Genomic DNA, 123,080 nt, shown 5'->3' with positions numbered 1-123,080 from the left:
TGTCCTCAGGACCCCACAGTGTTCACTTTTTGCACGTCACCCAGCAGGTGCACAGGTGTATTCATTAGTCACTGACACTTTTTAAAAGATCCATAGGTGCAGCCAACTGTTTCACTAGTACTTATGTGAGGAGACCAGCAAAACATGCACTGTTTGGGGTCCTGAGGACAGAGTTTGAGAACCTGTGATCTAAACAATTTGTTCAGATAACAGTTTTTGTCCATTTTCCGGCATTTGGTTGCAAATTGCTGATTGACATTTGCTTTCATACCTTACCAGATTTTCATTCTAACAAACTAGTTGGATGGTTGGACAGAAAATCTTTACGTGTGTACGCACCATTGCAGTGTGCATCTGCTTTTCCCCTCTGACTAATCACCTGCTCAGAGTTGGTGAGAAGAAATCACAGATAAAACCAGCCCAAACCCCCGAAACTTTCTCGCTCGCTTGTAATTAGATAGCTATTCCGCCAAAAGGTAGTGTTTTGATGAAGACAATGAAGAGGATTTATTTTCTAGAGAAAACAAAAATCGAAGAAAAATTATCTGGAGGGGTGGTGTGTGCGTTTGCTGCATTGCAAGAGCACTTGACATTGCTTTTCTTTATGGCATACTGTATTTAAAAAAATATATATATCTTTTTATAAAATAGTGTCAGAGGTTTTAAATAAATCTTTTCTACCTAATTCAATCATGAGAGAAAATTAATATGTTGGAGCAGTTTTTGTAAAACAATATTGGCAGTTAAGTGGTTAAAACAAATGTTAGTCATGTTATGTACTACTTTTTATAGCACTGCAGGAGATGTTGGCAATCAGTAAATCAATACTAATAAATGTTTTACATTTCTTCCTTTACCGAACATAAGCTTTGTACACAAAAGGCTTCCTGCTATCAAAATAGCAAGACTAATTGTAAAGCCACTCAGACAGCAGGAAGAATGGGAGGAGTACAGAAGAAAATAGTGACCTATTCAGCAATGTGCAGGATATTAAATATTTATGTCATACTTTATATATTTGTTCTCGGATTTATTTAGCCACTTATTTGTACACTAATCTGGATAGCTCTTTAAGCAATTGAATATATAGGCAGAATTACAAACTACAGGTTGAGTCTCCAATATCCAAAATGCTTGGGACCAGAGGTATTTTGGAATATTTGCATAACATAATGAGATCTTGGGAATGGGACCAAAGTCTAAACACAGAATGCATTTATGTTTCATATACACACAGCATGCAGGTAATTTGTTTAAGGCACAAAATTATTAAAAATTGTGTCAAAGTTTGTGTACTTGAACCATCAGAATGCAAAAGGTTTCACTATCTCAGTCATGCTAAAAAAATGAATCCGTATTTCTGAATATTTGGATATGGGAGACTCAAGTTGTATTTCAATAGTTTACAGAGCATTCCTCAAGATACTTCAGTTTAGTCCCACAAAATGGTACATGAACTATTTGACACGTGCATGAGCAGGACTAAGCTTTTATATGTTAATACACACCCATCAGCCATAACATTATAACCACTGACAGGTGCCATTGTAATGAGATATTCAATGTTATTCACTTCACCTGTCAGGGCAGCCAATGAACACTCAGTTCTTGAAGTTGATGTGTGAAAAAGACAAACCAGTAAACCAGCCACAGGGTCATGGGCTTCCAAGGCTCATTGACGCGCATGGGGATCGAAGCCAAGACAGTCTGTGCCATAGAAGAGCTGAAACAGTTAATAATGGCTATAATAGGTGTCAGAACACAGAGTACATCGCAGCTTTCTGTATAGCTGCAGACCGGTCAGAGTGACCATACTAACCCATCCACCGCTGAACACACCTACATTGGGCACATGAGCTTCCACTCTGAACCATGTGGCCTGATCTGATGAAATATTATATATATATATATATTTTTTTTTTTTTACACATCATGTAAATAGCTGGGTGCATGCATAGTTTACCTGGGGAAGAGATGGCATCAGGATGCATTATACAATCTGAAGAAGGCAATCGTGATGCTCTGGACAATGTTCATAGCAACAGTATTCCCTGAATTACCTTTCAGCATGGTCATGCACTCTGCCATACTGTGAAAATTGTTCAGGAATGGTATGAGAACCATTACAAAAGCGTTCAAGGTGTTGACTTGGCCTCTAAATTCCCAGATCTCAATCTGATCGAGCATCGGTGGGATGTGCTGGAAAAACTAGTCAGAGAAATGGAGGCCCCACCTCACAACTTAGAGGATTTGCCAGATACCAATTTCAGAGGTCTTGTGGAGTCCACGCCTTGACTGGTAAGAGCCGTTTTGGCATGAGGAGGACCTACACAATATTAGGCAGGTAGTTTTAATCTATTATATACCCCCATTGGCGCCAGGTTTTTGTCTGTAGGTAGTTTTAATGTTATGGCTGAAAGGTGAACATGGGATCTAGTCACATGGTCAACAGTTACCATATCGCTATGTGAAATGCCCACATTCTCAGAATGCTGAGGGTTTGGCTAAGGCTGTGGAGGTAGGTTAGGGGTAAAATACTTTCAGAAACACTACTCAAATTACTGGTCACATGGATGCTGGGACCCACAAGATGAAGCTGGAGAGACTAGGTAAGTGACCGATGGACCATGACGACAGGTCATCCTTGTAAACATGATGAATGTTGACATGGTCACTATCAACCTTTTCATGTCGACATGATAACGGTTGGCTTAACATACCACAACCATCTATATTACGATTACTTAAATAGAATTGTACATTAGGCAAGACATGCAAATATGGAGAGAATCAGAAAGAGAATAAACCATTGTACATGAGACTTATGCCTGGACTCTATCCAAGCTGGCAGTACCTGCTTTGCAAAGGAGTAAATTCATTCAGCAAGTAATGGCTCCCTGCCTGTGATACACTGCAGTAAGCAGCTCATTCATATACAGGTATTATAGTTATGTAATCATATATCCAGCTCCTAGTGTCTACTGGGAAATCCCTTGTTGTTTTGATCTACCACTTCTAGTCTCTGGTGCTCATCTGCACATTGGTAAGTGTATATGAGTAAAATCATCCGTCTGATGTATTGGGCCTGACATAACAACTGGGCATAAATTTTAACCACCACCGGGTTCCTGCAGCATGTGTACAGGCGATCGGCAGGCCGTCTGTACACATCAGCAGATGATACAGGGAGAAAGGAAAATTGGGTAATGGGGAAGAGACAATTGCACAGAAGAATCCACTGAATATTATTACAATTACTTATAGAGAGGTGCACCCTCAGAGTAAAATATCATGTAAGAGGGAAAGAAGAAGAAAAGAACTCCTATGACGGGGCCATACAGCTGTAGGGGACACAGTGCGCACTGGAGGATCCCCACATCACGTTCCTGCCTTGGGAGACTAGAAGACAGGTAACTTGCCTTTATCTACCCTCATTGCTCTCTCATTAGTTGTCACTGACCAGACTCCTTGCGCTACCATTTGGCAACAGGGATACTGAGTTAGGAGGACACTAACAGCAGAGGCAATCTGTACTACTTCATAGGTGCCATATGTCAGTGACACTCATTCCTCGTCTGATATTAATATGACGTGGAAAAGCAGCATCTGACTTATAAGTGCAACCATCTCTTATTGTTCATTACTATCTAGTAAGGATTTTTCTTTACATATTTTCTCTCCCAGGCAGAAGGGAGGGACGCCTCCAATTAATTGAGCAATTATGCTTTAAAATGTATATGTAAAACGTGGTGATCAGCCTTTTATAACTTTCACTATTTACTTTATGTTTCACATATTTCGCCTCACTATAACACGTGAAGATACACTTCACATATGCACTTTGGTAATTATTTGATATGTTATGTTTTCACCAGGGTTTGTCTCCTCTATTACAATGAGTCAATTTGGTGGAACCCTTTATTATTAGGAGGAATGTGTTTCAACTGATAGAATTATCTGTGCTGACCTATTTATAATAGATTGTATATTATACTCAGTAATTACTAATACTATCTGAAGTATAGGTGACATCCAGTTGTGTATAACATATCATATTTTTTCTATTATTTTTTTGCACTTTTTTCATTATGTATGTGTGTCTTTTTCTTGCCTGGCAGTAATATTTTAATCAATTCAATAAAAGGTATATTTTATTATATTTATATGTGACCCCCATATTTAACTGGAGTGTGCCCAGTCATAGGAGTTCTTTTCTTCTTCTTTCCCTCTCACATCAGCAGATGCACAGATATATCTGCACATCAACCGAACGGCCGATATATCGGCTAGTGTGTACCCAGTTTTACAATGCAGTTCAAACAGACCAAACTAGATAAATGCAGTCATCTTCCCTCTCTTTACCTGCACTCACACCCAGATTACTAATTGAACATGTCCACTTTCCTGTTCCTACACTACTTTATCTACCCACTACTCCACCCACACTTTTGTAGTAGAACCCTTTGTTGGTGGTCTGATAAGTGTGACCACTTGTATCCCACTAAACTATTCCTCCTCAAATGCAGTTTGCAATGGGATGCGTGTGCATATTGTTACTGGTAATGGAATCTATAAAGAGTGGCAACCAATGGGATTTATGCAATGTGGTCGGATTACGTGCTAAAAATAGGATAGCGGGGTCTGGACAAAGAAATCTGATTGCATGAATGACAATGGAGTCTGATTACAATATTTATTATAGTGCTTTCCTCATGCTGGGAACCAGGGGTGTATCTAGGGATCCAAGCGCCCCTGGCAATGTAATGGACAGGCGCCCCCCACCCCCCCCTATGCAGTGCCCCCAGTAGTAACCCTCCAGTAGCAATCCCACTATGCTGCATTTCCCCCATTAGTAGCCCCCCCTATTCAGTGCCCCAAGTAGTAGTCCCCCCTATACAGTGCCACCAGTAGTAGCCACCCCCTAAATCACCCCCAGTAGTGGCCACCACCATAAATTACCCCCAGTAGTCATGCAGACTCTCATTAGCTGGCTGCTATTACAAACACACAGCCGCCGCTGGCAGCTGCGTGTTTGTAAACTGTGTAGGGCAGACCGCTCTCACTGCGGTCTGCCCTACACTTGTGGGGCCGAGGGACTTGTCCACTCCTTGGCTACTGGTGGCACTGCCGGGTGGTGCCCCCCCTTTGGTCGGCGCCCCTGGCGAGTGCCATCCTGGCCAATGGGTAGATACGCCCCTTCTGGGAACAAATGCACTTCATAGTTATGTAACAATGTAATCTGAAATGTGGCTGGTAAGTCAGTGCAGAGTAGCTTTCAATGGATTATGTGCAAATAAATGTAACAGACATTAGAACACTTATGCACACAGAGATACACATGAAAAGCAGTGTGCACCAAAGCTACTCTTCCATGCATACAAAACGCATTTATAAAGAAACTGACAGCTGCATAAAGAAACACATACTAAAAACACAATTAAAAACCAACCAACTAATTACAACAAATAAAAATGTTTTAATTCCTCTTTTTGTGTGTTCAGCACAGTACATAATGGTGTAATAATGTTATTTGCTTTGCGACTAACTGTAAACAGGAGGGGAAAAAAAAAAAAAATATGCAGCAGTCTTTGGTCCAACTATGTAATAAGTAAACCTATAGGAAGTCAGCAAGTTATGATCATATCCATGTAAAGATGTGTAATCTATTAATGTTTTAGTTTTTCATCCACATCAATAAAACCTGTTCATCACTGCAATCACACATTCCTGAGTTGGATCATACACAGCGTCGTCATCACTGCAGGTGTCCGGATGCCTGAGCTGGATCCAACAAAACACAAACTTCTTCATTACTGTAGGTGCCCGGTTTCCTGAGGTGGATTTTGTAGAACTGAATTTGTTCATCACTGTGGTCTATACAGAATACCTGAGCCAGATTTCCAGATTCATCTCCACTTGTAAAGTTTTAGCTTGTATGGGTAAAAAGTTAGAGGGTTAAGTACCAGACTTCAACACAAATGTCTCTTCCTCTCATAAGTGCTTTCTTTGTTGTTTTTCCACGGAGTCCCAAGTAAATGTGAAAAGGAAACTAGTACGTAAACAAAACTGCTATGCTGCCATAGTTACAGTTTAGCACAATAAATGTTCAATCCTTTTTTCACCTCCCTCCGGCAGTGGACTGGACACCATTTTTGGTTATCACTTTTGTGTGACACCATGTGGGATCAACGCTAGTCCTCTATATTACTACTAGACCAAACATTATGGAAATATGTAACAGGTACCATATGCATGTCCTAGTAAACAGGGCTTTTGTGTTAAAAAGAAAGGATCCAACAGTTTTAGATCAGTTATACTTCTCTTTAAACCAAATGTAACTTCATGGCTTTTTTTCAACCCGTACAAGTAAAAACAAGTTCTAGCACAGTCCAAATGTTCCTCAACGAGTAAGGTTAGTGAGAAGTAGGATTTTCAGAATTCTATATTTGCTCCCCTGGTATATCCTCACTGCCAGGACCATCTGTAGAGTAAAAGACAATGTTACATGATTTACAAAAGTCCAAAAGAGTTCTACAAAACATTGGTTTATTGGGCTACATATGAGGTGCTTACAACATACTTTAACCACTTAACCGACAAAAAAAAAAAAAAATTCTAAAAACTGCTCAGAAATTGTTTTTTTTTTTTATGAGTGAATTAGGTGAAGAACATCTATTTCAACTTATCTAAAATGATTTCAATGAAAGAAAAAAAATATAGTAAAAAATAAAAAATAAGAGTTATGGTAACTTACCTTTGTTAACTCTTGGGGATACCATGGGGAAACTGTGGTTGGAGTGATCCAGGCACCAAACTGTTAAGCTTTTAGCTCCCAGGATGCCCAAGGTCGTCCTCCACATATACCCAGCCCCTGGCCACAGGCACTCCATTTTGTAAACTAGCCCAAGGCAGGAGAAGGAAAGAGGAGAAGGAAGTACCATGTACACCAGAAACACTCACACAAGATGACCAAAAGAAAAATTACCCAATGCAGCCAGGTGCGTTAGGGTGGGTGCCCTGTAGACTTCGAAGAAAGAGAGTTAACAAAAGGTAAGTCTACCAGAACTCTTATTTTCTTCTTCAAGTTCCATAGGGATCCACAGAGATACCATGGGGATGTCCTAAATCAGTTCCCCTAAGGGTGGAGATGCTCCTGAGCAGAAAGGAGAACCCGCCACCCAAAAAAAGCACCCCAAGAGGCATACGTGTCAAAAGGCGTGGACAGAAGACTACGGAGGCACCACGACGAAATGCCCACGATGGTCCCAAAGACCGGGTAGAATGTGCTGTCGCAGTGTTTGGAACAGGAAGATCAGCCTGCGTGTAAACCTGAGAGAGAGAGTCATACGCAACCAACAAGCCAGAGTTTGTTTATTAGCTGTCCATCCTTGTTTGTGAAAACCATAAACAAAAAGAACGTCTGATTTTCTTTAAGAGTTTGTACGATCCACTTAAATACAGACAGCCCAAACCACATCCAAGGAGGCTTCACCTACAGAAAGATGTGAAGACTGAAAAGCTGGAACCACAATCTCTTCATTGACATGAAAACAGGACACTACCTTAGGAAGGTAACCCGCGCGTGTACGGAGAACAGCTCTATCCTGGTGAAATATCAAAAAGGGGGAGCGACAAGAGTGCTGCCAAATCAGAATCACAGAGCTGGAGAAACCTTTGGCTCTTAAGATGGAAGAGCCACGCCGTCAAAGACAGACGAGGTAGGTCCGGATAAAGGCACTAACAGATCCGGCCATAGAGGAAGAGGAAGCGGCATGTCTATGGATAGATTCCGTATGTCGGTGAACCAATGGCACCTGGGCCAAGCAGGAGCTACCAGTATTACTGTCCTGCCTTGCTGCTTGTAATTTCGTGAGGACCCTTGGGAGGAAAGAAATCAGAGAAGAGAGATATGCCAGTGTGAAGTCCCACTTCACTGCCAGCATTTCCACAAAGGCTGCTCAGGGGTCACTGGTCCTGAACACGTACCTTGGAACCTTGTGGTTGTGATGTGAGGCCATGAAGGTCCACGTCTGGTCGGCCCCATTTGTTTACCAGAAGTTGAAAAAAGAAAAACCGGATGGAGAGATCACTCTCCAGCGTTTATGTCCTAACGACTTGGGGAGTCTTGTTTCCCAGTTGAGGACACCCGGGATGAGTATTGCCGAGATAGTCAGAAGATGACGTTCTGCCCAAATCAGAATGTTTGTCACTTCCCACATGGCTGCATGACTTCATGTGCCTCCCTGATGATTGAGATAAGCTTCTGTGGTCGTGTTGTCAGACTGAATCTGGAACAGCCTGCCTTGGAGTAGGTCCTGTGCCAGGATGAGCGCTTTGTATACTGCATGCAGCTCTAGGATGTTTATGGGCAGGTGACTTTCCTGATTTGGCTATCTTCCCTGAAAAGGTATGATGACCTGTCACCACCCCCCATCCGCAAAGAGTGGCATCCGTGGTGAGCAGCACCCAATTTGGAATCCAAAATGGATGACCCTTGTCCAGGTGAGCCTTTTTTTTAGCCACCACAAGAGCGACGAACCTCCGGCGTGAGAAGGATCCTTTGGGACCGTATTAAATGATGCTACCCGTTCCACCGATAGAGAATCAATTGTTGCAGAGGCCTGGAATGAAATTGAACATATTCCACCATTTCGAAGGTGGATACCATTGACCTTAGGACCTGCATCGCTGACAGAATGGATACCTTTCGCTTGCGTACTCTCAATATTGGGTCCAAAATCTTGGCCACTAGCAGAAATACCCTTTGCGCTTGAGAATCCAGAAGTGCCCCCAGATGTACCATCCGCTGTATTGGAGAAAGAGGATTCTTCCAATTGATGATCCAGCCATGTGTCTGTAGGCAGGCAATGGTCAGTTGGAGATGGTGTTGCAGAACAGCTGGAGATTGTGCCAATATCAGAAGGTTGTCCAGGTATGGAAGTATACTGATTCCCTGACGCCTGAAGTAGACCGGCATAACTGCCATTATTTTGGTGAAGACCCGAGGGGCCATTGATAGGGCAGTGCTTGAAATTGGTAATGTTGTTGTAGGACAGCAAACCATAGAAATTGTTGGTGGGATCGCGTGACAGGCACATGCAGATACGCATCCTGAATGTCCAGGTAAGCCATAAAATCCCCAGGTTCCATTTCCAAAATAATTGACCAAAGAGTCTTCATACAGAACTTGGGTACATGGATAAACTTGTTGAGGGTTTTCAGATTAAGAATAGGGCATGAGACCCATTTGGTTTCTGATCCAAAAATAGATTGGAGTGATAACCCTCCCTTATTGAACCACAGGAACCGGGATGATCATCCCTGCCCGCAGCAGGGAATAAATGGCCTCCTGGAGGGCCAAGGCCTTGATAGAACCTTATGGGGGAGTTGTAAAAAAAAAAAAAAAATCTGATGAAGATACCTCCGGAAAGTGAGCGCATACTCGAGAGACCACTTCTCGGACCCAGGAGTCTTGTAGTTGGATGCCAGTAGTCCGCAAATTGAAGAAGTCGGCCTCCCACCCTGGGTTCCCCCAGGAGGAAGCTCGTCCCATCAGGCCGAGGGTTTGTCATCCAGCTTAGAGGCTGGACGTCTGACCAGCCAGGATCTCTTAGTCTGCAGCTTAGTGGTCTTGCAAGAACTAGACGGTCTGGAGGAAGACTGTCATTTTCTTATTCCCTGAGGGCGAAAGGACCAAAAAGAAGATTGCCTAGACTTTGACAGCCTCAAAATCTGCCATCAGCAGCTACATCAGAGTAGCCACCATCTTATCCAATTCTGCTCCAAAAAGTATGTTTCAATAAAAAGGTAAGGATTCCAGAGCGCTCTTGGATCCGGTATCTGCTTTCCAGAACCTTAACCAAAGGGCTCTACGAGCAAAAACCGAAGCTGCCGATTCTTTAGAAGCCAGGAGCCCAGCATCTATTGCAGCTTCTCCCAAATAAGAGGCAGTTTCCCGTATGTGGGAGATATAGGTCAGCTGTTCTCTAGTAGCATTTGGTAGTGTATCTTCTAATGCCTCAGTCCATTCTTCAACTGCCTTGGACACCCAAGCCACGGCCATAGCCGGTTGAGTAACAGCTCCAGACAATGAAAACACTGATTTAAGACATGTTTCGTTTTCAATCTGTAGGATCTTTAAGGGAGTATGCTGACGGTATAGGTAATGTAGCACTCCTTACTAAATGTGTACATTCAGTAGGTGGGAAAGAATACAAAGATGCTAATCTTTTTGTAACATGGAACCATTTATCCGGGTTACTCCATGCTTCTTCCATAAGTTCAGTGAGCTACTCAGACTTTGGAAACTCAGCTTTTACCACCTTCTGGTGTTTAAACAATGGAGCCTTAGGTCTAGGGGCTGGCTCATCACCCTATATATTTAGGAATGATTTGACCGTCCTCACCAAAGAAGGGACATCCACTGTAGAAGGATGGTCCTCCCCTCCTGAGATAGACCCTGGAGAAGAACCCGGCGCATCATCCGATTCCTCCGATGATGCACCTGAATCTACATTCTTAGCAGACTGATAAAATTATATTGTCCGCTGAGGTGCTTAGTGACTACCGGTCTGTTCGCCTGTAGCTGACTGAGCCGTACTCTGACTTGAGTGGGCATAAACATCCATCCAGAAAGGATGTACAGGGGGAACAAACATAGCAGGCTGGAACTGCTGTGGTATCCTATTAAGGGAGGCAGCGTGGGAGTAGCCAAAGGGTCCAGTAGCTGCATCATAACCTGAGACAAGGATGACAGCCAAGATGGATCCTGTACAGGGGCTAATAAACTGGACTGGTAAGGTGGTTCTGTATACAGGATGGTTTGTGTACTGTTTGTTTTAAAGTCCTGAGGGGACAAGCCCGCCCAACAACTTTTACATGAAACCAGCACGGAGGCCACAGTTTCCCATTTACCTTTATTCTTAGACATAAGTGCAAATGTGACTGCCTTCACAAATAACAAAATAAATGTACAATTTTAAAAAATATATATATATATTGCCCACACACCTGTAACAAAGGGTTGAGGAGAAATAGTGATAGTTATACCTGACAGTATAGAAAAATAAAGGCAGTAACAACACAGCAGAGCTAGCAAAAGTCACTTACAATGCATATACAATATACTTGCAATGGGCCCTGAGTCAAGTACTCAAACCACAAGGCTAGGTAGGATTTGAGCACTGTATAACCTGGCCTCTTGGGAGAGGTATACAGGGAGACCAGACCCAAACCTCCTGAGATCAGCAGCTTCAGCACAACGATAGTGGTCGATGTGCGTCTCATAACAGAGGAGGGTAGGAGGAGCAACCCAGACGCAAGAAAACTACAGCTGGATCGGCGGCTGGAGGAGGGGCTGCCGGGAAGAGTCTACCTCCCCTATGCTGTAACAACCCCCGGGTGCGCTGGCCCCGACGCCAGACTGACTTGCCCCGGTGGTTTAGTGGGAGATCGAACTCAGCGGTCGCCCCTCTAAAATTCGCCGAATGCAGGTCTCCAACCACCGAAGGTACGAACTGCCACATGGTTCCCAGCGAGCTCTGCGTCAGCGCACTTCAGGTTACAGTCCCGGGTCCCAGCATCGCAGCTAGCCAAGCTCCGCTGGTGTCCGCCAAAATAACCAGTCCTTTTACTGGTGTTGCGGTGCTGACAGGAATAGATGGAGCAGCAGCGCAGGCGTCCTTTAGGACGCCTAGCGCTGCTTGCTCTAATAATAAAAAATTACTAAAATATATCATAAAATAAAAAGCTCGAGACTGCCTGAGCAGTCCCCATGTTATAAGAGGTGCATTTGAATCCTGCCGCACCAAACTCAAAACTGAGGGCCTGTAGCCAGAGGCGGGGTATATGTGGAGGAGGACCTGAGGCATCCTGGGAGCTGAAAGCTTAACTGTTTGGTGCCTGGATCACTCCAAACACATTTTCCCCATGGTAGCCCTGTGGATCCCTATGGACCCTGAATAAGATTGTTTAAAAAAAAAACAAACAAAAAAAACATCGGATCATCAAATCACCACCATCGAGACTTCCTTTTTTCACAGCAGCTTCGGGTACCAGGTACAGTTTAGGGGGTGATCGTCAGCACGGCAGACACTGGAAGAGGGTGCAGGCACCAGAAGTGTCCTTCTGAGAGCAGCAGCTGTGGGAAGATTCTCTGCCTGCAGCCGGCCACACTGTTTATCAGACTGGTCAAAATATTGCGACCAGAAGAGATTACGTACAGCCTGGTGTGACTGGAAAAAATACGACCATGCCAGGCAAGTGGTTAAGACATTGGTAGAAGTTTTTAGAATAATTTTACTGTCGTGTGAAAAGTACCTAAAATAACTCTGCTTAGCATATTAGCAACTGCAATCATACAATCTATATATAATACGATATATTAGAAATCAATAGAAAAGTAATATTTGACAGCTGATAAAACTAGTTTCTGGGAGATTGTAGGTGGCAACAGACTGTGCCGCACGAAGCCCAGCACGCCTCTAAGGGGCTGTCTAGCGCCACCTGTGGGCGTATCTATTGTCACTCAGGGGCGCTGCAAAATAAATATACTGTCTCTTGGAATAAATAGACTGCTACTTTACTTATATTGTGCTTTTTGTTGTTATGTTATTAATGAGGGATGCAAGACATTGTATAGTAATAACAGCCGGTTCCTCACTGAATAATGGGCCTGATTCAGAGTTGGACCATAATACGATCGCAGCTGCGATTTCACACAGAACACAGCTTTCGAAAATATGCTAATAGTTCCAGAAGCGGGAGGGTAGGCATGTATGACACACACTACTAACCACAGAGCTACACACTGTATACTGTGCACCTGCCATCCAACAAGTGTTAGCTAATACACACACATGACGCAGTTCCCACTACTGCTAGTTTGTTTTATTATTATCATCATCAATTTATATGGCGCCACAAGTGTTCCACAGCGCCTTACAAAGTACATAAACAAATGGTAGACAAGTGACTTACAGAACAATACAATACAGGACATGGATAATATATATTGCTACATTAGCGACCATATCACCCAGATAAGCAACAGAGCATAAGCAACCAAGTGTTAGGTGCCCTAGTGACGAGTAAGAAGTAAATTACACTATAGTAAGGAGAAGCACAAGAGGATAGAGGACCCTGCTCGTGAGAGCTTACATTCTAAAACGGAGGGGAAGACAAACAGGGGTGACACAGATGGGGTAGATGGGGAGGAAGGAGCATGTAGCACGGAGTTAGAATGATAGCTGGAAGGCTTTGATGAAGTAGTGGGTCTTGAGAGCCCGTTTGAAGGATTGCAAACAGGTGGAGTGTCTGATGGGGAGTGGGAGAGAGTTCCAGAGGTGGGGAGCAGTGCGGGCAAAATCTTGGAGACGGGAGTGGGAAGTAATCAGCTGGCATGAAAGGCGGCGTGCATTTTAGAATTCCTTATCAGACTTACATGTTAACACAGGGCCGCCGTGCAAGGGGGTGAAGAGGCCACCACTGACACCTCATTCGCTGTGTCCCCCATTGATCTGATGCCGCACACCGGCTGATGCCACCCGCCAGTCACACAGACCCAAACAGGCAAACACTGCGCAGTGTTAGGCGACCACCGTTACCCATAACCCCGTGGTGGCCGGCCTTACAGTACTAATACGTCATGTGTCGTGACATCTCCCGCACAGGCCCCGCCCCTTGACATCTCTGGACTTGTGCAGTCTGCATTTTCAGCAGGGGGGGCAGTGGGAAATCGGGAGTAGCGGTAAGATTTGCAGGAGAGCAGGAGGACGGGAGGGTAGGCAAGCCTGTGATAACTACATATCAATTATACTAAAATAGTTGCTATATTTTGGTTTAACCAGAGTTCATGTACAACTACAATCAATAAATGAAGTCACATTTTTGGGACCTGGCAATTATACACAAGAAAAGGAATAGTGGCTATCAACTTGCATACATGCGATTAGAGCCTAGGTTTTTCTATGGATATGCTGCTCATTTAAACAGTAGTGAAAACAGTTTTATATACTGTTGCCATATGCCTGTTGGACAGGGCTGCTGAGGGGAACACCCCCAATTTAAGCTCTTGTTGAATCTACTTATATTTTACAGGACGGTTTATGGAGGTCTAGTAAATAATCTATTTGTTCACCATTTGCGTCACTGACTTATCCTTTTTAGCTAGTATTCTTAAGCCTTATTATGATTGTTTTATTTATTAAGTCTTTTAATTCATAATGCTTTTACTTTACAATATGGGTGGAGGGACATTAGTTGGGAGTGGAAACTAAATATACGGCTGAACTTACAAAAAAAAAATTATGAGATAGGTGTGGCACCTTGGTAGCGGTGGGTAAGCGGTGTGGGGAGAGATGCTTTGGGCCAACGTTCACTTTAATAGGCTAGGCTACATAGCAGTCTGTGCACAGGGCACACAGTGACATTGGTGTGAGTGGTGGGTGAAGGCGCTGCTGCCATAAGTCTGTATAACGCTCATGGTCACGTGGGCCACTCCCGCAACTAGGGCCACTATGCAAAGCAATACAACTATAACACCTCAAATAAAATAAAAAATAATGTTGGCAGAAGTGATTTCACCGTGGGCTTAGTTTGGTGAAGGCTACTTAAAAAGGGAAAAACTTTGATGTATATTATATACTACATTATATTAGATGGACACCATTCGTGAGCAGGAATTAACCTAACAATTCCAGTCCTGTGATTATATTACGAAGGTAAATTAAGCACTAACCAGCAAAAAAAAAAAAAAGACAAAAAGTTATCTGCAGAAATCATGTAGTCTGGGAAAATAACAGTAACAAGAACACAATGGCACCTAGCACTGCACTCACCCAGCAATGCAGTGGTTTCCTCTGCGTCTTCTTTGCTAATGTTACACTGATGTAAAGAGTCGCTTGTTGAAGAAGTAGGCAGGTTGTTTATTTCACTTCTGTTCTCCTCTTGGGCAAAACTTAAAGTCCCAACAGATAGGCTGCTGCCAGCGATAGATTCAGGAACAGGAATTTCTAGCGTTTCGTCAGGTTCCACCTAAAGAGGGGATTGTTAATAAGGCTGTTCCAGTAATAAGACAACCAATTTAAACATGTGCTTACGTTATAGATAGCCTTTATACAGTATAAGTGCTAAATCTGAAGCTTCAACCTTACATTAGTTTAGAATTGAAATTGTAAATCATGCTGAAACTGCAAGGGCTTAGTCACTCCACCTCTCATTGGAATACTCTATATCTATCCATCTATATATATTCCAAAAACACAAGCATACTTCTGCCAGCTTACCTTATGGGTGGAGACAGATAACGAATGGTAAGTCAGCCAAGTCCTAACTAATTTTACTTGCTTGTGATCATCTCTATCTACCATGTAGGTGTAACACAGCACACGCCAAATGTAGTTGTGTTTAGGATGCAGCAGAAAATGATTTCAAGCAAGATCTATTTTGAAAACATTACCTTTGTATTCGGTTTGCTAAGTGGGGTGTGTCCGCCAATAATATAGTGGATGAGTTTATTAGATAATCATGAATGTAAGAAGAATGAGATTGGTCATATAGGTTTTATTTAGAAGTGCAAGTGTTAATTGTTTTTGTAGAATGGGTTACAGAAAGTCAACTGTATATACTGATATATATCAAGAACGGTTCCTCACTGGATGTCCTGCACTAAATCCCCATTTGTTGTGCTTACATCTGTTCTATACACTTAAGGTGCGTATCCACTAGCAGATAGTGGAACAACAGTACGATTACAACATTGTAAACGTACAGTCGTTCCTCTTCACCTGCAGTGCCTATACTGAACGATATGTCGTTCAGTGCAGGTACCCTCCCTCATCCCTGAACATGGTCAATCTGTCATTATCGACAGATTGAGCAGCATGTTCAGGCGATGATTAATGTCGAAAATGATCATCGGGAGTGCGCATCGCTGGTCGTTTGACATTTTCATGCCCGATTAATGAGCGATTGAACGATATCGTTAGATCGCTCATTTTAATCGGCAAGTGGATACGCGGCTTTAGAGAAAACTATTTTTTTCTTGCTCAATACACTTGCTAAAGAACAACAAGTGTAAAGATGACAGGTATAGCAAATTATCATGTGCAGTTCCTGACTCCATAGTCTCAGTAATAAAATATGGGTGAGCAGAAAATGTTTTGAATTGCTGTCTGACTCCGCAATGAGTGCTCTAATGAACACTAGACAGATGCCCTTAGGATTTTGGAAAGGAGGAATGAGTTTCCTACGCAATAATTTCCTCATTGAATAGTCTCATGAAGCTGCATTTCAAAACATTCTTGAACCATAGCAATTTATTCTAATGTGCAGATGGCAGCAAATTACACCTGGAAGCATGTTTATCAGTGAGTATATGGGGTGAAGTACTTTGGTTTATACGCTCACAAGTTCTAGCAAACCACAGACCAAGTGTTCAATTTTCTACAACAAAGTGATCCTGCACATCGACTGCTGAATACTGCACACTGAGCAAGAAACACCAGGTGCCAACATATACAGATACACAATATATCTGTGCAATCACTTTCTCTATGGACTCCAGAGAACAGACATTTACAGCTACCATTAAGTTGCAAACACAAAAGCAAAACTTATTACACATTTCAATGCAGAACCAATTTTGTCACACAAGGAAAAATGTGACAATTAACACATAAATGAAAGCTTGAGTATAATAATATTTTGTTCACTTGGTGTAACTCATGTAGCAGTACATATTACCACTATGGCGAGAGTTCCAAACCGCTCTATTGATGGACAATTATGATGCTGTCCCACTAGGACCTATTGCTAAAAGGGCCTCTTTATGAAAAGAGAGCAAATCCAATTCTCCAGAGAAAATGGGTGTATTCAACAGACATAGGGCTTATTCCTATTTATTAAGCCCTCCCTGCTCATTGACACTATTACAAGAAATAGCTTTCATTGGGGCTCTATTACAATAAAAAAGCTATTTATTATGAAAAAAACAATAATATTTGTGAAAGTGGAACTTGAAACCCAAGTCAGAACTTTCAGTTTCACTGCACTTGTATAAACCAAAAAAAAGTAGCAATTGGCATTAAGCTGCCCATCCATTTAACAATGCGGGGACGACGGCACGATTACGATGCCGTCGTCTCCCGCGGGGTGAACTGCATACACTGAACGTTCAGACATTCAGTGTATGCAGATCAATCATCCCCGAACACGGCGGTCGTCAGGTTGACAGTCATGTTCGGGCGATGATTGATGTTAAAAACGACCAGTGGGCGCGCGCATCGCTGGTCGTTTTTAACCTTTTACTGCCCGATTTGCGGGCGATTACCAAGCGATGGAGCAATAACGACCATAGTTATCGCTCCATCGCTAGGTTTAATCGCCTAGTGGATGCACAGCATTACTCTGATATTATACTGCCCAAACATAGCTCATGTTTACCAAAGTTCCAAGTACACAGATTTTTTTTTTAACGCTTCTGCAAGCATACCCGACACCTTGTGAAACTATGGCACAGCTCCAGAGAGTGATCTGAACGGTCAGACAACAAAATAAATAGAAAAACAAAAAACTCTGGTTAGCAGCACCAGACACCTGCAGCTTTTATTTTTAAAAAATTTGCAACCCTGCACAATAAACAGAAAAATGCATTTGTAATAGTGGTGTGCAAGCACTTGTACTTGGTGCAGATGTGTCCTTCTATATATTTTACATCTTTGCTACTGTCGTGGTAAAAAGCCCCTTCTCTGAGTCAGGTTCGACGAGACTGCTTGTGCCAGGCATCATTTTTGCCAAAATAATGTGTAAGTCGCAATGCGATGTGACTAGGATGCACCATCAGGTTGTGCTGACGTTTGATATGCAACACTTGTACATCTGTGCCCGACAGTCTCTTTAATTGTATATAAAGCGCTGCAATGCTGCAGCTTTTTTCATTTGATGTTCCACTGTGCCTCATATAGAGGCTCAGGTGCACACAGATATACAACTGTAGCATATCATATTAATCAGCAGAGTCTGCTGGTGTGTCCTAGTCACATCGCGACTTAAGATGCATTTTCGGCAGAAAAAAAAAAGGCGCCCTACACTAACAGGATCTGGTTAGACGCTCTGTGTAGTATATTGCGGCTAGATGTAGGAGGACACATCTGTACATACACTACACACCACCGTACAAAAAGAAATACTGCTAATAGGATATCCAACACTTTTATATCTGTTTCAGAAACAAGAAGAAAAAAGCTAGAGTTCTTTTCGGTGCACTCATATTAAGTGGTACACTACAATGTAATGTATGTATTAAAATATTAAATCTTTATTTGTCAAATTATTAAAATATATCCTGGGGTACCATCTTGCGACATATAAAATCAATAACTCATATTTAAAGAAATAAACAAAAACAATAAGGAGTGAATGATATCAAAAATATATGTGAAAATAAAAAGTTTTCCAAATGCCACTGTCTTTTTATTATATGCTTATTACCACTGATAAGTTTCCCTAATCCGATGTAGATCGATATCTTAGTATGTACTGATATCTTTTTTCCTGTTGTTTCAAGCTGTTGCAAAAGTAATAATTAAATTATACTTATCAGTTTTCTGGTTCTCATATAATATACCAATATATCAGAGAGTAATGTTAACCATTTATCATCCTGGTTCTCTCCGTATATATCACATACTGCTACTATTTATTCATTATGTAATATCATCCCATTTATTGAGGACAATGAAATATGTATTCAATTCACCCTATCACAGGCATATATTCCTCAATCTCTACAGATTCCACAGAGTACATATAATCTTATTCCCGATATCATCAACTGTAGTAATGATATGGTGGTGTTACACTGCCATTTGTTGTTACACGTGTGACATCCCTGCACACACAGATTATCGGCAAACAGATCTCCCCCTTACTCATATCAATACATGATTATCATCACTAGGGAAACATACAGGAATATCCCGTTAATGTAATTATTGCCACTAATAAATTTCTAGTCGGGTGTTGATCGATCTATCGGTATATGCTGAAATTACTTTTATTATTACTACGAACTGTTGTCAATTTAATAAATGAATTATTAGTATCAGTTTTCTAGTTCTCTTAGAATATATCCGTGTGTCAGAGAGTAAAGTAACCAATTGTCATTCTGGTTCTCTCCGTTTATGTTACTATTTAATAATGTCACCCCATGTACTGAGAACAATGGAATATATGTATTTAATTCACCCTATCACAGATATATATTTCTCTCACTCTTAATAAACTCCACAGAGTGTAAATAGTCTTATTCCTAGTCTCATAAGTTACAGTTATGATATGGTGATATTACACTGTTTGTAATTGCACGTGTGGCGTCCGTGCATACATAAATTACCAGCAAACAGAAGTTCCCCTTGATCACATCAAATACACAATTATTATCACTAAGGAAACATTCAGGGATATCTTATTACTAATAGTAAGTGAAGTTATGGTTAGCTTCACATTTTACATGTCTAAATACATGAGGCAGCGGTATGTGTGGAAACGCCGCCGCGCGTTTCGCATAAGGCTGCTTTTTTAAGGCAAATCAACCAGAGCGCTATTTTCTCTGATCCTATATACCCTTGACCTTTATCATCATTGGTCCATTCAAATCATCTCATTACCTCGCTGTCTTTCCACAGGCACCAGCGTGTCTCGTCAGTTCTCTTTCATACACCCGCTGTTAACACCTTCCAGTGAACATAGTATTCTTTCAATTACAGCCGTTATGGCCCTGACGTCATATCTTTATTTATTTGGACTCATCATGAAATGTATACACATTGAATCTACCTCACTTACTTATTAATCTAACTATATTCTGTTATAAATGATATTAACAATATTTTATAAATACTATACTCCTAATTATTGTTGCATGTTACATATATAATATTTTATAAATATAACTCATGTCACATAATCTCCATATGTAATAATTAGCCATAATAAGTATGTATATATATAGAGCATAAATTCTCAAATGACATCCACCCTATACTTATAATTAATTAATAAATATTAAATACATAAATTAATCAAATAAGTGATAAGTGTATAATTATATTAAATTAATAATAATTTCCCTAAACTTCAAATATGTGATTTTAATAATGTGTCTGTGTAAAATAAATAAAATATACTTAACAAACATAAAAATATATAAATAAAACTGCAAACTCATGAAAAAATACATTAAGTGATAACTTTTTATATTAAATCCCTAATGTGTGTATATATATGTAATGTGTAAAAAAGGTGTGTGCATAGTTATTATAAGTGTAAAATATACCTCAATAAAACAATTTATAAAATCCATAAATCTATATATATTGATAGGAGAACAACCTATACTGATATATGTGACATGAAAAATATCCATTTCATAACCAGTATAAATTCATAACATTAACCCAATGATTCCAATTTAAATTCATATATTTTGAAATGCATTTATCTCATATTTAGGGTTTCCAGGGACCTGGAAACAACAGAAAAAAAGATATCAGTACATACTAATATATCGATCTACACCGGATTAGGGAAACTTATCAGTGGTAATAAGCATATAATAAAAAGACAGAGGTATTTGGAAAACTTTTTATTTTCACATATATTTTTGATATCATTCACTCCTTATTGTTTTTGTTTATTTCTTTAAATATGAGTTATTGATTTTATATTTCGCAAGATGGTACCCCAGGATATATTTTAATAATCTGACAAATAAAGATTTAATATTTTAATACATACATTACATCTTATATTAAGTGGTACACTACAATGTATTAGAGTGCACCGAAAAGAACTCTAGCTTTTTTCTTCTTGTTTCTAAAGCATATGTGATATATAGAGTTAGCGGTTGCACCATCCAAGTGACAAAGTATTTATAAGGAACAATTAATAATGGATTACTATACTTGAAAATCACTTGGAATATAAATATGAATACGAGAAGTAATAAGGATTATTAAATATATATATATATATATATATATATATATATATATATATATATATATATGTATACATGTATACATTGTAGTGTACGTTTTTCTCTTGTGTGGGGTTTTACTTTGTTTTCATGACTTTTATATCTGTGCAAGCCTAATCGGTGTGTGAATCCAATGCATCTAGGTTAGGCTTTAATAAGAGCTACTTCTGACAGATAGTGGCATTTGGCTGGCCACATGCTAGCAAGCTATATAACCTGGGTGGTACTTTCAGTTAATCAGAGACTTTTTAGCAGAATTTATTTATACAGCTTATACATATAGCACATTTCTCTGTTGTCTGCAGTCTACATTAATGGCCATATACAATAGCATGTCCATGAATTGAGCCTACATTGTATAGTTTTGCTAGGTTACAATTTCAGGTATTGTTTTAAAGACAGTTTAGAGAAGATATTATTTTCCATGTACATGGTGTTATGTTGATCGCATGACATTTTGCCTAGAGCAAATGTGTATCTTACCATGTAATAAAATGATCTACTTGGTATCCCTGGTCATTTCTGTGTCTCTCTTTCCATGATGTAAAGCACCAGATACCATTTACTTGTAGGCTCAGAGTGATGAGGTCACTGCATGACATGCCCTCAGCCTCTCAGTGACTAGGAGCCTCTGCATCACTGTGGAAGGCAGTAGGTGGTAATGAGCACAGCCTGTGAGTGCAGGGTGGGCCCACAGGTCAAGGGACTGGCATATATGCCCCCCTTACCCAAATCAAGAGCTTGCATACACACACCTATTACAGATGCTCCACCAAATAGTAGCTTAACAATAAAACATTATGGCTAGATCAGCATTAGAGTTCCATAAATCAGGTCCACTCTAAGGGTTTTAGGAACTTTTTACATGGAAGGCTGTAGCAGCTTTACATGAAAGGTTTGATGCTGTTATACTGCCCCCAACAGACTTTGTGATAACAAATAAAAATAATTAATGTTCAATGTAGAGCAAAATTTGAGATTAAGAATATAAAAGGTAAGTTCCTTTTCAACATATTACACACTATGTACAACAATTCAATAGAGCACACATTCATTTTGTATGATCTCGATCAAGTTTTAATGTCAATGACACATCCTTGGGTTGTAGATATATAAGAGCCATTTGACAATGTTGTACAAGATTTCTTGCTGCTGCTGCTGCATACCAGTCCAGCTTCCAAGTGACTCAGGTGTACATACAGTATAACATGGATTGTCAGACCTATTTAAAAAGGTACAAAAGGTAGGGGAAGTAACTGACTTAACCTTATCAGTATGATGTTAGACCAGAAGTTGGTTATCAAGAGTTTTCTGATCTGGTTTATATAGCCTGAAACAGATTAGCAGAACGTTATCTTGAAGCTATTTCAAGAATTCCGGAAAAAGGACCTTCGTTTCGTTAGAAAAATTAAAGCATTGCATGCAGGTTTGATTATCCAGCAGCAGTTTGGTAGACAAAAACAGACTGAGCCTGTAATTTCCTTCAAGAATGCAAATAACAAATCACTAATGTTAAAGCTACCATTCAAGATCCTGGTACTCTTGAAAATCTGCTCATGTTGCACAGTTTACTCTTATTTTCTCCATAAAATTAATAGGAGACAATGCATTTTTATTACCCATGAGTCTTGGCTGAGTTCTTCTGTGAGTTTAGGTCCATTTTTATTTATGCTCATCAATAAATAGAACCCATGTTAATAAAAAGCTGTGCTGCATGTACGGTGAGTTTTGAAACTCAAAACTAAATTTACTAATTGGCTTAACCACTTAACTGACCAATTTTTATTTTTTTTCAAAACCGCACAGAAATAGTTTTTTTTGTTTTTAAATTAAGTTTAAGGAGTATTTTTAAAAATATATTGAAATATGTTATTTAAAAAAATAGTGGTGTTATGCACCTCTCCCCCAACCCCTGTGTCCATAGGTCCCCACTGAAATTTCATTTCTCACCTCCCATCAAAAACAGCCCCACCAGTGTAATAAAATTCCCAGCAATATTAACCCCCAACCCCCTAGTGGTTCTATGTCCCTGTGGCAGAGCCCCCACACCCTGACCCCTAGTGACAATGGGTCCCCAAATTAGCCCACCCCCCACGTGCCACCATATATGTAAAAAAAAAATAATTTATACATACATAACTTCAGACAAAAAAAATACTTGAATATTTATCCCCCCCACTCGTGTCTAGCGCTATCCCCTCACCTTCTTGCAGAGCGCAGTGGAGCGTGGTGCAGGGGAGCTGATCGGTACCCCCAGCTGCAGCTGATCTCTACATATGCTCCCTTCCTCGCACTTTCACAGCATTCTGGGACACGATATTGGGAGTGATATCGATGGACACAGACCACCGCATCACTTCCAGGGTGCCTGAGGAGGAGGAGGAAATCCATTCTGCACGTGTCCTCCATTACACAAGGGGTCACAGCAGGATAGCATTAATGCATGAGATGCAACGTGGTCAGGTAACGCACTCCTGGCTGCAGTCTTATCTCATGCTTTAGTGCCAGGCAAGTGGTTAATTATGGGCACAGGGCCTGATTCAGAGGTGGACATCTTTGTATGTATGCAGCGGTATGGTGAATATCTGCTAATGCCGCAGCCATGAAATTTGTACAGAGGCGGACATCAGCTCAGTCTCTAATAGTTTGCAAACAAAGATGCACCATCGGTCTTCTGAGCAACTATGGTTGCTCGGAATGTCTGTCGAAACGAATACCCCTTTTACCCCGAACTAATAATCCCAGGTTGATACACATCAACCCGAGATTTTTGTCGGTGTAAATGGATCCACCTGGGTCCAGGGACTCGGGGATCCAACTCAGGTGCTTTGCAGATCTTGCCACAGGTTATTCCCGTGCTGCCTTACAGTGTAAATGGCGCGATCCGGGTCACAATGACACTAATCGTGCCGCATGCCGCCCGATTGGCCGGCTTCAGGAGTGCTTGGAGATGACATCATCTCCAAACGTCCATTGCAACGCTGGAAGAGCTGGGTCACTGCAGATCCAGCTCTGGTGTTAACGGCGCCGTAGTATAAAAGGGGTTAGTTCCAGATCTGAGCCGGACCCCCGGGTCAGACCCGGAACTTTGGTTTAAAAGAGCTATAAGCCTCCTGGTCAGTGCAACTGCCAACATGGCTGTCATGCCCAAGAAACGCTCGTAACACGCACGCGTTTAAGTAGCCACACCCTGTTAGTTCCCATAAACGTACATTATCAATCACTCAAAATTCTAACTGCGACATTTGTTGGTATCCAATCGCAAAGCATGCTGTGCAAACATCGGCAGAGGGTCTATAATGTCACATTCCTCTCTGACTAGCAATACCCTAAAAAAAAAAAAAACTGAGAACAGTAATTTAACTCCACAGAATACATGTAGTGCCCTCACTACTTGTACCTGTTTATATTCAGTTGTGTCCTGCCTCTATAGCATTAGCTGTAATGAGGCTTCTTGGGATTATTTAGTCACATGATCCAGTCCCTAATGCATATATCCTAATAAGTCTCATTGGGCCTATTCAGATACTGCTCCTGCAGAAGTATTCTTTGTCAGGTGTAACTGGCACAATTTATTGCTGCAGGACCTGAGATACTACTATGAAAATGATTTGAAGACTAAGCAGAAATAAGTTATAATAAAAGTTTGTTTGTTACAATTTACAAGGATCCTAATTTTCTCATGTCATGCATTGCTCTTAAAGTGGACACCATACAATGGTAGCATATAACATGTATCTTTGAAAAACTGAAATTGCCATCAGAAGGAATTGCAAAAATACCCAATAATTGTCATACATATTTTGCATATATACTGCAAATTGTATCAGATTGCAATCTGGTCCTGCTGGTTTTATAGGTCATACACGGATTGCCACAATGCAGTTCATTTCAATGGATTGCAGAATGATGTGTTAGTCAGAACTATGAGATCATTGCTTTGCGTCTAGCAGAGGAAGCTACTACTAATAAAAATATAATTAAAAGATGTACAAGCAACAGACTGCTTTTTCCTGCTACAGAATATCGCTATTACTGACCTACCCAAAATCCAAGCGCTTTAATGACATCCAATTTACACATCGGACATGTTCTGTGTTCAAGCAGCCATGGGTCTATACACTGCCGATGGAAAATATGTCTGTGAGAAAACGGGAAAAATATAAATCTTAGTAACATCTTAATGCATGTCAGACTGAATGGAAAAGAAAGTGACCAAATGAGAAATCAAAAATATAAAATGGGTTGCAATTACATACAAAAAAAAAAAAAAATCCATACAAATCTCTCACACAGAAGTGATAATGCTCTGTAATACCCTTTTTACACCAAAGTCCCGGGTCTGACCCGGGATTTGGAACATGTTTCCAACCCAGATCCGACCCGGGACAGACCCCTTTTACATCACGGCACCGACCCCGCACCGTTCACACTGGAGCTGGGTTTGCGGTGACCCGGACATTCCGGCACTGCAGTGGATGCTACTGAAGCTGGCCACACCAGAGCTGGGTCTGCCACTTAACTTTTGTTTACAGCGGCTTCAATTAATGCTCTGTATTTTCACTGACGTTTGACTATATGTGCTCCCGCTTAACGCTCAATCCTATTGTAAGAAGTGGTAAGTTTCTATGATGCTAGCCCTGTTAAGTGTGCGGAGAAAATGGGGAAATCAGCCTGTAACCCCAAAAAGTGCAAAACCTACACTGGATGACAGTACAGATGCATATTAGTGGCCAAAAGCAAAGTAACTGGGACTTATTTGACACCTTTTAATAAATTGAAAAGATGATAGAAAGCAAGTGTTTTTCAGCAAATTAAATGCTTTACATTAATATAATGTGCACACAAAATGCCTGTAAGTTGATTTGTTTTTTTTTGTCAATTAAAGCCACTTTAAAAAATGTTAATAAAACCCTGCAAACCTAAAAACACCTGTTCTATCAGTACAACACCCTCATACCTGTCCCACATCAATTAACCCATTATTCTGCATTTTGCAGAATATCAACCCCAAAAATTACATGTCATTATTGGTTAAAATATATTAATTGAAAACTTCTAAGCCTAATTAATACCTTAAAATAGGATTTTTCCCAAACTTTTCACCTGTTTAGAGACTGAGAAAAAAGCAGCGTTAAATCCTATGGAATGTTATGGTGGGTACACACTATACAGATATATCTGCAGATCGAGATATATCTGCAAATAATGGTCGTTCGTACACACTGAACGGCCATCATTTGTCTGGCCGCGGGTCAGGTCGGGAGCTTGTCCTTCCCCTCCCCCCGCAGCTGCCGCTGTGTGTCTGCAGACATATCTATCCATTGGCTGTGCAGCACAGCCAATGCGATATGTCTGTGAATGACGACGATCACATACATATACAGGGCGTCAACCCTGGGGGAATAAGGGGGTGTGGCCTAATCTGGGAGGTGCGGCCAAGCCCCTTGGGGGGGGGGGGGGGGATTCTGCAGCACAGCGAGCTGGGGAAGGGGGCACTGTGAGCCTGGCGCATAGCCTGTGAGGGGTGCGATCAGTGTGATCGCTCTCCCCACAGGCATAGGAGACTGCTGTGGCCGCTACTAAGCAGCCGTAAGCAGTCTCCCAGTGCAGCCCAGCACACAGCAGCGTATGCTGGGCTGCTTTGATTTAAGAGGGTGGGGCTCACAGGACCCGGGCCCCTCCCGCAAGCCCGGGCATTTAGTAACCGCTCCCCCCCCCCCCCTCTCGGCACCCCCGGACATATATCGCGGGTACACATTGGCCGATGGGCAGCAGATCGGCCAATATATCTGGCAGTGTGTACTCGGCTCAGGCATGGCTTAATTTGCACAGGTAATTGGATAGCAAAAACTTGGAGATGGTCGCGTTAAGTTGCAATTAGCATGTCTATGCACTGCTGTGATATAGGACATCACATGTTAATTAAGAATCTTGCCTGAGCCAGTGTATGAGGAAGGCTTTACCTTCACACCACATTCTTTTGCTGAAAGAGCTAGTACTGTAATACATCCCAGGGAGACTCCCAGTGTGTTATAGCTAGTAGTAGAATCTGTCACAATGATGCCAGTAATTAACATGCAATACCGCGGTGTTGAAAAAAATGGGGGAGAAATTCCAGAAATGCAGAAAGTCCTTTCCCATTGGCCCAGTCAAATCAAGTGCTTATTTGAATGTATGGCAAGTGTAAACACTGATTTTTGCTCTACAAAAAGACCACATATGTTACAGGAGTGTGTCTGTGTGTGTGTGTGTATATATATATATATATATATATATATATATATATATATATATAACCATACCGCTTAGGTAATTTGTAATTACTCTGTAAGGAGCTACCAGGACAAATCTGTAAGCCACCTCCCCTCCAGACCAGGTGACAAAATAATCCGATCCTATCATACCACATTTTAAGTCATGTATGGAATTCTTTAGGGGAGATTTGGGTGCTGTGGGAGTTGAGAATGTAACATGCATGCCCCCTTAGGAAAAATAAAACACATTGGCCCCAACAAGAAAAAAAGATTGGCCCCCATGGGGGAAAAAAAAAAAAAAAAAAAAAAAACTACAGCCCCCAAAGCACACACATTGTCCTACATAGGAAAAAATAAAACATTGATTCAATGATTGACCTCACAGGGAAAACAATAAACATCACAAACATTGATTGCCCCCAGGCCCTCATAACCATCCTCTGCTCCTCAGCCCCTCACCACCATCCTCTCCCCCTCAACACCATCCGCAGCCCCGTGTCTCTTAGTATCACCGTTCCCCAACCCGTCTCTCAGCCACTCCATTCCCCATCCTCACCATTCCCCAGATTCCCCTGTGTATACAACACCCACCCCCCCCCCCCCCCCCATCTCCTTTGACACTAGTCGGACAGGCAGATTTATTAAAGTTTACTTACTGGCCAGCGCTGGCTCCTGCTCCTCCTTCTGTGTACACCGTGGGCTGCCGGCTACCGCTACTGCTGCTGTGCGTGCAGGGAAGGCTGGGCTGCACTGCAGACGAAAAGGGTGATGGAGGCAGGCTGCGGATGGACTGGAGGTGGAGCCGTCAGTAGTGATTGATTGATGGCTCCGCAAAGGCTTATGGGAGGAGCTGCTGTGGGTGGGCATGCGCAGCAGCTCCCCCGTCGGCCATTTTCTTCAACTACAGTACGCTGCTCAATCGGAGCAAAGCTCTGATTGCAGCAGCAGTCAGCCAGGCCGGCGGAGAAGAGCAGTGGGGAATGAAGGGCGGCCACACAGGGGGCCCAATCCGCCACTGGTGGCGAGTACTAGTCAACCGCGGGGTTGGGGGGAGCTGGCGGATCGGGACACAGTGCTTAAAAAAAAAATAATGGGATTTTGGTACCTACCGGTAAATCCTTTTCTCTGTTTCCACAGGGGACACTGGAGGTGCTTACGCTGGGGTATAGAGGCGTGGATAGCTGGAGCTGGCACTTTAAAATTTAGAAGTGTGAAGCTCCTCCCCCTCTATGCCCCACCAGCCCTCAGTTTAGAAAATGAAGACAGAGAGGAGGTGGAGAACAAGCGGAGTGAAAAGGAGAGAAGAACACACAATAACTGAATCATACAACATACAGAACAAAACCGAACAGGCAGGCACAGAGCGCAGAGGTGGGCGTCCAGTGTCCCCTGTGGAATCAGAGAAAAGGATTTACTGGTAGGTACCAAAATCCCATTTTCTCTTTCATCCACTAGGGGACACTGGAGGTGCTGAAGCTGGGGACGTCACAAAGTTATCCCCACGGGCGGGAGTGCTCTGTGGCGCCTGTAGTACAAGGCGGCCAAAACGGGACGCCGAAGAGGAAAACGTATCAAATTTGTAAAACTTGACAAACGTGTGAACTGAAGACCAAGTGTCCGCCCGGCACAATTGTGACGTAGATGCTCCTCAACCGGCCGCCCATGACCAGAACGTGTGGAATAAGCCGAAATTGACGAAGGAGGCCGACGGTTAGCACTAACATAAGCTTGATGAATAGTCAGCCGAATCCAACGTGCTAAAGTCTGCTTAGACGCTGGCCAACCCCTCCGAACCGCATCATACAGGACAAAAAGCGACTCAGACTTACGAAGGGAAGCAGTCCTGTCAACATAGATGCGGAGAGCCCTAACTACATCCAAGGTAGAAGAACCACAATAGGCTGATTGATATGGAAAGCAAACACGACCTTAGGAAGGAAAGCGGCTGTCGCCCGGAGTTCCGCTCTATCCGCATGAAACACTAGGTAAGGAGGTTTATAGGAAAGAGCCCCCAATTCCGAAACCCTACGAGCCGAAGCGAGAGCCAGGAGGATGACAGTCTTCCAAGATAGGTACTTAAGATCAACCTCCTCCAAAGGTTCAAACATGGGCGACTGAAGAAACAGAAGAACTAGATTAAGATCCCAAGGATCAATTGGATGTACAAAAGGAGGTTGCACGCGCAAGACCCCTTGTAGAAACGTCTGCACCTCAGGAATGAGGGCCAATTTCCTTTGAAAGAAAATGGAAAGGGCAGAAACCTACACCTTTAAGGTTCCCAGACGAAGGCCAGAATCCAGACCAGTCTGAAGGAAAAGCAGAAACCGGGATAAGAAAAGGTCCTAGACGGAAGATCCCGACTGGAATACCATGAGATATAAGTGCGCCAGATGCGATGATAATGCGCAGCCGAAACTGGCTTCCTGGCGCATAGCATGGTGGGAATAACCGCGTCTGGGATACCCCTACATCTTAGGATATCGGTTTCAAGAGCCACCCCGTTAAACGTAGCTGCGCTAAGTTGGGGTGTATGAAAGGGCCCTGCTGTAGTAGATCCGGGCGCAGAGGAAGTGGCCACGGATCGTCTGATAATAGGGACCGAAGGTCCGAGAACCAACTTCTCCGAGGCCAGTTCGGGGCCATGAGAATTTCCGAGGCTGACTCCTGTTTTATTCTTTTTAGAAGAAGTGGAATCGGAGGGAAAAGGTAAACGAAGTTGTAGGTCCACGGACTTGTCAGAGCGTCTACTGTTTCCACCTGCGGATCTCGAGTTCTTGACGCGTATACTGGAAGCTGACGATTCAATCATGGTGCCATGAGATCCACCTGAGGACATCCCCACCATCGACGTATCAGCGCGTTGAACACGTCTGGATGAAGCTTCCATTCCCCGGGATGGACATCCTGTCGCTTTAGGTAATCTGCTTCCCAGTTGTCAACACCCGGAATGAATACCGCTGACAGGATTATCGACTAATTCTCGGCCCACCGGAGGATCCGAGTTACCTCTCGCATAGCCATGCGACTCAGAGTCCCTCCTTGGCGGTTGATGTAAGAGACAGCCGTCGCGTTGTCGGACTGAACTCTTACCGGACGAGCCTTTAGCAACTCTGTTGCCTCTATCAGAGCATTGTAAATCGCTCTGAGTTCCAACACATTTATGGGCCACTTCTGTTCTAGAGGGGACCATCGACCCTGAAAGTGATAATTGAGGACTACTGCGCCCCATCCTCGAAGGCTGGCATCCGTGGTTATGATGATCCAGTCCCACATTCCGAACAGTTTTCCCGCTAACAGATTGCTGGATTGTGTCCACCAAAGAAGGGCTACTCTGGTAACCGGGCTCAGACGGATCTGTCGATGTAGGAACCGATGAGACCCTGACCCCTGTGCTAACAGGTCCAGCTGAAACACCCTGGAGTGGAACCGGCCGAACTGTAGTGCCTCGAAAGCAACTACCATTTTCCCCAAGAGACGCAGACAAAGAAGCATTGACAGTCTTTGTTTTGAGGACCAGCTGAACTAACAGTCGGATATCCTTGGCCTTGTCTGTTGGAAGAAAAATCCTCTGAGATTTCGTATCCAATATCATGCCCAGAAATAAAAGTTTCTGGGACGGACTGAGAATCGACTTCTTGAAGTTGATTATCCAACCATGTTGGATTAGAATGTGATATGTCAGTAAGGCATGATCTGATAGAAGAGGCACCGATGGAGCCTTGAGTAACAGATCCTCCAAATAAGGTATTATGTTCACTCCTGATGACCGAAGGAGAGCGATCATGACTGACATGAGTTTGGTGAAGATGCGGGGAGCAGAGGATAACCCGAACGGCAATGCCCGAAATTGATAATGATCCTTCAAAATGGCGAAACGCAGAAAAGCCTGGTGTGGTTCCCAAATGGGAACATGGAGATATGCGTCATTGATATCCAGGGATAATAGGAACTCCCCTGGTTCCAAGCTCGCTATTACTGACTTTAGAGACTCCATCTTGAAACGATACATCTTCAGATATCGGTTCAAGGACTTTAGGTTTAAGATGGGCCTGACCGAGCCATCCGGCTTGGGTACTACAAACAGGTTTGAGTAAAACCCCATACCTCATTGAAGTTCCGGAACTGGAACTATCACAGAAGATACTACTAGAGACTGGATAGCCTCCTGTAGAACCTTGGCTCTTTCTGCCTGTATTGGCAGACTTGTAGTGAAGAACCGAGGTGGAGGGGTGGTCTCGAAATCTATTCGGTACCCCAGGGTAATTAGTCTTCGGATCCATGGTTCTGTGGAAGTCTGGTTCCAAACTTGTTGAAATCTTTGCAGGCGGCCTCCCACTGCAGATGGTCCCAGGTGGGACGAAAGACCGCCATGCCACTTGTTTCTCAGCTGGTTTAGGCTCTGGTCTACGAGCAACCGTGTGTGGACGACCTTTACTTCTGCCACCTCTTGGTTGCGTGGGCGCACCTCTGGTCCTACCACGAAAGGAATGTGTCACCCGAAAGGAATTAAACGAAGGTCCAGTGTAAATTCTTCTGGGAGCCAGTGCAGCTAACGGGAGGAAAGAAGATTTACCCCCTGTGGCTTGGGATATTCATTTGTCTAATTCCGGCCCAAACAGCATGTCGCCAGTGAATGGTAGACTTTCCACCGCTTGGATTCTGCGTCAGCTTGCCAAGCGCGTAGCCAGAGGGCTCTGCGGGCCGAAATCGCCGAAGCAGATATGCGAGCACTAATCTGACTGATATCCTTTGAAGCTTCTCCCAGGTAAACTGCAGATTCACGGATGTGGTCTGCTAGTAGACGTAACTCTGCTCTGGAAGTCCAATCCTGTAATCAATTGATCGGCCCAGGAAACCACCGCCTTGTTAACCCAAGCGGTAACAAGTGTGGGCCTGAGTTGAGCACCCGCTGCTGTATAAATAGATCTTAGCATTGTCTCCAACTTACGATCCGACGGATCTTTTAGAACTGTAGCTCCTGGTACTGGGAGTGCTGTTTTCTTTGAGAGACGGGAGACAGACGCATCTACTGGAGGAGGGTTTTCCCACTTCTCCATCATGGATGAAGGAAAAGGGTAACTGGATGAAAACCGGCGCGGAATCTGGAACCTCTTATCCGGCTGTTTCCAAGCTACTGAGAGCTGTTGCTGAAGTTGATGCGAGAACGGAAAAACTGCAGAGCTCTTCGGTTGTTCGTTAAATAATTCAAACTCCTGTGATGGAGGAATTATGGACCTCATTCAGAGCCGGTCGCACAGAGCGTGCGGTCGGTCTGAATGAGGGGGGGACGTCTTGAATTTTCAAGACGTCCTCCTTTGCGGTGGTAAGGCTGTGGGTTAACTTACGACCGCCTAAGGTAATGGTCGTGATGGTCAAGACCATCGCGACCATCGGGGCTTACGACGAGACCCTAGGGTAGGGTCTCCCTTGTCGTAAGCCCCGGAGAGCTTTCGGCTCTGTCTGAGCCGGAAGCTCTCCACTGACATCACTAGTGATGTCCTCCGTTTGGGCTGCCACCCCCCCGGCCCGCCTTCCAAACGGGGCGAGCTGTCAATCAACATCGACAGCTCGCCCCCTTTGGATCGAGACCGGCTACGACCGGCGCTGTCGGTCGTAGCGGGTCTCACGCATGAGCACGACGGCGCCGTCGTGCGCATGCTCTGTGGGGGCCATCGACCTTTTGAGCCGCTTTTGTTTTGTTTGACATGGATAAACAATAGTCACCCAGACACAATAGACACAGCAGTGATTAGAAATAAAACAGAAGGCTGGTTGGGACACAGAGGAAGAGGTACCCCCTCCCACAGATTAGATTAGATGCACTGACACCTCGGTGTTACTCACAGCCCCAGGGATGTAGACAGGAGAATCAGCCTTCTGCATGTGCCTGCAAACTACCTGTAGTGGAGAGATGCAGGCAAACAACAGGTTAAAACGCGGCTCCACGCTGCTCTAACAGCCGCTGCCGCGTTAATTAGATAGGGAGCCTGCGCTATTAGGCTCCGCCACCTTTCTCCTCAAGTCCGAGGGACTGTAAAATGGCCACCACGCTGTAGTTATCACCTCCCCCCTGTGCTAGCCCCACTGAGAAGGAGCCGCTGGTCGCGCTCATCAGCGGGGAGAGGGGAAAAGCATAAATCATTTAGCAGAGCTTATAGCGCTCTCTGAAGCCAGCGCTGGCAGCGGGGCAGGAGTCGGGGAAAGTGCAAGTGATTGTACTCGCTGCGCTCCCCTCTGGACGGCTCCTCTGAACAGCACTTCTCCTCGCTGCTTCCTGGAGGCAGTCTGCGCTGTGTGCGCTGGCGTTAAGGAGCTGTCAGTAGCTTTTAGTTTAAGCACTGCACACTCCTTCCATATTAACCCAGAAGGTTAACAGGTCGCCAGGTACCCGGACCCCACCTTTAGAGAGGTGGCGAAGGGTACCTCAAAAACCTATGTAAAAGATGTTATAAATAATAAAACAAAAATAAATATGTTAAATAAAATAAATAAAATCGTTGACTTGCTGGAGCACAGCAGGTTGTGACCAGCTCCTTAGGCACATTTTCTAAACTGAGGGCTGGGGGGGCATAGAGGGGGAGGAGCTTCACACTTCTAAATATTAAAGTGCCAGCTCCAGCTATCCACGCCTCTATACCCCAGCGTAAGCACCTCCAGTGTCCCCTAGTGGATTGAAAGAGAAAAAACATTTACCAACTGGCCATGGCAGCAGGAGGGCTGGCGGGCCCCTTGAAGTTTGGTGCCCTTGGGCAACTGCCCATTAAGCCCAAGGGAAGAGACTGCCCTGGATGTGCATTAACTAAAGAATAAAAGATCACAGGATGGGTTTAAATTGGATTTTTGTGTGTATTGATTATCAGTAACCTATAATTACACTAATTCATTATAAAGCTTTTCTATATTTTGAAAGAATGGTTTGTATCCATATTTCCAAGCATAAACACTATACACTGTAGTATCAGATTTGTATTTTTATTCACACAATTCTGACCTTTCCACCTAATGAATGTACAGGCAATCCAGGACCCATTCCTTCCTGTTTCCTACCACCAATCATTTCAAGTCACTTTTGTATTTTAATTTTGTAACATGACTAATGCGAATACCTTAGTGAACTCAACCTCTTTGTCCAGGCATGCTCATTTCATACAACGTCATTACCATAAAGACCCCCTTAACTAAATATTAATAAAGTTTGATTAGGAGCAGGATTTATTTGAAGCCACAATACTTCATGATTGTTAAAGTGTACATTTTAAAGTGGAACACAGAGGATAAATGAGGTACATACTTGCATGGGAGAATGCGGACAACATCTTTGGGTTTATAGTTTTCTATGCATACCGCACAATTTTCAGCCTCTATGTCGATTCCCTAGATTGACAAAAAAATAAAAAAAAATTCTTAAGCAGGTTTGATATCAGGAAACATAGTAGTGGCTGAAAGCAACCAATAAGGAGCAATGAGTCACAAAGCAAATATTTATGAGGACAAGCCCTTAATGACAAAAGGTGAATGTGGTAACTAACTTTCTTCTAAAATGTAACAGACAAAAATGTCTAGACAATTCATTCACAATCAATCACCACTGCATAAAACTACTTTAAAACAGCCCACAAACCTAATTCTAGCAAAAATAACTTCTCTCCATGGGAAGTACAGCAACGGTTATCCTTGGGGGACTGGTGACTCAAGTTCTCGTATGTCGTTAAACAAATCTGTTGCATTGTATTTTATATTGTGTAATAAAAGTTACAATATTTTGGGAAGCACAGATGGTGTAATGGTTAGCATTACTGCCAAATAGTCTCTAAAGCACTGCAGAATATTTGTGCGCTATATTATTAATAGCTGGTAATAAATGATTATATTATTTCTATTAGCCCTACATGTGTAATCTGCAAAACCAGGTATTGGGGTATATAGTGCGAGTCCAGGCTCTAGCACCCTATTGTCCTGACACACATTACTAAAAACAATAAAGCTGAAGTGTTTATTGAAATCTTTTGTCCTACCAGCACAAAGCAAAATGCAGTTTTAGGGATTTTCTTTTTTTAGCTAGTGTTTATCTAATACTTAATAAATAAAATGGAGTTTAGGTGCCCACACACATAGCGATATTTTACACGATCTGGCCGATTCCGGCGAATCGTGACGACAGATCGGGTAAAATATGGCCAAATCGTGAGGAAATCGTGAGTCCTAACTCACGATCACGATGCGCGTCCCCGCTGGTCGCATATCGCATCGTCAGATCTGCCGTGCAGTAGGGCAGATCTGACAATCTGGGACAAAATGCACTGGGAAAAAAAAAAAGTTAAGATTCACGATAGATCTTAAGTCAGATTGGATGCTTTTACTCCAAATCGTGTGTAGGAGCTGTTGGGGAGCTGCCAGTGGAGAGTTCAGGGGAAATCGCACACATCGTGGGATCGTGTGCAGATCGGTATGTCTGTGGGCACCTTTAGCATTAACCCAAGTACTCTAACCACCAGGTAAACCCAAAAGACAAGCAATACAACATAATCTGTCCTTTTCAAGTAGTGTCATATTTAGAGTTAGAAAAACAACCCTATTTCATATGTTGGCTAAAATAGTCTCCATACATTGTACAGAATGCCTGCATACTACACTCTGGGCCTAGTTCAGATTTGGAAATAGAGTAAGAAAAGTAACTGTGCACCTTGGTGAAACCATGCTGCACTGCAGGTGGGACAGATCTAAAATGTGCAGAGAGATTTAGATTTGGGAGCGACGTGTCCAAACTGAAATGTAAATTGCAGTGTAAAAATAAAGCTGTCCATATATGGGCTACATGGAAAAGCAGACTTCCTAAAGAAGAAGAAGTAACAAATCTGTGAAAGCCAGAATTCTTGCTGGTTGGTAGGTGTCCAAATAGAATATTTCCGAAAGAATATACTAATAAATTGTTTAAAAATCATACAATGTGATTTCCGGAATTTTTTGTTCTGATTCTGTCTCTCATAGTTGAAGTGTACCTATGATGGAAATTACAGACCTCTCTCATCTTTTAAAGTGCAACAACTTGCACAATTGGTGGCTGTCCAAATACTTTTTTGCCCCACTGTAGATATATACAATTCCATTTATGATAAAGAGTCAAAAAAATTATACTACTAGACTTTTTGTCTATGATGAGTGTATAACTTTTGACAGTAGTTTTATGTGACAGAAACGGAAAGCGCTTATCTTGAAGCAAAAGATAAAAATGTAAATAGCCTTCTTCTATTAGACCTCTCCTCAAAATCTACCTCTACAGTTTGTATACCACTTCATTTTAATCAGCAGAAGCTGCTTGTGCGTCCTTTTCGCATCACTTTGCGAATAAGACACATTTGAAGGTAAAAAAGTAGCACACACATAGTACACACTATGTTTAATGCGACTTATAGCGCACAGAGGTAAGATGTATGTGGACACATCTGTATGCACAGGCATAGGTGAGAGTCAGGAGCAGTGCTACTGATTTAGGAGGAATCACCGCAGCTAAGAATTATATAGTATGATATGAGCAGGATTTCATGTACTTGACAAATTAATGAAGCTTCATAAGTTAGGTGCAATGTTTTATGGTATAGATAAATAATGGCAAACAATGATGTAGACAAGAGGCACCTTTGAGAGGAATGTAGCGTCCAACCAGGAAAATATAAAGAAATCGGAGAAAGTAATTAAAGGAGGTGCAGTAGTGTGTGGCTAAAGGCGAGAATCAGGACATTTTGTGCTATGCTTTAGGGGGAGTTTATGATCTGCAATAAAACTGAAGTCCAATTTCCATACCCTTTCCCTTAATTTGGGGTTAGACTGGCTCTTGTGTAGGATCCCAGTGTTCTGCTAGTCAATGAGAGGATGGGAGGTGTACAAATTTATACTAGTGTGATCTTCCTCTTTAGAACATAATCCTTCAATCATTTTGCATGTGATCTTTAAATGTTAAAAGGATCTTCTACCTTCTGATAACTAATCTGTATACAAGTGCCCATGACTTTCTACAACTTTTTCCTACTAGTTTCCTTTTGTGCTCATTAGTTATAGCTTTATATGAAGAAGCTTTATTTTCATTGCTCTTATGAGCTCTCTGCATTGGATACAGTTGTTTCCAGAAAGCAGTTTGGTCTCATTTCCAAGGGCAAGAGAAATATACAACTCTACCTAGCCATATATTATATAATATCATATATAAAGAAAATAATACAACAAACTGCATAAAAAAAGCAGCTATAAAAGAAAGGCAATGCATTTATTAAGATATGAAGGAGGACATATACAGATGCACCCCCATAAATTTAGGCTTCTTGCACACTAAACAAGTTAACCAGCACTACTAGTTGCGCCATGCCATTGTGCGACTCTAGCGCTGAGCGGCTTTTCATGCACCTTTTTCCCCTAAAATGGGTTTTAGAAACAAATAAGATGCTTTAAAATATGCGGCATGCCTATACTGTGTGCGACTGCATCTGCATGCAAAATGCTACGTTACAGTGTCACAGCCGCTGACACTGTACCGTAGCATTTTGCATAAACATACGACCGCAGTCGCACACAGAATAAAGGCATGCAGCATATTTCAATCAGAAGCTTATGCGTCCTATTCACATCGCTTTGCGAATAAGACATTTTAAAGGGTAAAAATGACACAAAAAGACGCTCAGCACTACAGAGTCGCATGGCGCTCCGCGTTACATTTAATGCAAACTGTAGCGCAATGAGGATGGATGTATGTGGACACATCTGTATATGCTAATACACTGACATCGCCACTATACTTTCACGTTTTATGTTTAACAATTTTTACCTTTTCGCCCTTCTTCACTCTGTGCAGCTGAAGTTGGCCTATTGCTTTTTTGGTTTCTTTACGGTTACCCTTTAATAACAACCAAACACAAAATATGGCATTAGATGAAAAATAGCAAAAAATGCAGAATGAATAGATCCCTTCACAGAACTCACTACAGCATAATGTTATACTTCTGTTAAAAGGAAATAACTACTGGAGCTAATCATGCTTTTATTAGCGTTTGTAACACTAGTAAGAGAATGTAAATGGGTACTGCACCTATTCCAATGTCCTCTTATGCTTGTAGTAGGGATGGGGTTGTTGCACAGCATTGGCTTTTGGACACTACCTGCACTATTCACTCATTCTATATAGTGCCTTCCATTGCCCCCTCCCCACAATGTTAGGTTCAAGTACTGTTTACACATCACCTTTGACAAGGGAGTCACTGTCATTTCCTAAAAGCCAATGGGAGTATAAAAAGTTCTATCCTGGCATTCCTAATATTTAAACTTTGCAAAATAATGAAACAAATCTAATAAAATAAAATGGATATGCTCAAAGTATTTAATCCTCACATCAATGTCAGGGATGTTGTGTTTCCTCTCCAGTTCCTAGGCTGAGCATGTGCAGAATACTTGGGAATCAGTTAATAAACATGTTGGATTTAGCTTAACTCTTGTCTCAGGATTAATTTCCTCAAGCGCGTTCTGCCCTCGTACAAAGTCACTTTAGATAGAATCAATATGCTACATACTACACTTTGGATGTTAGATACACCAAGGCTGGACTCAATGACAGATTAGCATCTACAAAAGCTATATTCATATACATTTTACACATAAAATGGGAACAAAAATATCATGGACATTAGCTAAAAAAAAAAAAAATGATAATGATGTGCAAAAGCAATTACTCATTAATTAGCATTGACCAATTTAGTTAAAAGTTAAAGAGAGAAAATGTTACATTGATTGCTACAAGTTAGAGCACTTTTGCATTGTATAAGTAAAACAGACCCAAATTCTTATGCAATTTCGTATATATGCACCTGATGAGCATTAAGGGCATATTCAATAAGAAGCGAAAAGTACCATACTTTACGCATGCCGGAGACTTTTCGCCGTCATCGCTGGTTTTCCATGCGGAAATGTAATGTACTCGTCCCTGCTTATCCCCGTATTCAATTCCAAATCAGCTAAAACAGAAACCGGCGAATTCGAAACCAGCGAAAAGTCCTGTCAGATTTGGGGAAATCAGTATGACAAATATGCACTGACATTGGGGATCACTCTAGATACCCCCGAATATGCTGAAGGTATTTGGAGTACTTAAATGCTCTCAGTAGTTGCTAATTAGCGTCTTTGCACAAGTGTTGAAGAATAGCATTTAGCATTTTTTTCCTGTAAATAGTCCCAACAAATTTGGGGTACACGAAAATGGGTGGTAGCATAGTTTAAAGTTGCTAAAGTGAAGTATTAAAAAAACGTAAAAAATCCACCTGCCGCAAACACCTACAATCTTAACACACTGGGGCATACTTGGGGACCCCCTTGGAGTCTATTTCACTAGTTTTTAAGTGTGTCCCCCAAATTTGTTATTTTTTCACCCCAAACTTTTTTGGAATGTTCTTAAGTTTTTTTTTTTTTACTATTTTTTGACACAGTTTACCTTTGGGAGCCTTTCCCAAAGTTGCAGGGTGGTTCCCACAAGTTTGCACCCCAAACCCCCAATAGCTTTCATAGTCTAATCTTTTTCGCCTATTCCAATGCATTGACTTTCCTCACCGGCGAAAAGTCTGTGGAATTGAATACGGGGAAAAGTTTTCGCCTGGTGAAATGACGTCACTGGCGAAACTTTTCCACAGAAACTGACTCTTCGCACCTAACTGAATACCCCACTTAGTCTCATAAAGTGAAAAAATAAATAAAACAAAAAAACAGTCTGATCTATAAAATATACCACCAACAAATCCGTAGCCATATTCACCTGATTTCCATACTTGGCTCCTGTATATAGAAAGCGCTGAACATAGTAGAATATTAACCAGGCCAGGGAGATGATCATCATTGTGATGAAGGCAATGGCAACGAACACCACCGACTGTCCGCTAATGACTTCCTGTACAAGGCGTGTGCCCACAGTGATGAACATTTTTACTGGTATGTTTCTTTTTAGAAGCTCCATGATATCCATTCCTTTTGGATAACCCACCATTATTACCACTGTGTTACCAGTTCCTGCAAATAACAACAGGCATGATTGGCTTGATTACACTGTTGTGTGGCAACATAAATAGTTAGAGAAAAATGGTTTTCATTTACCTATTATATGTGATTCCGTGATATAATGTCTTTAAACAAGGATGATTATTTTGAGTAATAAGTTGCCTAGCAGTAACAATTTATTTTACTTAATTACCATAATACATCTCTGTATTCCTTTATAAAAACAAAAATCACATATGTACATGTAACATGAACTCCTCAGCACAAGTAACATGTACAGTAGTTGATTTGTGACAGGCCTGATTGGCATTCATTTAGGGATACTCTATAGAACAAGAAGTGGAAATGTGTGTACCCCAAATTCTATAACTTTGTATTACCATATTGTCTTACTTCCACCTCTATGGTCTACAATACTGTGTGGTGAGTCCAAAGCGGTTTTTAAAAACATTATCAGATTCCTCCACTTTTGTAGAATACACCCAATCTGAACAGAATAAAAGTGCTGCATTTAGATAATTTTCTGCTGCAGAGCAAGATGATGGGATCATAGATAACCTGTAAATCAACTCTTGCCACTGATTCTTTTATTTGTTTCTTTACACATATTGGTTAATCCATCAGATAAACCATAAAAGGCTAATCTCTACAGTGAGCAATAAGAACAAACAACTAACGAAACACAAACATACTGACCCAACCAGGTACTTACAATGAATACCAATACTGGCACTTAAGTTAGCAGATAAACCAAATAGACTTGTTATCTCTGTATTTCAGGCTAGACTACATTAGGCTTCCCTCATCTAACAGACAATGGGAGTTCTGTGAAGATAAGCAATACAAGAGTTGGAGCTCTGGATAGAATTATATGCAGAACAGAAAGTGCAAATTGAGAAGTTAAAAAGTTACACAAAAATTTACATATACTAACATATTACTAATGAAATAAGAATTCTATGGAACTGCTGAAAGAAAGAAAATGATAAAATTACAAAACTTCTCATTATAAAGTCTGAGAAAGAACTGTATTTTTAATTAAATAATATGTAAAAATCCATCCCAAAAACCAATCTCGTGCACTAAGCATGAGTCTGGACAGTTGCTAGGAGAGAGCACTGTAAACCTGTAAGCTTGATAGTCTCTCAGGTAAAATGTCACCAAACCCCTTGGGAAGCATGTTGTGCGTAAGAGCAAGAAGAGAAGTGTCCCAAAGCTGTCCTTAACGCAGTGAGTCCCAACCTCGGTCCTCAAGGCAAACCAACAGTCCTGGTTTTAGTGATATCCATGCTTAAGCACAGATGGTTAAATCAAAATAACTGAGGTACTAATTAAGACACCTGTGCTCAAGTATGGCTATCCTTAAAACCTGGACTGTTAGTGTGCCTTGAGGACCGTGGTTGGGAACCCCTGCCTTAACCACTACGGACCGCTTACACCAGGGTAGCCAACCTCGGAATATACATTTAGTGTAGTGAATGCAAAACAACAAAAAAATCCAAGCATTAATCATGGATTCCAAGATACCATGTCCACTCTCTTAGGCAATGGAAAGACTAATTTCTCCGTACACATGTAGCGATTTTAATGCACCATTTGAATGTTAACTAAATCGTTATCGTTCAAATCGTGCATTTTTTGCTCCCTACCAACGACCAGCGATACGCGGGCACGTACGGACGATAACTATATCGTCCATCGGCAGTGTATGGTGGCCCGATATCGAGCAGGTTACTATAGGGACCCACGATCGTTGATCGCGGGTCGCTATAGTGGCTGGTAAGTTGCTGGTGTGCTGGATGATCGATATCGATCATCCAGCACACCAGGGAGGGTGCAGGACAATCAGCCAGTAAAATCGTATCGCTGGTTGATCGCTACGTTTGTATGCACCATAACATACAGTGCATCCGGAAAGTATTCACAGCGCTTCACTTTTTCCACATTTTGTTATGTTAGAGCCTTATTCCAAAATGGAATAAATTCATTTTTGGCCTCAAAATTCTACACACAATACCCCATAATGACAACGTGTAAAGTTTTTTTTGAGATATTTGCAAATTTAGTAAAAAAAACAACTAAGAAATCACATGTAAATAAGTATTCACAACCTTTGCTCAATACTTTGTTGATGCACCTTTGGCAGCAATTACAGCCTCAAGTCTTTTTGAATATGATGCCACAAGGTTGGCACACCTATCTTTGGGCAGTGTCGCCCATTCCTCTTTGCAGCACCTCTCAAGCTCCATCAGGTTGGATGGGAAGTGTCTGTGTACAGCCATTTTCAGATCTCTCCAGAGATGTCCAATGGAATTCAAGTCTAGGCTCTGCTCTGGCTGAGCCACTCAAAGACATTCCCAGAGTTGTCCTGAAGTCACTCCTTTGACCTTTGATATCTTGGGTGTTTGCTTAGAGTCGTTGTCCTGCTGAAAGATGAACAGTCGTCCCAGTCTGAGGTCAAGAGCGCTCTGGAGTAGGTTTTCATCCATGATGTCTCTGTACATTGTGGCATTCATCTTTCCCTCTATCCTGACTAGTCTCCCAGTTCCTGCAGCTGAAAAACATCCCCACAGCTGCCACCACCATGCTTCACTGTAGGGATGGTATTGGCCTAGTGATGAGCGGTGCCTGGTTTCCTCCAAACATAACGCCTGGCATTCACGACAAAGAGTTCAATCTTTGTCTCATCAGATCAGAGAATTTTGTTTCTCATTGTCCGAGAGTCCTTCAGGTGCATTTTGGTAAACTCCAGGTGTTTGCCATGTGCCCTTTACTAAAGGAGTGGCTTCCGTCTCGCCACTCTACCATACAGGCCTGGTGCTGGTTGTGCTAAGTACAGGGGAACTCTACGCAATGCTTTCCCTGTACTTACACAACCAGGACTGGCTATGAAAAGTCTAGGGCTGGTTCTGTTTTAAGGGGGAACCCCAAATCATTTTTTTTTAAACACTAACTATTTACAAACTTTTTACAGTAAAATACATGCATCTCACTGATGTATGCATGTATCTGTGTGAAATCGAACTGATCATGCTGAAAAGGAAAACATGAAGTTCTTCTATTCATTTGGGGATATCCAGTTTGAGTTAGTTTTTAATTCGATTTACAAATAGAATGTTAGTAAATGAAGGGATCCTATTGTAATATTGTCCAATTGAGTAATTCAATTGGACAATATTACTACAGGTATATAAATTATTTTTTTTATTATCTACTTGCCAGTGCCAAAGAAGAGTTTCAACAGCATCTGTAACAAAGGAAAAAGGAGAAACAGGACAGAACAAGGAGAAAAGTACTCTGGTATACTGTAGAACCCAAGTGTGTGCTGTTATCTGTAATATATTATATATATCTATCTATCTATATCTATATATATATCTATATATATATATCTCTGTGTCTGAGCACCACGACCTTAACAGTCCATTTTTTTATTGGATATATCAACCAATCTGTTACTGTACCCATACATTCAGCTTTAGAGTAATGCAGAATACGGATGCAGCTTCTTACCAACAACAACCAGATACAAAAGAAGCCAAAGAGAGCATAATTAGCAATTCAACTGTTCCATTTCTAATATTAATCTCAGTAAGAGAGATGTGGAAGGATGGAGTTCAAAAGTTAAACTTTTCCATAGTAGATCTACTCACACACATGAAATGTTTATGAGTGATATGATAAGCATGTTCTGCCATTTCTTTTGTATTAGCTGGGCTCCATCTATACATACATTTGATGCACATTATGGAGAAGTAATAGATTAACTTGACCTTTAACACAGTATTATCACAATTTTATCATATATAGTTGTAAATGTACCTTTATAATGAAATTGAAAGCATGTTAACACTCATGTTTCAACATAAACAGCCATGACGTTAGGCAAACTTTGTAACCATTTAAACCTTTTCCCAATATTGCATAAAAACCATTTTTGGTGCTAACAAATCTCCCTGGAACAGATTGTCCTAAAATTCTCTTAAACCAAAAGCCTTTGTGCAACATTTACGAGTTAAGTCCTGCAGCTAAGCTTTATTCATGTGACTCCCCTTTATATATTGGCACCACATGAAACAAGCAAGCAGATTGAAAGAAGCTTATTCTCCATGTTTGTTTACTGCGCATGGATTTTTTTCTATAATACTACATAGAGAGTTGTTACATTTTTATTTTTTCTCCTGTATATTACATTGTCCCATTTCCTATTAAAGTACAATAATAATAAGTGTATTGTGGGTTAAATATATATATATATATATATTTTTTTTATATAAATATAGAATACAATGTTTGCTTAAACATACAGATACAATTGTACTGAGCATTATAGCCTGACATAACTGTTTTTAACTTGTGTTGTGCTATTTTATTTTAAGACTTTGGGGTCTATTTAATAAGCAAAGAAGACAAAGTGAAAAGTGATAAGAAAGTGATAAGGTGCCAGCCAATCAGCTCCCAACTGTCAACTCACAGGCTGTGTTTGGCTGGCACCTTATCACTTTTCACTCTGTCTCTAACACTGCTTAGTAACTAGACCCCTTTATGTTTACAGGTCTCCCATATCCAAATATTCTGAAAATTAGAGTTATGGTAAAACCTTACCTTTGTTAACTCTCTTTCTTCGAAGTCCATAGGGTCCACAGGGAGACCTTAGGGTGTAGGTGCTGGTTCTGGAATCTGGGCACCACACAGTTAAAATCTTTCATCTCCCAGGATGCACTGGTCCACTCTCCCTATACCCAGCCTCCGAGCCAGAGGCACCTCAGTTTCGTTGGTGCCCGGCCGGAGTCGAGTCACCATTACGCAGGGGCTGCTTAGGCAGCCCTTAAGCTTTTTTATTTTAGGATTTATTTACTTAAATTTTACTGATACAGAGCGTGCAGCAGCACACTGTCCGTTGGATGTCTGCGCTGCCGCTCCGTCACACCTCCGGTGCCGCCCCCGAGCCAGAGGCACCTCAGTTCGTGACAAGCCAAAGGCCGGAGGAGGATAAGAGAATGAAGACTGGAACACACAATCACACTTTCACAGAGAAAGACGGGAAACCGGTGACCAGAACCATAGCTCATATGAAGCCAGGTGCGTCAGGGCAGGTGCCCTGTGGACCCTATGGACTTCGAAGAAAGAGTTAAAAGGTAAGTTCTTACCATAACTGATTTTTTTCTTCACGGTCCATAGGCTGCACAGGGAGACCTTGGGGATGTCCCAAAGCAGTCCTTTAAGGGTGGTGTCGCTCCTGAGCTGAGAGGAGAATCCGGCGCCCAAAGAAAGCATCCTGAGAGGCGAGGTATCAAAAGCACAGAGCCTCAGAAAGGTCTGGACCACGTGGCCACCTTACAAAGCTGAACAGCCAAGACGCCACAGCGAGCTGCCGACGAAGGACCCACAGACCAAGTAGAATGAGCAGTAACAGAAGTCGGCACAGGAAGGCCTGCCTGTGTGTAAGCCTCTGAGCCATGTCATACGAAGCCATCTAGCCAATGTTTGCTTATTGGCTGGCCATCCCATCTTGTGAAATCCATAGAGCACAAATAAGGAGACTGATTTCTGAAGGGAACAGATACGGTCCACATAAATCTTGAGGGCGCGGACCACATTCAAAGAGGCCTCATCTGCCGAAAGGTCCGGTGATTGAAAGGCCGGGACTATAATTTCCATATTAAATGGGGAAACTAGTAACTTTTAGAAGGAACCCAGGGCAAGTCCCAAGTACTGCCCTGTCCTAGTGGAAAATTAGAAAAGGGGGAGCAACAGGAGAGTGCCCCTAAATCTGACACTACTAGCGGATGCTACAGCCAGGAAAAAAAAAAAAAAGTCTTCGCTGTAAACCACTCGAATTCCACAGAATCCTGGGGTATAAATGGAGGGCCTGAAGAACTACCGACAAATCCCAAGGAGCCACTGGAGGGTCAAAGGGAGGTTGGATCCGGAGGACACCTTGGGAAAAAGTGTGGATATCCGGTAGTGGAGCAAGTCTACACTGGAAATAAATGGATAGAGCAGAGACATGCACTTTCAGTGAGGCCAGGCGAAATCCTAGGTCCAATCCAGCTTGAAGGAAGGCCAGGTCTCTGGAAATCCTGAACACCTGGAGTTCGTAGCTTCTGGTACGCCGCCATTGGAAATATGCATGCCACACACTGTGGTAGTTCCGAGCAAAGACTGGCTTACGTGCTCAGAGCATAGTTTTTACTACAGCGCTAGAGAAACCTTTGGACCTCAGGAGGGATGTTTTAAGAGCCACACCGTCAAAGACAGACAACCCAGACCCCAAGACAACAGGTCCGGTCACTGAGGTAGCAGGAACTGAGTGTCGATGGAGAGACTCCAAGGATCGGAGTACCAATGACGTGTTGGCCAAGCTGGAGCCACCAGCAGGACAGTCACTCCATCTTGTTTGAACTACCAAAGAAATCGAGGAAGAAGGGAGACTGGAGGGAAGAGGTATGCAACTGGAAGGTCCACTTCACTGAATGCATCTACAAGAGTTTCCTTTGCATCTTATGAGTGTGACGGCAGATTATGAGTGTGACCGGAGGCCATGAGGTCCACCTCTGGGAGGCCCCATCTGTTCACTAGGAGTTGAAACACCTTTTGGTGAAGCGACCATTCCCCGAGATGCACGTCGTGACAGCTGAGTCTGCTTCCCAATTGAGAACTCCCGGAAAGAATACTGCCGAAATGGCCATGATGGGATGATCGGCCAATGTCAGAATGCAGGACACTTCTATCATTGCCACCTGACTTAGAGTACCTCCTTGATGGAGGATGTAAACGTATAGGAAAGGGTCCTAGACTGCACACCCTGAATATATATATATATATATATATATATATATATATATATATATAATGGGAGGTGCTACCTGTTTAGACTATTAATGCAGGCACAGAAAAAGATAAATCACAGGTGCACAACTTCAAATTACTATATCTATATAATATATATATATATATATATATATATATATACACATATATACATATATACACACACACACACACACATATATATATACACATCTCACATACATAATGCAATAAAATTTAGCAATACATAGAGGTTTTTAGTATAATCATGGCCAAAGTTATGGGCCTACCCACCATATCCAGGTAACCTCTGTAGGGTAGGTTCCTAACATACTAGGGTTCAAATCACAGGACACCCCCAAACCAGCTCAGCCGAGCCACCCCAGGGTATCGCTCTAATGAGAAAGGTGAAGTGCAAAGTAAGATAGGTAAGAGCAGCTACAGCTGCATACTGTATATAGGATGGAGAAGTGAAAATACAAATATAATAAACACAGTAAAAGTATTAAAATGTGCAAAAAAGGTAAAAGTATTATAATGCAATGCCCTGAAGCAGACCAACCAAAGCAATCCAAAATCAACCCAAAGTTGCACTACAGTATATAATTTGTAGGACTTACCTAAATTGTGCCCATTACTAGTGTGCATTCACAATACCAGACTCCATGCTTTATACCAATAAGGGAGGGGTGCTAGTCCAGGTTGAAGATGTCTCATGCCTTCAGTTGTGCAAAGAAGCAAACTAAATGAAGTGTATAGGAAACACTTTTACTGTTTGTTTATTATATTTGTATTTTCACTTCTCCAAGGGGTGTCCCGCGTTCTGGATTTGAACCCTGGTATGTTAGGGACCTACCCTACAGAGGTTACCTGGTTATGGTGGGCAGGTCCATAACCTTGGCCATGATTATGCTATAAAACCTCTATTTATTGCATAATGTATTTATATATACTTAGCAATTTGGACTTGTGCACCTGTGATTTGTCTTTTTCTGTGGCTGGTTGATGTAAGCCACTGTAGTGGCATTGTCGGACTGAACCTGTACAGGTATTCAATGAAGTATGTGATGGGCCAGCTTGAGGGCCCTGTAGACAGCTCGAAGTTCCAATATGTCGATTGGCAGCGTTTATTCGACCAATGTCCATTGGCCCCAATAGGAGTGCGGACCGGTCACTGTGCCCCAGCCCCGTAGACTGGCATCCATTGTTAGGATCACCCAGTCGGGGATCCAAAATGAGCGACCCTTAGTTAGATGAGATTTCTGTAGCCACCAAGATAGAGATAGACGCACTACTGGAGAGAGCACCATTATCTGAGCTTTGATTCGATGGGGTAACCCGTTCCACCTGGAGAGAATCAGCCTTTTCAAAGGCCTGGAATGGAACAGAGCTTATTCCATCATGTTGAAGATGGGCACCCTGGATTCCAGAACCTGCATTGCTGAGTGGACCGACACTCTGCGACTGTGGAGACATCTGCACACTCATAGTTAAAGTGTGAAATTCTTGTCTGTTATCAGAAAGATTTTCTGATTCTGAGAATCCAGCAGGGCTCCCAGATGAATCATTCCCTGTGAGGGAATCAGGAAGGACTCTTTCCAGCTGATTAATCATTCATGCTTGTGCAGGGAAGCAATGGTTAGCTGCAGATGGCAGTGAAGCACCTCCGGGGATTCTGCTAGGAGCAGGAAGTCATCCAGATATTGTAACAGTCGGACCCCTTGACCACATAGGTGGGCCTCCAAGCAAGCCATAATTTTGGTAAACACCCATGGAGTTGTGGATAGTCCAAAGGGCAGAGCCCGAAAATGGAAGTGTTGCTGTCGTAGAGCAAACTGGAGATATCGTATCCAGAGATACCATGAAGTCCCCTGGCTCCATAGCTAGAATGCTGGAGAGTAGGGTTTCCATCCTGAACCTGGGAACCCCGATGAATTTGTTCAAGGATTTGAGGATAGGCCAATGAGACCTATTTGGCTTCTGCACTAGATAGAGAGCAGAATAACAACCAGTCTCACATTGAGATAGTTGGACTGGCACAATTACCCCTGCTTGCAGCAAGGACTGTCTGGCTTTCTAAGGCCTTGTTGGGGTCGGAAGGAAGGCCTGTGTAGAAAAACTGGTGGGGTGGCCATATGAGAAATGAGAGGGCGTACCAGTGAGAGACCACTTCTCTTAGCCAAGCACCCATGGTTTATTGACACCAGCACTAGGCGAACTGAAGCAGTCGGCCTCCCACTTCGGTATCTCCCAGAGGGAGGCTCGTCCAGTTAGGCTGAAGGTTTATCCTCGGGTTTTGAAGCAGGGCCTCTGGTGTTCCAGGTCTGCTTGGTCCTGGGTTTGGCGACCCTAGTGGAAGCCGACTGACTAGGAAAGGACTGACCTTTAGGCTTTTCTTGAGGACGAAAGGACGTAAATGTAGTAGTCCAAGGCCTAGTAGTAGTAGTTGCTGAAGGAAGAAATGCAGTTTTAGATGCTGCCAACGTGGTTACAATCTTGTCAAGGTCTGGGCCAAACAAGATCTCCCCATTGTAGGGTAACCCCTCTAGGCCTTTCTTGGAATCTGCATCTGCCTTCCATGAGCATAGCCACAGGGTACAGCGGGCAGACACAGCCACAGCCGAGAATCTGGAGGTTAAGAGACTGGCATCCAATGTTGCTTTTCCAATATATGAAGCTGCATCACACGTGTCCCACAAAAGACATCTGATCCCTAGAAGCCTTTGGAGGGAAAAGGGTCTTCAAGTGCGTCAACCCAGCGCTCTATAGCTTTAGCCACCCATGCAATAGCCATGGATTCCTATTCGTAGGATCCTTCAAGGATGTAACTGTAACAATAGGAAACATAGCGCTTTTTTAATTAAACACTTAACATGTGAAACCACCGCAGGTGGTGTCACCCATTTACAGGAAAAGGGTAACATGAGGTCAAACATTTTTGTAGTTGAAACCTCTTACCAGACGATTGCCAGGCTGCAGCCATGTGTTCAGCTAGTTGATCTGATACAGGGAACTCATATGAAGCCACTTTCTGTCATTTAAACAGAAGGTGCTTGGATTTAGAGGTTGGCCGGTTATCTTTTATTAATAAGATGGATCTGACAGGAATATCACATTTTGACTGACCCACATCCTCCTCCAGAGGGGAGTCAGGGTTAGAGAGATCATCATCTTCTGCCTCCTCGGGTAGCATCAGGCATAGTACCTTCCAGGGACGTTGTCCATTCCTCCATAGCTTTCGATACCCAGGCTACAGCCATAGCTGGTCTGGTAATATCTCCAGATGACAAAAACATTGATTTTAAAGTTTTTTTTTTTTTTTGTATCTGTAACCTCTTTTAACCACTTAACTGACAATTTTTTTTCCCAACAACCGCTCCAAAATTGTCGTTTTTTTTTTTTTTTTTTTTTTTTTTTTTTAAGAGTGAATTAGGACAAGAACACCTGTTAAAAACTTATCCAACACTATTTTGTAAAAAAAAATATATTTTTTTAAACGCCGTGTACCATATAAATGGCAATTTTTATGGTATATAGTAGTGATGGCCATCGATAGAAACAATCGATGGTAACATCAACTGATACCACAGCTGCCGATGTTTCCTTAACATCGGTTGGGGGGCTGCCGTCATATATATATATATATATATATATATATATATATATATATATATATATATATATAAATTTTGATGGCACGGTATTGTAGGGCAGGGGGAGGGGGCCTGAGCGCTGTGTTATTTATTTACTCGGCGGCTGCTCTGATCTTTGCAGCCGCCGGGTGTGGGGAGTCCCGCTATGCTGCCGCTTGCAGCAGGGCAGGGGGAGGGAGCCTGTCAGCGCTGAGCGCTGTGTTATTTCTTTTTCCGGCGACTGCTGTCCTTTGCAGCCGCCGGGTGTGGGGAGTCCCGCTGTGCTGCTGCTCGCAGTAGGGCAGGGAGACTATGACAGCGCCGAAAGCGCGCTGTTAGGGTGTGGGAGTTGCGGGCGCCGGGCTCTAGCAGGGCTGGGGTAGGGAGAGGAGGCACACGGGGATTATTGAAGAGTGTGGAGGGACCGGGAGGTCCCTCCTAGCTAGGCAGCTGCTAAAAGATCATCTTCCAGCAGCCGCCCACTGAGCTTTTCTGACTGGTCATATCAGATACGACCATGTTATTGAAAGCCCAGTCTGGTATGGTCGTATCTGATACGACCATGCCAGGCAAGTGGTTAAAGAGGATGCTGCAGGAATGGAAAAACGTAGCGTTCCTAATCAACCTTGTGACATGAACGCTATAGTTGGGGGAACTTCCCATTTATTACACTCACCAAGTGCAAATGGGTATGGAGAGTTGTGTGGACTGTGACGATAACACAGTACGCTTAGAGGGCTTACTGGGTAAGGGATTCTCACCTTGCAACATGGATTCGAAGGCATTAGATATACAGAATTATGGTGTAACACACCTTTGATGATTTTTTTTCTTCAAGGTCCCTAGGGTCCACAGGATCTACCTTGGGCTATGTAGTTGGATCGCATCCAATGCACCAATCCGCAAAGGCTTTGGAGCTCCCAACATGCACTGGTCCTCCTCCCTATATACCCCACCCCCCGTCACAGGCATTCAGTTTGTAACCAAGCCTTACGGCACGAGACTGAGAAGGAAGAAAAATTGCACAAGAAACACTCAACATACGAAATGGGAATCTGTGAAAAAAGGCTGAAGAACAGATCCCAACTGAGGTCAGGTGCTTCAGGGTGGGTGCCCTGTGGACCTCGAACAAAAAAAAAAAAAATCAAAAAAAGGTATGTTATACCATAATTCTGTATTTCTTCTTCGGGTTCCATAGGGTCCACAGGATCTACCTTGGGGACGTCCTAAAGCAGTTCCCTTAAGGGTGGGGAAGCTCCTGCGCAGAGAGGAGAATCCGCCGTCCAAAGGAAGCATCCTGGGAGGCAAACTTATCTAAAGAATAGAATTTGATAATCGTATTAATGGAAGACCAAGTGGCTGCCTTGCAAAGCTGTTCAACCGAGGCGCCACGTCTTACAGCCCACGATGGTCCAACAGACCGAGTGGAGTGTGCTGTCACCTTGTTAATAACAGGGAGACCAGCCTGTGTATAGACTTAAGAAATAGTCATACGAAATCATCAAGCAAACGTTTGTTTGCTGACCAACCTCGATTGTGAAATCCATATAAGACAGAGAATCTGATTTCCTGATGGAACTGGTCCAAACTACATATATACGAAGTGCTCGAACGACAACCAAGGAAGCTTCACCTGCAGACTGGTCTGAAGACTTGAAGGCCGGGCCTACACTAATCTCATTTATATGGAAACGGGAAACAACCTTTGGGATGTAGCCCGCCTTGGTACGGAGGACTGCTCTATTCTGATGAAGGATCAAATATAGAGAAAGACATGACAATGCTGCTAAGTTAGAGACTCTGCGAGCTGAAGAGATGGTGAGAAGAAAAAATGTCTTCACAGTTAGACATCTTAAGTCTACCTTATTCAAGGGTTCAAAGGGATGCCCTTGCAGAGCCCTGAGAACCAAAGAAATCCCATGGTGCCACCGGTGGGAGAAATGGAGGTTGCAGACGCAAAACCCCCTGCAAGAATGTTCTAACATCCGGCAGAGGAGCAATCTTGCGCTGAAACCAAACTGTCAAAGCCGAAACTTGGACACTCAAGGTAGAAGACCTAAGTCTAATCCATCCTGCAGAAAACAGGAGTATTCTCGATACCTTGAAAAAAAATTATCGCCAATATCTGTGATAGATGCGAGCAGAAGCTGGCTTCCTTGCTCTCAGCATCATCTGAATCACAGAAGCAGAGAAACCCCTGGCCTGTACGACGGATGACTCAATAGCCATGCCGTCAAAGCTAGCCTAGGTAAATCCCGGTAAAGACAGGGACCCTGCATTAGCAAATCCTGTCTGAGGCAGTGGAAGAGAATTGTCTACCGACAGACGTGTCAGATCAGAGAACCAATGCCTCCTGGGCCAGGCAGGAGCTATTCGTTTTATTCTGCCGCCTTCCTGCTTGAACTTTCTGATGACTCTTGAGAGGAGGGAGGAGGAAACAGGTATGCCAACCTGAAGTTCCATCTCACAGCCAGAGCATCCACGAAGGCGGCTGAGGGGTCCTTTGTTCTGGACCCGTATCTGGGGACCTTGTGTTTGTGATGTGATGCCATGAGATCTAAGTCCAGTAATCCCCACCTGTACACCAGGAGTTGAAATACCTCCGGCTGAAGAGCCCCTTCTCCGGCATATATGTCCTGGTGACTTAGGAAGTCCGCCTCCCAGTTGAGAACACCTGGGATGAATATTGCAGAGATTGCTGGAAGATGGCCCTCTGCCCACAGCAGAATCTTTGTCACTTCCTGCGCCTCCTTGATGATTTATGTAGGCCACTGGTGTCGCATTGTCGGACTGGATCTGGACAGGCCTGCCCTTTGGTTGGATCACCTATAGTATCCTCCAGAGACTTTGTCCAATCCTCCATAGCCTTAGCCACCCAAGCTACAGCTGTAGCTGGCCTGGTAACAGCTCCTACTAGTGAAAACATTGATGTCAAATTGATCATCAAGTTTTCTATCTGCAACCTCTTTTAAAGAGGATGCTGCAGGAATGGGTAACGTAGCACTCCTGATCACTATTGTCACATGAGCATCTATCGTTGGGGGAATTTCCCATTTATTATACACTCCTGGTGCAAATGGTTATAGAGGTTATATTCCTTGTGGCATGAAAATGCTTACTAAGAGTATCCCATGCCACGGACATGAGTCGTCAGTAACCCTGACTGAGAAAAATAATCCTTAGACACCGCCTGACGTCTAAAAACTAGGGGTGAGCGGGTTCGGATTTACTCGGTTCTTATCGCCACTTTCCCGCAAATTCGGATTTATTATATTGGCTATCCAAAACACATGATAGGCGATAGCCAATAAAATGCTGTTTAAAGATCCGAGTAAATCCGAGTAAAACCGAACCCGCTCACCCCTACTAAAAACTAGCTCCTTAGTATAGAGGAAGAGGAGGTGTTTCTAGCATCTGAGGACATATTGAATCGCTCTTACCAGAGAGAGAACATCCACCAGAGACTGATGGTCTTTTTCCCCAGAACTCTGAGAATCAGAATCTGATGAGGAGGAGGAGTCAAGCACCACGACGAGAACCTCTTTTATGCCCCTGCTTTTTCTCTACTCCTGGTCTATCCACCTGCAGAGAGGCTGAAGACGGTAGTATACTCTGACTAGAGTGAGCAGCAGAATTAACCCAACAGGAATTCATAGGAGGCATATACATAGGAGGAAGCCTATGCTGTATGTACCCCATAGTACGAGGCACTGCAGCGGCTGGAGGTACAGTAGCCGGAGCCCGTACCTCCTTAGCTTTGTCTATTAAATAGGATAAAACCTCAGGAGTAATGGCCATCCAAGGGTCAGGTGTACCAGATAAATCAGACAGCTGTTTGCAACAGTCATTACACAATCCATTCTGATTAACAACCTGCTCAGACATGCCTGCAGAACAGGACATAAGCACCGAAAAGACTCTCGTCCTCACCTTTACCTTCAGATATGACAAATGTATAAATGGTATAAGGTATAAATGCAATGTGACTTAGTATCAATGAAACACCCCACAGCCCCAGAAGGATGAGGAGAAACACAGTGATTGATGACAGTCTTTGAAAATATAGGCAGTGTACACACAGCAGCTAGCATACAGTCACATACAAAGCATAAAATACGCACATTTGCTAATGCAATTTGTACTCTGAATCAACTGACCAGCCCCGGAGGGGTGATGGTAGAATATAGAGTGTGCTATATGCCAAACCCATGGGAGAGGTATATAGAGAGACAGACCAAAACCTCTGAGACAAACTCCAGCAGTGCATTAACAGACGCTACACTGTGCTCTTCTCACACACGAGGTGGTCAATTATAGCAAGCCAGATGTGGGAGTCCATATCTGGAAGTTAGCGTCTGGAGGGAGGAGCGGCCGGGGGAGTGCCTATCTCCCCTAGGCTTTGATTTTGACAGCTAGTTATGCTGACCTCACGGTAGTAAGACGTTGACTAGTGCTTCTTACCACCCGTCCCCAGCGATAGACGATATGGCCTCAGCTACCTTAGTGAGGACAGGTTATACGCGGCCTTCACCTGCAGTCGCCTCTGATGCGTCTTAACACCAGAGGCGGGGGACTGCTTCACGCACGATTCCCTGAGAGCAATCGCTTACCTGCCACCTCCGTAACCCGACCGCAGTCCCGGACCTCAGTGAAAGCCGCTAGCTAGACGACGCCGAGGCCTGCCGAGAACCTCAGGGCATATAGCGGTGCTGGTGTTTTGGCATCGGCGGAGGTAGGAGTAGTGGTGCAAGAGTCTTCCATGGCGCCTGGTACCGCTAAACTCTGAAATTTCAAAAAACTGAAGGTAAAACATAAAAGAAAAAAGCCTAGGACTGTCTAGCAGTCCCACTGTTATAACAGGTGCATCTTGACGCGCACCAAACCAAAAAAATTGAGTGCCTGTGGCCGGGGTATATAGGGAGGAGGACCAGTGCATTCTGGGAGATTCAAAGATTTTGCTGTTTGGTACATTGGATGCAATCCAACTACATACCCCAAGGTAGATACTGTAGTTCCTATGGAACCCGAAGAAGAAATAGCCATTAGACTCTGCACAGAGTTAGATAGTATGTCTACCCATGATGGGGGCACAGGAGATACTTTGATTGCCTGAACCTGTTATGGCAACCTTAAAGGGGGGATTACGGCCTGCTGCTGTGATTACCCCATAGGGGGAACGACAGCAGGAACAGCTAGGCGGTCCACAATAGTGGCCAGAACCTGATAAAATGAAGTTCAGGGGGGCACTTGTAGAAGTGCTGGGTAGTCTGATGGGTGTGGTGAAGTATAACACTCACTACGTAACTCATCTTGTATCAAATCCTCCTCACTTAAGCCTGCAGCAGTATGGATGCAGATGCCTGCTTGTTACTCTTGCCTTTGCTAGACATAGCTGCAGGGTAATATGGCACTGGGTGTAATACAACCACCGTGTATGTAGGATACTAGTAGGAATGCAATATACTGGTCCTGTCTTACGCTTGTGTAAGCTGCAGGAGCACGCAGCCTAATTAAGGCACAGTGCAACGACCAACTGTACAGTGTGTGACAAACCTCACAAATACTAAGTTCTATATGTGTGAGGTACAGGAAAACCCCGGAATACACCTGTATGTTAGGGAAAAGTCACAAAAGGGAATAAATAAATCCTAAAATAAAAAGCTTAAGGGCTGCCTAAGCAGCCCCTGCGTAATTGTGACCCAACTCCAGTCAGGCACCAACGAAACTGAGGTGCCTCTGGCTCGGGGGCTGGGTATAGGGAGAGTGGACCGGGGTATCCTGGGAGCTGAACGCTTTTAACTGCGTGTTGAACGGATTCCAGATCCACCACCTACACCCCAAGGTTTCCCTGTGGAGCCTATGGACCCTGAAGAAAAATACATTTATGGGCAGAATTAAATTGTTTTAGCGAATCCGATCTCCCATCTAAAGTGGAGAGATCGTGGGGTGCAATTTAATTGATGCCAACAATCTCACTGATCCCACCCATAGAGGTAGGTTTAGCTGGGTAAAACAGCTAAACCCGGCCAAAGATCTGTGCGTGACTGTGAAAAGTGCCGTTTTGATGCCCAAACGGGTCACTTTTTGCACATTTCAGCTCGCCACCCCGTCCGGGGGGGGGGGGGTGTGAGCTGAAATGCCGCTGCCCGGCAGGAGCAACAATTAAATAGCTCAGTTGTCGCGAGGGGGAGGGGGCGGTGTCAGCTGCCAGCGAAAATAATTGATTTGCACCCTTTGAGTGTGACACTTGATTTCTGATGGTTCAATGTAAAACTTTAATTGATGCACAAAATTATTAAAAATATTGTATAACATCTTCAGGCTATGTTTATAAGGTGTATATGTATGTATGTTGAATGTGTACGTTTGTATGGGTCTGTTCATCTATCCCTATTTATAAGTATTCACCCTATTGATGCCTAATAGGTACATCTTTGTCATTAATATCACCTCAATTCATATTATATGTTTAAGTGTTTATTGAAGTAGATTGATGGATATTCTTATTAGTATTATTACATGATTTGATTAGGTTTCTAATTTAATAAATATAAAAATAAATAAATATATATATATATATATATATATATATTTATTACACATACATACACACACACCTATATTGCATCCAGGTGTATTGTTTGAGGTAAATTTGCTGTGTTTCTTCACAATGCCTCCTTAATTTTAATTCTAATTATATTGTTTGTGATGGTATGTTTTGTGATGTCATTATGTTATAGATTCTCTCTTTTATACTAGCTTTAAAATATTAGCAGTATTTTATTTTTCTGGATCTTGACAATTAAAGACATCTATGTCTATTAATTAACTGTTGGGAGAATTTCATTGGCTGAGTGAATATTTAAATAGCCTACCTCTTAGCCCTCCATCATACCTTCTGATCAAACTGTTACAACATTACAACCGAAAAACGCGTTAAGGATCTGAGGACTGCTATGTATGCTGATCCACCATTACTGTGATACCATTCTTGGTCGCTGCTACAATCTCTTTCAACCACTGGCCGTGATGTGTTGCTCCCGCTGACCTGGCTCCACTAACATTGGGTGGCTGCTGTCTATAGATCTAGGGGAGCGTGATTCACTGGGAACCTGCACCCCTCCGCTGCTCCGGGATACAACTGGTAATTAACATCTAAAAGCTGAGGTGAGGTGCATTCACGGCAGTGAGGCAGAATATATTATCAGCAATTGGCTAATAAAGGCATCCAAATATCCCTGTCCCATATCAAATGGATTTATATACAAATATACTGGATTTTTGAGAGACTTTGGTGGACTGCTTATTCATACATATACACATTATATATATATATATATATATATATATATATATATATATATATATATATATGTTAGCGTGCGACACTCCATGCATCCATAAACGACCAAACAGGCAGCTTTCAGGTGTTAACGTTTCAATGCTTCATCGCATTTTCGTCAGAACAGTAACAACAGTGTACAAAATCTTACCTTAAATACCATAGGCATAATCACCCAGTGAACCACTTGCAGGCTGGTCCGGGCGGGACTGCGCGCCCAACCACCAGCGTCTTGCAAATGACGTCATCACGTCATAGCGCAAACGTGATACAACCATCACCATAGTAACAACATGTTGTTACTATGGTGATGGTTGTATCACGTTTGCGCTATGACGTGATGATGTCATTAGCAAGACGCTGGCGGTTGGGCGCGCAGTCCCGCCCGGACCAGCCTGCAAGTGGTTCACTGGGTGATTAGGATACCTTGGGGATGTCCCAAAGCAGTATCCTTCAAGGGTGGACGCTCCTGTGCTGAAAGGAGAATCCGCCGCCTGAAGGAAGCATCCTGAGAGGCAAAGGTGTCAAACGCGTAACACCTCACAAAGGTATGGACAGAGGACCACGTGGCAGCCTTGCAGATCTGGACTGCAGAGGCACCACGTCGAGCTGCCCACGAAGGACCCACAGACCTAGTGGAATGAGCCCTCAGAGGATGGAACCGGCAGGCCTTCATGAAGATAAGCTTCTGAAATTGCCATACGGATCCAACCTGCCAAAGTTTGCTTTGAAGCAGGCCAACCCTTTTTACGGAAGCCATAGAGGACAAACAAGGCGTCCGACTTCCTAAACGAAGAAGTGCGGTCAACATAAATTCTTAAGGCCCGCACAACGTCCAAAAGTGGCCTCACCCACTGAAAGGTCAGGTGAGTTAAAAGCCGGCACAACGATTTCCTCGTTGATATGAAAACGGGAAACAACTTTGGGAAGAAAATCAGGACGTGTGCGCAGCACCGCCCTGTTGCCATGAAAAATCGAGAAAGGGGGTCTAAATCAGAAACACGTCTGGCCGAAGCAATGGCCAGAAGGAAAATTGTTTTAGCTGTCAGCCATTTAAGATCCATTGAGCCCAGTGGTTCAAACGGCGGTCCCTGGAGAGCCCTCAGGACCACAGCCAAATCCCAAGGCGCCACCGGTAGAACAAATGGCGGCTGAATTCGAAGAACACCCTGCATAAGGTGCGCACATCAGGGATTGTAGCAATCCTACGATGGAACCAGACAGACAGGGCTGAAACCTGCACCTTCAAAGAAGCAAGGCGAAGCCCATGGTCTAGTCCCGCCTGTAGGAAGGCTAGCACTCTAGACAGACGAAACTCCCGAGGTGCATAACCTCTCGGTCGACACCACTGGAAGAATGTATGCCACACACGATGGTATATTCTTGCAGAAGACTGTTTCCGAGCTCTTAGCATAGTTCGTACTACAGAGCTGGAAAACCCCCTGGACCTTAACATGGCCGTCTCAACAGCCACGCCGTCAAAGACAGCCGAGTCAGGTCCGGGTGAAGACAAGGACCCTGTGACAGTAGGTCCGGTCGTAGCGGCAACCGCAGAGGAATGTCCACGGACAGACCCTGAAGGTCTGAGAACCAGTGCCGTCTGGGCCATGCGGGAGCTATCAACAGGAGCGTCCCTCCTTCCTGTTTGAATGTCCGGATTACTCGTGGAAGAAGGGAAAACGGAGGAAACAGGTAAGCGAACCGGAACGTCCACTGGACGGACAAAGCATCCACCAGAGACGCCTTTTCGTCTCTTGTGCGAGACCCGTACACCGGCAACTTGTTGTTGTGCCGTGACGCCATGAGGTCGATCTCTGGAAGACCCCACCTGTCCACCAGAAGTTGAAAGACGTCCTGGTGCAGAGACCATTCCCCCGGATGAACGTCCTGGCGACTGAGAAAGTCAGCCTCCCAGTTGAGGACTCCCGGGATGAATACCGCTGATATGGCCGGGAGATTGCGCTCCGCCCAGATCAGGATGTGGGACACCTCTACAAGTGCCGCCCGACTTTGGGTTCCTCCTTGCTGATTTATGTAGGCCACGGTGGTGGCGTTGTCCGACTGGACCTGCACGAGATGACCCTGGAGAACTCGATGGGCCTGCTGGAGAGCATTGAAAACGGCGCGGAGTTCCAAGATGTTTATCGGAAGCTCCTTTTCAGCCTGAGTCCATCTGCCCTGGAACAAGTGTGGACCCGTGACCGCTCCCCAGCCCCGAAGACTGGCGTCCGTTGTCAATAGGACCCAGTTCGCCACCCAAAACGGATGACCCTTGTTGAGATGGGTCGTCTGCAACCACCAGGCAAGGGCCAGGTGAACCTCCGGAGTGAGCACCATCGTCTGGGATTTGAGACTCTGAGGCAGTCCATTCCATTTGGACAGGATCAATTGCTGCAGAGGTCTGGAGTGAAACTGGGCATATTCCACCATGTCGAATACGGACACCATGGAGCCCAGTAACCTCATTGCCGAGTGAAGAGACACACGGCGACTCTGCAGACAACTGCGCACCCTCAACTGCAAGGCAGAGATCTTTTCCCCCGTCACAAAGATCCTCTGCTGACTAGAGTCTAACAAGGCTCCGAGGTGCAGAATCCTCTGAGATGGGATCAGGGTGAACTTTTGCCAGTTTATTAACCAGCCGTGCCATTGCAGTGGCGTAGAAGGAGCTCCGGAGATCCTGCTACCAACAGAAGGTCGTCTAGGTACGGCAACATGCGGACTCCCTGCAGCTGCAGGGAAGCCGCCATGACCGCCATAACCTTGGTGAACACACGTGGTGCTGTCGCCAGGCCAAAAGGTAACGCCCGGAACTGGAAGTGATCGTTGCGGATTGCAAACCTGAGGAACTGTTGATGGCGCGAAAGAATAGGGACATGCAGGTAAGCGTCCTGTATGTCCAACGACACCATGTACTCCCCAAGTTCCAGCGCCGGAATGATGGACCGTAGGGTCTCATCCGAAACCTCGGCACCCGCAAGGACTTGTTGAGTGCTTTGAGGTTGAGGATCGGACGGTACGACCCATTGGGTTTCTGCACCAAAAACAGATTGGAATAGAAACCCAGGCCCCTCTGGGAGAAAGGAACAGGCACTATAACTCCAGCCTGGAGCATAGTGTGCAAAACGTTCCGCAGTTCCAAGGATTTGTTCCGGTCTAATGGAAGGCCCGTGGTGAAGAATCGGGATGGGGGCCTGTGCCGAAAGGAGAGGGCATACCCATGAGAAACCACCTCATGAACCCAACTGTCTGTCGTGGTTACCGACCAACACTGGGCGAACCGTAGCAGGCGGCCTCCCACTTTGGGATCCCCCAAAGGGAGGCCCAGACCGTCAGGACGCAGGTTTGTCATCGGACTTAGGGGCCGGACGTCTGGTACTCCAGGCCTGCTTCCGGGGCTTGGCAGATTTCTTGGGGCCAGCCTGTCGGGGTAAGGACTGTGCTTTAGGCCTACCCTGGGCCCTGTAAGGCCGAAAGGACGACGTACCTGAACTGGAAGGAACTGCAGCAGATGGGAGAAATGCCGATTTGGCTGCCGCCAGCGTGGCTACAATTTTGTCCAGATCCAGACCAAACAGGACTTCTCCATTAAAAGGCAAAGCTTCCAAACCCTTTTTGGAATCAGCATCCGCCTTCCAAGATCGCAAACATAAGGTGCGACGAGCCGCCACAGCTGCCGAAGAAACCCGAGAAGTCAGGGTACTAATATCTAAAAAGTCGCTTCATTAAGTGGACGAATCCCGGAGATTGCCTATCAACTCGGTCTGTTCAGCCGAACAGTCAGAATCGAAAGACGCCTCCAAACTATCAGCCCAGCGCTCCATAGCTCTGGCTACCCAACAAATGGCCATAGCCGGCCTGGCTGCCCCCCCCCCCGCGAGTGAATAAACAGACTTCAGGCAGATTTCCACCTTACGGTCCGTGGCATCCTTTAAGGAGGACATGGAGGGCATGGGCAACGTGGCACTTCGGACCAGCCGTGTCACATGAGAATCCACCTGTGGTGGGGATTCCCACTTAGCAAAATAATTGTCTGCAAATGGATAAGCCACTGCTAAACGTTTTTGAGGCTGATACCGTCTGCCAGGATGTTTCCACGCTTCCTCTAAGTGGTCCACCAATTGACCCGAAAGAGGAAACACTGTGGAGTCACCCTTAACATCTTTGAAAAAGGCATATTTGGATTTTGATACCGGAGGTTCATCATCCTCAATAACTAAAGCTGTGCGGACTGCACGGATAAGGCCAGGTATATAAACCTTAGACTTAGCGTCCGACTCTTTAGTACGGAGAGGTTCTTGGTCCGACAGATCCAGAATCTCCCCATCATCGGTCATCCCCTTGTCATCCTCATAAGGAGTGGACAGAGACGCCACCGGCCGCTTGTGAGGCAGCAACACTGACTCCCCTTGTAACCTCGTCTGACAAATGCTGCACAGAACTTGTCAGAGAATTAACCCACGCAGGCTCCTGACAAACCTGAGGAGGGGAAATAGGGAGACTGTGGGGTACCATCAGTTGTCTCGGGAACCCCTGCATGGGTGACGACACCACTGACTGCTGGGACAATCCCATTTGCGGGAACGCAGGTTGCGGAGCTACCTGGCCCACTAGGGTTGTAAGCGCTTTAGTGAAACAAGCCCAGGGCGGTTCCTGTACCGGAGCCGTGACAGTAATTGGCCGCATCAATAAAAAACACTGCCGACATAGCCCCTCCGTGCTAGGTACCTTACATGTAGTACACAGAAGCTGGAGAGGAAAACCACTTTCAGACATGATGGCAAGTATGTGACCCCCTCTCACTGATACGCGTTAGTATAGTGAGAGAACCGCCCTGCAATCACCGCACCGCAAGGGCTTTAGCAGAAGAGCAGGGACAGTGAAGAGGCTGACAGTAGAAAGTGAAAGTACAGGCAGCAGACGCTAGCAGCAGTCACATACAATGCAAAGAAATCAATCCCTGCACTATCAGCGCTGATCCTCAACTACGCAGACACAGAGCCTGGTAGGACTCAGCGCTGCATACACAGACCTGTTCCAACGGAGGAGAGGTATGCCGGGGGACCCAGACCACGATGCCACCGATCAGCAGCTTCCAGCAGCGTTCACCATGCTTCCATAAAGATGGCCACCGAGGAGCAGAGAGGAGGCCGGCCTGGGGGAGGAGCGATGCCACAGGGCAAATCGGCAGGTGCAGAGAGAGCTGTGTGCAGCGGGGGAGGCGCCGGCTGTGTACAGGGAAGGCGTGCTCCCCTGGCATGCAACCCCAGGGACGCCGCAGCACTACCGCTCAGCTGCGGTCCGCTGTTCCAGGGGGGTAGTGGAAGCGCAGGTCCGAAACCTGGCTCCACGCTGCAGCCAGTCCCCAGGGAGCCCCCTGCCTGGGGACTCCGGACCATGTTCCAGCAGGGACCCACCGCGGGACCCCACTGCTTACCTGCTGTCCCCCTTAAATCCGGCCATGGTCCCAAACATCTGGGGTCACCGCTAGCTGTGACCCCAGATGTCTACCAGCATCTACGGATCAGTACCGGCGTTCTGGTACCGGCGGGGGTGTAGGGAAGACAGCATGGTTGTCAAGAATGACTGTACATGCTGTACCTCCAGATGTGCAGCCACAGCTGCCTTGTAGAAACTTCAGGGACTATCCTTAGCCCCCCCTCTAAACAGGTGCATCCGACTCCGAGCCGGGCACCAACGAAACGGAGATGCCTTGGCTCGGGGGCGGGGTATAGGAGGGGGACCCTAGTGCATCCTGGGAGGCTGACAACTTAACTCTATGGTGCCCGATGCCTGACATCACCTATACCCCAAGGAATCCTGTGGATACCCTATGGACCCTGAAGTGGAAAAAAAAACAAAAACAAAAAAAAAAACCACATTTGACAGCACAATTTATACAAATAGCAAATGGAATAAAAAAACTTTACTATAAGATATACAGTGAAATAACATATATTAAATGTCACATGAAATACTGCCCACTAAACCTGTAGGGCAGTCTCAAGTGATGCTAAACAGTGTTGCTATTGGCAACCACAAATGCTCTGTGCTCAGATCTAATATCAGTACAATGCTGTTAGCATTAAGACCCTATTGATCGATAATGAATGCGTACTATGTCCAGTTGTATAGCGGTGTCCCGCTGATGATGTGACAGTATTGTTATTGAATGTCTAGGCACCAAGTCTTTTTGGATGTTGGTAATGTCTGTGTGCTTGGTCTTCTGCCCAGGTAGGAGAAAAACCACACAGCCGGTCAGTGCAGGTACTCCGGACTGGGTACAGTCGGCTGGTGTCCGAGCGGGTGATAGCTCTAACCAAAGATCTATCCCGCACTCAGGATGTGGAGCCTGGCGGTACCCTGTCACTGGAGGGGAAAGGCTGGAGTCAACCATGCCCGATCTCTATCCGCGTCCCCCCTCCGTACGGAGACTCACCTGTCCTGATGCTGCGTGTGGTTGGATCCCTCTTCCTCCCGTGCTCAGTCTCCTCTTCCTGACTTGTGTGCTGCGGTCCTCAGTTCGCTGCTGCTTCTGGGTTGTGTGCTGCTTGCGTGGCGTGTGACTCTCCGGTCACGTGATGTGCTCAATCTCGATCTTAGGTCTTAATGCAGAGTTTTGTACTGGAAGTATCTGAACATGAATACATGGATATTATGTCCTCCAACGCGTTTCGACCACTTTGTGGTCTTCCTCTGGGAGTAAAGTGATACATGTAGAGAGTGCAGGGTATATCATGTATGGTGATCCCCCGCCTCTCATCTTGATTGGTCCGTATCAGTCTCTTTGATTGGTTTCAGATATGTCAATCATTGTGCATACTGATGGATCTGCAGATCTAATTATCTATTGTTAAATTGCGGATAGCTCCCCTGATGGTAGCCGCAAGTTATACCTGTCAATGCTTATCCTGTGAATCCAATTATTATGTTACTGACTATTAAGGATATCATTGCAGCGATTTATTAGCTATATTAACAAAAACAATCAATCTCAAATTCACCACCAATTTCAGTAAAACACAAGTAACGTTTCTTGACCTTAATATCATTATTGAAGAGAATCAGATCCACACCAATACCCACCACAAATCTGTGGACGTGAATAGTTTTAGATTGGCCACTAGTGGACACCATCCGGACTGGCTAAACAGCATTCCAGTCAGCCAGTTCCAAAGGATCAAAAGGAATTGCTCAAGAGCGGATGATTATATAGAACAAGGACAGAAACTAAAGGCACAACTACATGAAAAAAAGTATAACACAACCACAATAGATTTAGCATTCAATAAATTCAAAAATATGGAGAGAAATCAATTACTACAATATAAGGACAAACAAAACATAGTAGAAGATCAGAAAGATATATATTTTGTTACAGATTATAATGGCCAAGCCAATCGTGTCAGACAGATCATTAAGAAGCACTGGCCAATATTATTTCAGGACCATACTCTAGCGGAAGTATTACCAAAGACCCGAAAGTAGTATTCCGGAAAGCAGCAGACCTCAAAACAAGATTGGTCAGGAATCACATAGCTGCAACCAAACCCACACAAGCCACTCTTACAAGTCTATGGGGCAACCAGAAGGAAGACACAAAAGGAGGTTTCTATTTTTGTGGACAATGCCAAGCATGCACCACTACGGGGAAAAGAGCCACGAAACCTATACACACTAATCATTTCAACATCTAATGGCTTTAAATGGAATATTAGGAACAACATGACTTGCTCCAGCAAGGGGATTATTTACCTAATAGAATGCCCGTGTAAAAAACAATATATAGGACGCACCATCCGTTCCCTAAAAAAAAGATTGAGTGAGCATATACGCAACATTAAGGTTGGATGCGAAGAGCACCCAATCTCCCTACATTTTAAACAATATCACAACTCAAACCCCTTGGGAATAGAGTTTGCCGCACTAAAATTGGTAATACCGAACTGGAGGGGGGGTGACCGCATCAAACAGATTAATAGAGAGCAGTTGAGGGCTATGATCACCATGGACACTCTGACCCCCAAAGGTCTAAATATAGACAACGAGGTGAGGTCCATTATATGTGACTGAGTACATGCAAAAACATATACTACACTAATTTTTACTAATCATTAACATACTCGGTTGTGCAGAGGACTTGTTTCTTATGTTTCAATTCCAGTTTACTTTTTACAAAAACCACAACATTCATCATATAAATTATTGTGGTCAGTTATCACCAGAACTATTAGAATTATTAATTGTTCCTTAATAGTCAGTAACATAATAATTGGATTCACAGGATAAGCATTGACAGGTATAACTTGCGGCTACCATCAGGGGAGCTATCCGCAATTTAGCAATAGATAATTAGATCTGCAGATCCATCAGTATGCACAATGATTGACATATCTTGATTGGTCCGTATCAGTCTCTTTGATTGGTTTCAGATGAGAGGCGGGGGATCACCATACATGATATACCCTGCACTCTCTACATGTATCACTTTACTCCCAGAGGAAGACCACAAAGTGGTCGAAACGCGCTGGAGGACATAATATCCATGTATTCATGTTCAGATACTTCCAGTACAAAACTCTGCATTAAGACCTAAGATCGAGATTGAGCACATCACGTGACCGGCGAGTCACACGCCACGCAAGCAGCACACAACCCAGAAGCAGCAGGGAACTGAGGACGCCGCACACGAGCCAGGAAGAGGAGACGGAGCACGGGAGGAGGAGGGATCCAACCACACGCAGCATCAGGACAGGTGAGTCTCCGTACGGAGGGGGGACGCGGATAGAGATCGGGCACGGTTGACTCCAGCCTTTCCCCTCCAGTGACAGGGTACCGCCAGGCTCCACATCCTGAGTGCGGGATAGATCTTTGGTTAGAGCCATCACCCGCTCGGGCACCAGCCGACTACCCAGTCCGGAGTACCTGCACTGACCGGCTGTGTGGTTTTTCTCCTACCTGGGCAGAAGACCAAGCACACCTGCAACAGACATTACCAACATCCAAAAAGACTTGGTGCCTAGACATTCAATAACAATAGTGTCACATAATCAGGGGGACGCCGCTATACAACTGGACATAGTACGCATTATCGATCAATAGGGTCTTAATGCTAACAGCATTGTACTGATATTAGATCTGAGCACAGAGCATTTGTGGTTGCCAATAGCAACACTGTTTAGCATCACTTGACACTGCCCTACAGGTTCAGTGGGCAGTATTTCATGTGACAATTAATATATGTTATTTCACTGTATATCTTATAGTAAAGTTTTTTATTCCATTTACTTTGATTGATATTTATACACGCACATCATCCTGATCTGTTTGGATTAGATCACACAGTACTCATTCATACCTTCATTGGTTGAGCGCATATTGTAAAACCCCCCCCTTTTGTGTCATACTTTAAGAGGGAGGACACTCGCCCTTTTTATACTATCAGCAGCTCGCCGCAAACAAATAGATAGGAGCCCAGTGCGCAGTGTTGTATATTTGTCTGCAATTTATAGAAATAGAAAATGTAACAGCATCACATTTATATTATATGTATTAACTCCTGCAAAATGGTGAGCCCTGATGTCAGTCTGATAAATCCTGACATAAATTAGAAACACTGCACCTACTGAATGGATTATGGTTATTGGAAGTCTCCTTTAAGCATTGTCTACTGTATTTAAGTACAAGGCCTGCAGTCTTGTACCTTTATATAGTCAGAGAACTCCTCAGCCACTTATAATTTAGGGTTCAAATGTCTACGTTATGCATTTTCTAAAGAATATTAATCGGGAAAGTCAGAGGTATAAAATCAAGCACGCAGCTCATGAATTCTTGTCCATTGTTTTAAGTAATAAGTGAAGCAGATTGAAGGCAATGTGACATAACTTAGTATTTGGAATGAGAAACAAAAGTGGATTCTAATATGTCAGTTAAGTAAATATTTTATCAGCAGCGTCAGCTGGAGTTCACCTTAGGTGCTCAGGTAAAGGTATCCCTGTCATTGATGCAGAAGAGCGACGCTGAAACTACCATGATCCCCATTTTGTTAGTTAAAGCTGAAATCCAATAACACAGAAGCATCAGTGTTCACCCAGTCCTAGCTATAATATTAATAGATTCCCATCAGATGGAACAGTTAACTGCTGAATACCAGACTGATAACCGATACAAACATTCAGAATAACCACCTCACACGAGGTTCCACTGGAGCTGCCAGAAATGAAAAGAAAAACAAAACTTAGCTTTTCCATTTTAGACTAATGGGTCATATGTTTCAGCTTAGTCAGTAATGCAACTGAACAGAACATGAGAAAACCTTACATAGAGGATGTGGGCATGCAATGCAATGGTAATTTAAGAAAATAAATGCAGGTGTCCACAAGGAATGTTAAAGACAAAAACAAAACTTTCGATAAACAAATATATATGAAGCAGTAATAGATGAGGACTTTGCTAGAAAAGGTAGGAGTGTGTGGCCACTGGCAGGTGGCATCAGTCACAGTGTTTGCAGGAGTACTGAGTGCGTGCTACAGCAGATTACATAGCTTATCTTGTATGAAATCAACTTGCAGAACAGTGACCAGTGAATGTGTGTACCTGTAGATTTGCACAATTCTGCCACTTATGCCTACCTTACCCTGGATAAGCAGGACAGAGTACAATAAGGGCATGTTTGAGAAAGTTAGTAGTCTGGGAATGGTGCATAAAGCAAATGATAACCATCCCCAGAACCACTGTGTAAATGCTCTGTTAATTTTTATTGTACACAAGATTGAGGATAGGTTTAATTAGTTTTATTGTGCCATAACATGTTTGTTGCAAATAAATAATACCCCTTTCAGACTTATGCCTAAAACCCAGGTTTTTGCACGTGAACGCACATCAACCCGGGTCCGGCTTAAGTCTGAAAGGTGCAACCTGGTTTGACAGTCCCGGGTCTGCGACCCTGCTAGCTAGCAGGGTTTTTCCCGGGACTTGCAACCCGGGTACATGGCCTGGCTCGAGTGTGAATGGTGCGACTCTGGTCTTTTAGACCCGGGTCACACCTTAAACAAACTGATTGGCCGGGGACAGTGACGCTTGGAGAGGAGATCCTCTCCAAGCGCCCACTGAAGGTTGTAAGACCCGGGTCGCTACAAGACCTGGGTCCGGTGTGACGGGTAACGACCCAGGAATAACCCGGATAGTCTCCCTTGGTGTGAAAGGGGTATCCCAGCTTCAACCAGTGCTCGGTGTCCCGGGTCCAAGCCAGGTTGAAGCCATGATTTTATGTCTAAAAGCGGCATTAATGGTCAAAAATATGGGCACAAGTGAGATGTAACTATGTGTGACATTGGCTAGCTTTTTTAATAAATGGAAATTGAGACTAATGCTGTACACACTGGCCGATTTATTGGCCGTTCAACTGATCGGCCAATATATTGTGCCCCCATCGGCCAGTGTGTACAGACAATATGTCTGAACTTCGCAGTTCACAGACATATCGCATTGACTGTGCTGCACAGCCGATGGACAGAGGTCTGCAGCCGCGGGGAGGAGGCGGGACAAGCCCCCTACCCGCCCCCAGGCTGGCCCGAAGAGCTGCAGCGTGCAGATGATGGTCATTCAGAGTGTATGAACGACCATCATTTGCAGATCACTCAATCTGCATATATATCGCTATAGCGTGTACCCACCATAAGATTTGGGACACAATTGTGGACATCTCTGCATCAGTCCCACTATGTGTAAAAATTATTATTTTTTTAGTAATATAAAAAACTTTACCTGTGTGTGGATTTTGGAAAAAAACTTGGGCTGGCTGCCCCGCTACTGATACAATGAGATACTACTGTCAAGAATGAACCCAGCCTCAGACTTCCACATCTCACGGTGCCAGAGGCAGGGTATTACTATTATCTATCAAAACAGATAGCATCAGTAAACAACTTATATAAATATTTAACTAACCACAAGGATGTACAGATAATAGACAAAGCTAGAACTTCTCAAATAGGTTTGCACGGAAATAAAATATGTTGGTGCTAGTGGTCACCATAAGATTCAAAGCACTTTATTCTATTTTATTCTTAAAATAGCAATTACCTTTTTTATTATTAACTGTTCTTCAAATACTCTAATGTTTAGAAAAATATGGCTGCCAGTCATACACAGGCTCTCAACATGTTATGTGAGGGAAGATGGAGCTCAGAGGGCTATTCCAAATCTTCTCTGCTAACTCCATCATTTGCAGCACATGGTAGTCCGTAACACTGCTGAATTATGAATCAATAGCAGCCTGAAGAAACAATCCTTCTTCTCATGGGTTCGCCACTTTATTATTTTTATACTGGCTACACAAAAGTTTAAGAAAACAAAATTATGAAAAATGTAAAACAGCCATGAATTTCAAAGATGATTCCACAACTTTGTATAGATCCAGAGCCAAAGACTATTAGAAATCTGTGTTTTAAGAATGAGACAATCCAATGGGCAGTATTGGCCCAGTAGACAGGAGGTAGGACAGTCATGTGGGCATAGGAGGATAAATATGGATACAGTAAGATTTTACCACTAACATATGAAGCAACAATAATAGAAAATAACTGTGTAAAATACACACTCAAACATATGTTAAAATTTCTAGTAATACATTGAATACTAAAACGTCTTTGCAGTTAAAGTTACTTGAGTCATTAAGACACTGCTGTTTCAGACTTTATCAAGGTCGGTCACGACATCCTCACCCTGGCTACTTTGGCAACAGCTACTCCACACATTGCTAGAGAGAATGACATGTCAATAAAATATTTTCCACTATATACAGTGCATCTGGAAAGTATTCACAGCAAGTCACTTTTTCCACATTTTGTTATGCTACAGCCTTATTCCAAAATTGAATAAATTCATTTTCTCCTCAAAATTCTACACACAATACCCCATAATGACGTGTAAAAAGTTTGAGATTTTTACAAATTTTATTAAAAAAAAAAAAAAAAACTAAGAAATCACATGTACATAAGTATTCACAGCCGTTGCTCAATACTTTGTTGATGCACCTTTGGCAGCAATTACAGCCTCAAGTCTTTTTGAATATGATACCACAAGCTTGGCACACCTATCTTTGGGCAGTTTCGCCCATTCCTCTTTGCAGCAACTCTCTCAAGCTCCATCAGGTTGGATGGGAAGTGTCGGTGCACAGCCATTTTCAGATCTCTCCAGAGATATACAATCGGATTCAAGTCTGGACTCTGGCTGGGCCACTCAAGGACATTCACAGAGTTGTCCTGAAGCCACTCCTTTGATATCTTGGCTGTGTCGTTGTCCTGCTGAAAGATTAACCGCCCCAGTCTGAGGTCAAGAGCGCTCTGGAGCCGGTTTTCATCCAGGATAGATCTGTACATTGCTGCATTCATTTTTCCCTCTATCCTGACTAGTTTACTAGTTCCTGCCGCTGAAAAACATCCCCACGGCATGATGCTGCCATCACCATGCTTCACTATAGGGATGGTATTGGCCTGGTGATGAGCGGTGCCTGGTTTCCTCCAAACAGAACACCTGGCATTCACGCCAAAGAGTACAATCTTTGTCTCTCATGGTCTGAGAGTCCTTCAGGTGCATCTTGGCAAACTCCAGGCGGGCTGCCATGTCCTTTTTACGAAGGAGTGGCTTCCGTCTGGCCACTCTACCATACAGGCCTGATTGGTGGATTGCTGCAGAGATGGTTGTCCTTCTGGAAGGTTCTCCTCTCTCCATAGAGGAATGCTGTAGCTCTGACAAGAGTGACCATAGGGTTCTTGGTCACCTTCCTGACTAGGGCACTTCTCCCTCGATCGCTCAGTTTAGACAGACAGCCAACTCTAGGAAGAGTCCTGGTGGTTCAGAACTTCTTCCATTTACGGATAATGGAGGCCACTGTGCTCATTTGGACTTTCACAGCAGCAAATATTTTTCTGTACCCTTCCCCATATTTGTGCCTCGAGACAATCCTTTCTCAGAGGTCTACAGACAATTCCTTGGACTTCATGCTTGGTTTGTGCTCTGATATGCACTGTCAAGTGTGGGACCTTATATAGACAGGTGTATGCCTTTCAAAATCATGTCCAATCAACTGAATTTACCACAGGTGGACTCCAATTAAGCTGTAGGAACATCTCAAGGATGATCAGTGGAAACAGGATGCACCTGAGCTCAATTTTGAGCTTCATGGTAAAGGCCGTGAATACTTATGTACATGTGATTTCTTAGTGTTTTGGGTTTTTTTTAAATTAAATTTGTAAAAATCTCAAAAAAATTTTTTTACACATTGTCATTATGGGGTATTGTGTGTAGAATTTTGAGAGCAAAAATTAATTTATTCCATTTTAAAATAAGGCTGTAACATAACAACATGTGGAAAAAGTGACGCGCTGTGAATACTTTCCGGATGCACTGTATGGTGGGTCTGTCATGTCTTTATGGAAGATCTGGTATAAATTAAATAATGAAAGACACCTGGACATTTTAGTCAACATACCAGTTTAGGGCCTCTCTAGTTACAGGATCCTGTACATCTAAAGAATGGAGCGTGCATAAAAAGCTTATGTGCTGAGCAGGACTTCTTTCAATCAACTACTCAAAAACATCTATTAAAATACTAAAAGCGCTCAAATCAGGTTGTGCGGTTTAAGAAATTATTAATGTCAGGTAGAACTCTGAATATGAAGACATCCAACCCATATGCTCATCTGAATCCAGACGCCGAAGGACAACATCCCGAACGAGGCAAGTCTGGGGCGTCCTTAGCGTTAGCCGTGTGGGAGGGGGGGGGGGGGGGTTGGGTTCGGTTTAGGGAGTTTAGTGGGATTAGGTTTTGTGTGGGGAAGGTTGGGGTTGGGCACTCCCCCCTCAGGAGAGTTAGGTTTTGGGTGCGAGAAGGGGGGGGGGGGGGGGTTAGGTTTGGGCACTGCCGGGGCGGGACTAGGGTTGGGCACCACCCCAGGAGTTTTAGGGTTAGGCACCCCTAAGGGAGTGTATTAGGGTACTCACCAGCTGGCGTCGGGATCTCCTGCTGTCGAGCTTCTCACGTCGGGATTTGAACCGGCGGCTAAAAGGTATTACATACGGATTCCGATATTTATTATAGGTCTTATTTGCATACTATCGTAACATCACATACCTTGTAACACCTGAAATAAAATGTATAAAATGCACATTTCTCCCTTAGGGGCAGATGCAGAGTGAGTACTACAACAGTTATTTTTTTATTTTTTTTTATAAATTCTTTATTTTCAGAGAAAAACATCTTGTTATATCAAGTAACAGTGATACGAAATCTATACGTTTTCCTTATTTTCTCAACATTTATACATGTAAACCTTGCAGATGAAAATCCGAAACAATAAAACAAACATTAAATATCAGCAAGGAAAAGGAGAGTTGTATCCACACAGTTAAATCTTCTGCAGACAACTGTGGACAGCAAAAACCACATTTTCTCAAATAAAACACAGAGATAACAAATTAGACCAGAAGAATTAAAGAAAGGGAAAGAGAGAGAGAAAGAAATTTTTGGAAAGAGTGGGAGGGGGAAGGGGGGCAAGGCAGACGACCCATGCTAAGCATACATCTTCCGACACCAGGCATCAGTAAAATCAGTAAATAAATTAGCTAGGTTCGTGGGATAAGGGCTGCGTACGAAGCAGTTGATTTAAATTCAATCCAATTGCACCACAGAGTCGTAAACTCTGAATGTTTTCAGGGGCTGAATAGAGGATATCATCCATGGTCATGTAGAAATCGAGACGTTGACACCATTCCCATAACGAAGGGGGAACCTGAGAGCGCCAGCGAACTGGCAGCACTGCCCTTGCAGCATTGTTGATATGTTTAAGTAATGATTTTTTATATACAGAGACAGAGAAAGACGTATGGGGTAGTAACCAAAAATCAGGTCCCATTGGAACAGTAAATCCTAACATCTCAGAAGCCAAGGCTATTATCTTACACCAGAAGGGAGAAATTAATGGACAGTCCCACCAAATATGTATCATTGTACCTGTTTCCTGAAGACATCTCCAGCAGAGAGGGGACACCAATGGGAAGCATCTATGTAAGAAGACAGGACAGCGATACCATCTTGTCAACACTTTGTATTGTGTCTCCCGAACCTCCAGACTATCTGAGCACACCTTGGTGATTTGAAAGACCTTGTCCCAGTTAATTTGAATACCCTTACTTGAAAAATCCCTATTCCAGGCCTCAACAAAAAGAGGATCAGTAGAAAACATGTTGTGTAACAAGATCTTGTAAATACCTGAGATAATATGTGTGGGAGGAGTACGATGGTAGCACATAGATTCAAAGGGCGTCAATTCTCTGGCAAATACTGAAGGTCTCCCAAGAGATGAAGCAAAGTATCGTACCTGAATGTAGGCCCAAGAACATTCCTCAGTAAGGGAAGTATTAGCACATAGGTTTGGAAATGACATAAATTTACCATCTGCCAGCAGATGACCCATTCGAACAATCCAAGCCCTCGACCATCTAGAAATGAAAGGTCCTAAAGTCCCAGGGGGAAAAAGGGGATTATGTAGGATAGGGGTAAGTGGAGATATCACAGAAGATATCTCAGGTTTAGTACGCAGTCGTTTCCATGTCTCTAACGTAGGGCCCACTGTTGGATGTGGGAAGCGAGCGATTTTAGAGCACCACGGCAGTGTGCGCAAATGAAGTCTGGATGAATCCGCCTCTAATTCAACCCACTGCTTACCCAAGCTACCCCGGGTCCAATCCAAGACTCTACTAAGCACTATGGCTTGATAATAAGTGGATAACATGGGCAATTGCTGCCCACCCCGACACCCTGGTCTAAATAACACATCATGCTTAAATCTGGGTTTTCTGCCCCCCCCAAACAAAATTTCGTATTAGATTATGTGTTTGTCAAAAAGCCTGGAGGGAGACCTATTGGAGTCGTCTGTAAGAGATATGAGAGACGTGGGAGGATGTTCATCTTAACAATATTTAGAGCCACTCGTCTAATTCCTTACGGATAGAACTTAATAAAGGTGTATGATTAAGAGTAAACAAATCCTGTAGACGTCTAGGTATGAGTATCCCTAAGTACTTAATATAGGAAGTCTGGAATTTAAATGGGAAAGAAGCTCCAAGGGCAGATAGTCTCAGCTGAAGCGGTGACATTTAATGCCATAGATTTACTATAATTAATTTTAAAGTTTGAGAGACTTCCAAAACGTTGGAATTCTTTCATTAAATTGGGAAGAGAGGTGACTGGGTTAGTGACAATCGCTAATAGATCATCCGCAAAGAGGGCAAGGCGATACTCCCGCGAACCCACCATGAGACCTGTTATGTTCGGATTAACCCTGATAGCTCTTGCCAGTGCCTCCATGCATAGAATAAAAACCAGTGGAGAGAGAGGGCAGCCCTGCCGAGTACCATTGGCTATATGCACTGGATCTGATAAAATCCCGTTTACACGAATCTGGGCTGAAGGGGCTCTATATAAGGCCAAAATTTTTGATAAAAAAAATTTATGCCCAGGCCTAAGCGCTTTAGTATTGATGTCATGAAACTCCAGTCCACCCAATCAAAAGCTTTTTCAGCATCGGTGGAAAGGAGTATCATGGGAACATCAGAGGCCACTGCATGGTGTATCAAATCAATGACTTTGGTGGTGTTGTCTTTAGCCTCTCTTCCTGGAACTAAGCCCACCTGGTCAGAGTGGATGATAGTCGTGAGAAATGGTTTGAGACGATTGGCTATAAGTTTGGCGTATAGCTTTATATCCACATTAAGTAGAAAAATCGGGCGATAGCTCGCTGGTAGGGATGGATCCTTGCCCTCCTTGGGTATTACTGTGATGTGTGCCCCAAGCGACTGATTGGAAAATGGACTATGCTCTGATACAGTATTACATGCCCGTAATAATAATGGCAAGAGGGTATCTTGATATGTTTAAAGTAGGACACCGTAAACCCATCAGGGCCGGAACTTTTCCCAGACGGGGAGGTTTTGATAGCTACGGATAGTTCTGTTTCTGTAAATGGGGATTCGAGAGACTGTGTCACCGCTTCAGGGAGAGTAGGGAAATCAATTTCCTCTAAATAATTCTGGATTTCTAATTCCCGGTCTGCCAGATCCAAGCTCGAACGGGTCGGACCTAAATTATATAGCCCAGAATAAAAGCTCTGAAACACCGCAGCAATAGCTTTATCTGTGTGGCAGAGATTACCCTTATGGTCTCATACTCTGAAGGTAAGTCAAAGATCTCTGGGCTCTAAGTGCCCTAGCCAACATTTTACCTGGTTTGTTCCCCCAACGGTAATGTTTATGACGGCATCTCCGAAATCCTCTCCGGGCACCCTCATTTAAGAGATTATTAAGATCAGATCTAGCCTTTTGAAGTTCAACCAAAACATCAGAGGTCATATTACGTTTATGGGTAAGTTCTAACATCTGAATTCTAGACAATAAAGCATCTCTACATTCAGTTTTCTTTTTTTTGAGATAAGACCCTAGGTGAATGCATTTACCCCTAATGATGCATTTATGGGCCTCCCATATTGTAATAGGAGACACATCATCAGTGATGTTGTGAGAAATGTAGTCTTCCAGGGCCTCTCCAATTTGAGCTTTACAGTAGGGATCCCTAAGGAATTGCTCATTAAGCTTCCAGTGCCACTGGCGCGGGGGAGGGTCACATAGATATGTCAGAAATATCGGGGCATGGTCAGAGCTAGTAATCTGCCCAATAGTAGCTTCCGCCAAAAGATCTAAATGGGAGTGATCAATGCAAAAGTAATCTATGCGGGAATAAGACCTATGTGGAGAAGAGTGGAAGGTGTAATCCCTCTCTGCTGGATGTAGTAGTCTCCATGTATCTACTAGTTGGAAATCGTGTAAGGTCAGCCTAAACTTCCTAGTCTCTTTAATGGAGGTGCGTGGAATCTCAGAGGAAGTATCAAGAGAAGGTTCGAAAGCCCAGTTAAAATCGCCACCAATTACTCTGATCCCCTCCAATTGATCCTCTATTAATTCCAACGATTAACGCAAAAAAGCAGATTGACCCTGATTAGGTACATATAGATTGACAAGGGAAAATTTTTGGTCATCTATGGTAACTTTAACCAATAATCCTCTACCGTTCCCAATAGGGACAGCTGAAACATTGGTAAGCTTCAAGTGTTTAGCAAACAAAATAGCTACACCCCTAGCCTTGGCTTCAGAGAAATTATTGAAGTAACCCACCGGAAAGTATCGAGATCTAAGGGACGGGGCCATAACCTCTTTAAAGTGCGTCTCCTGAAGAAAAGCTATGTCTACCCTATCCAAATGCAGTGTATGTAGAAGACTGGACCTTTTTTCAGGTATATTAAGTCCCTTTACATTATTAGAAAAAATAAGTAGTTTAGCCATAGTCAATATTTGAAAAAAGGAAAAGATACCAGTGTCGTTGGATGCCGTGGTCGTTTACCTGAATGTGTGTGGTGTCCGCCTGCAGGTAGAGAGGGAAGGGAGAGGGAAGGGATGAGAAAAGAAAAAAGAAAAAGAAAAAAAGACAACGAAAAAAAGAGAAATGAAAGAAAAGAAGAAAAGAAGAAGGATAGACATGGAACAAACCATATCTAACAAACATACATGTTAACCTCGTATTATATTGTAAATTAGAGATGAAGATAGTAAAATAACATGACTCCGTAGAAAAGGCCATGGAAACCCCTAGCGGGTCCATGGACAATATATATACACAACGGAGTTAGGGGGAATGGGAGGGACATAGTGAACATGACAACCAAACAGGTCCACATAAAATTGGGACCCATCTAACAAAATATTACATAAACAATGATTGCCTAAGTCAGCAAGATATTTTTGAGAATACACAAACAATCAAAAGAGCTCCTATCCCAAAACAGAGTAGATATGCAAAATTGAGCAGAGCATAAATATCAATGAATAGCCATCCTCAGCAGGGTATAGTATCTTCTTGCAACCAGGATAAGGTAGAAAAAAAGCATAGAATTAGCAAATATGCCATTTATAACACTGCTAGTATAAAAAAGATATTCAAAACAACATTAGAGACAATAATCAAGTAATATCCTCGACCTCAGCCGCAGAGTTTCCTCCGGGTCTACGTCTGGAATTCCGGGTACGTTGCCAAGTCTCTTTGCGAGGCGGTTGGGGAACGTGCATATCTAAAGGGACTAGCCAATTAGGTACCGAGACAGCAGACAGATTGAGAGAGGAGCAAAACTGAGGCACCTCGTCGGGTTCCGTTAGTATATGAAGCCTCCCCTCATGCATAACTTGAATGCTTAGGGGAAATCCCCAACGAAATTTAATGTCTCGTCTGTGAAGTTCCTCTGTGAGCGGCCGGAGCAGGCGTCTCTGTTGGAGTGTGTTCCAGGAGGTCTTGAAAAATCTGCACAGGGCATCCATTGAATTCAATTTCCTTTACTTGTCTAGCTTTTCTCAAAATCTCCTCTTTCACTGTATAATAATGTAATCTGCAGATGTCGTCTCTGGGCTTTTCAGAAGGCATACCTTTAGGGCGCAAAGCTCTATGTGCTCGGTCAAATTGGATTCTGGCGTCTGGGTCAGCATGAAGAAGGTCATTAAATATTTTAGTGAGGGCATCCTCAATACCAGACTGATTGATATCTTCAGTAATCCCACGTACCCGCAGGTTATTTCGTCGTCCCCTGTTGTCGACATCATCCAGACGTCTTTGCATTTCTATCAATACCGGGGAGTGACGTGAAAGTAAACCATGGATATCCCCAAGTTGAGTGTCAACAGTCTCCATGTGTTCCTCCAGCGAGACTACCCTCTCCGCCACTTGGTTAAGATCCGACCGAATAGAGGCGACATGCGTCTGGACTGTTTCCTGGATCCTCTTTTCCAGTGATTGTAAATCTTGCTGAATGTCCTGTCTAGTCGGTAAGGACTTTAAATGTTGCAATATCTCACCTATATCGGAGGAACTGGCAGGAATGGATGATGTCAAATGTGGCGAGCGAGACTCCGGGGTAGAGCCGCCATCCGAACTCCCAGAAGCCATATGTGGAGAAATAGTTCCCGAGGAAACACCAGCGGCAGACGTAGAAACACCAAAAAGAGTATTAAATGCAGTATTAGATGAAGACTTAGCTGGAGTGACTGCGAGTCATTTGGTTGTGCCCCGTTTACCCATGAAGAAACATATTAGAAGAGATATACAGAGAAAGCAATATATAGACTTCTAGGCATAGCGTAGGTTGGGTGTCATAATTCACATTCCCCTCACCATTATGTAGCTATTTCATGGCAGCTGCTGTCGGGACATGGATTACTTCTTGTAGGATCCACAAGGTATGGGACAGCCACCCATCCAATTTCAGTAACTGTGCCAGTGGGGATGTAACTGTATCAGACCTCTATTTGGTTCCAGTCATCAGCACAGGACAAAGGCCAGAGCCAGCAGCAGACCTGGCAGGGTATCCACAGAGGCAGCTATGTAGGAATGGATGAGCAGAGCAAAATGGGAAGACAATGCCCTGTATAGATTTAGCCCGTCACCACTGAATCATCAGCACAGTCACATAAACATGTAGTGGGTATCAAAATGGCGCCTCCCACGATTCGCGGCTCCGCTCAGCGCCGCTTACCAGGTCTTCCAGGGGATATTAAGGCTGCCCCCTATGTCCCCAGTCGAGCAGTAGAAAGCTAAGACTCGGGGGGGGTCCTGTCGCGATGTCCGGTGGCAGCCGCGATAGCGCCGAGCACAGGCGCGGCTACAGCTCAGAACTCAAGGCCGTGGCTCCTGTACACCCTGCAGGCCGCGATGCGGCCACAGCCCCCGTCACACTCCCGCAATCCGGGAAAGAGGCCAACAGGATCCCACTGTAGATAGCAACTTAGGGCAGAGCAGATGGGGGATCAAAGGCTGTGGTAGTCGGGCCCAGATGAAGTTTAGCCGGGAGCTGATCCAAAGCACGTCCACCTCCCTTGGCAAGCAAGCCACGCCCCCCCAACAGTTATTTTTTAACAGTTACTTATATAGCGCCAGCATATTGTTACGATTTCCAATTTGGAACAAACAGTAATAAAACAAGACTGGGTAATAACAGGTGGACATAGAGGCAAGAGCGTGCAGTAGATATTACTGCCGGCTGCATGGCCAGCGGTTCAAATCCCGACAGCAGAAGCCCGGCAGAGGTGAAGATTCTGATCGCTAATTAGGCAAGTATAACTAACCCTATTTTCCCACCTAACCCTCCCTTAGGGGTGCCTAACCCTAACCTCCCTTCCCCGCAGCCTAATCCCAAATCTCCGGGGGGGAGGGGGAGGGGGGGGGCGGATTGCCTAACCCTAACCTCCCCCCGGGGGTGCCTAACCCTAAAGGGGGGTATCCACTAGGCGATTTTGACAGGCGATTGCACGATAACGACGGCGTTATCGTGCAATTGCCCGCAAATTGGCCATGTAAATGACAAAAACGACAAACGATGCACGTGTCCGCTGGTCGTTTGTGCCATCTATCATCGTCCGTACATGCTGGTCAACCTGACGATCTCGTCATGTTCAGCGTGTACGGGGAGCAATAGAGAGCACCTACTGTTCTTTTGCTGCCACCGGACCTCTCTGCAATACACGGGAAAGGAAACAAACAGTCACACAGCCTGATGACACTGTACACTCACAACATGTGAGTGTCCAGTGTCATCAGGCTGTGACTGTTTGTTCCCCTTCCCATGTATTGCAGAGAGGTCTGGCGGCAGAGAGGTCCGTGTTTTGATCTGCCTAGACTGAACGAGTGAACGTTCAGTCTAGGCACATCACTAGATATACAAACGAGAACACGATTGCAATGTCGTAATCGTGCTCTCGTTTGTATATCTAGTAGTGGATACCCGTCTTAAGTCCCCCCTGGAGCCCTAAAACCTAACCCTCCAGCGCCCGGCTTACCTTCGTTTGGTATGCCGGGCGTCAGGCTCCCGGCGTAGGTATAATGACAGGCGTCGGTATTTCAACGCCTGTTATTAGTACCTTGCCAGGATTTGATAGTCGGGAAGCCGGCGGTCGGTATTTAGACCATCGGCTTCCTGACTACATCCCAGATGTAGTCAGGCTTACAATTTATAGGGAAATAGGAATTGATACACAAGCATAAGTGCTACATATTGCATATTTTGGTGCAGCCAAAGGTTCTTGGTGGGCTGCATGATCCAGTCACACAGGAATGTTGGCCTAGTATCAGCAGGATGTGAAAGCAAAGAAAGAAAACATGTAAAGTTATGTGTGGACTGTATAGAGGCATTGGGTAGGCTAACTTAAGGAGGTTATGTGGGTGGTTCTGGAAAATGATAAGCTTGTCTGAAGAAGTTAATTTTCAGGGAATGCTTGACTGTTTAGAAACTAGATCAAAGTCTTATTGTGTGTGGGAGGGCATTCCATAAAGTCACTGGGTGCAGCCCGAAAAAAGTTATGTAACTGATTAGGAGCAGCTACTGAATATGGATATGAGAAATGCAGATCTTGTGCTGCACAAAGATCGAGATGAGAGATATTTTAGATAAGCGTAGAGATGTATGTTAGTGTAGTTTGGTTAATAGCCTTATGTGCAAGTAAAATTATTTTATATTGAATTTGGTAGATTACAGGTAACCAATTGAGGGACTGACCAAGCGGAGCAGCAGACAGCGTTTAGCTAGAAATATCAGCCTCGCAATAATCAATGCGGGAGATGAGTGTTTTTGCAGTGTATTGTGCAAGATATGGGAGTATTCTGGATAGGTTTTTAGATGTATCTAACATGATTTGGAGGCAGATTGAATGTGGAGAACAAAGGACAGCTCAGAATCAATGATGACACCTAGGCAGCAAGCTTTTTGGGTAGGGTTGATTGTTGAGTTATCAATAGTGATAGAGCGATCAGGTAGGTAAGTACTACTGACTGGTGGAAAGAGTCTTAATTCTGTTTTGGATAGATTACGTTTAAGGTGGCGAGGTGACATCAAAGAAGAAATGGCAGAAAGACATTCAGTAACGTGGACCAAAACAGACGGTGACAAATCTGGAGGGAATATGTAGGTTTGAGTATCATCCGCATATTGAGGATACTGAAATTCGAAAGAGCTGTAAAGTTTGCCAAGACTGGTAGTATAGATTGAGAAAAACAAAGGATCTAAGACTGAGCCGTGCAGTATTCCAACTGATACCCATTTTCCACCTAAATTCCGGGTCTGACCCGGAGTTGGAACAAAGTTACTATCCGGATCAGACCCGGAATTTTGCCGGAGCCGACTCGGGATATTCCCAAGTGGGCGCCGATCACACCGGAGTCGGGTCTGCATAGACCCGGCTTTTCCGGAGTGAAAGTGGTCGCTTGGAGATTACGTCATCTCCAAGCGCCACTGAAGCCGGGCCAATCGGCCGGCTAGCAGCGCACTACAGGTCATCGTGACCCGGAGTGCGCTGTTCTCACAGCAGGATTTCATGGGCTAGGCCCGTGTTAAACCCTGCTAGTTACGTAGGTTGGATTGCCGGGTCCCTTGACCCAGCGATCCAACCCTCTCCCCTTTTACACCAGGGAGCTGCCCGGGTTAACCCTTCAAAAACCCGGGTTTTAGCTCCGGTGTAAAAGGGGTATGATAGAGGTGGCGAAGAGGAGGTGGATTCAGAGATACTGACACTGAAAGAGCAATTTGATAAGTAGGAATAGGGTTGTCTCCTGAAAACCTAGGGGTTGCAGTGTTTGTATGAAAAGAGGTGTCGACGGTGTCAAAAGCAGCAGAGAGATCCAGAAGAATAAGACGTAGTTCTCTTTCAAGACTAAAGGACATTACTCACATCTCCAAGCACTCCCGAGGCTCCCGACAGCCCTCGCCTCCTCAAGTGACAAGATGGAGGGAAGGCCACCAGAAGTCGCAGGGAGACCCCCCCCGACATGTACAGTGCATCCATATTCACAGCGCTTCACTTTTTCCACATATTGTTATGTTACAGCCTTATTCCAAAATGGAATAAATTAATTTTTGTCCTCTAAATTCTACACACAATACCCCATAATGACAACGTGTAAAAAGTTTTTTTGAGATTTTTGCAAATTTTATAAAAATAAAAAACTAAGAAATCACGTGTACATAAGTATTCACAGGCTTTGCTCAATACTTTGCTGATGCACCTTTGGCAGCAATTACAGCCTCACGTCTTTTTGAATATGATGCCACAAGCTTGGCACACCTATCTTTGGGCAGTTTTGCCCATTCCTCTTTGCAGCACCTCTCAAGCTCAATCAGGTTGGATGGGAAGCATCGGTGCACAGCGATTTTCAGATCTCTCCAGAGATGTTCAGGGAAAACATGCACTGTTGGGGATCCTGAGAACAGAGTTTGAGAACCTGTGGTGTAGAGCACAGGTTCTCAAACTCGGTCCTCAGGACCTCAAACAGTGCCTGTTTTGCAGGTCTCCTCACAAAATCAAATGAAATAATTAGCTCCACCTGTGGATATTTTAAAATGTATCAGTGAGTAATGACTATGCCTGAGCACCTGCTGGGTGACCTGGAAAACATGCCCTGTGTGGGGTCTTGAGGACAGAGTTTGAGAACCACTGGTATAGAGGCACCAGGAAATTGTGGAATGATCAGTAGGGATATTGAAATCACCCATAATGCTGGTGGGGATGTCAGCGGATAAGAAGTGAGGAAACCAGGCAGAAATAATGTTCCATAAATTGTTGGTGTGGCCCAGGTAAATGATAGATAACAGCAACACTCAGAGAGAATGGGGTAAAAATACTAATAGAATGTACTTCAAAAGATGTAAATGTGAGTGATGGAACCTGTGTGTGCGCAATACTGGGACAGTAATAGAATATTGATGTATTGTATTGCTACCTAAAAATATAAGAAAGATACCATTGAATCTTTCCTGCAGTCTTGTCTGTTTGACCCTGAATCCTAAAGGTACTGCGATTTACCTAGCGAGGTCTGGCTCTATCACCCAGATACTTCAAAGTATTGATAACAAATAAAGTTTTATACCAAATGTATTAGTTGTCAAGTACGGCTATAATGTGTGTCTGCATAGACTACTTTTGATGACTAGTAGTATTACATACTGTACATAGTGTTATTTGGGTTGTATCTACTGTCTTTGAGAGAGAGAGATAGAAAGAATGGAGATAAAGTACCAATCAGCCATCACTTTACAGACTTTGGGGACTATTTACTACGCACTAGAGGATGATAAAGTACCAACCAACCAGCTCCTGTCAATTTTCAAACAGCCTGTGACATGGCAGTTAGGAGCCAATTGGCTGGTACTTTATCTGCATCCACGGCTTAGTAAGTAGACCAGTGTTTGAAAAATAACAGGAGCCGACTGGTTGGTACTTTACCTCTCTCCAAGGCTTAGTACATAAACCCCACAGTCCATTTTTACTAACATGAATAGTGTGATAGATATATATATATATATATATAAAATATATTCTCTATTATTTTTTTTTTTTTTTATAAAATAAAATAACCCCACAAAATATTGGTGAAAGAATACTATTATTCTATTACCAAAGCATCAACATTTTCTGCTGTTATGACACCATCTAATCAAGCATAAAGGAAACCCAGATGTACATTGTGGTTACCATAGATGCCTTGCAGTGCTAAGCCTTCAGAGATTCGACCAGGGAGCTATCTGCGTGTAACTCGTATGGTCTTCCATTGTTACCTCAGGATGCTCCTGTAACTAAATTGGCGCTAGTGTGCTCGTATTTGTGCCTGTGCTAGGGGAAAGTATAGACTGTAATCTGAATTAGGGTAGGGTCTGAAACTTACTGTGTACAATACCTAGTAATATGTAAGCACTATATAAACAATCATAAAATCTATAAAAAAGGTGGACATAACTGTCAAGACATGCAGTGTTAAGGTGCCTATCCATTAGGCGACCTTAAAGTCTGAACGCCTAGCGTTTAGACCTTCAAGTTGCCGAGGTGCGGTGCCCGCACTGAACGACGTTCACTGAACGTCATTCAGTGAAGGAGCCAGACCTCCTATCCCTGAACATGCCGAACCTGATGAGCGTCGTCAGGTCGACTGGCATGTTCAGTAGACAGTCGGGGACGGCAAGGACCCAGCATGCACGCGCATCGCTGGTCCTTGCTGGATATCCATTACCCGACTGTGAACAAAGCGACCAAAACCTCCTGGTTTTGGTCGGATTGTTCACAAAGTCGGGTAATGGATAGGCCCCTTTAAGCGTCCAACTGAACAGGAAATACCTACAAATTAACTGTTGCTCGTCTATCACAACATTTAAGAAAATACATTTATATAAATAAAAAAATAAAACCGGTCACAAGTCACATTTTCTCAGTAAATTTTTGACATCTGCTAAAAGGAATGCATCACTACAGTACAAACATTTACATTTCCAAGGGAGTGTTTTACAAACGGACCGTGATCATTAAATGCTCACATACACAAAACGACTAATAAATTAAATACATAAGACAACTACAAAATACAGATTTGTATAAAACAAGAATGAATCTAAAAATTAGGTGCTATAATACCACATTTGAACATGTCTTTTTTTTTTTTTACACAATACTGTATACGTCCATATTAAGATTTTGGCGTATCCAAACCTCCCTCTGTCTCCTTACGCCTGTAGAGGTGCTATGGGGAAGGGAACAGTATGCGAGACTAAGCTGAGTATAGTAAAGCTAGGTACACACTGGAGCGATGTCTGGACGATATGCCGTTTTGTAACAACATATCGCCTACATCGCTCAGTGTGTGCCAATGTTTGCGCACTCCCACGGTCACTAGCGATGGTCGCCAGGTTTGATGTGCTGCACATCAAACCTAGCGATATTGCTAGCAGTAAATGCATTGTTAATGAATGACGTACTGGTGATAGTTCATAAAAGTTGTCGAGTGTGGACGCACAATCAGTGTTGAAAGGCATCTGTTGATGTCGGAACGAATGCCCGTAGCTCCAGTGCTTACCTGGCTTAGGGTCTATTAAGGTAATTACAATGTGATAGGAGTTGGGCCCCTCACCCCCTAGGGTAAGCATTTAGAACCACAACCCATATATATTTACCTATAAAAGCAGCCTTTCCCTTAAAACCATATATGCATACTGGCACTTAAAAGCCATCATGGTTTCAGCTTAGTAGAGGTTTATAATGAACAGCTGTCATTAGGGAGAGAAAATGGGACACTAATCTGGGTATGATTGAGAACACCCCAATGTAGTAGGCAATAGAGAGTGAAAGAATAGGACAGTGATGTGAAATATGACATCTACACAAAAATGAATGGTAAATACAGTAGGCAGGGGGTTCTGCAGCAGTGAAAACTCAGATAAGAGTATATAAGTAATAAAGTATTCAAGGTAATACATACAGTAAGAACAACTGGCAAGAATTTCTGTAGAAACATACTATTTAAGCAACACGAGCAGGGAATGCATGCACATAATACACCAGGGATGTAGTTAATATATATCCCAACAACTATTCATCCGCCGGGACTTCATACCCAATCCATACACCAAACTTGAATCTCTGACAAGCAGTGAGCAGCACTGTAAAGAAAAAGTGCTTTTTAGTTTAACCACAACAATGTGAATAATAAACAGTTCAAGCTGAAACCGAAGAATCAATGCTATATACAGAGTAATACTAAACTTTGCAAGGGCCAGAGTAGCCAAAATGGAATTGACAAGGTTACAACAAAACAAGCAGTATATTGAAACAGAATCCAGGAGCACAGGTAGTCACCACTGTAGCAGGAACTAAGCACCAGCATGGAGGATAAGCACTCCCTTTCTATTTATACACACAAGAATCAATGAGAACATTCCCAATAAATCAACGCCCCAGCTGAAGACAGGAGTTGTGGTCATGCGACTAAAGGTGCGTATCCACCTGCAGATCTTGGAACGACAGTACGATTACAACATTGTAATCGTACAGTCGTTCCTCTTCCCCTGTAGTGCCTACACTAAACGATATGTCGTTTAGTGCTGGCACCCTCCCTCATCCCTGAATATGGTCAATCTTTCGTTATCGGCAGATTGACCAGCCATGTTCAGGCGATGATTAATGTGGAAGACGGCCAGCAGGAGCGTGCATCACTGGTCGTTTTACATTTTCATGCCAGATTAATGAGCGACTGAACGATAACGATGTTATAATTCAATGGCTCTGTCTAATCGGCAAGTGGATACGCGGCTTAAGTTTGAGTTCAGCGCATTCTAACATCATCTCTGCTTTGAAGATGTGCTGAGGTACCCTAATGACCTGGTTTTTCAGAATGGTCCTTATGGAATGTCATTCTCAACTTTTCAGCATGGACACTGCTAGCTGAAACGCAGGACCTCTCTTCAGGGCCATAACCTTTTCAATGTCCCTGTACTTTTGACAATCCAAGGAATAATTAATTTTTAGGATCCTTCCAAAAGAGATGCTCTTTAATTAACCTGTGAAATCACTATCTGTAAACAAAGGGTTAGTGTACATTGATTTCTACTTCAGAGACCTGATTGTTATTACCTAGCTTGTCATGTTCATGAAGAGATTCCCGATTGTCCAGTCATATAGAGTTTATTGTGCAGCCCCATTGATGCTAAAAGATTGGAAATTCCTTTGTAGTCCCAACAGATAATAGGTGCATTCCCTCCAAGGATGGACATGCTCTTGAAGGAAAAATATATCACAACAGTACTTTCATAATCAATTTTTAGGGAAACCTCTGTACATCTCTGTAACCAATGACACTTGCTACTTTATGTCATCAATAAATACCAGCACCCGATGGATTTGGCATAACTCATCTATGTTTTAAAACATAGAATTAAAGGGCAGTTGGGATGCCCACATTATGACTGTCGACATTTTAAATGTCTACATTTTGGTTGTTGACCTTATGATTTATCTATATTTTGACTGTCGACCTTATGACCATGTCAAACTTATGATCATGTCGACATCTCTGTGTCAACCTTTTGATTGTCTGAAGGTGGCCACACATCTAAAGATTATCTGTCCAACCAGTTGATTGCTTGGAATGACCATTTTCATCTGTTTTCTGGCATTTCGGAGCAAATTGCTGATTATTTACCCCCATAAGTTACCAGATTTTCATTCCAACCAATCAACTAGTTGGCTGGTTGGACAGATCATCTTTAGATGAGTGGCCAGCTTAAGTCAGGGGTTCCCAAACTCTGTCTTCAAGGCACCCTAACAGTTCAGGTTTTAAGGATATCCATGCTTGTGTATAGGTAGTATAATCTAAGTGTCTGAGGTACTGATTTAGTCACCTATGGATATCCTGAAAACCTGAACTGTTAGGGTGCCTAGAGGACCGTGTTTGGGAACCACTGGTCTAAATTTTTACTTTCTGAATTCTGACTACATCCCGGCAGAATAGTGCAACACTGGACTGCACAGCAAACTTTTGGAAGGGACCCAGCAATGTTATTCTTGGTCCCCCTTCTATGCTCCCTTAGGAGAGCAAAGCAATTGTGTCGGAGATTGGGGTAACATGGCAGTGCTAGGCACAATTCATCCCTGGCCACTAACGCTTGCACCCCCTATTACATTACTAGAAGTGTTTGAATAGCAGGACGAAAAAATCAGTAGTAAAACAGATTAACCTGCTCATACACTTCGATGAGGTCATAAGAAATAGATTTCCCAAGTTTAAAAGGATATTCATGCTTTAGCACAGACCATTAAATAAAACTGACTCAGGTGCTAATTAAAATAGCTGTGCTTATGCATAGATAGCCTTAAACTCTGGACTGATTGGGTGTGGGAAACCCTGGTCCCTGGTTTAAGTGGAAAGAAATTGGTTTAAGACGTGCTTATATTATAAAAAAAAAAAAAAAAAGGAAGGATCTTAGAATTGGCTGTTTTTGCAATCAGTCTCCTATGGCTTACTGTCAACCTTCCTCAAAGTACAAGATTACATAACAAGTATGCAGATGTGAGTTTGTGGTTTCAGTTTAATTTAAGTTAAAATTCCAGAAAACTCTTGCATTTAAATTTGTGCAGTCAATTTATCACCCTTTTGTAACTTAATTATTATTATCATTTATTTATATGGCGCCACAAGTGTTCCGCAGCGCCTTACAAAGTACATAGACAAAAAAGTAACCATTGACTTACAATACAATACAGGACATGGATAAACGTCGCTATATTAGAGACATTAACGCCCGCATAAGCAGCCAAGTGTTAGTTGCCCTAGTGGCTAGTAAGAGATAAATTAAATTACAGTAGGGAGAAGCACAAGAGGGTAGAGGGCCCTGCTCGAAAGAGCTTACATTGTTTAAGGGAGGGGAAGACAAACAGGAGTGACACTGAATGGGGTGGGCCGTGAGAAAGGAAGATGTAGCAGCAAGTTAGGATGAGAGCTAGAAGGCTTTAATGAAGTAGTGGGTCTTAAGAGCTTGTTTGAAAGATGGTAGAGAGGTGCAGAGTCTGATGGGAAGAGGGAGAGAGTTCCAAAGGTGAGGAGCAGCACGGGCAAAGTCTTGGAGGCGGGAGTGGGAGGAAGTAATCAATTGGCATGAAAGGCGGCGTGTATTAAGTGAACGAAGAGGGCGGACAGAAGAGTGAAGGGAGAGGAGATCAGAGATGTGAATGGGTGAGGGCTTTGTAAGTGAGTGTAAGAGCCTTGAATTGGGTTCTGAAAGGGAATGGGAGCCAGTGGGTGGCTTGCAAAAGAGGGGAGGCAGATGTAGAGCGTTTGGAGAGGAAGATGAGCCGAGCAGCAGCATTGAGCACAGACTGGAGAGGAGAGAGATGGGATTTGGGGAGGCCAGCTAGGAGAAGGTTACAGTAGTCCAGTCTGGACAAGACCAGTGAATGTACAAGGGTTTTGGTAGCATCCTGGGTGAGAAAGGGTCTGATCTTGGAAATATTCTTGAGATGGAAACGACAGGACTGTGAGAGGTTCTGAATGTGTGGTTTAAAGGAGAGGGAAGAGTCCAGGATGACTCCAAGACAACGCACTTTGGGGCTAGATGAGATAGTAATGCCATCTATTAATAAAGAAATAGTGGGACATGATGATATGTGGGAGGGTGGGAAGACTATCAGCTCAGTCTTAGACATATTAAGTTTGAGAAATCGCTGGGACATCCAGGAAGAGATAGCAGAGAGACAGTTGGAGATACGAGTCAGTATAGAGGGGGAAAGATCAGGTCAGGAAAGGTAGATCTGAGTATCAGCATGGAGATGATAATGGAGGTCAAAAGAGCTGATGAGTTTACCTAGAGAAGACATATAGAGAGAGAATAGGAGAGGTCCAAGAACAGAACCTTGGGGAACACCTACTGTAAGAGGCTGTGGGGGGGAGGAGTCGCCATGAGAGGAAACAGAGAAGGAACGGTCAGAGAGGTAGGAGGACAGCCAGGAGAGAGCAGTGTCACGTAGACCAAGGGAGTGAAGTATATGCAGCAGTAGAGGGTGGTCCACAGTGTCAAAAGCAGCAGAGAGATCAAGGAGAATGAGCAGTGAGTAGTGGCCCTTGGATTTGGCAGCAAGGAGGTCGTTGCTGACTTTTGTGAGGGCAGTTTCAGTGGAGTGGAGAGAACGGAAGCCAGACTGAAAAGGGTCAAGGAGGGAGTGGGAGGAAAGAAATGTGGTGAGGCGGTTGGAAACAATACGCTCAAGGAGTTTGGAGGCAAAAGGGAGGAGAGAGATTGGATGGTAGTTAGAGAGAATGTTAGGATCAAGGTTAGGTTTTTTAAGAATGGGGGAAACACAGGCATGCTTGAATGCAGAAGGAACAGTGCCAGATGAGAGGGAAAGATTAAGGAGGTGGGCAAGATGGGAGCAGGCAGAAGGAGAGAGGTAGCGGAGGTGGGAGGGGATAGGGTCGAGGGGAGAGGTGGAAGGGGGGGGGGTGGACTGGATAAGGGTCTCAGCTTCCTCTCCAGTCACAGGGGAGAAGGATGTCAGAGTCTGTAAAATGGATGGGGAGGGGTGATCCGGGAAAGGAGGAGGTGGAGAGCTGGGGGACTGGTTGGATATGATGTCCTGACGTATGGAATCAATTTTAGATGTGAAATAGGTAGCAAAGTCAGTGGCAGAGAGCAAGGAGGAGAGACGAGGAGGGGGTGGACAGAGGAGGGAGTTGAAGGTGGAAAAGAGACGCTGGGGATTTGAGGACAGGGAGGAGATGAGATTCTTGAAATATGACTGTTTAGAGAGGGAAAGGGCAGCACTGTAGGATGACAGCATGAATTTGAAATGGAGAAAATCTGCCTGAGAGCGTGATCTTCTCCACTGTCACTCGGCGGTTCGTGAACATTTTTGCAGGTATCTGGTGCATTTGGAATGCCAGGGTTGAGGTGTGAATTTGCGAGGGTGAGTAGTGATCGCCGGAGCAACAGAGTCAAGAGCAGAAGTAAGGGAGGCATTGTATAGGGAAGCAGCTTGTTCAGCGCAGGAGAAAGAGGATAGGGGAGAGAAGTGAGTCAAGTAGGGAAGAAAAGAAAGCAGTGTCGATGGCTTCAATGTTACGCTTAGTGATGGTGGCTTTCGGAGGTAGTGGAGGGGAAGGAGAGAGGGATAGGTTAAAAGAGAGGAGGTGATGGTCAGAGAGGGGAAATGGGGAATTGGAGTAAGCAGAAATATCACAACGGTGAGTGAATACCAGAACAAGCAAATGCCCACTCGCATGGGAGGGTGAGGAGGTCCATTGGGAGAGTCCAAATGAGGAAGTGAGGGTGAGTAGTTTGGAGGCAGCAGATTCTGTGGGGATATCAATAGGAATATTGAAGTCACCGAGGATAATAGAGGGAAGGTCTGAGGAGAGAAAGTGAGTGAGCCAGTAAGCAAAGTTGTCAAGGAACTTGTAGGGAGGGCCAGGGGGACTGTAGATGACAGCTACTCTGAGGTGTACTGGTTGGAAGAGGCGTATAGTAAGGGATGGTTCTGATGGTATATGTTGGTATGAGTAACCAGGGGATAGAAGGACCCCAACACCACCACCATGGCAACCCCCAGGCCTGGGGGTGTGGGAGAAGGTGAGGCCCCCATAACAGAGAGAGCTGCAGGAGAAGTGGTGTCAGAGGGTAAAATCCAGGTTTCAGTAATGGCCAGGAGATTCAGGGAGTTGGAGATGAAAAGGTCATGGGTGGGGGCCAGTTTGTTACAGACTGATCTGGCATTCCAGAGGGCACAGGATAGAGTGACAGAGTTGATAGGAGAGATGTGAATGAGATTATCAGGGTTGCAATAGCGTGGAGATGAGAATACTTTGGGAGACCGAGATGAATAGAGTGTAGGGATCATGCGTGCTCCTGTGCTAGGAGGGGACCCTGTAGGAAGTGGGCAGGGAGGGACGTTAAGGAGACGTGAATGAAAGTGGGGCGAAGTGACAGGGAGATAAGTAAGGGAGGAAAGATTACCAGTGGGGTAGTAGGATCCTTGGGGGGGTATAAGAGAAAGAAAATGGAGTAATGGGAGAAGAGGGGGAGGAAGGCAGAGAGAGAAGGGGAGATAGGAGGAGGTGGAGGAGACCAGGGGGAAAGGATAGAGGTGGAGTCAGAGGGCAGAACAAAAGATTAGTTAGAAACTGAGTGAAGGGAAGAGACAACATGGTCATGGTAAGGATGAGGTACAGTGTCAGCACCACAAAAATATATTATAGAGTTTAGAAAAAGTGGAGATAAGATGGGAGCAGAAATTGAATATTAGAGTAGAGAGTAGCAGTAGCTAGATAATGTAAGACTAGACCAAAGTGCTAATGTAAAAAGACATTATTACAGAGTTAAGCTGATATTAACAGTATTCAGTAAGATTATCTGTTAAGCACGGAGGCAGCACAAATAGTAGCAAGTGATGGGCAGAGTTTTTGTAGCAACCAGAGTTCAGTTTTGAAAGTCCAGGTTATGCAGTCAGCAGGAGTTTGTAGCAGTGAGATTTTAAAATCACCTTTGTTGATTGTTTTTCTCCAAATCTAGATTAGGTTTTTTGAAGTGCAGATCGGTTGTTTCCCTTCTGTTCCACTTTGGTTCAACGCTGGTGTAACGCTAGTATTAATCTTAAAATGCACTTTTGAATGGAGCAATTCCAGCCAGGCTATTCCAGCCTACTAATGACCAATATGTAGGAGACCTGGCATGTTAAATTACTGATTGCTTACAAGCCCAGCACCCTCCCACTAATAATGCTAGCAATAAATTGAGTTAAACAAACACACAGCACATACCACTAGGCTAATAACAGGCTCAATGAGCTAACTAATACCCCTTTTACACCAGAGCAAAAACCTGGGTTTTTGCTGGGTCTACCAGGGTCGCAGCTCAGTGTAAAAGGGTCCCTGAAAAATAACCTGGGTCAAGTGACCCTGCAATCCAACCCAGGTAGCTACCAGGGTTGGACCCAGGATGAACCCAGGTAATGGTGCAGTGTAAACGGTGCAACCCGGGTTATCTGACCTGGATCATGCCTAAAATGAGCAGATTGGTGGTTGTGGAGCAGTCACCTCCCACTTTTTATGACCTCACAGGTTTAGCAGGGCATACCTGAGTTCTGTGTGAACAGGGCTGACCTGGGAGTAACCCAGATCAAACGTGCAGTGTAAATGGGTCTGACCAGGGTTGGAACCATGTCCAAAAACCCAGGTCGGACCTGGGTTTTTGGTGGAAAAGAGGTATAACAAAGAAACTAAAAACATCAAACTAATATACTATGCAGTGATATGCAAAATAACATTGCTTATCAGCAAAAGTCTGAGACTTGTAGTCCGTTACCTAAGTTCTCAGCCTGGCCAATATATATTCAGTATAGCAAAAGTCTGAGACTTGTAGTCCGTTACCTGCAGATGGCAAGACAAAAAAGGATGCGTCAATTCAGCAGCAGAAGCTTAATAAAGACTGACCTCTGTCATACTGAACTACATTTAACAATGTTCAGTCTTTGTGTTCTTTAAGAACTCACATGCCAGGTAGTAGTTTTTTTTTAGAGCACTAAATTTAAGGCAAATAATTTCTTAAGCGGTCCATACACGGTGCGATATGCACAACGTATGACTATGGCCAATCCGATGCCCGAAATAACGGGCAGTCCCCACACACGGAGCAAAGTGGTTGCTGACCGCCCAATATCCCGGAACCTCCCTCCCTCATCCGCATAGCGCAACATGGGGTCGTACATCGCATTCCGGTGATCGAGTGAATTTTCCTTAAGATCTAGGGATGCGATGTATGACCCCACGGGAGCGCGCGCACGGGACGATATCATGCCCATACGTGGTACGATATAGCAGCTATATCGTGCCAATCTGTCGGATCGGCTGCTATATCGCACAGTGTATGGCCGGCATACATTTACACTAGCACTGATTAATTTAGATTTCAAATATATATTATTCATCCTCTCTGCTGCTTTATACCACAAATGTAAGCTAGACAACAGAGTGAATCACACGGTAAGCTCAGCATGTAATAATGGTGTTTTGGAATTGTACAGACATTCCTAGAAGCAGGAAACGTGTTTGCTCAGCAAATAAATTAACCTGCCTTGGAGAGGTGACAGGTAGCTCCTTTGTCTTAATATTGATCCCCATTTTGTCTGTATGAGCCAATGTAGAGTACTGCTCATAATGCTTTGCATCTCTATTTGAGAATAATTTTGTGATCAAAGTACAATGCAACCATGTATTTCCTAAATAAATATTTTGGGAAGGTGATGCATCAAAATAGGAGCTGTGAAACTAGTGTGATTAGATTTATTTGCATTTGTGGGTCACAGTATGAGTATTTTATAAAACGTCACACAGTGGGTGTTGAAGCATTCAAGAAAAAATGGTTCAACTACAAATAAGAATTCCTTTTTGGTGCACTCTTTCCTGACAATACGGTCTAAAACTTAGCTTTTAATACAATCAAAAAATATAAATGGGCTAAACAAAAACAGTTTGCTTATTTTCAAGCTTGATACTGCAAGCGCTTTTTAAACAGATATATTGCTGCAAGGGTCTTCTTTGATTCTAGAGAGGATATTTAATAGATGAATAGTATTATTCTGGCTCAAGGCAGTGTAGGAATACTTGTGTTATTTAAATCAACAAAATATTTCTTAATAAAGAAGCCGCATAGCTTTCAATATAAACACATTGTTGCTTTAGTCAAGTATCAGGTATTCCAAAAGATGTGAACAGGCTTCTCAGTGAAACATACGTCATCTGTGAGGGCTGAACTGCCAAGGCCTCTGTATGGCGCCCACGTGACCAGGCACTTGACAGCACCTGAACGCTGCAACTCGGGACCACGCTCCTGCACACCCGTACTCACACTGCTCCCCAGCTATACAGGTATTTTTGCCGGCTCTCATCCAGGTAAACTCCGGTGTGTTCGCCCTGCAATGTGGTCTCACAACAGGGGATAACCGGAGACCGCATGGACAGAAGGAGCCGGTCCTATTCTCCTTGCTTCTATCCTGAACTTAGGGGGTCTCTCTCTCTCTCCCTCTGCTCTGTTCAATACTAACAGGTAAAAAGGGACAGAGGTGAGGGGTCTTCCTCCAACAAGTGAGAATCCATTGACCTCTTTATCCTGCCTTTATTCAAGTATGCAATATCAATTGCTTGCTATTTTTGTTTGTAAACTAGCTGATATTAATTTTGCAACACAGTAGAGGCAATTACATTTTTATGACTATTGTGGAAAGAATTGTTATATGGTGACAGGACTTGAGATAGGAAAATATGAATCTGCATATACGTGATCCAATGCTTTTGGGAATTAATTAGCAGTTAATAGAGATTTATTACAACGGTGTGACATTTGCAACAGACAATTTACCATGTACACAGATTACAAAAATTAAGTTATTGAATGGATGCATGAAATAAAAACAAATCTGGTACATGGTTTAATGTGATTTAACTACTATTATTTGAAAAAAATGGTAACAATAGTTATTTCACTCCTTGTCTTTTGGAATACCTGATACTTGACTAAAAGCAACAATGTGTTTATATTGAAAGCTATGCGGCTTCTTTATTAAAAAATATTGTGTTGCTATAAACACCACAAGTATTCCTACACTACCTTGAACCAGAATAATACTATTCATGTATTAAATATTCTCACTAGAATTGGAGGACCCTTGCTGCGATATATTAGTTTAAGAATCGCTTGAAGGATCAAGCTTGAAAACAAGCAAACTGTTTTTGTTGTTTAGTCCATTTTATATTTTTTGATTGTATTAAAAGCTAAGTTTTAGACAGCATTGTCAGAAAAGAGAGAGTGCACCAAAAAGGAATTCTTATTTGTATTTGAACCATTTTTCCTTGAATGCTTCAACACCCACTGTATGAAGTATACTTTACTTTCCAGTGGTGCAACGCCAACCATTTAAATATTAGATTCATTTTCAAACCCTTAGATTAGAGACAAATAAGGTTGGTTTAATATTCTACAAATGTATTAAAAAAATGTTTCCTGTGCAGAATCAACAAACCCCCCCCCCCTCCATTTTATAAAACGTACAGTCAGGTGCATAAATATTGGGACATTGACAGAACTTTCATATTTTGGCCTCTATTCACCACCACAATGGCCTTGAAATGAAACAAACAAGATGTGCTTTAACTGCAGACTTTCAGAGTCGACAGCAACTGATTCCCAATGCAAATGTCACACCTAGAATCAACTCCAGACCTTTTACCTGCTTAATTGATAATGAAATAAAGAGGGAATAGCCCACACCTGTCCATGAAATAGCTTTTGAGTTGATAGTCCCATTACTTTTGGCCCCTTAAAAAGTGGGAGGCACTTATAGAAACTGTTGTAATTCCTACACCATTCACCTGATTTGGATGTAATTACCCTCAAATTAAATCTGAAAGTCTGCAGTTAAAGCACATCTTGTTTGTTTCATTTCAAAGCCATAGTGGTGGTAAATAGAGGCCAAAATATGAAAATTCTGTCAATGTCCCAATATTTATGCACCTGACTGTACCTGGTCTTTCAATTAGCTGGGTCAAAATAAAAAATTAAGTTGGACAGCACCAATCTAAAGTGACCTCAATAACCAAACCTCAGGTTATTTATTTACCACAGTTAAACATACAGTATGACTTCTGTAGTAAAAGTACGGTGTTTACAAGTAGGTCATGTCAGAGAACCATCAATCCCCTGATGTTTCCTTATGGCTCTACCGGTTTTCACTCACAAACTGCTTTGTGCAACTTCTCTCTAAAGACTAAAACCTACTATAAACAGCAATACATAAAATACATCTTCTATAGAGAAAATGAACTTTGCACACACTTACTGAACCTATATTAACTGCTCCTTAAGCACACAAAAAATCCCAGATGCCAGCTTGCAGATGAGCCTGGAACTCCTAGACACCAACTTTACAACCTGTGACCCAAAGACAACCTTAGAGCACCAAAATATGCAAATCTTCTGAGAGCTAAATCAATATCAATATCTGTTCAAACAAAAATGTATTGTAAACACTCATATTTTGTATTTCTTAAATTAGCTTTAAAAGGTGGGTACACACCTGAACGACTTGCAATTGGACCGATTTTACATCCAATTTCCCTTAAGGCCAGAACATATGATATTGAGCTTATACACTGTCCAATATCACATATGACCGAACAATATATTGTATCGTTTGATCGCTTAGGATTAATAGCTGCTCCCGTTCACACTACAACGATCACTGGCAACATAGACCATCAAAACCGGCAAAATCGGACAGATATATTGTCTGGTCATCCGGTTGGCCGTACACACTACATCATTGTCACCTAATCGCATGAGATATATTCCAGTTGGCCGTGCAGCACGGCCAACAGGAAGACATCGCATAGAACCCGCCAGAGAGCGTAACAGTGCGTACACACTAGCCGATATGCACAATTTGTTGTGCTGATATGGCAAATCGTGACTATATTGGCCAAGTGTGTAGCAGGCCTAACATCTGCACAAGTATTGGATGCCTGAGCCATGTAATGCCATTATAAATGGTCTCTCACCTGTTCTCATTTTTGGAAAGGATAAGTTTGCATTATGAAATGATCACATACTGTGCAGACTATATAGTACCGTTGCCTGCAACAGTAACTGTATAGGTACAGCAAAGTCATAACCCACTTCTAGGGCGTGTGCGCTGGAAGACTAGCACAAGCACATTAGCAAGTCCACCACAAATGCTGTCCTCATATCTTATGTTCCTGTAAAACCAAAATATATGGTCAATAATTAAGCAGGGAGCAAGAATAAGCCACCGCTTGTGTCTTGACCAAAGAATAGTGAACAAGATTACATACCACCTTTGGGAATTTTGTTAAGTATTAACATTACACAATATGACATTAGAAAAAAAAGATTTTCTCCAAACGTGATTAAAATAACACCAGGTATATCATGCACACAAATGTACATTAAAATGGACTTATTAGACTGTATGTCTATATAATGCTAGCACAGTCACACAGATTATGCAGGTTTTAAAAATTAAGGCTCATACACACTAGACAATAAAGTGAAAGAAATGGACAATAAGGATATAGTTAACGATGCACGCTCCCGCGGATCGTTAATGATGTCTGCTGTCGCCTGAACTTGCAGGACAATCTGACAATATCGTCAGTTTCTGCAAGTTCGGGGATATGGCAGGATGACGTCACTGAATAATATCATTAACGATATAGTTCAGTGTGTATGCTCAATGTCGTTCCCGACATTAAGCCCGGGAGTTCAAGAGATAACACTTAACGATAATCGCTCACAGAGCATGTATGAGCCTTAACTCATGTTTATTTTCTAAATGCACAAATTGAAAATGACAAGCAATGTGTAAACAAACACTGGGTGTCGCAACAACAAACTCCCAATAGGACACGTGTGTTATATATTATATGCAAAAAATAAAGGGTGCACCCCATAGTACATTAAAGCTCACATTTAATATGCAATAAAAATATAAATATAGATCAGAACCACCTCAAATTAAAGAACACAGACTAGGACCATAAGTGGCAAATCACATGTATGGGCAAATGTATGGATGATCTAACGTGGAGGAGCTATCACAGATATACCAGCATACATATATGTGCACGTAGTGGTCAATTCAATACAGCGTGCCAACTGTGCACATATCGACAATTTACTGTAAGAGAGCCGGGATGTACTACAGGACAAATGCGGTAAAAACCCCATTTTCTGGGTTTTACCTCATTTTCCGTATGTACTATGCCCTGGCTACTGGCTCTCCGATGCGGAGGATAACGGCAGCTTTTGCTGGCGTTGCTGGGCTTCTACTGCATCGTGCTGGTATGAGGGATCCAATTGGATCACTCCCAGCATGCCCCGCGGCCACCACATCAGTCTGCATATGCGCAGATAGACTCCGGGGTCATAAACCCGGAAGTCCACGGCGAAAAGCGGGTCGCAAAGGACAGCTCTTATCGGAAGAGCTGTTCTTTGCGGTACTGATCGCATATGTTAGTACATAAGCAATCGGTAGGGATGCGGTGACTGGTGCTAAGTAGCGCCAATGTTAGTACATCCTGGCCAGAGAGAGAGAGACACACACACACACCAAAGTACAAGTATAAACAGAGTAGTGTGGCAGGGAACACTTCCCGGGCACACAATAACATTACACACAGTACAGTAACAGAGTAAGTAGAAGTACCAGGTGTGAGGAGAGAGCACCGGGAAGGGTTAGTTGCCACTTGCCTACCTAGGTGAGCCATGGGTACCGTGGCATTGCCACTCTTCAGCTCGTTGAAAATAACCACAGCTGCTGCCTTCCTGCGGGCCGCGTTCACCACTTTATCCTTGAAGGTGCAGGCTCCCCGAGCTACCAGCGCTATCCAGGGCTCGCCCTCCTCCATGGCCTCGGTGCTCATGCCGGGCACCGTGTACTGGGTGTGAGGGTCACAGGCCTCCAGATGTCCGGGATCCCTCGGGAACCCCACCAGGCCCTGAACGTTATCCTTAGGGGAGCTGTCTCCATAGCGGCCGCTCGCCGTGGTGCCCTGCACCGTGTTGTTCGTCAGCGGCTCCGTGTACTCCGTGCGCACCAGGGCAGTGAACCATTCCAGCGGGCGGCCGGAGGAGCCAGAGTACAGCGCACACAGCACCGAGCACACGTACAGCCAGACCGGCATCCTCAGCGCCTGATGACAGAAGAGGGCATGGACGCGTTCACCGCCGCCGCACTGTGCCGGGGCACGGAGGTGAGATTGATAGAGGCTGCAGCTGCTGTGTCACCTCCTTGTCTTCCCCTTTCCTCCTGTGCTTCCCCCACACAGCGCTGCCGGTCCCCTCCTGTCACTGGTACTGCTGCTGGTGTAATCATACAGGTACAGCTGCATCCTCCACTACTCCGCCCCTCTCACCACACCGGCTCCTCCCCTTCAGTATTTGTAGCTGGAAGGGACGTAGGGTGTGGGCGGAAGTGCGATGCCATACCCATAAAGTCCACCAAAAAAAAAAATTTGTCCCACCGCACAGTGAGCACTAAGGGCTATTTCAGACTAAATAGTTTTATCAGGACAGAAAAAGAAAATGGGCTTTTTTTGGCGTATAGTATTTTTACGGGTCTATTTACTAAGCAGTGTTAGGAGACAGAGTGAAAATTGATAAGTAAGTGATAAGGTGCCAGCCAATCAGCTCCCTACTGTCATCTCACAGGCTGTGTTTGAAAAATGACAGTTGGGAGCTGATTGGCTGGCACCTTATCACTTCCTTATCACTTTTCACTCTGTCTCCTAACACTGCTTAGTAAATAGACCCCTAAGTCAAGTATGTAAATACATGGATGCTTTCAGAAGGCATGAACACGGCACAGTTGCTGTGTTACAGCCGTGAATAACCACTGACAAGGACGGCTGCCATCCACGGTCTACGATCTATAGGGAAAAAAATGCTTTTATTGCCGTCCGGATAAAACCGTTTAGTCTGAAATAGCCCACGGAAGGGTAACTAAGGGCGGAGCGTGCTCCTGTCAGGCAGTGATGTAGCTGTTGGCAGACAGCGATTACTTTACCTGCAGGCGTTGCCTAAAGAATGTCGAGAGTGATGTCACCTGCTTGGCAGTTCTGTACCACTTCCTAGTGATGGGCTCTCTGGGTGGCAGTGGCACTCGATGGCTGCAGCCCCCAGGCTGGCTGTGTATATAAGGAATGGGCTCCTGCAGTAATATACTAATTACTGAGTCCTCACATAGGGGAGATGTATCAAACCTTCGAGTCAGATAAAGTGGAGAAGTTGCCCATAGCAACCAATCTGCTACTGTCATTTATCTAACAAGGGGAGATCTATGAAGGAGGTGGCTATCATGCAGTAAATGCCTGGACCTGCTTCCCTTTTTATCGCAGGGAAGCAGGTGCAGTCACCGCCTGCATGTATGAACAGTAGGTTTGTCGAAAAGGGAAGTGTTACCTGGTTGTTGAAGTGTACTCTCCCTCTTTTGGCTTCTGACCGGCGCTTGTAGTGCATCTGTGCATGCGTCGGGCAGAAACCCACCACGGACACCCACTGCGTTATTGGGAAAAAAAAAGTATAGTTTTTTTGAATGCACAATCCCTGGCTGTCGGACCCAACAGCCAGAGACAGAGCTATGCATGCAACGACAGCTGCAGCAATCGAAATCGATAGTTGCAGTTGTCGGAACAGTCAGTGCAATTGACCGTTCATACATCTGCCTGCACAACTATGCCCTATCTTTAAGATAGGAGTGCTGATAGCACCCCAGTCATTCTGCTCGCTTCCCTGCATTACTACATGCAGTCAGAAAAGGTAGGGTTGGAACCTGCACTAGAGAAAACAATCCAGCCTGTCCAACCGAGAAAACGTTGGTTTTGTATACTTGAAAGAACTATTAGGCATAAAAATATCCTTAAGAGAGACGTAAGGAGCAAATAGGGTTGAAGTTGCCTAAAGGATACATGAAAAGGGGCAGACTAGATGGGCCAAGTGGTTCTTATCTGCCATCAAATTCTGTTTCTATTGCAACAAAATATACAACAAAGTATATATGTATGTGTAAAACCAACTAAATGTAATTATTTTTTTTCAATATAAAATTTTTATTAGTTTCCGTCACAAAATATATAAAATAATAATAATATAAATAAAGAATAGGCACAGGGAAAAACCTGTCCCTAGGGCCAGAGTACATCAACATAAATCACAAAAATATCAAAGTACTGTTAACATACCGTACAATTATCTACAGATAAACAATATAATATAAAACATATATCAAACAACAGACATATAAAATTCTCCCACCATTGAGAATCTAACACCGGCAGAGTAAGGCCAGCAATGCTCTGAGAGCGTTGGGACTCTGGGCCTGATTCGGAGCCGCTCGCAAAAAGCGAGCGCTCGCTTTGAATTAGGGCGGGCGCTTGTGTTTTAAGTTGCGGCATCCTGGCCGCTCGCATAGCTGTGAGTGACCACCCACAGCTTATGCGAGCGGCCAGGTGATGGTCGCGATGGTCAAGACCATCGCGACCATCGGGTTTGTGATGAGACCCTTACTGTAGGGTCTCGTGGCCGCAAGCCCCAGTGGACCTCCTGCTCTAATAGAGCAGGAAATCTACCTACTGACATCACGAGTGATGTCAGTAGGGCCGCCACAAACTTCAGGCGTTCCTGCAGGAACGCCTCCCTTTGCCCAGCCTCCCCGCCTTCCAAACGGGGTGAACTGTCGATCAACATCGACAGCCGCCCCTTTTGGATGCGAGCGCCGGAGCAAGTTCTTTTTGCGCTCACTCCGGGGCTCTCGCACGTGCGCACTGGCCCACCATCGACCCGCTTGCGAGCGGTCTGAATCAGGCCCTCTGCTCGATATTCACTCCAACTGAACCAAATCATTAATGGATTCTTAACTGAGGTGCAATATGAGACTCCCACTATCTCAAAATTGCAATGGGCTTGTATTTTATCCTCTATATCATTTAATTTTGGTATAACGTCTGAATGCCAATGATAAGCAATAAGAGACTTAGGGCCTGATTCAGACGATGGTCGGCCAGTGTGCACGCGCGGCGTGCACAATGCGCGTGCGCGAGCCCTGGAGCGAGTGAGAACTTCACTCGCTCCGAGGCTCGCTACAAAACGGGGTGGCTGTCGATGTTGATCGACAGCTCGCCCCGTTTTGTAGGCGTGGAGGGGGGGGTGTATGGACAAACAGAGGCGTTCCCGAAGGAGCACCTGCCGTTTGTGGGCGGCCCTACTGACATTTGTGGTGTCAGTAGTGAACTTCCTGCTCTATTAGAGCAGGAAGTTCACTCGGGCTTGCGGGAACTGAGACCCTACCACAAGGGTGTCGTCGCAAGCCCGATGGTCGCGATAATCGTGACCATCAGCAGGCCACTCGCAAAAGCTGTGGGTGGTCACCCAGAGCTATGCGTGCGGCCTGGAGGCGGATTTTTAAAAAAAAATCCACCCTGTTTCAGAGCGAGCCTGAATCAGGCCCTTAGTGGCAAGTAAAATATGCCCCATCACATACTTATCCCCCAAAGAAATATTGCCCTGGTAAACATGAAATAGTGCTAAAAAGGGGTCTGGAGGTATAGCAGTCACTTTGAAGATTAACAGAAATACATGACGCCACGATATATTCTATTTTGACACGCCCAAAATACATAATAAATACCCCCAATTTGACCGCATTTGCGCCAGCATTGGTTAGGAAGAGAAGGCCAGATTTTATGAAGCCTGTCGGGAGTTAAATACATACCTGTGAATAAGTTTATAAAACATTTCCACATGTGAAATACATTTAGAAACATGGAAGCACGATTTGAAAATTAAGCCCCAGTCATCTTCCGTAAGAGACCTAGACAGATCAGATTCCCATTTCAAGAGAGCCGGAAAAGTTACAGGTTTGGAAGCACCTACCAATAAACTATACCACCAAGAGATACTTTTCTTATATCCCCCGAGGTAAGTCTCTCAAAAATATATTTTGGGGTAGTCTGCAAAGAGCCTAATTCTAAACTGTGCAACCAATGGCGTAACTGTAAATATTTATAGAAATCTCTTGATGAAATAGAATACAATTCTTGAAAACGGGAGAATTACACCATTAGACATTACATCATTCAATGAGATCGCCCCCTGAGCCACCCATGTATCAAATTTAAAATCAGGAATCAAAACTGCTATACTTTTCAAAGTAAGGTTAGTAGTGGGAAGGTGAAACTTATTCAATCTAGCTACAGTTTTACGCCATGCAGATACAGAGGCACATATTGCCACTGAGAAAGAAGGCAACTGGCTTTTACAGTTATGCGGTAACCATAGTAAATCAGATAATGAAAAAGAATGAGACATATTCCGCTCTAAAAGTACCCATGGTTTAGGAACCTCCAAATCAAACCAAACCCCAAGCTGACATAAAATACCTGCCCACTGGTACAATTCTAGGTCTGGAAATGCAAAACCCTCCTCCGTCTTAGGTAAAGACAGAATACGTCTAGCCAATCTGGTAGCCGCCGCCGCTGCTGTGTATCCGGGCCGCTAGCGGGACACCCTCCCGCTGCGGCTCCGGAACTACAGTGATCACATAGTGATCACTGTGTGTGAAGGAGCAGCAGCCGCAGCTTTGGCTGCTGCTTCCAGGTAGCCCAGCACACTCCATTGGGCCTCAGCTCCTCCCCAATGATGCCCGATTTTATAAGGACCATTATATATATTATATATATATATATATGTGTGTGTGTATATATATATATGTGTATGTATATATATATATATATATATGTGTGTGTACGTATATATATATTGTGACACAGTTAGGTTAGGGGGTCCCTCTCCTGGGTAGAGGACTCCTTCCTTTCACACACAGCAGCTGGGAAACAGTACGCCAGACTGGATGCAAGTACAAGCTGGTCGGCGCCAGTCTTTATTGTACAATGTCAGAAACAACATAAAGAAAACATAAACAAAAATCCTAGCCCTGTCGGGGCACTAACTTCACAGGTAGTTCCCTCACTACCAGAACCTGGCAGGGCCTAATGCCCTCACCAGCAACAAGGGCACAGCACAACACTTACAGTTAGGTTTTCAAGTGTCTCTGAGCAAACTCCCTGTCTGCTCTCCCAGGTGAGACAATCAGCCCTCAACACACTAGGCTTATATTGGCCACTCTCAGGTGGAAACCCTAACAAGCCTGTTACCAGGCTGCGAGAACCAAAACCTGGAGTGGCCGTGGGTGGAGCCCTCCCTCTCCTCTCACCCACAACCCCCAGGTCCCAAACCGGCTTTTCAAAAAGCCGTAACTCAAGCCTGCTACACTGCAGACTTTCTCCTGGGGGTTTAAAACACATAAGACAGGAATCTGGGACAAATGTACCTGCCACCGACCACTTTACCAATGATCCTATCACATATCCCCCCCCTTTGTTTCGACCTATGGGGCGGAACAATTGAAGCCCCCAAACAATGAACGCGTGACAACGCGTCAGCATTGGCCAGCTGGCTTCCTGGCCTGTGTTCCACTGAAAATGTAAAAGTTTGTAACACCAAGAACAATCTCATAATTCTCGCATTACTGTCTTTATTTTCGGACATCCACTTCAAAGGGGCATGGTCAGTGATCAATTTGAACTTTCTTCCAACCAAGTAGTACCTGAGAGCCTCTAACGCCCACTTTATGGCCAACGCCTCCTTCTCCACTGTGGCATAGTTTCTCTCATGTACATTCAACTTTCTGCTTAGATAGAAAATAGGGTGTTCCTCACCCTCCTTGTTCTGGGACAGTACCGCTCCTATACCTACTTCTGATGCATCGGTTTGTACTATGAATTCCCTGTCAAAATTAGGAGTCATCAGGACTGGTTGGGAACACAACGCTACTTTCAACTCCTGAAAAGCTTTCTCCGCCTCAGGACTCCATTCTACCATGACTTTTTGTTTGCCTTTGGTCAGGTCAGTCAGTGGGACTGCCATGGTGGCAAAGTTGGGTATAAACCTCCTGTAGTACCCCGTAATTCCCAAGAAGGCTCTCACCTGCTTCTTATTCAGAGGCCGTGGCCAATTTTGTATGGCATCAACTTTATTGAGCTGAGGCTTTATCAGGCCTCTGCCAATGGTGTATCCCAGATATTTTACTTCCTCCATGCCTAGACAACACTTTTTTGGGTTTGCTGTCAAACCTGCCTTATAGATGGAGTCCAAAACTGCTTGTACCCTGGGTAAGTGAGACTGCCATTCAGGACTATGAATGACCACGTCATCCAGATAAGCAGCCGCATACCGTCTATGGGGCCTTAGAATCCTGTCCATCATTCTTTGGAAGGTAGCAGGTGCCCCATGTAGCCCTCTGGCGCTGAAACAGCTGTCTTTTGTTTGGCACTCTCGGTTAACGGTACTTGCCAATACCCTTTGGTTAGGTCAAGAGTGGTTAAATACCTTGCCGTCCCTAGTCTCTCAATCAATTCATCCACTCTTGGCATCGGGTAGGCATCGAAATTTGAAACACTGTTCAACTTTCGGAAGTCATTGCAGAAACACACACTCCCGTCGGGCTTTGGAATCAACACAATGGGACTTGACCATTCACTATGTGATTCTTCAATAACCCCTAACTCTAGCATATTTTTAATTTCTTTCAACACCGATTCTCTTTGTGCTTCTGGCAACCTATAGGGCTTTAGATTAACTTTAACCCCTGGGTCAGTGATGATGTCATGTTTAATGACCGAGGTTTTCCCAGGTACGTCAGAGAACAGCACCCTATTTCTGATCAGAAACTCCTTGACCTCTTGTTGTTGAATTGCCGACAGGGTTTTTACCACTGTCACTTCGGGAACTAAGGGCCCTGGATTTACGGGAGGGGCTCGGACGGCCGACAGTGCCGTTCTATCTTTCCAGGGCTTTAACAGATTTATATGGTATATCTGTTCCGGCATTCTTTTCCCCGGCTGGTAAACTTTGTAATTGACCTGCCCCACTCTTTCTAAAATTTCAAAGGGCCCTCGCCATTTAGCCAAAAGTTTATTTTCCACAGTGTGAACCAATACTAACACTCTGTCCCCAGGAGCAAAGCTGCGTAACCGAGCATTGCGGTTGTATACCCTCTGCTGTGCCTGTTGAGCCTGTTCCAGGTGCTCTCTCACTATCGGCACTACCACAGCAATTCTCTCCTGCATTTGAGAAACATACTCAATCACGGTTTTGTAAGGACTAGACTGCCCCTCCCATGTCTCTATGGCAATGTCTAGTAACCCCCTTGGGTGTCTCCCATACAACAAGTCGAAGGGTGAAAACCCGGTGGAGGACTGGGGAACTTCTCTTATGGCCAACAATAAATACGGCAATAAGTAATCCCAATCCCTACCATCCTTGTCGACCACTTTCCTAAGCATGTGTTTTAACGTCTTGTTAAACCTCTCGACCAGCCCATCGGTTTGGGGGTGATAAACCGAAGTTCTTAACTGTTCAATTTTGAACAGGCGACATAACTCTTTCATGACTTTTGACATAAACGGTGTACCCTGGTCAGTTAGTATCTCCTTGGGTATACCCAGCCTGCTAAAGACATGAACTAGCTCTCTGGCAATGGTCTTGGTTGACGTATTGCGCAACGCGATCGCTTCCGGGTACCTGGTAGCGTAATCCATTATGACCAGAATATACTGGTGTCCCCTGGCAGACTTCATTAAGGGTCCAACCAAATCCATTGCTATTCTTTCAAACGGCACCTCTATAATAGGCAATGGAACTAGTGGACCCTTAAAATGTGGCCTGGGAGCATGATACTGACACTCAGGGCAGGATGCACAAAAGTCAGACACCTCTTTATGAAGCCCGGGCCAGAAAAACCTCTGCATTATTCGCTCAGTGGTTTTCTCTACCCCTAGATGGCCTGCCGTTATATGACCATGGGCCAGATCCAACACTGTTCTTCTGTAGGCTTTGGGAACTATTAGTTGTTCCACAATATCTTCCCCCTTCTTAGTCACCTGATATAACAAATCCTGCCACATTGCCATGTGGGGATAGGACAAAGGACTATCAGGGTCTACGGGTTTACCATCAACTACTTTTACATTCTCCCTGGCTTTTACCAAAGTAGGGTCATTCAACTGCTCCACGGCAAAGACCTCTCTTCTGACCTCTAAATCAGGCAGACGATCACCTGGCCCAACAACACTTCCCACCTCAATGGGAGGCACATCAGTTGGCGGGCCACCGTCACGTTCCGCATTCTCTAGTTCGCCAACCATAGTAGAAAAAGGGAATAACTCTGACTCAGAAGAAACTCCCTCCTCCACTACATCGACAACCTTCTCAAATGGATCGGGGTTGTTCACCTCTGGAACAAAACGGCTTTCCCACAACTTCCAGAAGTGAGCAAAGTCTCTCCCCAATATTGCATCGTAAACCAGACCATGCACCAAACCCACAGAAACTATAGCAGAGCCACATGGTGTCTCGATGTTCACCTCGGCCGTAACATAATATCGAGTATCCCCATGTATGCAGGTCACACCAACAGTTTTCCCTGTATGCTTCAAGGGGTTCACCAGCTCAGCTTTTATAAGTGTCACCAAGCTACCAGAGTCTAACAGTGCCTCTACTCGGTTGCCATCTACAGTGAGTACACACATGTGCTTATCAGTCTCAGCCTGCCGGTCAGCCGTACAGGCTGTCTGTGCAAAGAAAGACCCCCTGCGGTAGACATGAGCAGTATCACATTGCATAGGTTCAGTTGTAAGTGAACAATTAGCGGCAATATGGCCGAAGCCACCACATCGGAAACACTGAGTCATATTAATGTCTAGTCGTTTACGGGGCAAGAACCTTCCTGGCCTGGCAGGCCTGTCTCCAGGTTCTACACCCTCAGTCTTAGGTACATTCCACCGCCCAGCACCCTTCTCCCCTGGAACAGTCTTACCAGTGTCTGTGGGAGTTCGCCGGTGTGCCATCGGGGCTCGGTGGGGCATACTCATCAGCTCCTCAGCCACCACGTACCTCTCCACCAGCTCGACCAACTGGTCCACGGACTTAGGGTCTGCATGGCTCACCCACTTGCGCAGAGTCGCAGGTAACGATCGCAGTTACCGGTCCATCACGACCCTTTCCACGATCTGTGGTCCCGTCAGCGTCTCGGGCTGTAGCCATTTTGAGGACAGATGGACGAGGTCATGCATCTGCGAACGTGGAGGCTTGTCCATATGGAACTCCCAGCGGTGGACCCGTTGGGCACGAACAAAGGTGGTGACTCCCAAGCGAGTTAGGATCTCCTGTTTTAGTTTTTTATAGTCCTTGGCATCAGCCAGGCATAAGTCGAAATAGGCCTTTTGTGGCTCCCCAGACAAAAAAGGGGCCACCAGACTTGCCCACTGCTCCTTGGGCCAACTCTCCCTTTCGGCCGTTCTTTCAAATGCGGCGAGATAGGCCTCCACATCATTGCCCAAAGTCATCTTTTGGAGGAAGTGACTGGCTCGTACGGAGTGAGTGGTGGTGGGAGGACCAGTAGCAACATCTCTGGGCCGGGCGACCAGGTGCTGTACCACCTCTTTTATGGCCTGGCTGTTTTCCGCTAAGGCCTGGTGGGTTTCCTCGATGGTGACCTGTTGTTGTCTCTGGGTCAACAGTTGCACCTTGGTGGATTCCTGCTGAGCCCAGGTAGATTCCTGCTGAAGTTTGTTCGTCTCCTGCTGAAGTTTGTTTGTCTCCTGCTGATCTGCTGTAGCTTGGAGCAAGGCCTTAATAATGTCCTTCATTTTGTCCTGGGGTGTAGGTTGGAAGCTGAACCTTGCCTCTCTGAGCATTGGCTGACGCCTCCTCTATGGGACTCCAAGGACACAGTGTTATTTCCACACTCACAAATTGGGTGTCTGTCCCTTTAATTTTTAAACAGAAAGTTTTCCTCTTGCTGCAACTTCAGTGTGTGTGGTTGCCCGCGTTCTCCACCATATTGTGACACAGTTAGGTTAGGGGGTCCCTCTCCTGGGTAGAGGACTCCTTCCTTTCACACACAGCAGCTGGGAAACAGTACGCCAGACTGGATGCAAGTACAAGCTGGTCGGCGCCAGTCTTTATTGTACAATGTCAGAAACAACATAAAGAAAACATAAACAAAAATCCTAGCCCTGTCGGGGCACTAACTTCACAGGTAGTTCCCTCACTACCAGAACCTGGCAGGGCCTAATGCCCTCACCAGCAACAAGGGCACAGCACAACACTTACAGTTAGGTTTTCAAGTGTCTCTGAGCAAACTCCCTGTCTGCTCTCCCAGGTGAGACAATCAGCCCTCAACACACTAGGCTTATATTGGCCACTCTCAGGTGGAAACCCTAACAAGCCTGTTACCAGGCTGCGAGAACCAAAACCTGGAGTGGCCGTGGGTGGAGCCCTCCCTCCTCTCTCACCCACAACCCCCAGGTCCCAAACTGGCTTTTCAAAAAGCCGAAACTCAAGCCTGCTACACTGCAGACTTTCTCCTGGGGGTTTAAAACACATAAGACAGGAATCTGGGACAAATGTACCTGCCACCGACCACTTTACCAATGATCCTATCACAATATATATATATATACATATATTATATATATATATACATGTGTATATATATATATATATATATTTCTATGTACATATATATATATATATATATATGTGTGTACATATATATATATATGTGTACATACATATGTATATATATGTATCTATACTTATGTATGTATATATATATATATATATATATATACACGTGTAGGTATGTACATATATATATATGTATACATATATATATATGTGTATGTATGTGTGTGTGTGTATGTGTATATATATTTATATATATATATATATGTGTATGCGTATATATATATATATATATACACGTGTATGTGTATATATATATATATATATATATATATATATACGTGTATGTGTGTATATATATATATATATATATATATACACGTGTGTGCAAATATATGTGTAATATATTTATATATATATATATATATATAGATATATACATATATATATACACACACACATGTTCGATATATCTCTGTATACATATATATATATATCGATAGATATCACAGAGCCTCTGAATAGGGATGGCAGTCGACCATCGATGGTCTGCGAACCATCGATGGTTTGTGAACCAACGATGGGCTGACTGAAAACAAGTGGTTTGCCATTGCTGGTGGCTATCAATGTTGCACCATCGATGGTAACCCCTCAATCGATGTTTAGGAAACATCGTCAGTTGTGATCTACACAGACCTTGACCAATCGCTAAAGAATTGATGGCTTCTAACGATGGTTGAACCATCGATGGTACAGCTATCAATGGCCATCACTACAGTATAACATAAAAAGTGCTATTTTTATGGTATACTGTGTTTTAAAAAAAATATTTTTTTCAAATAAAATAGTGATGGATAAGTTTAAAATGATGTTCTTGACCTAATTCAATCATAAAAGAAACCGACAATTTTGGAGCGGTTTTTGGAAAAAGAATTCGTCAGTTAAGTAAATTAAATTTTTGAGCAATAACATAGATTGCTTCCTATTAATGGTTGGTGGTGCTCCCCTGAGTCAGAAACAACAGATTCATGAAAAAGAGAAAGAAGACTAATTGTCAATTAGCAAAACTGTGGCAGGGCATGCTGGGATGTGTAGTTCTACAACAGCAGTCTGCCTTGCAGTGTTTAGTGCTAATTAATTCACAACAGAAAATTTCAGAGATCTAAATTTATCCTCAGTGTATTACCCACAGCCAACTTATTATGGGCAAGAGTATCTATCTAAACTGTGTTTGAGTTAAGTGAACCACATATATCACAAATATGTTTGATGCTATAACCATCAGAAATTTATACGAACGCTTACATATTAACGGGACACTTTTCTAACCACAGCTGTGTTAATCTTTATTGGATGTAAAATTTTGCGGTGAGCAATACAAGCATGTTGTAATAATATGTCTGTTATGATCTGTCCTGTACCGTCAGCACTGAGATACAAAAGTGTCTTTCTGCTGCTGGAAAACTTAATGTAATATCTGTATCTGGGCTGCCTATCATACTCTGTATGGGAATATTTTAAACAGGCAAAGTGCGCAGCAAATGCATGCGACAAAAATAAAGGGGACGCGCGCGTGTGTGTGTATATATATAAATGTGTATAGAGGTGAAATAAGGCGGCACTCAGCAGACTTAAATGCACTTTAAAGTTGTTTTTAATCCAACGTTTCAAGGACGGCCCCCATTCTTCAGGGATACATAAAACTTTTAAGTGCATTTACAAGTCTGCTGAGTGCTGCCTTATTTAACCTCTATGCATCTGGATGGGCCGACATCCGAGGAGGGCACCGCAGTAAGTTACCCTTACTTTGGATATAGGAGTGCCGGGCTTCACGTTTGTTCCTTATAGGTATCTTTTACAATATATAATGTGTGTGTGGGTGCATGTAACAGCTACTTACCGCTTCATCTGCTCTAATCCACTGATCTCCTCTTCTGGACAGTTGCTTCTTTAAGTCCGAGCCTCCATATCTGCAGAGATGTAAAGGTGTGAATCCTAGCACCATGCAGAGATGGATTTAGACCTCATGGGGCCCTAGGCAAGATACCAATTTTGGGGCCCCTCTCCGTCAAACAATCCATACCAATATTGCAATCTGTGGCTCATAAGCTCTTTAGATAAACATTGCAGAACAATAATTTTAAATATTGTAAATACTACTAACATATCATGTAACACTGAAAAGAAAGAATCCCAAATCTACCAAAAACAGCCACTCAATTATACAAGGCAAAAACTGTCAACAGGTTAACAAATACACATCTGCCAAATAAACAAACCACATTTTAACTTCTGATTCATACGCCTGTACAGCACCCTGAAGGAAAGGTCCGCTGCGGCCTTGAAACATCGGCTATGTATGTATGTATGGATATGGGTACAGGATGCTGGCACTCAGAATTCCGATGCAGACATCCCGACAAGGTTAGGATACCGATACCTGTCGGTAAGTATCCTAATCCTACCCCTAAACCTAACACTCCCTTCCCGCAGCCTAAACCTAACGTTCCCCGCCAGCAGCCTAACCCTGACCGCTCTCAGCACAGACACCCCCCTCCCTTCACAGCACAGAACCTCTTTCCTCGTATGACTGACCAGTCTCCGCTCTCAGCACAGACCCTCCCCTCACAGCACAGACCCCCTCTTTCCTTACATCACTGACCCCTCTCAGCACAGACCCTCCCCTCTCATAGCACAGACCCCCTCTTTCCTTACATCACTAAACCCTCTCAGCACAGACCCCCTCCTCTCACAGCACAGACCCCCACTCCTCTCACATTACTGACCCCTCTCAGCACAGACCCCACTCTCCCCTCAGCACAGACCCCTCTCCTCTCACAGCACAGAGCCCCTCTCAGCACAAACCCTCTTTCCTCACATCACTGCCCCCTCTCGGCACAGACCCCTTCTTCCTCACAATACTGACCCCTCTCCACTGTCAGCTCAGGCCGCATTCTCCTTACAGCACAGACCCCTCTCCCCTCCCAATCTTTATTCATGCAGGCCATGCTCCCTACCTTCTCCCATCTCCGAGCGCAGCCTGAGCCAAAAGGGGCAGGTCTGACTCCCAGATCACAGGCTGGTTGGAGCAGCGGAGACAGCGGGCCCAGAACATAGTGACAGTGACATCACTGGCACTACACTCCGCTGGGAATTATATTCTGACCTGATCAGTGCTGCCGGACGAATCCTAAATAGCTGTATTGGCTGGGGTATCTCCAGACCGGGCGGCACAGCTGTCAGCAGACCAGCCAAGGCCGCCCGGTTGCGGGACCCCTTTGCTGCAGTACTGGCTGCTGCAAGTGAGAGCTCCTGGTAGGCATGATCATGTGACATCACGTCACAGCATTCCCGCGTACCGCTGAGCAGCCTGAATGAGGTGAGTGTGAATCAGCTCAGCTGCGTGTTTTCTCCAGGGCCGGATTCCAGGGAGGCCCGGCCACGGGCCCCTTGGGACCCGCCGGGCCCTAGGCGTCTGCCTAGGTTGCCTAGCGGTAAATCCGGCCCTGGCACCATGTAAAGTGGGGCCAACCACAGGCTGTGTATAAGTGTGTGTGGGGAAGCCGATGGACGGAATCCCGACTGTCGGCTTTCCGACTGTCTAATCCCGGCAAGGGTTAAATGACAGGCGTCGACATCCCGACGCCTGTAATTTTCCCTACGTCGGGAGACCGACACTCTGGCTTACCAATCGAAGGTAAACTGGGCGGACAGCCACGGGGGGGGAGGGTTAGGTTTAGGGTTCCCTGGTGAGACAGGGTTAGGCACCGAAAAGAGGGTTAGTGTTAGACACCCCTGGGGGAGGTTAGGGTTAGGCACCCCCCCGGGGGACTTAGGTTTAGGTGGCGGGGGAAGGGGGGGGTTAGGTTTAGGCACTTAGAGGGTTGGATTAGGGTTAGGAACTTGGGGGGGAGGTTAGGGTAAGGCACCCCTAAGGGAGAGTTAGGGTTAGGGGGTAGAATAGGGTAGGAAATACTTACCTACCGATGATCGGGATTTTCACTGCTGCCGGGATGCTGCTGTTGGGATTTGAACCACCGGCCATCCGTGTGTGTGTGTGTGTGTGTGTATATATATATATATATATATATATGTATGTACTGTATATTATACATACAACATCAATATTCTGTCTTAACCTGTTCCCAGATGCTATTACTATACCCCTCACCTCACATAGAGGGCCTGATTCAGAGGTGGGCACTAGTAAAACATTGGACGCAAGCGTGTGATGCATGAGTCACACTGCTCATCCGTTCAGATGGTTATTGCAGGGAACGCAGATTGGCACTGCATGGATATACATGCAATTTGATAGGCGTTCCTGGACAGTGATTAGGGGGGTGGCTAATGGCGGTGGGCATGTCGGCGTTAGAAACTGCATCGAAAGACGTAGTTCCACTGGCACTGGCAGCCATGATCTGACAGACCTTCTGAGCAACCATATTGTTGCTTTAATGTCCGATGGTGCAGCCGATGTTTGATCGGTGGTGCGTCTTTGTGCGCACATTGACGTATTTGTGCCGCGGCCACTGGGCGACTCAAAAGGATGCCCACCATCCGCAGCATTAACATAAAGACGCAGTGGTTGCAGCAAATTTGTTGCAGCTGCTACTGCAGATCCATCCACCTCTGAATCAGTTCCATTATTACTACACCCCCACCCCACCACCCAGATAGCAGTAATATATGCTCTATAATATTACTATACCCCCACCTACCACCAGATAGCAGTAATATACCCCCTATATTACTTCACCCCCACACACCACCCAGGTAGCAGTAATATATGCCCTATAATATTACTACACCCCCACCCTACCACCCAGATAGAAGTAATATATGCTCTATAATATTACTACACCTCCACTCACCACCCAGATAGCAGTAATATACCCCCTATATTACGACACCCCCACCCACCACCCAGATAGCAGTAATATACCCCCTATATTACGACACCCCCATCCCACCACACAGATAGCAGTAATATATGCTCTATAATATTACTACACACCCACCTACCACCCAGATAGCAGTAATATACCCCCTATATTACTACACCCCCACCCACCACCCAGAATAAATATTGGGACATTGACAGAATTTTCAGATTTTGGTCTCTATTCACCACCACAATGGGTTTGAAATGAAACAAACAAGATGTGCTTTAACTGCAGACTTTCAGATTTAATTTGAGGGTAATTACATCCAAATCAGGTGAACAGTGTAGGAATTACAACAGTTTCAATATGTGCCTCCCACTTTTTAAGGGGCCAAAAGTAATGGGACTATCAACTCAAAAGCTATTTCATGGACAGGTGTGGGCTATTCCCTCGTTATTTCATTATCAATTAAGCAGGTAAAAGGTCTGGAGTTGATTCTAGGTGTGACATTTGCATTTGGAGTCAGTTGCTGTCAACTCTCAATATGAGATGCAAAGAGCTGTCACTATCAGTGAAGCAAGCCATCATTTGGCTGAAAAATCAAAACAAACCCATCAGAGAAATAGCAAAAACATTAGGTGTGGCCAAATCAACTGTTTGGAACATTCTTAAAAAGAAAGAACGCACCGGAGAGCTCAGCAACACCAAAAGACCCGGAAGACCACGGAAAACAACTGTGGTGGATGACAAAATAATTATTTCCCTGGTGAAGAAAAACCCCTTCACAACAGTTGGCCATATCAAGAACACTCTCCAGGAGGTAGATGTATATGTGTCAAAGTCAACAATCAAGAGAAGACTTCACAAGAGTGAATATAGAGGGTTAACCACAAGATGCAAACCATTGGTGAGCCGCAAAAACAGGAAGACCAGATTAGAGTTTGCCAAAAAACATCTAAAAAAGCCATTACAGTTCTGGAACAACATCCTATTGACAGATGAGACAAAGATCAACTTGTACCAGAGTGATGGGAAGAGAAGGAAAGGAACTGCTCATGATCCAAAACAAACCACCTCATCAGTGAAGCATGGTGGTGGTAGTGTCATGGCGTGGGCATGTATGGCTGCCAATGGAACTGGTTCCCTTGTATTTATTGATGATGTGACTGCTGACAAAAGCAGCAGAATGAATTCTGAAGTGTTTCGGGCAATATTATATGCTCATATTCAGTCAAATGCTTCAGAACTCATTGGACAGCACTTCACAGTGCAGATGGACAATGACCCGAAGCATACTGCAAAAGCAACCAAAGAGTTTTTTAAGGATAAAAAGTGGAATGTTATGCAATGGCCAAGTCAATCCCATGACCTGAATCCGAATGAGCATGCATTTCACTTGATGAAGACAAAACTGAAGGGAAAATGCCCAAGAAAAAGCAGGAATTGAAGACATTTGCAGTAGAGGCCTGGCAGAGCATCACCAGGGATGAAACCCAGCGTCTGGTGATGTCTATGCGTTCCAGACTTCAGGCTGTAATTGCCTGCAAAGGATTTGCAACTAAGTATTAAAAAGTGAAAGTTAGATTTAGGATTGTTTAGTTTGTCCCATTACTTTTGGTCCCTTAAAAAGTGGAAGGCCCAGGGGGTGTGGCTTGGCGTCCATCAGGATCGGTAGTGTCTCCCTGCAGCTCCCGCCTGATAGCCCAGATATATGAGACCAAAGCTGCTGGGGACAGCTGACACCAGTCCCAGCCTCTGATATACCCCCTGCACCAGCGGTGGCCGAGGTTACGGAGCCGGGGAGTGATTAATCTGCTCCCGCGGGTTGTGGCCTGGTCACGCGAGTGAAGCCGGGGCCTCAATTTTAAACCTGGTGCCCGGCGGATTGACTCCCGAACTGCAGCGCTTCCTTACCTGGTGCGGTGCCTATACCTCCCCTGTCCTCTTCACACTGTCTCTCTTCAGTGGCCCCACTGACCCGCTCGCGCGGAGTGGAGCCGCGGGCTCAGCTGCAGGGCCGGCTCTGCTGCGATCCTCCGGTCACGTGTGAGGTCTGAAGGGTCTGCCGCTCTGGACGTTCTCAGTGGCTCCCACTGTCTGGAACCACCGGCTCCTGTTGTGGACGGGTGAGTCCTCCTGTGCCCTGTGTCCTTCCTGACGACCTGCCCTGCGGACTTGCTGTGCAGCTCACCGGGGGCTGCTGTGACTAGGCTGCCCAAGTAACATTAAGCTCTTGTCTGATTCTCACACGTGGTGACCCTTGATAGCGGAGATACTGTGGGCAGCCCAGTCCACTAACGGGCACCCTACCACCTCATGGTTAATCATTACATTTTCCCATAATTCACTCCTGATAGGGGCTGAGGGGCGAGTTCTGTCGGCTGGACCGGGATCTCTGTTTTGCCCATGCTCCCTATACATGTGCTACTACTTTGAAACACTATTACAAACTTCGTTTTTAACCTTTTCCTCTGCTCTATTGCTGCACCATTATTGATTACTGGAGTGGTTTTTGCTAAATCAACATATACTGGGTCAAATCCGCCCCGTGCAGCTACACTGGTGTTCTTGACCTATATCTGATCCTGGATGTCATAAGTGCCGTGGAAACGGTGGACGTTCTAGATATAGACTCATGCTGTTCCTGGTGTAATATGTGATCCTCTGCTCCCCCCGCTTCAGAGCTACAGGCATACTTATTACTTTTCTCTATGTATCCACACATTGCTATATTATTCTTGTTTAACACGATACTATGAGCAGATCAGGGAATAGAACAAGAAAAACTGCCTCACAAGATATCTCACAACATTTCTCCCGCCGTGGGTCACAGACCTCAGTTACTTCACCTGCTACCTCTATATCTCAACCAATGATGGATCCCATGTCAGCCCCCTCAACAAAAGAGGACATACAATCCCTTCAATCCATGATATTGGACCTTAAAACCTCATTCACAAGTGCTCTTCAAACGGCTATTGGTGAATTGAAATCTGACATCGCCGTTCTGGATTCTCGTACCTCATTGTTGGAATCACAAGCAGACACCCATAGGAATTTCCAAGAAAAAACAGGCAACAACATGGACTGCCTACATAGTGAACTGGAGTTTCTCCGAGAGAAGACGGAGGATCTCGAAAATCGCGAGAGACGGAACAACCTCCGAATCCGTAATATCCCGGAGGCCATTACAGCTTCCGACTTGGAATCCTATCTCAAGAGACTGTTTATTTCAATAGCTCCTTCACTGACCGCTGAGTCCATACAGAGAGAGCGAGCTCATCGAGCATTGCGACCCAAACCCAAAGATTCTGACCCTCCTAGGGATGTTATTCTTAAATTGCTGTCATTCCAGATCAAGAACAACATCACCATGGCCAGCAGAAACACTACCTCATTTTTGTTCGAAGGATCCCATATTCAATTATTCCAAGATTTGGCTCCGGCCACCTTAGCTAAACGTCGCGACCTCTGAGCAGTCACAGCTACACTCCGGGATCACGGCTATAAATACAGATGGGGATTCCCCTTTCATCTCTCAGTGAACATTGAGGGCCGCCTTCATTCTGTTCGCTCGGTGGAAGAGGGGAATCAACAGCTTAGAAAGCTGAACCTGACATCTATTCCTGATCCAGTTCTTGGTCATTCTGGAGCATCGTCGCCGACTTGACCTACTTCCGATTTGGGTTTGAATGTCTTTTGTAGCCCTTTATGACTCTAAAATTAATATTCTGTTTCCTACAAGTTATTCTTTAATTGACTCAATGTCTTTACTGTGAACTAGAAATTTCCGAAATGTTTGATATATCGTTATCTTTTATTGCTGTGGCCCCGCCTAACATACAGGCAAAGATTTTCTTTTCAAGAGCTCAATCTAGTTCTAATAGTAGTGAGGGCTTTTATTTTTTATTTTATTATCTTGATTTAATGTGTGCTGGAACATAGTCATAATATTATCTGTGTTTGCCGCGCTAGCATCTATACATGTACACTATTGATAATGATACTAAGGTTACTAGTGTTGCCTCTTTGCCCGTTAATACAATGTCTTGCGATTATAATGTGTATTGTGGCCCTATCATGAGACCAATGCTCTTTTTCGTCTTTTCTTGTTCATAATGTTATATGCTGTTCAGTATTAATCAATAATTATTATATGTAGCTCCTAGGGGGGAGTGGTGGTAATTTCACCTGTCACTCCACCCCCCAATCTTGGGATTATAATTATATATATAAATTGGGCTTCTTAGTAGGCCTATTATTAATTATACTATTCAATCCCACCTGTGAGCTCCCATTCCTGTGGAGCTCTACTTTTGTGGCCGACTATCCAGATCTGTAGGATATTCTCGGCCGTTTATTTAGTCTCTATTTTTGTTTTCATCTCTTATTTTATTTTCTTGTTACCCCCCTTCTCTTTTTTTTTCCCCCTTTCTAGCGGACCCCGGAGTTTTGTTTTTTATTTGGCAATTTAAGTTATTTGAAACCTTATCGCGATGCCTTTAATAAGTTTATCCATTAACACAAAGGGTCTTAATACACCCCAAAAGCGCTCACATCTTCACAAGACCCTCCGTAAATTGAAAGGAGATATTATTTTCTTACAAGAAACCCACTTGAAAAATAACTCACACCCGTCACTATCCTCCAAAACTTTCCCAATGGTGTGGTATTCCAACCATGCCTCCAAACGTAATGGCGTGGCAATCTTGCTCACAAAGTCCCTCCCTTTTCAATTTCTAGATTCCAGAAGTGACTCTGAGGGCAGATATATTATGATACGAGGTAAACTCGGACATGAGGAGATTACATTAGCTAACATATATGCCCCTAATACTGGCCAAACCAGATTCTTTCGTAAATTTTTTCATGATCTCAGTATTTATCGTAAGGGTAAAACACTGGTAGGGGGAGATTTTAACATGACTCTCGCTCCTCATATGGACAAATCAGGCTCCCCCCCTCGTAGAGACATATCAACCCCATCCTTGGCATTACAAAAAAATATAGCTGAGAATGGGCTTTTTGATGTATGGCGTTCTCTTAACCCCACCATCCGAGATTACACCTTTTACTCTATACCTCATGATGTCTATTCCCATATTGATTTATTTCTTTGTTGTGCCTCACTCTCACAGTCTGCAATTCATTCCAAGATAATTCCTAACACTTGGTCAGACCATTCAGTTTTGTCAGTAACATTTGACCTTTTAGAATCTAAGAATGGTAGGTCACCATGGAGACTCAACGAGACTTTACTAAAAATCCCCCAATTTCAAGAACTGATCAAATCTAAAATTCAGGATTACTTCGTTCTTAATATGTAGGGAGAGTGTACTATGTCAACGGTTTGGGAGGCCGATAAAGCAGTCATACGGGGATCGATTATCCAATATGCATCTCGTAGAAAACGAGAACAGAGACAACAGATAGATCACTTGACCAACTCCATTGCAGATCTTGACAGAGAACACAAACGCACTCACTCCAAGACCACTCTTACCCAACTTTCTAAAGCAAGAGCTGAATTGCAATCGCTCCAAGCTGAAGAGGTCGAACGATCTCTGCGCTGGGCTAATCAAAATTTCTATGACAAAAGCAACAAGGCTCATACCTTATTGGCAAATAAACTCCGAAATAAAAAAGCTGCCCAGGCCATCTACTCAATTAAAGACCCCACTGGCCGTTTGACCTATGACCCTAAATGTATCAACAAGGTTTTCTTGGATTACTATCGAGCTCTATATAATTTAAAACCACCGGTTGACCCATCCTCATATGCCACTGAGTCCCATTTGTATCTAGATTCCTGTGCCCTCCCCCAAATTGATACATCTGCTCGTCAGCTGTTAAATAATGATATCTCAATTGAGGAACTTGAAGCGGCATTAAAAACCCAGAAACCATCTAAGGCCCCAGGCTCAGACGGATATTCAATGGCCTACTACAAAACATTTGCCCCTCAGCTGTTACCATATATGGTTAAACTATTTAATGGGGTCATGAATGGTACCCCGTTCCACACTGATTCTTTGGCTTCTCGTATTATAGTTATCCCCAAGCCCGGTAAAGACCCTTCCCTTTGTACCAATTATAGGCCCATCTCTTTAATAAACACTGATCTTAAATTATTTGCCAAGGTACTTGCTAGTAGATTAAATTCTGTGTTAACATCTTTAATCGACACTGATCAAGTAGGCTTTATGCCGGGACGTCAGGCCTCAGATAATACAAGACGCACTATCAATTTGATCCACCATATTAATGCCTCCAAAACACCTTCTATAGTCCTAGCACTCGACGCTGAGAAGGCGTTTGATCGCATTTCTTGGCCCTTCTTATTCTCTACCCTCTCCTCATTTGGATTCAGAGGCCATTTTATCACGGCTATTAAAGCCCTCTATTCCTGTCCCTCTTCTATGGTTTTGACGAATGGGATCTGTTCCCCCCGATTCACCCTCAATAACGGCACACGACAAGGCTGCCCATTATCACCCCTTATATTTGCCCTATGCATCGAACCACTAGCAGCCCGTATTCGAGCTAATACTGATATACAGGGCATCACAGTGGGTCAAAACCATTATAAAATATCCCTTTTCGCAGACAATGTTCTCCTGACTCTTTCAAATCCATTAATATCCCTTCCTAACCTTCAAAAGGAGCTCTCCATTTACGGTTCTTTTTCGGGATACAAAATTAATCATTCTAAATCGGAAGCTTTGGCATTATATGTCTCTCCGCAAATGCAGGCCACGTTAACCTCTTTGTTTCCTTTTCTTTGGAGGCCATCCGCTATAAAATATCTTGGGATATTCATCACTAAAAACTATTCTCTGTATCAGGCTAATTTTGTCCCTCTGATTAATAATTTGATTCAGGAACTTCAGATCTGGGACCGAATGTATATTTCGTGGTTTGGTAGAATAAACGCTCTCAAAATTAACCTTCTCCCCCGTTTATTATACCTTTTCCAGACTCTTCCAATTTCGGTACCCCGCGCAACCCTCATTTCTTTACAAAAACACTGTAACAGATTTGTATGGGCGGGTAGTAGACCACGTATTAAGAGATCAATTCTTAGCAAAAGTACAATCACGGGGGGCTTGGGACTCCCTATTCTACAGTCTTACTATGAGGCATGTCATCTTAATCACATCCTGTCATGGCATTCTGACCCAGGAGTTAAAAAGTGGGTTGATATTGAGAACTCCTTAACACAATGTGGTACGCTTAATACGTTGGTTTGGCTTCCTAAAAATTGTAGGCCGGCGTCAGTGTACTCAATCCCTACTATCAAATTTTCTCTCCAACTATGGGACAAAGTACTTGCCACCTATGATCTTTCTCCCTATCCGTCCCCACTCACCCCAATATGGGATCATCCTCAATTCCCCTCAGGATGTGATAGAAAAATGGCAGGCTCGAGGTATAGAAAGATTTATTCATATCAAAGGCGATTTTGCTCCCTCCTCATTCCAGAACTTCCAAGATCGCTTTAACCTCCCTTCCTCTTGCTTCTTCCAATATTTTCAAATTA

At 43.9% G+C, this 123,080-nt stretch overlaps 1 protein-coding gene across 1 annotated transcript; it reads right to left on the bottom strand.

The window, feature by feature from the left end:
- Positions 1-5,456: 5,456 nt before the first annotated feature.
- Positions 5,457-100,497, bottom strand: RNF149 (ring finger protein 149). Its single transcript, XM_088454181.1, has 7 exons — positions 99,826-100,497; positions 40,082-40,332; positions 38,111-38,179; positions 34,586-34,668; positions 25,082-25,178; positions 14,838-15,033; positions 5,457-6,481 (listed from the first exon to the last, which is right to left on the bottom strand). The coding sequence occupies exons 1-7, from the start codon at positions 100,253-100,255 to the stop codon at positions 6,441-6,443; spliced, it is 1,167 nt and encodes a 388-aa protein (XP_088310307.1). The 5' UTR covers positions 100,256-100,497; the 3' UTR covers positions 5,457-6,440.
- Positions 100,498-123,080: the final 22,583 nt, after the last annotated feature.

This window comes from Taudactylus pleione, unplaced genomic scaffold (genome assembly GCF_031769625.1).
Source record: "Taudactylus pleione unplaced genomic scaffold, aTauple2 ptg000609l, whole genome shotgun sequence".
In the NCBI taxonomy this organism is placed as follows: Eukaryota; Metazoa; Chordata; class Amphibia; order Anura; family Myobatrachidae; genus Taudactylus; species Taudactylus pleione.
Note: the sequence above shows the minus strand (reverse complement) of the source record. Positions and strands in the feature narration are given on the sequence as shown.

Bases quoted from the DNA above. Each gene is read 5' to 3' on its own strand.
- RNF149 (XM_088454181.1), bottom strand. From the start codon at position 100,255: ATGCCGGTCTGGCTGTACGTGTGCTCGGTGCTGTGTGCGCTGTACTCT. The intron at 34,669-38,110 runs GTAAAAATTGTT...TTGTCAATCTAG, and splicing joins GAGTGAAGAAGGGCGAAAAG to GGAATCGACATAGAGGCTGA. The intron at 25,179-34,585 runs GTATGTACCTCA...GTTTTCTCACAG, and splicing joins GTCCGCATTCTCCCATGCAA to ACATATTTTCCATCGGCAGT.